The sequence below is a fragment of the Diabrotica virgifera genome, chromosome 9 (assembly GCF_917563875.1).
Source record: "Diabrotica virgifera virgifera chromosome 9, PGI_DIABVI_V3a".
In the NCBI taxonomy this organism is placed as follows: Eukaryota; Metazoa; Arthropoda; class Insecta; order Coleoptera; family Chrysomelidae; genus Diabrotica; species Diabrotica virgifera.
In genome coordinates, this window is record NC_065451.1 from 178,413,069 (window position 1) to 178,539,570 (window position 126,502).

At 34.4% G+C, this 126,502-nt stretch overlaps 1 protein-coding gene and 1 long non-coding RNA gene across 9 annotated transcripts; one reads left to right on the top strand and one right to left on the bottom strand.

The window, feature by feature from the left end:
• Nucleotides 1–17,158: 17,158 nt before the first annotated feature.
• LOC126892014 (zinc finger protein 235-like) lies at nt 17,159–109,458 on the bottom strand. 8 transcript variants are annotated; one of them, XM_050661430.1, is made up of 3 exons: nt 58,167–58,305; nt 57,641–57,878; nt 17,159–24,317 (listed from the first exon to the last, which is right to left on the bottom strand). In XM_050661430.1, exons 2-3 carry the CDS (start codon nt 57,657–57,659, stop codon nt 23,077–23,079), a joined length of 1,260 nt encoding a protein of 419 aa, XP_050517387.1. In that variant the 5' UTR covers nt 57,660–57,878; nt 58,167–58,305; the 3' UTR covers nt 17,159–23,076. The 8 variants fall into 8 exon arrangements, with proteins under 8 accessions (XP_050517387.1, XP_050517383.1, XP_050517384.1 ...); XM_050661431.1 differs by lacking the exon at nt 17,159–24,317 and adding an exon at nt 34,892–39,294; XM_050661433.1 differs by lacking the exons at nt 17,159–24,317; nt 57,641–57,878; nt 58,167–58,305 and adding exons at nt 61,883–62,255; nt 77,411–77,674; nt 108,699–109,458.
• A 10,458-nt stretch (nt 109,459–119,916) lies between these two features.
• LOC126892020 (uncharacterized) lies at nt 119,917–121,580 on the top strand. The gene is made up of 3 exons (XR_007700652.1): nt 119,917–120,112; nt 120,198–120,338; nt 121,310–121,580. It is a non-coding gene; the product is annotated as an uncharacterized LOC126892020 (long non-coding RNA).
• The last annotated feature ends 4,922 nt before the right edge of the window (nt 121,581–126,502 follow it).

Genomic DNA, 126,502 nt, shown 5'->3' on the forward strand with positions numbered 1-126,502 from the left:
AGAGTGGATATTACTATCCTATTCTCCAGGGATGCCCTTATCCATCTGCAAATTACCGCAGGTGCGCCTCGTCTACTCATAGCCCCTATCAAAGAGCTGGTAGTAACATTATTAAATGCCCCTTCAATATCTAAAAAAGCGGCCATTGCTATCTCTTTTTCCTCCATTGACTTTGAGATAAGCCTATTTAGATCATCCAATGCAGAGTCCGTAGATTTACCAGGTTGGTATGCGTATTGACGATTGCTTAGAGGATTATCTTTTAGCACTTCGTCCCTGATGTATCTGATTTCGAAATATCGAAAAAATTAAGCACTTTTTGGGGAAAACCCATTATAACTTTTTTAAAGTGTTTAAAAAAAGATTTATTTGTTTTTACAAAAAGTTTTTAGCATTAAATTTAAGCAAGTTACGCTCAAAATAAAGTTGGTCCCTTTTGTTTTTGCAAAAAAAAAATCGGGAAGACCAACCCCTAATTAGCAACTTAAATGAAATTAATCGTTACCGCTCCACAAATTATTTTACTTATGTTGTGTTTATATGATCTGTAAGTTTCATCGATTCAAAGTGTTTATTTTTGAAAAAATTTGGTTTCAAAGTAAAATTTTTAAAAATTTACATTTTGACAAATATGCTTTTTTTCAAAATAACTTAAAAATTGTTAGAGATACCAAAAATCTCGAAAAACAAAAAAAGTCAGATTTGCTTTTCTGAATATCATGTATTTTTTTGTTTTTCTGTTAGACAAAAATTGATTAAGATTTGGTGTTTCTAAATTTGCATACATTCGTGATCAGTGACTCGTTTAACCCCTTTTAACTACAGCCCTTTCAATAGTAAGGACTTTGAACCGATGAAACTTACTGATCATATAAACAATATACACACGAGTCAAGAAACTTTTGAAGTCGTAACGATTAAGTTCGTTTAAGATACTAATTAGGGGGTGATTTTTTCGATTTTTTCCCTAAAACCAAAAGGGACTAACTTTATTTTGAGCGTAACTTGTTTAATTTTGATGCTAGAATTTTTTTTTATAAAACAAAAATGAAGATTTTTTTAAACACTTTAAATAAGTTGAAATGTGTTTTCCCCGTAATGTGCTTCATTTTTGGTTATTTCACGTTAAAGTATTCCATTTGGAATTTGACGAATATGAACCTATTTTTCATTAGCTATAACTCTGTTTCTACTAGGTGTAGAGACGTGATGTATACACCATTTTTTAAAAAATTTTACCGGCTATATTTTTGCTGTTGTTTCGACAAAATACTTACTATTTGAGTTATTTGCGAAAAACCGTCTAAAAGCGTGGTTATTTTGTTGAAAAAAAATGAACATATTCACTGCCAAATAACTCGAAAAGTATTGACTTAGTGAAAAACTTTATAGAACAAAAGTTACTTAAAATTAGCTAGTTTATCCATTTCCTGACTTTCTTTGGACGAATATTTTTTCACCCCCAAGAAGGGGTGAAAACCACCTCCAGGGCAAAAGCACATATCGGCACAATATCACTTTTTTTCTGACTTGTTAGCTATGTGTATGCCAAATTTCATGTCAATCCAAGCGGTTCTTTAAAATTTAGAGGTTTTGCAATATTTTACCGTTAAAGAACGGACTATAAGTAAATACACAGAAATTCCGTTGTTGTCACGAAATGATAAACATGTTTTTTAATCGCTTTTATTTAGTTCAATAGTTTGCGTCAAATCATTAGACGTTAATTTTACTGCCTTTTCTCCAATGCAAATTAATGAAAATTTGCAGACATATGCATTCGAGGGAACAATTCACGAATAGTCAATAAAAAAAATTGTTTTTATGTTTGTTAATTGTTTAAATAAAAAAAAACGATTTTAATGGAAAATGCTTAAATTCTCTCGTTTTTTACAATGTAAAAACTTGGAACTTTTACGGATTATAGCTAATGATATGAACTATACATAATTTCACTTTTTACGTTAATTGTTTACGCTATACTTCATAAATAAACAATAAAGTTTCAAATTTTTTGCCGATTCCGACTACTTTTGATGTTAGTACATATGTTTTATACATATTTTAATAAACATAACGATATATTTTAATGTTTGAAAAGTGTAAGACTAAAAAGTAAAAAATAAGGCCAAATCCACAACGGATTGTCGAGCCACTTATGATGATGATGATGGTTTTTCCCCAGTGTGGTCTATCAAATGTATGTTCAAAGCAGCTGCTCCACTAAACTGTTTAAAACAGACTTTGTAAAACTTTTCTTCAGTGTGCACTCTCAAATGTCTTTTCAACTTACATGTAGTACGGAACTGCTTAAAACAAATTTCACACTTAATAAGGTTTTTCACCAGTGTGCACTTTCAAATGTCCTTTCAATTGACCTGCTTAACTAAACTGCTTAAAACAAATCTAGCACTTATGAGGTTCTTCTCCAGTGTGCACCCTCAAATGTTCTTTCAAATGATCTGTTCGACGAAAATGGTAGGCTTTTTCTCGCACTTGTAGGCTTTTTCTCCGGTGTGCACTCTCAAATGTGTTTTCAAACTACATACTTGCTTTACTTAATTGCTTAAAACAAATCTCGCACTTATGATGTTTTTCTCCAGTATGTATTCTCAAATGGTGCTTGAAATGACCTGTTTGACTAAATTGCTTAAAACAAATTTCACACTTATGAGAAGGGGTCGACAAGACAAGAATTCTTGTCTTGATAACAACTTCTTGTCTAGTCTTGAAAAAATCAAGAAATTTAAAAAAATCTTGTCTTGACTCAAGAAATTTCAAGATTTGAAATTTCTTGATTACTCCGGGGAGTCCCCGATCTGCATTTGTTTCCTGACGAACGCAAAATTTATGTGCACTTGCTCTGCCTTAATTCATGACTTATTAGTTCCGATTTAAAAATGTGCTAAATTTGTTATTTAAAATAAGATATACTTAGTTTACAATTTTATTTTCAACAGGATTAGGTAAAGCGTCGATGATACGGGGCTAGTTTACAAGCTACTATGGTATATTTTTTAACCAAGAGTAGTAAACTAAAATGACAGATTCACACGCAAGAAAGTCACTAGAAAAATAACCAAATACATCTTCTTTTTTGGTTGATCATGTCGGCCCTCAACGATAAAATATTATATTATATTAATACTTCCCTAAAGATTTCTAAAAACAACGGCTTTTTGAAGTTATACTTCTTTAGGCGCGATTGAGATTGAGGGTGAATTTATATTGATCTGCGCGCATGCGCACACCGACAGTTTGGTATTAGTCTTTATACGGGCTCTGATTGGGTGTTGAAATGATCTGTCAATAATTGTTCAATATTGTAGCAAAACAATGAGTCACCGGCCGCAAGACGTAAGCCGAGAAAAGTCTAGATCGAAGCACGCTATACGTGGAACCGATGCGCGGTTGTTGGAAGGTCACACGATAGTCGGAGAGCTGGCTTAGCCCGGAATGATCGAGAATAACGACTAGGATATATAAGGCATAATTTTTGTGAATAGAGTTTAGTCTTAAGCTAAAGTTTGTAAAGTAAATTTGTATAAATAAATAATAGAGTCGTAAATAAATACCCGAACGCTCGTTATTGTTACAGTTGGTGTCAGTGTTCGGTAAACTTAGTGCGATATAAATAAGTGAATTACAGAGAGACTTTAAAAGACTTTTGAACTTTATTCGTCGGGAATAACCGGAGTGCGTTAATTGTTCGGTATTCGGAAAGACTTTAAAAGACTTTTGGACTTTATTCGTCGGGAATAGTTAAAGTGCGTTGATTGTTCGGTATTCGGAAAGACTTTTAAAAGACATTTTGGAAAGTACGTGTGTGCCGACCAAAGATGTTGCTACAAGAACTTACAGTAAAACAGCTCCGTGAACAGCTAGAGGAACGGGATCTGGACAGCAGTGGGCTCAAGATAGTCCTACAAGCACGACTCGAGGATGTCCTCACGAAGAACGGAGATGACCCAGAGACGTTCCACTTCCAGTCAGCAGAACAAGTAATCTTATCGAAATTAAAAACTGTTTCCGAAACGATCGATGAAACTTCTAGAAAGAACAATGAGAAACTTGAAGAAGTTTGTAAACAGAACAACGAAAAACTTGAAGAAGTTAGTAGACAGAACAACGAGAAATTCGAAAGTGTTTCTCAAAAGATCGATGAAACTTCTAGAAAGAACAACGAGAAACTTGAAGAAGTTTGTAGACAGAGCAACGAGAAATTTGAAAGTGTTTCTCAAGTAATTAAAGAAGTTTCCAGACAGAACAACGAGAAATTTGAAGAAGTTTCTAGAACATTCGATAAGATACAGAAAAGTGTAGACGACAATAAAAAAATGTTAGAAGAGAAGATCAAACAACTAGAGACTATGATAACCGATACAAAAGTGCAACCGTCAGTTAATGCAGTAGCTTCAGATCCTGTAGTGAAAGATGAACTACCGAGAGACGAAATGTCGCATAATATGAGATTCAAATTACCACCATTTGATGGAAAGTCCTCTTGGTCCATATACCTTAGACAATTCGAAGCTATTGCGACCGCCAATCATTGGACCGAACAGGAAAAGGCTGTTTCCTTGACTGCTGCTTTGCGAGGTGATGCTGCAGATATATTAAGATCAATTCCTAAGGGTCAAGAAAATTGTTACCAGACCTTGTTCACTCGTCTAGAAAAACGCTATGGAGATGCCCATCTACAACAAGTATACAAAGCACAACTGCGAAATAGAAGTCAACGAGCAAGTGAGAATCTGCAAGAATTTGAAGCAGATGTGGCTCGTGTGGTGCGGTTGGCTTATCCAGAGGTGCCAGACAGCGTTTTAGAAGAAATTGCAGTAGATACCTTCGTCAATGGGCTGAAAGATAATGAACTACAGAAAGCTTTACGACTAGCAAGGCCGAAAGTTTTAGATGAAGCACTTGCTATTGCATTGGAACACGAAACGGCTAGTCAAACTTCACGAGGCCATAGAATAAGAACCATTGAAGAAAGTGACGAACACAACGATGAACGTCTGGAGGAAATGATACGGAGAGTATTAAGTAATCAGATGCCAAAGAGATGCGAGCCTAGATGTTGGAATTGTGGAGACGTAGGCCACATTCGTCGTAATTGTAAGAAGATCGTACAGCCGTCGGAAAACTAGAGCGGGTCGACACCAAGAGGCAACTGCCGACCTCGAGAACTAGAGCCCCCATAGTAACTGTCAACCTTACGTCCTCCGGTGGAATCCACAACTTATACATCGAAGGTCGTATCAGTAATAGATGTAGATCATTTTTGGTGGATACAGGTGCAACGAGAACTATCGCACGTCCAGATGTAGTACGAGACCATAATAAATTATCACCTGCAACAGTAAAGCTTAGAACAGCGACTGGTGAGCTAATTAATACATATGGCGAGGCTAATATGTCAGTATCCATTGGCCAGACCACAGTTGAACATCAAGTATTAATTGCCGAGATCTCCTACGAATTCATATTGGGGATGGACGTACTAAGGAAAGTGGGGGCAATATTGGATGTTCAAAATGGAGTTCTTAAGATCAATGGTGAAGAGTTGCCCTTTCACGACGACAAAGAAGATGTCATCCGCTTACTTACTACATGCGACGTAACCATACCCGGTAATAGTGAGAAAATTCTGATGACCATGCTTGATGGACACTGCCGAGAGGGAAGTTTAAGGATGGTCGAAGATGTGGATAATGTCGAGTTCCTAACGGCGAAAACTTTGGTAAAAGTTCGAGATGTCATCCCTGTAAGAGTTGTGAATTTAAGGGAAACTGCTATCAAGTTAAGTAGAGGAGCTTTAATCGGACAGTGTGTTCCCGTGGCTTCAATTTGCTCTGTGAATACCAATGAGAAATCATCGAAGGCGAAGTATCCAAAGGAGCTTGTTGAGATGATCATTGAAAGATGCCAAGATCTTGATCATGAACGAACGGAAAAAGTGACGTCTATGCTGATAGAGTATCAAGATGTTTTTGCTATTGATAAGAAGGATAAGGGCAAAACAAGCATAGTAACGCATAAAATAAATACCGGAGACGCTCAGCCAATCAGACAACGGCCTAGACGACTTCCATTTGCGAAAAGAGATGAAGCCGAAGAGATTATCAAGGATATGGACAAACAAGGGGTAATTGAACCATCAAACAGTCCATGGACATCACCAGTAGTTCTGGTAAAGAAGAAAGATGGTTCAACGCGTTTTTGTATCGACTACCGCCAGCTCAATGCGGTAACAAAAAAAGATAGTTATCCTTTGCCCAGAATAGACGATACATTGGATACTCTCTCCGGTTCTCGTTGGTTTTCCACACTCGATTTAAAAAGTGGATATTGGCAAGTAGACATGGAGCCAGCCGATCGGGAGAAAACCGCATTTTCGATAGGATCAGGGCTTTGGCAGTTTACGGCTATGCCGTTTGGTTTATGTAATGCCCCTGCCACATTTGAAAGATTAATGGAGGCAGTTTTAAGAGGTCTAACGTGGAAAACATGCCTGGTTTACTTAGATGATGTAATCGTGGTTGGAAGGTCCTTTGATGAACATGCCAAGAATCTAATAGAAGTCTTTCAACGATTGAGGGCAGCGAACTTGAAGTTAAGTCCGAAGAAATGCCACATGTTTCGACGAGAAGTTAAGTACCTAGGACATATTGTATCGAGTAATGGTGTAACAGCTGATCCTGAAAAGATTGAAGCAATTAAAGATTGGCCAGTACCAAAAGATAAACATGAAATTAGAAGTTTCCTTGGCTTATGTACATATTACCGACGATTTGTCAAAGGATTTGCCAATATCTCCAAGCCCCTAACAAAGTTGACGGAGGAGGGCAAAGAATATACATGGAGTGAAGAGTGCCAAAAAGCTTTCGAACAACTACAAATGGCGCTGATCAGTGCACCGATATTAAGCTACCCGGGACAGGCAGGAAAATTTGTTTTGGATACCGATGCTAGCAACAGTGCCATAGGAGCTGTTCTCTCCCAAATCCAGGATGGACAGGAAAAAGTCATCGCTTATTTCAGCAAAGTCCTGTCGAAACCAGAAAGAAACTATTGCGTTACCAGAAGAGAACTGCTGGGTGTAGTGAAGGCTTGCGAACATTTCCATAAATACTTGTATGGCAGAAAGTTCCTTCTTCGCACCGATCACGCTGCTCTAAAATGGCTCATACAATTCCGTAATCCAGAGGGCCAGATGGCAAGATGGTTAGAACGATTACAAGAATATGATTATTCGCTCTGAGCGTTAACAAAGTGTCAAAGCAAAATCGACCGACCTGCTCATGGTGGCGGTTTTTTGAAATTTTATAAGGACGCTTTGTGTATGTTTAAATGAGACATTTAAAAAAATGTCGTGTCACGCTAGTGATATTATGTATTAATATAAACAGAAAATAAGAACGCACTATAAATTCTTCACTTTCCAATATTGATTATCAGTTTGATTTTGTATGCATAACCTCACTATCGAAGTTTATGTCAATAAATATTTATTAACGAAAAAGAAAATATTTTGTTGCACTATAAATTACAGTATAAATTAATAACTAATGAATTCTAACAATTGTATTCGGTTATTATCACTACAAAATAAAATATTCAAGTTTAACAAAATAATCCCATAAGACTCAATGTTAAAACGTCCTTACAAAATCTGACAGCGTATCACGTGACTGTACGTAGAGGGGAGACGCACGGAGCCAATCATATAGAACACAGGGCCGGAAGAGTTCATTCAAATGCTGATGCCCTTTCGAGACGACCATGCAGTGCAAATTGTAATCACTGTGCCAAATTAGAGGAACGATTTTGTCCCGTGAGACGAACCACCGTAATTAATGAGCAATGGCAGCCCCAACAGTTACAAGACGCCCAGGAGGATGATCCATGTATAAAAAGAGTATTGGATTGGATGCGGAAAGGTGAGAGACCTAGTTGGCAGAACATTAGTGCATGTAGTCCAGAAGTCAAGGCCTACTGGCAACCAAGTGACGTCAACAACGTCGAGGAAACGTCAGTATTTGGTGGAATATATACACGTGGTTGAACATTACGTCACATCGACGTCTTTTGTAGGTGATTTTAAATACGTAAGATTAATGACGTTAAAATACGTTTAAAAGACGTTTTCATTTCAGCCAGCCTAAGTCTGACGTCACGAAATTGGGAGGAGCTTGGAGCTTAAAAGTTACAAAACTAAGGTTATGTTTGTATCATCGTTGTCGTTTCATTTCATTGTTTGTTTGTCAGTTTGTCCTAGTATTTTGGCTATTTTGGATTCATTATTGGATTTTGTTGGCTGTTTTGTGTGTATTTTTTAAAAGTTCTGTTTGTCATTTGTAAATTTTATAAATTTACCACAATGCAAAGTGATTATTTAAGGAAATTATTAATGGAAACTCCGCAGATGTTTTAGAAAGGTAGGCGAAACAATCGTTATTTACTATTCATTTTTCCCTGATATTTATCAATAATGATGAATTTTGCAAGCAATAACATTATTTCTTTTATTGTTTTAGATATTCATTGAAGCTGAAAATAATTGGAGATTTAGATCCATATACAATTCAGTCATCAGAATTGGATTTTACAGTGCATTCCATCAATTACTGTTATAATGCTATTATAGATAGACTGGTAGAGTCTCACAGTTACTACTTTAAGCAGCAGATGAAAGCATACAAAAGCCTTCAGGCACATAAAAGCCTTCACAACTGGATTTGTTTTGAAACATTGATGTTTTGATGATTTCTATATTATTGTTGGAAAGGTAAGTCTTTATTTTATTTATTCACCATTAAGAAATATATGGTTAACAGTATTAGTGTCTTTCGGATAAATGGGTTTTAAATATTAGATTTATTTACGTTTATATATCTGTATGAAACCAGACATATTGTCGTCCTAATTTGTAAACTGTGTAACTCCATATTTCTCTGAAAATGAGTTATTACTGCCATTTATTTGAAAAAATCCCTACTCGTTTAAAAAAGGATGCACATGCATATTTTTACCAGAAGAGTAAATAGTGACATCTTCGTATACACTGTATCTCCCTTGCAGCAAATTTAGTACGAAAAATATGTCACTCCCCAGTTTGTCATACCACACGATTGACCTCACTGTTTAGAAAGTGATATTTTCAAGAAAGAGTTGGTGGTAAATAATATTAATACACTCATTAAACAATATAGGTACAAATGTTAGTACCTACCTATCTCTAAAATATTCCATTTTAGCATTCTATCTTTTAAAATGGGAGATACATAGTATTCGCATTAGTCATATTTAGAGAAATAATTTTTTGTGCCTCTGTAAAATTTGGATAAATGGATTTACACAGTTTACAGATTAGGTCGACGACATGTAATTGCTATGATAGAAAAGAGAATAATAAACAGTCATGATTGTTTGTTCTAAAATTATATTATATGAATGTCTGATTTTAAAATATACACAAACATTGTAAAGAACGCAAATACATACTCTAATGAAAATAAATTTTTGTAGTTGAAGCATTCCCACAAAGATAAAATATTTTTTTAGGTGAAGAATTCCCGAAAAGCTAATGATAAACCGCTAGATGCTTCGGTGATAGCCAGTTCCAATGGCATAGCAAATGCACAGTGTATGTGTATGGCCAGTAATAGTGAAGTTTGCAGCCATATTGCAGCAATCTTATTTGCAGCTGAGTATGCCCACAGCAAGACAGAAGAAGAAGAACCCAATGCATGTACAGATGTTACAGCTATGTACATTCTCTGGTGAAAAACTAATGAGTTTTCAAGCTGTTCGGTCAGAGTGCTTGATGTGCTCTCTAAACGAACTGAAATATAAGACGGCTTTGGCTTCATGTTGCAGTGATATGAAAATGGTTAGTCATTTTTAATTATAATGTACTTCTTCATCATGAGTATTTATGTATAGGGCTTTTCATTCACAGTCATTTGTTTCGAGCTTCTGTCATGTGTCACATATTAATATTATATCTACGTCATACGTTATTGGTATATACCAATGATACACACCAAAGACATATGGCGTAGATATATTAATATTATGTGACACATGACAGATGCTCGAAACAAATGACAGTCGATAAAAGCCCTATTAGTCTTTTAAGTTTTTATCATTTTAATTTGGTCATTACAGTCCCTTAATCAAAAAATATATTTTTCAGGTGTCTGTGGATCTTTTTGTATGCAAAAATTTGTAATAATTATTTGAAATCATTTTGAGGATTATAAGAGTATGGAAATATATAGTATTTTTACTACAAAAGCGATATTATGTAGGTCAAAATTTTTGACGTAAGAGAACTGTCAAAACATTAGAATGTGACTTTATAAATAAACATGGCAATAATGAAAAGTCACATTCTAATGTTTTGACAGTTCTCTTACGTCAAAAATTTTGACCTACGTAATATCGCTTTTGTAGTAAAAATACTATATGTGAGAACACAGACTATTATAGTTTTGTCCTATTTTTTATCATTCAATCGTCTTCTTTAAAATTTATAAATATAAAGCAGATAGTTTTCATTGAAATTCAATATATTGGGTCTTATTTGTATGTATTCATTTTTGACTAAAGGTACTGTTACGCGATTGACTCTACTATTTTATTTATTTATATCTTTAGTCACTAAGTTTAATTTAAATAAAGGAAGACTTACTTATATTATTTTATTTACATCACTTATTTATTTTTAATAATTACAAATAACACCAACTAACACATCTAATTTATTTGCAACTCAAATTTATGATTTAATTAACTAAACATAACGATAACTAATATATACATTTCATTAAATCCGAATCGAGTACAATTATATTACACGTCGCGGCTCATTCGTTGACTGACTGGCCTGTGCTTGAATTTCAGTCCTATATATACTTCGGCAGCGCTCGCTCCGAACGCCGTGGATAGGAATGGTATTGTCTCGTAACTTGGAGAAATATCGAGAAGAATTAGGCCGGGTTGTGAGGCGTCACATTGCCCCCTCCTTAAAAGATGGTTCCTCCTGGAACCTTGTCGGGACTGGAACTGGATGCTGGTATCTGCAACTGGACCCTCTTTTACAACTCCCAGTTGTATAAAAGTGACAGGGGACGGTCTTCTCTCCGCACCAGTAACTATGCGGATTGCAACAGACTAACACCTGGACCTCGGTGTCTTTAAAAATTTCTTCTACCATATTTCGGATAACTCTCCAGTCTAATTGGCGGCATTCTAACTTTGGCATGGCTAACTTTTGCACGTCGGACTCCAACACGTGCTCTCTCAATTGAATTAATGCATCCCATACATCTTGGTAGGTAGGTTGGTCATGGACAGTGTCTTTTGTTACCAGATAGAATAGGTAACGTGATGCATCTTGGAGTTTCAATGCTTTGCCAGGAGCTGGCAGTTGGCATTGAAGTTCTGCAACTCGACCAAACTTCCTTCGGAAGGCGGATGCCAACCCTCGTGCGTCTTTGATACTGGCCGGGATGGTATGGGCCAGCGAATAGTCATCGGGAAGTGCGAGAAGATCTCGCTTTTCTTCAGTGGTAACACCATGTCTTGCTTTACCGGTACCTCCGTAGGCACCCATGAACTCTTCAAAGGTAAGGTCAGGTATTTCTCGAACTTGGTTGATTTCCACTTCTTCATCTACGTCGTGGTCTCCCTCGTACGGCGCCAACCGGTTATGGTGGACTATCATCGGCTTTCCCCTAGGAATCTTGCTTATTCGGTAGATAACGTCATTGATTTTCTTGACAATGAGGTACGGACCTTCCCAGAACTGCTGCAACTTGGGACAACAACCTGTTCGCTTCTTTGGATTATAAAGCCAGACTTTGTCGTTCTCCTTGAAGCATCCCTTCTCAGCTTGGGTATCGTATCGTTTCTTCATTCGGTCGCTAGCGATCTGAAGATTAGAACGGACCAACTCATGTATATCGTCCATTCTTCTTCGTAATTCATTCACGTAATCCTCACCAGCAACATCTTCTCCAGGTCGACATCCAAACTCTAGATCACAGGGTAGACGCATCTCACGTCCAAATAGGACTTTTGCTGGTGTTTGGCCAGTTGATTCATTAACAGCAGATCTATAGGCCATTGCGAAGAACGGAAGGTACTGGTCCCAGTCTCGTTGATGATTGGACACCATCTTTGTCAAATACTTGCCGACTGTCCTATTCATACGCTCCACCATTCCATCCGATTGCGGGTGATAGGCCGTGGTTCTTGTCTTCTTCATGCCTAGTTTATCACAGATTCCTTGAAATAGATCGCTCTCAAAGTTCCTTCCTTGGTCACTATGGATCTCCAGAGGTACTCCAAATCGGCTGATGCAGTCTTTGATTAACACATCTGCAATAGTGGCGGCCTTCTGGTCTGGAATTGCGTAGATCTCCACCCACTTCGTGAAGTAATCCATTACCACCAACATGTATTTGCATCCATTGTCACTTTCTGGAAATGGCCCGGCAATATCCAAAGCTATTCTTTCAAACGGACTTCCAACATTGTACTGTCTCATAGGAGCCTTTCTTTTCCGGTAGGGTCTGTTACTTGTAGCACAGGTAGTACATTTCTTACACCAGTCCTTCACATCGTCGGAACTATTCATCCAATAAAATCGTTCCCGAATTCTCTGAAGGGTTTTCTTTACACCAAAATGCCCTCCTGATGGACTGTCGTGTAACTGACGAAGTACTTCGGCTATTCTGCTCTTTGGAATCACCAACTGTGTTCTCCTCACTGAACCATCATCATTTTCTATTACTCGTTTGAGCAAGCTGTCTTCCAAGATAAATGAGTCCCACTGGGCCCAATACGTCTTAACTACTGAGCCTAGGCTTGATATTTCTTGCCAAGATGGTCGACGATTTTCTTCTTTCCATTTTCGAATCTTCTGTAAAACTGGATCTTTTTCTTGTTCTTCCTTGATCTTGGTAGGCGTCCACTCGTCGTTGACCACTGTTGTTCTTAGTACTGCTGCTTCCTTTGACTCTGTTTTGTTGCAATGGGAACATTCTGCTGGACACGGTCTTCTAGATAGAGAATCAGCGTTCCTGTGGCTAACTCCGGCCCGATGCTCGATCTTGAAATCATATTCTTGAAGTCGTTCAATCCATCTGGCTATCTGACCCTCTGGATTCTTAAACTGCATTAACCATTTAAGGGCGGCATGGTCGTTTCGGATTAGAAACTTCCTTCCGTAGAGGTATTGATAGAAGTGTTCCACTGATTTTACTACTGCTAGAAGTTCTCTTCTCGTGACGCAATAATTTCGTTCAGGTTTTGAAAGCACTTTACTAAAATATCCAAGGACTCGTTCCTGTCCTCCTTGGATCTGCGACAGCACTCCTCCAATTCCCACATTGCTTGCATCCGTATCTAAGATGAACTCTCCTTCTGGCAGTGGATACCCTAATATTGGCGCTGTAATTAAATGCCTCTTCAAAGTTTCAAAGGCCGTTTGGCAGTCTCCATCCCAGCAATAATCCCTTGCTTCCTCTGTAAGTCGCGTTAATGGCTTAGCAATATCTGCAAACTTCTTAATGAATCTCCGGTAGTAAGTACATAGTCCCAGAAAACTTCTCACTTGATGTTTATCAGTTGGTTCAGGCCATTCCTTAATGGAATCGATTTTTCCTTTATCCACGGCCACTCCTTCTTCGCTGACTATATGGCCTAAATAATTGACTTTACTTTGAAATAGCTGGCATTTCTTGGGGTTTAACATTAACTGGGCAGCTTTAAGTCGATTAAAAACGTCTTCTAAATTCTTCAGGTGGTCTTCAAACGTCTCCCCCAAAACGATTATGTCGTCTAAATACACCAGGCACGTCTTCCAGGATAACCCTCTCAACACATTTTCCATAAGCCTTTCAAATGTCGCAGGAGCATTACAGAGTCCAAACGGCATAACGTTGAATTCCCATAATCCAGATCCTGTCGTGAAGGCCGTCTTCTCCTTGTCCACTGGATCCATTTCTACCTGCCAATATCCAGACTTCAAGTCCAACGTAGAAAACAATTTACTTCCAGCCAATGTGTCCAACGTGTCGTCGATCCGAGGCAGAGGATAACTATCTTTCTTGGTAACATTATTCAACAAACGGTAGTCCACACAGAACCTCGTGGTTCCATCTTTCTTCTTGACCAGGACCACTGGAGAGACCCATGGGCTCGTAGAAGGTTCTATCACCCCGTCTTTCCTCATTTCTTGAACAATCCTTTCAGCTTCCTCTCTCTTCGCCTGTGGTAATCGTCGAGCTGTTTGACGAATTGGCCTAGCGGTACCAGTGTCAATTTTATGTTTGACAACTGTCGTTCTTCCTGTCTTTCCTCCTTTCGGTACGAATATGTCACGATATTGCCTAAGAAATTCCCTTAATTTCCTTTTTTCCATTTGATTTAGAGATTGGCCTGCAACTGCAACCATTTGGTCGAACTTGTCGTTGGAATTATCTGATGTTGTCGTCTGACGGATTATGGACGTCACGGGTACACAAGTTCCTACTTTTGTCTCCTTCTTGATGGTCACCGGGTAGTCATTGACATTAATCAATCTCACGGGAATTTCTTTAGCAGAAGTAACCAATTCCTTTCCAATTATGATCCCTCGGCCAACCTCCTCGTCGTGGTTCCATGGCTCCATCATAACAGGTGTTCCTTCTTCTACAGTTCCCTGTAGCCGCGCTACGATGATCGTTTCACTCCTCGCAGGCACAACTGTATCTTCTTTAATGGCTGCTAGCACAGTTCTGTCATCATGTGGATGAAGAAATACCTCCTCGTTGCCAACTTTAATTACCCTATTCTTAAAATCCAATTGAAATCCATGCAAATTCATTACGTCCATTCCTAATATAACATCTTCTTCGATGTCTGCAACTATGACAGTATGGACGAACTTTTCTGCTCCGATCCCCAATTGTATCTGGATTTCTCCGTGGATGTTGGCATTTTCACCTGTGGCAGTCCGCAGTCGCAACCTCGTTGGTAAGAGCTTCTTATGACTGTTTATAACTGACGGTCGTATAATGGTTCTGGTCGCTCCGGTATCCACCAACAATGTATACTTTTTACCATTTATTTCTCCATCCACATATACACTATCTTCACGACATTTCAAAGAAGCTATTAGTATGAGAGGGTCTTTGGAAAAGTTGCGGGTCGAAGCTGCCCCCCTAAGGCCGACCCGTTCTAGTTTTCCTGCTGGTGAGTCTCTTGACTGTTATTGTACCTAGGGTACTTACATGAACTCCGTACGTGTCCCATTTCCCCACAATTCCAGCAAGTTATGGTCTTTGTTTTCTTGTAGGAAATGCCCTTTATCATATTGACAATCTGGTCCAGTTTGTCTTCATCCTCTTCCTCTTTCACAGTCCTAACTTTACTGTACCCGCCAGAGGCCTGGGTAGCTGATTCGTATTCGAGGGCGGCAGATAAGACATCAACCAGCGTCTTGTGACGAGCTAATCGCAGTGTTCTTTGCATTTCATGATCACGAAGGCCATCAATGAATGTTTGAACAGCCAACTTTTCCATCATGTCTTCGGGAGCTGTTGGATATGCATATCGTACCAACCTGGCAATATCGACCTCGTATTCTTGAAGAGCTTCATCTTTCTTTTGTCTTCGATTTTTAAACTGCGACTGATAGACATGCTCTAAATGTTCGTGTCCGTATCGCATATTCAGTCTCTTTTTAAGCTGCTCGAAGTCATCTGTCTCCTCTACGGCTATGGTCTGGAGGACATCCAAAGCGTCGCCTCGAAGAGCAATAGTGAGGTTTACAGCTTTTTCTTTTTCGGACCATCCGTTCGCTCTGGCCGCCGATTCGAACTGTTTCATGTAGTTGTTCCATGATGACTTTCCGTCGAAATTTGGCACCTTAACACGAGCATGACCTACACTCCCTTCAACTATCGACCGTGGCTCCAACTTGTATTTGGTTTCATCATCTTTAATATCTGTTAAGATGGGTTCCACCACTTTGTCCACTTTTTCCGTTTCCTCCAGTTTCTTTTCTATTTCCTTGATCTTTTCTTCAAAGGTAGATTTTATGGACGATATCTTGTCAAAATCCGAAGTGACTTTAGAGATCTCGTTAGTCATTTTGCTGTCAAGGGATGAAATATCACCCGAAACTTTCTTCTCTAATGATGCAATGTCTGTCGAAACCTTCAAAACATCCGAGGAAACTTGGGAAATTTCACTAGAAACCTTTTTCTCTAACGATGTGATCTCTGTTGAAACTTTGTTCTCCAGCGATGTAATGTCTGTCGAAACTTGGGAGATTTCACTAGAAACTTTGCTCTCTAACGATGTAATCTCTGTCGAAACTTGGGAGATTTCACTAGAAACTTTGGTCTCCAACGATGTAATGTCTGTCGAAACTTTGTTCTCTAACGATGTAATTGACGAAATCAAAGCAGCATTATTGTTTTCAAACAAATAGGTTTCTGGATCTTGACCCTCCTCCTGAAGAGCTTTCTTTAAACGTTCGACTAACTCAGCCTTTTTCCCAGTAGAACTCAGATCCCTTTCTTCCAATTCAAGTCTCAGGTCTGCAATTTTTAGCTTACACAAGGTAGACATGATCACACACTTTATTTATTACGATTTATATTTTATTTATTTTTTAAAGGTTCCACACTCTATTTAAACCGAGAATTTACGTTAAATTTATGTATTTCAAGTATCCTCACTTCTGCACCATTTTTGTTACGCGATTGACTCTACTATTTTATTTATTTATATCTTTAGTCACTAAGTTTAATTTAAATAAAGGAAGACTTACTTATATTATTTTATTTACATCACTTATTTATTTTTAATAATTACAAATAACACCAACTAACACATCTAATTTATTTGCAACTCAAATTTATGATTTAATTAACTAAACATAACGATAACTAATATATACATTTCATTAAATCCGAATCGAGTACAATTATATTACACGTCGCGGCTCATTCGTTGACTGACTGGCCTGTGCTTGAATTTCAGTCCTATATATACTTCGGCAGCGCTCGCTCCGAACGCCGTGGATAGGAATGGTATTGTCTCGTAACTTGGAGAAATATCGAGAAGAATTAGGCCGGGTTGTGAGGCGTCACAGTACGATTCCGATAACGACTGCAGACAGCAACTGCAAACATCAGTTGCAGTTCTCGGCGTTATGGACGTTACTACTTTGCACTATTTATCTGTATGAGACTGATTCCGACATCTGACTGCAACTGCTGTCTGGCAGAACGTCAGTTGCTAATAATTATGCAAATTATTAGTGCAAAATAATGACGTCTGTCATGGTGACAACTGTAACTGCCATCTGCAGTAGTTGTCGGAATCGTACCTTTAAAGTGTGTGGTATAATTATAATAATTATATATGTTATATAACTTAAATGGTTTAAACTTAAGTTTGTTATTACATTGTGACTTAAATGTTTAATTTGTTAATAAATGATTTATTAGTTTATATGTTGTTTCACTTTTGACACAGTAAATACTTATAATATAAAAAGTGAAAATTCTATGTATGTTATATATGTTGCATTGAGGATATTGTAATTCTATGCATTTTAACAAGCCTTCTATTTGGTTTTATTTAAATGGAAAAATTGCAATACTAACAATGCCCATACGAATAATTGAATGGGCCTGCCGAATAACGTTGTAAGCGCCACATGGTTTGTTTTTGAGAAGTCAAAGAAAAAGTCTTAATATTGTGATGATGGTGAGTTTATACATTTTAAGGGTTAGTAATACAGTTTTTAAATACAAAATACAAACTGTATTACTCACCTTTAAAATGTATAAACTCACCATTATCACAATATAAAACTTTTTCTTTGACTTCTCAAAAACAAACCATGTGGTGGGCCCATTCAATTATTGTGTATTTCTAAATCCATAAAATGAAAATTAAATCTAAAAAACGACGCAAAATCGACGTAAAAACTACGTTTTTCATATCACGTACTTAAAACGTGATAAAAATGACGTGACTTATGGTGGGACATATTCACGTGATCTTCGACGTCGAAAAAACGTGATAAACTGACGTCGTTTGGTGATAATTATGACGTTTTTTCAACGTTTTTTAAACGTTATTTGGTTGCCTGGCTGGAGCCAATGGAATTGCCTGGTACTAAAAGATGATCTTCTGTACAGAACCTTTGAGAACGATGATGGTACAGAATCGAAGCTTCAGTTGATTGTACCTAAAAGTAAAGTGTCAGAAGTATTGCGTCAGTTGCATGACGGTACATCAGGTGGACACTTTGGTATTACGAAGACTCTGCAAAAGGTTCGAGAACGGTTCTATTGGGTGAACTGTAAAGATGATGTAAGAAGATGGTGCCGGAAATGTGAACTGTGTGCATCCGGTAATGGTCCAGTTGGTAAAAAGAGAGCACCCATGAGACAGTACAATGTTGGCAGTCCTCTGGAAAGAGTAGCAATCGACATTGCAGGTCCATTTCCAGAAACCGATGCTGGAAATAAATACATCCTGGTAGCCATGGATTATTTTACGAAATGGACCGAGGCCTATGCATTACCGAATCAAGAAGCTGCTACCGTTGCAGAGGTACTTGTTAGAGAATTCTTCAGCCGATTTGGTGTTCCCTTGGAGATCCACTCCGACCAAGGGCGAAACTTTGAGTCAGCTCTTTTCCAAAACGTTTGTAAATTGATTGGTGCCAATAAGACCAGAACAACACCCCTGCATCCTCAATCAGATGGGATGGTCGAGAGGATGAACCGAACGATGGGTAAACACTTGTCCAAAGTTGTATCTGAACATCAGCGAGATTGGGACCAACACATTCATTTATTCCTGATGGCCTACCGCTCGGCCGTAAATGAAACTACAGGTCAAACTCCAACCTGCCTGATGTTGGGTCGTGAAGTTCGTTTGCCCTGCGACCTAGAGTTTGGCTGCAGACCTTCCGAGGAACATGTTGCAGGCGAAGAATACGTCGACCTGAAGATACGAATGAACAACATTCATGAATTTGCCCGACAACACATCCAGATAGCCAGTGACAGAATGAAAGATCAATATGATTCTCGATGCAAGAATGAAAGCTTCGAAATAGGTGATCTTGTCTGGCTTTATAATCCACAACGTCGTCGCGGCTTGTGTCCTAAACTACAAAGACAATGGGAAGGTCCGTATGAAGTTAAGAAGAAAATAAATGACGTAATATACAGAATTAAGAAGTTGCCAAACGGTAAACCAAAAGTTATTCACATAAATCGTCTTGCACCATATGCTGGCTCCAATGAAACAGAAGAAGCCCGAGTCCTCCAACAGGAAATGAAAGATGCCGCACAGCCAAGTTTTAAGGAATTTATCATCAAATTACGCAGAAAGAAAGAGTGCTAGATTCGGCGTGACCACAGAAGTTCAGCAAGATCTGTTTGGTGTTCCAGAAAACGTCTCTCTAGCCCACTGTGTTGCCCAAGACCTCGAGATGACTAAAGGAATCTCGTCCGTATTCAATAGAAAGTTCGGCCGCCTGGACGAATTAAGAAATCAGCAGCCTAAAATTGGAAGAGTACTGCGATTGGAAGATGGTCCTCGATCTTTGCTGTATATGGTGACCAGGAAGTCTTATACGGACACGCCAAGCTATGAGAACATATGGCGTGCTCTAAGTAATTTGAAGAAAATCGTGTGTAATTATGACATCAAAGATTTGGCTTTACCAAAAATAGGCCATGCAGTAGAAAATCTGGATTGGAAGATTGTGAGAAGCATGCTTGAAGTGGTCTTCCGAGAAACTGGCGTACGAATTACTGTGTGTTGCATGAACCCGAAGATGTCGGATCCTTCAAAGACAGTAGACTGTTATTTCTTCTTGAAGGGTGTATGCAAAGCTGGAGAGTCGTGTAGATTCCGCCATCCTGGGCCTTCATCTAGAGTTGCTGATCGGGACGCTCAGATCTTAAGAGGGGAGCAATGTAGCAAAACAATGAGTCACCGGCCGCAAGACGTAAGCCGAGAAAAGTCTAGATCGAAGCACGCTATACGTGGAACCGATGCGCGGTTGTTGGAAGGTCACACGATAGTCGGAGAGCTGGCTTAGCCCGGAATGATCGAGAATAACGACTAGGATATATAAGGCATAATTTTTGTGAATAGAGTTTAGTCTTAAGCTAAAGTTTGTAAAGTAAACTTGTATAAATAAATAATAAAGTCGTAAATAAATACCCGAACGCTCGTTATTGTTACAATATGGAGGTTATCGGTAAACAAAAATGTATAATATATTAGTTTTTATTGTTGTGAGGACAGAAATAAAATCAAATTTATAATTATAGTGACTTTTTAAATAGTTTTGAAAAGCCACAGGTACGTAATTCTAAATATTTCAGTTGTATTCCAATAAAAAATTATCTTCATACCTATTTGGAAAAAGTAAAAAAAATAATGTACTTACCTAGTACTTGCTATGCTATACCCCTAGTAGGCAATGCTTTAATTTACATAATCTGATTACGAACAAACTTTCTACAAATTTTCATCTAATGTTTCGTTTTCTTACTCTATATATTGTTGTATTTTAATTCGACAAAAATCAAACTAATAAAAATTCATATAAACAAAATGTCAAAAAGTTGTTCAGTTTGTGTATATTCCCACATGACGTATACGCGAAGGTGGGGCAGTTTGAAATCGCTTCGACTCTCATACGGCGGGATACACGGGAAGTAGGTTCAAGCCCAATGCAAGTTATATCATTTTTTTTATTTTTTTTATAGATTTTATGATTGTAAGTATATTATTATATAATTTTTTCAGAAAATACGTATTTAATTAAAATTTTTGGCAACAATTATTGTTCAGAAATCATTTGTGGCATTTTTCAATGTGTTTGTGTGTGTTTTATTCGTTTATTTTTTGGTATTGTTTTAATAAAAATTTTTGGAAAGTAGTAGAGAAACTGTTTAAAGTATATTGATTTCGTTGAAATCATATAATAGAAGTATAACTTCTTACGTGCGTACAAAGTACACACATTCTTTTTATATAAAAGCAGACTAAATATCTAAAAATTAAAGGAATAACACAGAAAACACAAAAAATCGTCGATATAACTTAATAACACCTTCAGCGCCACGCTAGTTCACAAAATTTTCATTCTGGGCCAAAATGTTTTTTTGGGTGAATGGTATCAAATAGTTATGTACTACAATAACATTTTTCATATGAATTTCTAGTTACATACAACATATCTTTTCATGTCAAGGCAAAACCCAGTTATACCAGCAAATTGGCTCAGACCAAAACATTATTCTCTACATATAAAAACTTAAGAAAGTGTGTCCTTTTAGGAGACACATCAGATCAAACACAACGAACCATGTGTATCTTTTTCGGTACACAGCGTTGAGGACAGTGTGTATCTAAAAGGATACACTGGCGCTGAGGGTGAACCTATGAAATGCCAATACTGTCAAAATTTGATAAATGTCATTAGTGTCAAAATTTTATAACAGTGAAATAAACTTGTCTGCGGTTGGACCAATGACAAACAAGCATTACAACGCGGTAAATTTGAATCACTCCTCTTGGTTTAAAAACAAACTATAGTCGGCGAGTTTAAAGGCTAGCGAATGAACGAGTCAACGAGTGTTGATGACAAACAAAACTTTACACCCGCTCAGCAGCCAAACAGTAGCGAGTTGAAATCAATTAATTAAATGTTGAACTATTTGTTCTCAACATTACTTCTATAAGCAAAAGGATCTCCGTCCTTCAATTCTCTCAATAAACCTTAGGAAGCACCATATCAGTACTTTGCTGCAGTGTATAGAGAAGACGAATGTCCTATTCCAAATAGTGCAAATACTAACACTAGTTTCAACATTACTGGTTGTGACTTATCTATTTCAGAGGTATATACCAAATTATCCCAGCTAAACATACATAAGGGTCAAGGGCCTGATGGAATCCCACCCAAGTTACTGAAATACTGTAATTTTAATCTTGCTCGTCCCTTATTCTTTATTTTTCAAAAATCATTAAAAACGAGTGAATTCCCTCCCGTTTGGAAAGTTAGTTTTAATCACCGATATTCAAGAAAGGAGATAGAAGCAGGGTTCAAAACTACAGACCTATTAGTATCCTTAATACTATACCTAATGAGAGTTTAATATGTGACCAAATTAAGCCTACTATACAAAATGTAATTATTGAACAACAGTATGGTTTTGTTATGGGGAGATCAACTGAAATGAACTTATTAAATTAAAAACAGAAAAACTTAAATGAAGCATTGGAAAGCAAGCAACAGGTAGAAGCGATATATACAGATTTTTAAAAGGCATTCGATAGGGTCAACCATACGTTATTGTTACATAAGATCGAACAGTTAGGTTTCTCTGATCCTCTGATTAGTTGGATTCGAAATTATGTATTAGATAGAAGGCAGATAGTTCGTATTAAGAATTATTTCTCTAATGAAATTATAGTTAAATCGGGGGTACCTCAAGGCTCCCACTTAGGACCTATCCTTTTTAATTTATTTATAAATGACATAAATAAAAGTTTCAATTTTGCTCAATTTCTTCTATTTGCAGATATTAAATTATTTCACATAATTGCCTCTGATTTGGATCACTACAATTTGCAATCAGATCTTAATGGTCTTGTGGAATGGTGCTCACTTAATGGTATGGACTTAAATGCAAACAAATGCCATGCTATAACTTTTACTCGACTAAGAAACTTTGAGAATAATTCTTACTATATACGGGACACTAGGTTACAATTAGTTGACTCAGTTATAGATCTGGGTGTTATTCTTGACACTAACTTGAATTTCAACCTACACATTAATAGCATGGTTTCTAAGTCATTAAAGATGCTTGGCTTTATTAAAAGATGTAGCTATGAGTTTACGACTGGTCATTCTTTAAAACTTCTTTATTGTTCTTTGGTTAGACCTTAATTAAAATCTAAAATTACTTCTTGTGTTGAAATCAAGACAAGATCTTGAAATTTTCAAGAACTTGGCGACCCCTACTTATGAGGTCCTTCTCCAGTGTGCACACTCAAATGAGTTTTCAAATTACCCGCTTGACTAAATTGTTTAAAACAAATTTCACATTTATGAGGTTTTTCTCCAGTGTGCACTCTCAAATGGCCTTTCAAATGACTTGAATTACTAAATTGCTTAAAACAAATTTCACACTTGTAGGGTTTTTCTCCAGTGTGCACTCTCAAATGTGTTTTCAAACTACTCGCTTTGCTAAATTGCTTAAAACAAATCTCGCACTTATGGGGTTTTTCTCCAGTATGTATTCTCAAATGCTGCTTAAGATCACCTGTTTGATTAAATTGCTTAAAACAAATCTCGCACTTATGAGGTTTTTCGCCAGTGTGCACTCTCAAATGTTCTTTCAAATGATCTGTTCGACGAAATTGTTTAAAACAAATCTCGCACTTGTAGGGTTTTTCTCCAGTGTGCACTCTCAAATGTGTTTTCAAATTACTTGGTTCGCTAAATTGCTTAAAACAAATCTCGCACTTGTAAGGGTTTTCTCCAGTGTGTGTTCTCAGATGGTATTTCAAATGACTTGCATTACTAAATTGCTTAAAACAAATTTCACACTTATGAGGTTCTTCTCCAGTGTGAACACTCAAATGAGTTTTCAAACTACCCGCTTGACTAAATTGTTTAAAACAAATTTTACACTTATGAGGTTTTTCTCCAGTGTGCACTCTCAAATGTCCTTTCAAATGACTTGCGTTACTAAATTGCTTAAAACAAATTTCACACTTGTAACGTTTTTCTCCAGTGTGCAATCTCATATGTTGTTTTAGAGTAATAGCTTGACTAAATTGCTTAAAACAAATTTCACACTTATGAGGTTTTTCCCCAGTGTGCACTATCATATGTTGTTTTAGAGCAATAGCTTGACTAAATTGCTTAAAACAAATTTCACACTTATGCGGTTTTTCACCAGTGTGCACTCTCAAATGTGTTTTCAAATTACCTGCTAAATTAAATTGCTTAAAACAAATCTCGCACTTGTATGGTTTTTCTCCAGTGTGCACTCTCAAATGTCCTTTCAAATTAGTTGCTTGGCTAAACCGTTTAAAACAAACTTCGCACTTAAAACGTCTTTGTCCAGTTGCAAGTTCCATAGTTTGATTTAATGGTTTCCCTTCATCGTGTCGACTCGTGTCATTTCCTTTGCAAGATGAATCTTCAATGAGTTTCTCCATGATTTCCGTTTTGTCTTCATCTTGGGGATAACCTAAAATACAAACCAACTACAATATAAATATACAGGTATGGAAAAAATATCTGACTATAGGGCATTGAGACAACGCAACAAACTAAGAAAAAATACACTCCGTGCCAAAATTAAGCACAATTTGAAAATAATATAGTTTTTGTTATTGTGCTTGTTATCAAATTAACTTAGAGAATATGAAATTCTGATTGTTGATGAATGATTATATAAAAAAAAACAATTTAAATTGAAAACAATAAAAAAACAAACAAAAGAGAAGAAGTTTTTATCATTTTTTGCAAAAAAATTAAGAACATGCTAGTTGCGCTTCATTTTAATTCGAATTTAGTTGGGTTGGAATACGTTGTGCTGAACGTTTAAAGGCGCTTTTCAAGTTTATTAAGTGCTTTTTCTTTTGCAATAAACCAGCAGCAGCAAGAAAATCAAAATTTGTCACAAAGTGACTATTAGAATCGTTACTCTTCGCGAAGAAGGATACAGTCAAGTAGAACTCGCTGAAAGTTTTAACGTCACTCAGCCAACCATTTCAAGAGTGTTAACACGTTATGGAAATAACTCGAGAAGACTCGATCAAGGCCGTAGAAGGGTTACAACTCCTAGCTAAGACCCGTTTTTGACACTTCGTATACTAAGGCAAAGGTTTGTTACCAGTATTTCTCTACAAAATGAATTTTTGGATCGTTATAACTTTAGAATCAGCCAAAATACGATAAGAAGAACACTTGCCGAAAACGACCTACGCCCTGGACTGGGCACCCACTGGCCCATTATTCCTCAGACACCATAGAAAGCAAAAATTGCATTTTGCTCATAAACATGTTGTTAGGAATAATGACGATTGGGGAAGAATATTGGTATCTCGTCCTAAGCAATACGCCCTCTGGAGGATATTGCAGTAACCGAGCTAAGGGGCCATTGTTTCTTTTCTTTCACGTTGACGGTTGAAGGCATGGCATCCAGCATATTGTTTAGGTTGGGAGAATTTGTTTGTTTATGGTTTAATCACGTTTAATTGTTGCTGTATATTACTCGTTTGTTATTTATTTTGTTTGTTGTTTCGCGTTAAAGGTTAATTGTGTTTGGTGTACAAAATATAATTAAATTTAAAAGAAAAACACAGATAAACGAACAAAACTAAACATACAACCAAATACAACATATAATATGTAAACAATGGGACGCGGCGCCGGTAGTTTCTCCACTGTCATCAATACGACTAACTTCACACTTCACAATGGCCCCTTAGCTCGGTTCAATTTGATACCACATTGGCGCTGCGATCTTAATCCGAATCGCCAATTGTTCGCCGATGAATCCAGGTACATACTGTCTTTTTTCTGATGACAGGCGGAACAGAGTGTACAAAACACCTGGGGAACGCTACGCACAGTGTAACACTGTAGGGACTGTACTAGTGTACGTACAGTATGATGGAGTCTCGGTAATAGTGTGAGGTGAGATTTTTAAAGGCTCGTTCGGAGTTATTTAGAATAGATCTCGGGCGGCTTACATCACACAGGTATATTACAGACATTTTAAAAGAGCATGTCGTACCATTTGCACTATTTATTTGGATAATTTCATGCTTATGCAAGATAATGCCAGGAGATACATGGCAAGAATTGTGCAGCAATATGGTCAGGAGGTTGGAATTCCTGCCATGGATTGGCCTGCGAGCAGTTATGACCTCAACCCAATAGAACATGTTTGGGACATTATAGGTAGGCGGCTACAATATCTGCCTAATGGACCAAACACATTAGATGAACTGTTTTTGCGGTTAGTTGAAATTTGGGATCAAATTGATCAAGAAGAAATAAAAACGGTAATTCTCAGCATGGAAGATCGTTGCTAAGCAGTAATAAATGCCAGACGAGGCAATATAATATACTCGCTACTAGTACTTTCTTGGACTTTAAAAATGGCAATTCCGTCATTTATTTATGATGTTAGTTTATTTAGATCAGATGTTTGTTTAGATGTTTAGATTTATGATGTTATATTGTGTATTTCAATACATTTTTTGTAAAAAAGAAAAGTTTTTTATTTTAGATGTTCTAAAAGTAACCTTAAAGCATAAAAGAACAAACAATAGCTATTTATATAACAAGGGAGGAAAGTGCTACTTTTCCTCCCGAGAATGAAGTTTACTGCCCGACGCATAGCGGAGGGCAGTAATCATTCAAGGGAGGAAAAGGCACTTTACTCCCATGTTATACATATGGTTTTTCCACCTTCCTTAAATTAATAACAAGTCATTTCTCATTTTTACTTAATTTATTTATGTAACTAACCAACAAAATTTATTAAAACTAACAAGTAGGTACAATATAACTGTCAACTGTCTAATATAAGTCAAATTATTAATGTAAACATTGTTAAATCAAAATAACAATTTACTGTTCTTTACCATTCTGTAAAATACAGGGTGTTTTATAAATAAACGTTAAAATGTATAGATATTTCGTAATAGAAAATAGATATTGTACAGGGTGTCAATAAGTTATATTTCATGAATGAAATACCATGACGCCACTTTTACTTTTCCTCCCTAGGGAGGTACAGTACAAATTTGCTCCCTACAATCAGGTCCGGAAAAGTATACTTTCGGTAGAGATAGGTGGAAAAATTGTTTTCATTACAACTGAAATTATAATTTCAAAATAATGCGTTAATTTTGGCGCGCACTGTATTATATAGACTTGTATGTCCGAGAGAATAACATGTAACCACATTTTTGTGATAGACCCGTAAGCACTATGGACAGTCTTGTCTATACATTGTTGCCGAAAGAAAGTTTATTTTTCAGATAGTCTGGGGAAATATTTCAACGATGTGATTTCAACATTATAAAAGCTGGTTCATATCTTAGATTATTAATTCAACAGTTTCTTTAATTCCAATTCATAAAAAATAAAATAATAAATTCTTAACGACATGAATTAAAACAATTTATTCTAAAAAATAACAGTAACTTTATAATTGCCACAGGGGAGTATTTTAAGCCCGATTTTATACATCCTGTACAACATAGATCTTGAAGTTAGTATACCCAACCATACAAAAATTCTTCAATATGCTGATGATGTTTTATAGACAGAAGGAAAATTGTTAAGTAGATGTGAGAATAATTTAAAAGCCGCATTAGAAATCGTGAATCAGTGTTATGAAGAAGTAGGATTATCAATTTTTGACACAAAAACTGAGGTGTGTTACTTTACAAAAAAAAAACATAGAGTTCCACGAGGCAATCTTAATGTTGGAAAATTTAATTTTCCTATTAAAAGCTGTGTTAAGTATCTTGGTACCTACCTACAGTCGGAAAAATGAAAGAATACCCATGAACGATCTCATCAATCACTTATTTTGTATTTGCTGTCTTTTTCTATAAATAACAAACATTTGTTATAGAAAATGACAGCAAATACAAAATAAGTGATTGATGTGATTGTTTATGGGTATTCTTTTATTTTTACGACTGTATCTAGACAGGAAATTGTCAGTAGTAATTGCACAAGAGCTCTAAAATTATCGAATTTTTCCCGAGTGACACTTTGACAGTTTTAATTTCACGACCCGAAGGGGAGAAATATACAAGAAACATCTTTTTAAAATGTTTCGTACAGTTCTAGCACTAATGCCAATTTCTCCTGAAATTAAGGTGCTGTTACAAGGAAAATTGATTTCAGCTAGACTACATACGACAGTTTCACGCTGTTCTCGTTCTTCATTAATTGCACCAACTGGTTGATTTTTGTCTTCATCAGTATCCGTGCATTTTCTACAATTCTTGACACAACCAGTTTTTTCAAATTTAAAAATAATGTTGTGAATTGTAGATTTTGTTGGTACAGGACCTTCGAATTAAAACGAAAACCTACCGATTATATCGTCGGCACTACTTCCAGAATAATACCATTTAATAATTTGAATTTTATGTTCAGTTGTAAAGGTTACCATTTTCCTAACTTGCACTATCAATTTCTTTTTTCTGTTTTTTTTTTGCGAAAAAAAAAAACCAGAATTATTACTATGGTTTGCTTTTAAACCAAGAGGAGTAAACTAAAAAGACAGATTCACACCCAAGAAAGTCACTAATAAAATCACCAAATATATGTTCTTTTTTGGTTGATCATATCGGCTTTCGACGATAATCCATACATATTATATTATACTAATGTAACGAGCCGGTCCTGTGCTTCTCCGATCCAGAGGTTAAACGACAACCTTGAACAATCGAATGTTCATTCGATTCAAATCGAAGAGACTGCGCGCCAGAACGAGAAGACACAAGATAACGATACGAATCGGTGCGTGGGAAAAAGACGTTGATTTATTGTTGTATTTCTTCATATTATTGTAGCAACTATTGTTAATCACGGAATAAATGTGGTGTAAATCGACAGGTAGTGCGTTTTACCTATAAATCCTCCTCCCTACCCGCCATTCGCTACTGCACCTTTCTCGCCTCCTGGTGTCCATAAATTATCACATGAACCCGTATCCCTTTCACCCGTAATATCCTTACAGATTTGGCGCCCAACTCGATGGCTGTGATAAAATTGGACATTTTCGGTGTGCGTAATTTGGTGCAATTAATAACATTTTGTTAATTCGGTCCGGTTTTAAGGACATAACCTCCAAAAAGTGAGTGCATTGTGCTTTGAAAATCGCCGGCGAAAAAAGGTAGGATCTTTTCGATTTTCAATAGCTCCAATCAGCCAAAACCGATTGCGATCGTGAATCGATTATAATTTCAAGCGGTAATATTGGTTGCCTAATGATTCAACGATATTTTTCGTAGAAAGTTTTACTGATTGCTTATCGTTGCCAGATCGTGGTCTGAAATTTGGGTTTTCTGATTTCAATTTCAATTCAAAGTAAAAAGTTTTCAACAATTTTAAAATATTCTGTTTTGTTTCACTTTTCTTTGAGAAATTGCATGGTAGTTTTGGCATTTATTCAATAAAATACGTGTATTTTGTATTTGAATTTATACTTTAGGTTTTGAAAGTTATTATTTATTTTTTACAACATGCCACGTAGACGTACTAGTGATGCACAGGTCAGCTCGGTCTCTGAAAATATGATTGCAATGTCAAACGTTCAATTTACTACCTTAATTCAAGAATTGCGAAGTTCGACATTGGGAACTAATGAAGAACTTTTGACCCGACTACGTGAGAGTTCGGCTACTCCTCCAATGTCACAAATGACGGGAAATTTCGTAAAGTGCACAGCTCGTTTCGACGGTAGTGAGCATGCCAATGTAGAAGCGTTTCTGTATAATATTCTTACGTTCAAGGAATGTACACATGTGAGCGACGACAATGCACTACGTGGATTGTCCATGTTACTTAATGGTACTGCCGCAACTTGGTGGCAGGGGATAAAAGCCTCGACTTTAACCTGGGCCAATGCAGTGCAAGCATTAAAGGATTCTTTCTCCAAAAAGCTACCGCCCTATTTAATTTTTCGAGAGATATTTGCGCGCGAACAAAACACAGATGAACAGGCCGAATTGTTCGTTTGCAATGTACGAGCATTACTCGCACAGTTACCGTACACTCTGTCAGAAGAAGCTGAATTAGATATGGTGTACGGATTACTGCAACGGAAGATAAGAAAAAGACTTCCGCGTAACAGATTTCAAACATTTCAACATTTGCTAAAAGAAACAAGAGATACTGAAGCTTCGTTGTTAGAATCTAAGTTAAGTAGCGATAACGAACAAACGAAGTCGCATCCCGTGAGGATGCAAGAACCGAATCAAGTAAAATCTAAGGTTAGACCCAAGTGCACGTTCTGCAAAAATTTCGGCCACCTTCAGGCCGATTGCCGAAAATATGAGAAACAGTCTCTTTCTAGCAATTCCAAAGAAAACAAAGCAAATGTGGCATCCAAACCTTCTTCTACAGAGTCACGGACTCCGACAATTTATTGTTAAGGCTCTAATACGCCAGGTTTCATCCGTTCTAACTGTCCTACTTGCAAAAATACCGCACGTGCGTCAACCTCAACACAAAATGTTGCCTCCTTAGAACTTCTTATGGCAGATACAGATTCTAATAATCTGAGACCCCTTCTTCCTATATCGATCTTAGGCTTACAAGGATGTGCATATGTCGATACAGGTGCTAAATGTAGCATCGCTGGTTCAAGGTTATATAATCATCTAATCGATGCTAATGTTCCTTATATTATCAAGGATACAACTATGGTCCTTGCAGATGGCGAGTCGCGCATCGTGTGTGCTCATGTATTTGAATGCCCTGTCATTCTTCTGGACAAGGTTATTCCAACAACTTTTGTTGCTATTCCAGAACATTCGTCTGCCAAAACCCTTCTTGGTGTAGATTTTATCACCAATGCAAATATGATTATAAATGTTCCTCAGATGAAGTTTACCTTCACTTCTTCTCCTCACGTCCAGTACGACTTTGTGAAAGAAGCTGTCTCTTTGACTACTTGTTGAATTTACTCGAAGTGTCTTTGCGCGAGGATGAGGGCACACAACTGAGTGATGCGGAACGAAAGCAGTTACAGTTACTGACGAAAATAGGGATGTTTTCGAAGAGAAAAATGAGCCCACTCCTTATGCAGAGCATTGTATAAATTTAACAAACGATACGCCTATAGCTGTGCCACCATACCGGGTGACACCTCAAAAGTCACAGATCTTACGATCCGAAGTTGACTCCCTGCTAGATAAGGGCATAATAGAGGAATGTGTTTCCGCCTATGCCGCACCCAGCGTATTGGTTGCTAAGAAGGATGGTAGTTATAGAATGTGCGTTGATTACCGTCGGCTTAACAGTATCACTATATCGGATAGATATCCTCTTCTAAGGATGGACGATTTAATGCATGCTGCGAGTAGAACTTTGTACATGTCTACTCTGGATCTGAAGAGTGGTTACCATCAGGTATCTGTGCGAGAGGCTGATAGAGACAAAACCGCATTTATCACTCCATTTGACCGTTTCAACCGTATGGCATTTGGATTACGCAATGCACCGGCAACTTTTCAGCGGTTGATTGACCGTTACCGGCGTGGTTTTTCAGGGTATACTAATATTAGCGTACTTAGATGATATGATTGTAATATCAGACACTTTTGAAAAACATCTTCAGGAACTTGGTTGTGTTTTAGAAAGACTCCGAACCTTTAACTTATGCGTCAATCGCGATAAGTGTACTTTTGTCCGACCATTTGTACGATATTTAGGACATCTGATAACCCCATCAGGTATCGCTACGGACCCGAGCAAGGTAGAAGCTGTAGTTGCGATGCGGGCTCCACGTAATGTGAAACATGTCCAATCTTTTCTTCAAACTTGCAGTTGGTTCCGAAGATTCATTCCCAATTTTGCGGAAGTGTCCAAGCCATTGTCTGATTTAATGAAGAAAAATACAAAGTTTATTTGGCAACAAGCTCAAATGCAGGTTTATAGTGATTTAAAGAATCTCCTGGTAAGTGCTCCAATCTTACGACAAGCGGATTTCACAATCCCATTCATCCTTAAAACAGATGCCAGCTCTTATGCCTTAGGAGCATGTCTACTCCAGGGGGAGGGGATAGACGAAAGGCCTGTAGAATATGCCAGTAGGCTACTGACCTCTGCTGAAAGAAATTATAGCACCACAGAAAGAGAGGCTCTTGCTATAATTTATGCGGTAAACAAATTCAGAGGGTATATTGAAAATTCACATGTAATAATCAAAACTGATCATCAACCTTTGCGTTGGCTCATGACATTACGATCTCCAACAGGACGATTGGCAAGATGGGCGCTGGAATTGCAGAGTTATGACCTCAGGATAGAGTACATCCCTGGGAGAACAAATAATATTGCAGACATGCTATCCCGCACCCCATGCGAGGACCCTAGTGTATGTGATGTATGTACTATAGCTATTGATGTACCAACAGCAGGTAATCAACAACTCCGAGACGAGCAACTTAGGGACCCAGACCTAAAGAAGATCATCGATAGCTTCGAAGCCGATGATTCAGAGATAGTCGATCTGAACAGATTTACTGATCGAGGTTACATCATGAACCAAGGCGTTCTGTACCGCTTCAATCAAGATGCTGATTCTGACGAAGCGCAGCTAGTGATTCCTCGATCTAATATTAGTACGATTCTAAGGGAATGTCACGACGATCCCTTAGCTGGTCATTATAGTATTGAAAGAGCCATACAGAGAATTACTGGTCGTTATTACTGGACCGCTATCAGAAAAGATGTAACCAACCACATAAGAAAATGTGTCGAGTGTCAAAAGTTCAAACCCAGTAATCTAAAACCAGCAGGACTAGTGCAAACCCCAGTACTAGCCCAACGTTTCGAATGTTTAGCCATGGACTTGGTAGGCCCATTACCTGAAACGGAACGAGGTAACAACTGGATCTTCGCAGTAGAGGATACCGCTACCAAGTGGATGGAACTGTTCGCGTTAAGAAGTGCAACAGCCGAAGAATGTCCTAAGACACTTATTAATGAAATATTTTTCCGCTACGGCACTCCGAAACGAGTAGTAAGTGATAACGGATCGCAATTCGTAGGTAGAGTCATGCAACAAGTGACTTATTGTTTAGGCATCCATCAGACTCTGACTCCTGTGTATCACCCGTCGTCTAATCCGGAAGAAAGGAAAAATAGAGACCTTAAGGTTCAACTTTCTATACTAGTTCAGAATGACCATACTCGCTGGGACGATAGGTTGTCATGTATTCGGTTTTCTATGAACAGTGTCCCGAGTTCGGCTACCGGATATTCACCCGCGTACCTGTGCTTTGCGCGTGAACTCAGAACCCCTATGGACGTACATAAGGACTTGCGTGCCGTGGTGAATTGTGAAACGGTAGTGCCCGAGATAACTCCATACTAACGACGACATGTTGATGCATTACTACGTTCGAGAGAAACAAACGAACTGGCGAAAGACTCAAGTAAACGGTTTGCTGATAGGCGTCTCCGCGAGACAGAACATTACGAGAAAGGCGATAAAGTGCTTGTACAGACTCACTTTCTAAGCAAAGCAAACGCCGGTTACACTTCTAAGTTTGCCCCGCGTCGCGACGGCCCGTATATAATCCTTTCCCAACCTTCTCCTACAGCTTATGAAATTGCATCTCCAGATCAGCCTAATATATCTTTAGGTAAATATCACATTTCAGCACTGCAACGCTTCATCGATGACGATGGTGTTACCAACACCGTCCCCATTCGTCCCATCCGGAGGAGAGGACGCCCGACTTTGGCAGCAGTTTCTGCCCCATCGACTGACAACGGTGTAGTTCCAGATACCGTTGAACCTGAATCGCACATATGTGATGAACAGAACCCCTCATCCCCCTACAAAGTGTATTTCGATGCGTTAATTTACAAATGCTCCGTAGAGTAAGTAGCTCATTCAATGATCGTTTTTAGACGTACATAAATGTGTTAGGAGATAATTTTGAACACCTTATGTAATTAAATATTAAAAATATTTTATTAAAAGTAGCTTCTAATTTGTTCAAACATGTTTTTTTGCAAAATGTAATACTTAGTCCTGTCGCCAAGGGGGGTACAACGGCCTCCTTAATTCAGATGGACTTACCCAAGTTTTTTTATGTATTTTGACCCGTAGAACACGAATTTTTTGGGTAACAGTTGATCCGGATGTCGATAAGATTGTTATAAACAAAGAACTTGAGGAATTACATAGCAGCGATTTTTCGCAAAACAAAATATTTTTTGGGTGATTCTCAGCAAAAAATGGTCTTACAAGTTTTTTCGTATGACGCGTAGTTTTCGAGATAAACGCGGTTAAACTTTCAAAAAATCGAAAAAGTGCAATTTTTGAACCGGAATAACTTTTGATTAAAAAATAAAATAGCAATTCTGATTACTGCATTTGAAAGTTCAAGTCAAATTCTATCGGTTTTGATTGTTTGCATTGCTAAAAAATAAGTTTTTATTTGTTAAATAAAGGTATAAACACAATAGTGTTTCCCGGGCCCAATGCATGCGTTTTAATGGACGTAATGTACGTAGACATTATGTATGCGCGCCTACTCGTTCGATTTCAAATTAGAAATGCATTGAAAACATCATTCAATCACTATGTGTTGATAGCTTTGTTTAACAATAAAAAAATTAATTTCTAGCAATGAAAATAATCAAAACCGATAGAATTTTACTTGAACTTTCAAATGCGGTAAGCAGAATTGCTATTTTATTTTTCAATCAAAAGTTATTCGGGTTCAAAAATTGCAATTTTTCGATTTTTTGAAAGTTCAACCCCGTTTATGCCGAAAACTATGCATCCTACCAAAAAACTTGTAAAATAATTTTTTGCTTAGAATGACCCAAAGAATACAAAACCATGTTTTGTTTTGCGAAAAATCGCTGTTATATGATTCCTCAAGTTCTTTGTTTATAACAATCTTATCGACATCCGGATCGAATGTTACCCAAAAAATTCGTGTTCTTCGGGTCAAAATACATAAAGAAAACTTGGGTAAGTCCATCTGAATTAAGGAGGCCGTTGTACCCCTACTGCCGACAGGACTAACTGATAAATTATGTTTCGTTCTTTATTTGTTACATTTACATACAAAAGTAGTGTTTAATTGTCTTCACAAAATATTGTATTTTGTGTTTGTGTGTTTTTTTGTAAAATTTATTACTAATTTTTTTTGTTTATTTGTTGCATTTACATAAAAAGATAGTTTTTAATTGTTTCAAAAATGTTGCATGTAGTGGTTGTGTTTTTGTTTGTAAAATGTATTACTAATAAATTATTTTTATTTCTTTATTTGCTACAGTGTTACATTGATTACCGGATTGATAATCGGTAATCTTCAATTGTGAATTCAGTCGTGGCTTACTTAAAATTTAGATAAATTTAAACACCTAAAATAATTTGCTCTGAAAAATGAAAATATCTCGAAAACAATAAATTTGGGCATAGGGAATGTTATATAAAAATTAAAGTACGTTAATGTTACTTTTCAATAATGATACAAAATACAGGGTGTTCCATTTAACATTACTGAGAAAATAATGTACTTGCGTTTTAACTCACCCTGTATATTTGATATAAAGAAAATTAACAATATCAATAATTCTTAAAAATTGTGACAATAAATACAAAAATATGGCATTAATAAACCATTGCTGTTGTGCTTATTTTTATTTATACAGGGAGTTGAACTTGTTACGATTTTCATACAAAATTGGTTACAACTTTGTAAATACCCTGTATAACACTACAAACCTTTATATTTTTGTGATGGAGAAGTTAACAGGATTTCGAATATAAAATAAAGTATAGAGTGTTCCGTTAAAAAAAACATAAGTTAGGTCTGCCACTGTGTTATCGAACACCCTGTATACTAAAAAAATGTGGTCTGCCGCACAGCCCTGATTTTACCTGGTTTGACATATTTTCGTTGGACTGGCAACGTTGCCATAGAAATTAGAATGACACTTGTGACAAGGTCAACTTACACTACATGAAAATAGTATGTCGTGCAACAAGTGCAGAAAGGTACTAATTTCTCATGAGTTTGAAAAGTTGCGGTACGAGCACAAGCGAGTGTCGCAATTCAAACGAGTGAGAAATTACCTTTCTGCACGTGTTACACACTATACTTTTTCTACAAGCACCGTTTTTCCTAAAAATAAAAATCACAATTTCCAAACGAAGATTAATTATAATAATATGTGATAAATTTTAAACTGTATGTAATTAATACTAATCAATTTAAATTTCTTATACCGAAACAATTGCACAGAAATCAGTTAAAAAATTAATGCACTGCCTTAATTTGTTTAAATTTAAACTATGTATTTTAAAAAACTATTACACAATAGTGTCATATTTGACGTTATATTTATGTAGTCACGGATTTACACAAAACCTACTTCATTCGACGTATCTTGCAGAGGTTGCTAAATTCTTATTGGCTATTTGATGATTATAAAATGTTTAATAAGAATGAAATTGTAAAATAAAACAGTTATAACATCAATAATTTAATTTCTATTCTATAGGTTAATATAATAATTGTCTTATAGGTTATATATTTGTCTAAACTTTAACCACGGATTTAAACAGAATATAACGTTACTCAGAATGAGGTAGCCAACTGTGCAGAAAAGAACTTTTTCTACAACTACTATTCAAAATGCACTTTTCTGGACAGTTTTATGTTAGCAAACTTGATATTTTCTCACAGTATAAGATATTTGACATTAGTGTGCAGAAAAGTGACGTTTTTGTGCCGGAATGTTCTTTTCTGCACAGTTGACTACCTCATTCTGAGTAACGTTATATTCTGTTTAAAATCCATGGTTAAAGTTTAGACAAATATATAACCTATAAGATAATTATTATATTTAACTATTAGAGGTGTGCAAGTACTTGGAGGGGATACGAGAAACGATCGTGCGCGAATAGCGGAGAAATATTGCAACTTTCTTAAATAATTCATATTGTCAATTGAAATTGTCAAACTGACGTATATTTCATACCTACTGTCATTCAAGAAGAAAAATTATATATTGCTCCTCAATATTGATATGATATGCAATTATTATATAAATGTATAAATTTAATTAATTGTATTTTGCTTGCAGTACTGCATTTTATTTACTAATTTTATTTACTACATACAATTGTTTACGTTTTAATAACATAACCTGAATCTGACTTTTTCTTCTTATTTTTTTGGACTATGGCCTTGACAATTAGCCAGCAACCAGGACTAATATAATTGGCCAATATAATTAAAAGTGCGAAAAATGTTGCTGAGCGTAGAAACCAGGTGTCGCTTTGCCGAACTTACACGGTCCCAATAGAATAGAAATTAAATTATGGATGTTACAACTGTTTTATTTTGCAATTTCATTCTTATTCAACATTTTATAATTATCAAATACCCAATAAGAATTTAGCAACCTCTGCAAGATACGTTGAATGAAGTAAATCCGTGACTACATAAATATAACGTCAAATGTGACACTATGGTGTAATAATTTTTTAAAATAGTTTAAATTTAAACAAATTAAGGCAGTGCATTAATTTTTTAACTGATTTCTGTGCAATTTGTTTGGGTATAAGGAATTTAAATTGATTAGTATTAATTAGGTACATACAGGTTAAAATTTATCACATATTATTATAATTAATCTTCGTATTCTTATAATTAAACTCGCTTGCGCTCGTACCGCAACTTTTCAAACTCGTGAGAAATTAGTACTTTTCTGCACTTGTTACACAATATACTATTCCGGCACAGAAACGTCACCTTTTTGCACACTAATGTCAAATATCTTATACTGTGAGAAAATATCAAGTTTGCTAACATAAAACTGTGCAGAAAAGTGCATTTTGAATGGTGTTTGTAGAAAAAGGGATTTTCGGTTATAAGAGTTGTACCAGTTTCTTATGACGCGAAGTGTACCTACTTATTTACAATAAACAATAAACGTTTTTTTACTCCAGTTACTTTTGCTTTTATTAATATACAAACGGTCCACTTTGTATATAATATTAAGTATATCCTATAATAATTATAGGTTATTCTCCAGTGTGTATGTACTCTCAAATGTGTTTTCAAAGAACCTGCAAGACTAAATTGCTTAAAAAAATTCACACTTGTATGGTTTTTCTCCAGTGTGCACTCTCAAATGTAGTTTCAATTGACTTGCATCATTAAATTGCTTAAAACAAATCTCACACTTCTAAGCTTTTTCTCCAGTGTGTACTTTAAAATGGGTTTTCAAATGACTTCCACGACTAAATTGCTTAAAACAAACTTCACACTTATGAGGTTTTTCTCCAGTGTGCATTCTCAAATGTCCTTTCAAATTACTTGCATCACTAAATTGCTTAAAACAAATTTCACACTTATAAGGTTTTTCTCCGGTGTGTATTCTCAAATGGGTTTTCAAATTACTTCCTTGACTAAATTGCTTAAAACAAATTTCACACTTATGAGGATTTTCTTCAGTGTGCACTCTCAAATGTAGTTTCAATTGCTTTGCATCACTAAATTGCTTAAAACAAATCTCGCACTTATAAGCTTTTTCTCTAGTGTGTACTTTCAAATGGGTTTTCAAATTACTTCGTTGACTAAATTGCTTAAAACAAATTTCACACTTATGAGGTTTTTCTCCAGTGTGCACTCTCAAATGTAGTTTCAATTGCTTTGCATCACTAAATTGCTTAAAACAAATCTCACACGTATAAGCTTTCTCCCCAGTGTGTACTTTCAAATGGGTTTTCAAATGACTTCCTTGACTAAATTGCTTAAAACAAATTTCACACTTATGAGGTTTTTCTCCAGTGTGCACTCTCAAATGTAGTTTCAATTGATTTGCATCACTGAATTGCTTAAAACAAATCTCACACTTATAAGCTTTTTCTCCAGTGTGTACTTTCAAATGGGTTTTCAAATGACTTCCTTGACTAAATTGCTTAAAACAAATTTCACACTTATGAGGTTTTTCTCCAGTGTGCACTCTCAAATGTAGTTTCAATTGATTTGCATACCTAAATTGCTTAAAACAAATCTCACACTTATAAGCTTTTTCTCCAGTGTGTACTTTCAAATGGGTTTTCAAATGACTTCCTTGACTAAAATGCTTAAAACAAATTTCACACTTATGAGGTTTTTCTCCAGCGTGCCATCTCAAATGTATATTTAAATTACTTCTCTGAGAAAACTGCTTGAAACAAATCTTGCACTTGTGCGGTTTTTTTCCAGTGTGTACTCTCGAATGTGTTTTCAAATGACCTGCTTGTCTAAAATGTTTAAAACAAAGTTCGCACTGGAAACGTCTTTGTCCAGCCGCAACTTCCATATTTTGATTTAATGCTTTTCCTTCATCTTGTCGAGTCATATAATTTCCTTCATAAGATGAATGTGTAATAAGTGTCCCCATAATTTCCAATTTCTTCTCCGCTTGGGAATAACCTAAAATAGTGTAATGTAATGTTTATTTACGGACTTGCCATTTATTTTTACAAATCAACTTAAGCTTAACTTAACTATTAAAGCACAATGTGATTACATTAAAAGGCATTTTGGATCTTATTCTTAATAGTACATACTTAGTAATAAATGAAAAAAATCATTACTATTAAATTTCTTTGCATTTCTACACATTCTCTGTAAGAGTTTATTTACAGTATAAGTTCGATTATGAAATTCTAAATAAAATAAGTCTTGGGATCTGGTGTCTCTACAGGGAATACGACAGTAAACATTTTCCAAAAGACCACTAGCATTAATGCCTCCTCGAATTAATTTATATACAAGGTGTTTAGTAAAGAATGGGCCATAGCTTAACCTTAGATTCTTGAGGTTAAAATAGGTCGATTTAAGCTAACTTACCTTAGTACAAAAGTTGATAATAACCGAAATACAGGGTGTCAAAGTTAAACTTTTATTTTATTTATTTTTGAATATTTCCTGACAGGCATGGGACAACAACACGAAATTTGGTAAGTGGTGCTGGTACTGTACACCCTACTAAATTATATTAAACACACGTTTGGCTATTCTGGCTACTACCAGAGGCGTACGACGGGGGAACGTGAATGGTTGACCCTTACCAAATTCTACGCCACTGGCGGAATTTCTATTTTAGTGCAATTTTTTGATTCTCCAATACTTTCTATGTAAATAACATACTCTTCATTCGTAACGATAAAGCCATTAGTTTTCGAGATATTTGAAGTTAAAAACGAAGGACCATAATACATTAATCAAAATAAGTGTGCAATTTCATTTTTAACTTCAAATATCTCGAAAACTAATGACTTTATCGTTACGAATGAAGAGTATATTATTTGCATAGAAGTATTGGAGAATCGAAAAAGTATGCTAAAATAGTTTCATCACTGGCGTTAAATTTGGGAAGGGTCAACCATACACTTTCCTCTGTCGTACGCCTCTGGTATTAACCACAAACGATTATTTAACATCATTTAGTAGGGTGTATAGTACCTACACTTTCTGCCAAGTACCATAAGGATATATCAAATAGTTTTATAGTACCGGGCACACATAATTAAGTTTTAAATAAAGAATAAATTATTAAAAAAAAATAGAATACTTTAAAATAATTTGACATATTTGTGCCTACAGAAACTGTAGGCACTGTACACCCTACTAAATTATGTTAAATAATCGTTTCTGGCTACTACCAGATGTGTACGACAGGGGAAAGTGAATGGTTGACCCTTCCCAAATTCTACGCCACTGATGAAACTGCTTTTCTAGCATAATTTTTAGATTCTCCGATACTTTCTATACAAATAATATACTCTTCATTGGTAACTTCATTAGTTTTCGAGATATTTGAAGTTAAAAATGAAAAGACACACTTATTTTGCTTAATGTATTATGCTCCTTCGTTTTTAGCTTCAAATATCTCGAAAACTAATGGCTTAATCGTTACGAATGAAGAGTATGTTTTTTACATAGAAAGTATTGCAGATGCAGAATCAAAAAATTGCACTAAAATAGCAATTCCGCCAGTGGCGCAGAATTTGGGAAGGGTCAACCATTCACGCTCCCCCGTTGTACGCCTCTGGCAGTAGCCCGAAACGTTTGTTTAACATAATTTAGTAGATTATACAATACCAGCACCACTTACCAAATTTCGTGTTGTTGTCCCATGCCTGTCAGGAAATATTCAAAAATAAATAAAATTAAAGTTTAACTTTGACACCCTGTATCTCGGTTATTATCAACTTTTGTACTAAGGTAAGTTAACTTAAATCGACCTATTTTAACCTCAGAAATTTCAGGTTAAGCTATGGCCCATTTTTTACCAAACACCCTGTATAAAAGCTACATCTAGCAATATTCGCCTTTCTTCAAGAGCAGGCAATTTAATTAAAGATTGTAAAACAATTTATTCGATTTCATTTACAAGTATTCTCAATTTAAAAGCAATAAATCGTAAGAACCTTTTCTGTACTCTTTCTAACATATCTTTGTATCATTTATAATGCGGAGACCAAATATTGCTACCATATTCCAATACCGATCTAAAAAAGGAACAGTAGATGTTTTGAGACAATAAAGATTATCAAATTCAGAGAGGCTACGTATCATGAAACTTAAAAGTTTCATGGATCTACTAGAAACAACATCAGAAATATATTCAACCATTCCGACATATCTCTTCCACTAAAAATACGGCTGCCAAAATGCTGTGCATTTCCAGTCTGGCTGTATGGCGCAGAGGCATGGACACTAACGGAAACACTAATGAGGAAGCTGGAGGCATTCGAAATGTAGGTGTATCGACGTATTTTCAAAATATCCCGGACCACTCACACCACCAACGTAGAGGTATTGGCCGAAAAGGAAAACAAAAAGAAATATCTTTCACAATAATTAAGAAACAGAAACTTGAATATCTCGGTCATATTATGAGACATGATAAATATCATATACTCCAACTTATAATACAGGGAAAAATAGAAAGCAAACGCGGACCCGGAAGAAGAAGACACTCATGGCTTTAAAACTTACTTCAATGGTTTGGACTAACATCGATCGAGTTATTCAGAAACGCCACAAACAAAATTAAAATTGCTATGATAATAGCCAACGTCCGTAACGGACAAGGTACATGAAGAAGATTAGAAAGGTAAGAAAAATGGTCCCTGAAGCTTACTGTAGGGTCAAAAATTGCCCCAAGATCCTTAAATATTGTGATTACCTCTAAAATATTCGGTCCAATGTGGCATTCAAATGGAATCGGATGTTTGTTTTTAAAAAATCGAAGTACCTTACATTTATTTATGTTCAAATTCAAAGCATTTAAGTTACACTAATCCAACAGTCTACTCAAATCATTCTGTAATAAACTACAGTCATTGGAATTTTTTATGACATAAATTTTTTAATCATCAGCATAGAGAAGAATATTACTATGATAAAAACAATTTTTAATATCATTTACAAAACAATTAAAAAACACCCTGTGGAACGCCAGAGGTTACATTGATAGTAGATGACAGAAATTGGTTAATTTTTACAACTTGAGTTCTATCTGAGAGGTAGCTCTCCATCCAGTCTAATAATCTACCATGTAAACCAGATTATATGGTTTAGTAATTAGGACAGTATGCTTAACTCTATCGAATGCCTTTGAAAATTCAGTATAAATGACATCGACCTGGTCATAGCCTTCAAGAGCATCCAACACAAATTTTTGTAAAACTAAACGATTGGTAGTAGTAGAATGTCCCGGAATAAAACCATGTTGGTCGGTCATTAAAGTAGGGTTCAATAATTGACCGAGTTTTGCAGCTACAATCCCTTCAAAAGATTTAGCAAAAACTGAAATTTTAGATATAGCTCGGTAGTTTTCAATATTTTCTCTATTACCACCTTTATGGACTGGAGTAATACACTCAGGTGCAAAAAAATCGATCCACTAAAAATTTGGTCATTTTGATGTCTCGAATTTCCTAAACCTGTTGTCCGATTTAAGTGATTTGTTTACCACGTTATAGCCTTATTCATTAACAATATCGCTGTAATAATATTGTTTCTAGACAGGTAAACTGTCATTGTATACCGGGTGTACGAATTAATCTGTGTACGACAAACTTTAAGGGGTAATTTTACATGAGAAAATAATGGCAGTTTGCTTTATAATCATATGTCCGCAAACGCTTCGTTTCCGAGATACGGGATGTTCATTTTTTTTCACAAACTGACGATTTATATGACAAATTTGGTGGGTTTTAAGACGTAGTTATTGCTATTTGTATATTTTTTTGACATACCATTAAGAGTTTTATATTCACCATTGGCGTCCATACGGGTAATATGATCGGTCATAATACCCGTTTGCGCGCTAATGGTGAATGTTAAATTCTTAATTGTAAGTCAAAAAATGTGCAATACCTACTTCTTAAAACCAACCAAATTTGATTTGCGTATCTCAACTGGTTTTAAAGCAATAAATAAATCGTCAGTTTGCAAAAAAATTGAACATCCCGTATCTCGGAAACGAAGCGTTTGCGGACATATGATTATAAAGCAAACTGTCAGTATTTTTATGTGTAAAATTAACCCTTAAATTTTGCCGCACTTATTTCGAAACACCCTGCACTGATGACGAACCTGGCCAGCTGTTAAAGTACCTAACTTTTTTATCATCCAACATAAGCGAAGGAATCGAAAAACAAAATGTTAAGAAAACCTGAGGCTATAGTTGGTTTTTAATTCCAGTATTTTATAAACGCTAGAATAGTCCACAGGGTGATGCGAACTTTGAGAAAAAAACACAGTTTGATTCGTACACCCGGTATACAATGACAGTTTACCTGTCTAGAAACAATTTTATTACAGCGATATTGTTAATGAATAAGGCTATAACATGGTAAAAAAATCACTTAAATCGGACAACAGGTTTAGGAAATTCGAGACATCAAAAATGGCCAAATTTTCAGTGGATCGATTTTTTTCACCCGAGTGAACTTCTCTTCCATATCTCTGGAAAGACATCTGAGCTCAATGATAAATTTATATTTTTGTAAAATATAACTTAGTATAAATCTACAATTAAATATGAACAAAGGGGATATATTATCAGGTCGAAAAAATTAACGAAGGCGTATCTTAACAATACAAAGCTACCTGATTGTTTTCAGATTTTTAGCTTCAAAATTGAGCACAGGAAATTTTTTTGAAATTTTCAAAAAAATTTTAGGTTAATAATAATAGTCTCCCGTTTTATACCGCACGCGGCTTTGGGAGTATATAGTTGGAGTTATATATTTGGGAGTAGTCTGCTATATCTAGGGCCTACGGTATACAAAGGAAGGTAACAGGGCCAGTGCTACGCTTCAACCGCCTATTATTACCCCTGGATTTTATTCAGGCTGAGTCGACCTGGGGCCTATAGACATTTTAAAAATGTCTAGTTGTTCTTGCCGGCGCACAGTGGTCCAAAATGCCAAAAAAGCTGGCCAAAAGTCAAAAAAAAATTCAACGTTTCTAGAATATTATTACATTTTCTAAAAAAGAATTAAATTGCCTATTCAGTGTTGGCAACCCTAGAGCTATATCTCCTATATCTGAATTTCCAGTTCAGTTTAAAGTTGACCTTCGTACGGAACAGAAGCGCAGTTAAGAATAATGAATATTTTATACGCACAGTCTTGTGCGTGTATCTCGAAAACGAAGTGCGCAAATTTAATTCTGCAAAATGGAGGATATTCGTGGAGCCATCCTTAATAAAAGCCGATAATATAAAAATATTTGTATATGTGTTACATTTAGTAGATTTTAAGTTGAAGTTAAGTAATAAGAAAGTATATATTTTGAAAAAATTAAATTTTCAGATAGCCAAAGAGTTATATATTCCATCGAATTCCAAGATGTTACTACAATCATCTTTTAGCTTATATTTCTCTCTTTAAGATTCAAAAAAAAAATTAGCTGCCACTATCTGCCCCTTTGGTTTTGCGAGAATTTTTTGTTCAGGCGTTCTGTGCTATGAGTTTCAATATGAATCATTAACAACACAGAATAAACAGATCATGCCGCAGCATGCAGGTAGTTGTTATAACTGTAGATCTTTAGTTATTTCAGTATCGTAGGGTAAAATCGTAGATAAAAGGGTCAGGTACAGTATTGTTGGAAAATAAAGTAAAAATTAGTTATGACTTTCATATGATTAATAAAGGAATTTAACGTTGGAATAAAAAATTGGCGGATTGCTTCCACCATTTTGTTTTTTGAAATTTTGATTTCGGATTCGTAATCAGCAACCTCAAAAACCCCCAGATATCAAATTTCGACGGTATTACATATATTTAAAATACATAAACCCCCAATCTTACATCCGCCATTTTGTTTTTTGCAATTTAGGCTTCGGATTCGTAATTAGCAACCTCAAAAACCCCTGGATGCCTAATTTCATGCAAATCAAAAAACGCTTTCATATTTTGCTATCTTTTCGGGTTTTTGGACCACTGTGTGGCGGTAGGATTTGAACTCCGGACCACCGGCATGCGAGCCAAGCACACTACCACCTGCGCTACATCGGCCCTTTTTTCAGACGCTGTATTGGTTTTTAGGTTATGTTGGAAAGTTTTCGCCAACTTTAAAATATTGTTTTTTTGTGAATTTTTCTCCATTCTTTCGAATAGCATAGGCATCATTATCATTTTCGACGTGGAAAATACTTAAAAATTGAAAAAACTTATTTATACATAACCTCAACCACATACAGCTAAATTAATGATCATTTACCTTTTTATATGTATATTTACCTTTACCATCAAATCAGCTAATAAAACTTATTTTTTTCCACAGCATGCACAAAAACCCAAAACCCCCGTTTTTCGGCGATTTTACTAAATAGCCTCAAAAATCAATCAAAAAATAATTTTTTTAACGGTTAAAAAATTAAAATTTTGTTGTTATCGATAGAATTTAATACAATTAATACTTAAATAAGTGATTTGTTATGCACGATTATTTGAATTTCATATATAATAATATTGTCCCATTAATGGTACCCTGCCATAGGCTTATAAAAAAATCAATAAATTAATTTTTTTAACATTTAAAAAATAAAATTTTTGTGGTGTTCGATAGAAAATGTTCCCCCTTCATAAAAATACTCGTTGCGGTTGTGATTTTCAAAGCGTGCTTAGGTTAAAAAAAGCACGCTACTTTGGTGCCGTACGCAACAAAGCGCTCCTAGCCACGTTTTTGGAAAAAACTAAGGAAAAACCACTCCTCAAGTACTGCCGTCGAAGCCACTAACTACTTAAGTAATAAAAATCTTTTTATTAAACATTAATGAGGAATTAATATTTAAATAAATTACTAAATTATTTGAATTACTTAATTGATTAAATAGTGCAACCTAAAGAGTGCAGTGTTTAAAGGGATTAATAAATTAATTATTAAAAAGTTACTACGTACTCATGAAATTACAAAATTCAAATTCCTATTAAATACAGTATGATGCAAAGGAAAGGAATAAATTCGTTATTTCTTAAACTGTCGACTCTAAGGAAAAATCCCGAAAGAGGTTGATTTTTATTTAGTTGTGATTTTTTGACATATATATGTTACTAGTAGTGACGTCATCCATCTGGGCATGATGACGTAATCGATTATTTTTTTAATGAGAATTACGGGTATTTGAAAAACCATAGTAGTAAAAAACTTTGGTTTGTGTAATGGTATAAAATTTTATAAAAAACTTTTAAAAAAGTCATCCAAGAACGTCCAGAACGTTTTCGATCTAGTCAAATCATCTTCAGTGACATTCAGTGTACTAATTGAAACTAGCCCACTACTCCCACTAGTTGCTATAGCGTCTTAAAAATTACATAATTTTATTAAAAGTATACTTTTGGAATAACAAGTCAAGAAAAGTGACACAGACCGAATTTCGTCTTGACCTCGAACTCATCTTGACAAGTACCCCTTCAGTTTTTCGAGCAGGGAAGCCATGCTGCTTTTGAGTACTAATAGTAAAATCCATTAGTATCGACATTGTGCCGCATTTCAAAAGGATAATTTTAATAAATAATTATGTAATTTTTGAAGACTATATAGGGTGAGGCAGATAACTGGCCTATTAGAAATATCTCGAGAAATAAAGGCAATAGAATCATGTAAATTGGAATAAAGGGGTTTTGAAGGATGATCTATTAAATGAAAATATTTTCATCTCTTTGGAACTTCCGGTTATACCGGAAGTTGCGTGTAACTTCGTTTTTTTTTAATGGGACACCCTGTATATTTTTACATTTTTGGATTCTCCTCAATATCTTCTTTCTTAAAATATGAGATTTTGTAATATTGTACAGGGTATTTTAAAAGATATTTACGTTTTTTTATTAATTTCGTAGCAACATTCACACCCTGTAGAATTGTAATAGTTTGACACTAAAAACTCTGCTTATGTTCAAGTGATTTTTAACATAGTCTATTATTGCTAAGAATCATTAGTATAGCTAATTTTGAAATTTTAGTATACAGGGTTGGTCGAAACTCGGAATGAATATTTTCTGAGTGTTCTTAAATAGAACACCCTGTACTTTAGTTGTTAAGGCAATACGTAAAGTATCCTCAACAATGGTAACCTGTAATTATTGTACGGTTATAGAGTATATTTCCATAGGTAAGCTGGTTAAGAGTAGGTAACGATTTTTCAAATGTGATTTAAAGTATTATCTGCATAAATGGCATAAAGAAATATTTGCTATGAGAGGTATATGGTTCAAAATGCATACAGTATCACGGCTAATAAGTCATGTTAACATATATGTAGAGTTCAACACTTACAGTTTTATTCCTTGTGGACGTCGACTCAGAGCTCTGATTAAATTCCATATTCCATTTGCCGAACCATGATATTTGTAAGGCACTCACTAATACGCTAAATAAATTATCATTGGTAATACTGAGCAAATTGAATAATCTAAGCGGTATAAAACGAATAGCAAAAAAAGACCGGTATGCGGCCTTTTTCAACGAATAGCGGGAGAACGATTATGAGAGAGAAATAGAGATTTTCGTTTGGAAGCTAATGACGATCTGCTGCGGCGAGGGGTTGAAATGCAAGTCTCAACAATAACCTGGAGTTTCCAGAAAGGTCTACATAAATACTACTTGAATTTTAAGAAATCAGTAGTACAGGGGCGTAACTAATTATTTTAGTGAGTCGTGTATAATATATTTATTGTACATTAGTATTGTAATGAAATGATATTTCATAGTACTTTTTTATTTTATAAGTATTCCCTATACCTAACTGCTTTAATTTGTGAGTTATTGGTGATTAAAGCTAAACATTAATTGCAACAAAAAATACGTAAAATTTTATTAGGCTGGCCGTGAAAATATTCAATTATAAATAATTTTTCAGAAATAAATACATATTAATCCAGACAGTTTCTTAAAATTACCAATAATGGTTTAGCTATCAAAATACCTACGTAGTTAAGATTGTTGGTGTGATTAACAATTAAGCACAAATTAAAGCAGTTAGGTATAGGGAATGCTTAAGAAATAAAAAAGTACTATAAAATATCATTTCATTACAATACTAAAATACAGGGTGTTACATTTAAGAAAACTCAGAAAATACTCATTCCGAGTTTCGACCAACCCTGTATACTAAAATTAAAAATATAGCTATGCTAATGATTCTTAACAATAGTAGATTATACTAAAAATCATTTGAACGTAAGTAGAGTTTTAGTTGTCAAACTACTACAATTCTACAGGGTGTGAATTTTGCTACGAAATTAATAAAAAAACGTAATTATCTTTTAAAATACCCTGTATAACATTACAAAACCTCATATTTTAAGAAAGAAGACATCAAAGAGAATCCAAAAATGTAAAAATATACAGGATGTCCCATTAAAAAAACGAAGTTATAAGCAACTTCCGGTTGCAAAGAGATGAAAATATTTTCATTTAATAGATCATCCTTCAAAATCCCTGTATTCCAAATTTCATGATTCTGTTGCCTTTAGTTCTCGAGATATTTCTAATAGGCCAGTTATCTGCCTCACCCTGTATATATCAACTAGCGGACTAGTTTCTATTACTAAACAGAATGTCACTGAAGATGATCTGGTGCGGGAGTACGCCAAATAGAATTCTATTTTAGTGACGTCACGTTGCCTAGCAACCGTCGATTCTCCCATTATGAAATTCTATTTTGTGACGTCAGCAAAATAGAATTCTATTTGGCCTTGCTCTGGGCCCTGACTAGATAGAAAATGTTCTGATGTTTTTCTATAATCTATTTGGATGACTTTTTTAAAAGTTTGTTAATAGAATTTTATGGGCACGCGAGATTTCCCCAACACGACTCTACCTTATCGGCAGAGTCTACGAGAAGTATACGGTAAATTGAAGCTGTAATTACAAAAAAAGAAATATGTATGTTAGATGAAGTTAGTTTTCAATCCTAATAGCAAAATTAATAATATTGAAAATATTAAAAATATTACTAAAAGAATTTTAAATTGAAAACTTATTGGTACATTTCCCTGGTGACACCTCCAAAGCTTCTACAATATGCAAGCCAAATGGATGCTGCAGTGAAGACAAAGGGAAGGAATTCTACACTATGCACTGCAGCTCGGTAAAGTTCCAACAGAAAATGCACCTGGTTACTCTACGGAGTAATACGACTATAAAATAAAAATGGATACCATTTTTATACAGTTGCAATGCGAAGGCAAAACAATATTACTTTTCAATCAGAATACGGAGCGCAGTCCAGTCCTCTGAATCGCGATTTTCGGCTCTTATTGGAGCCTCATCAGAAAGAACGTAATAACGTAGGCACTGTTCTCCATACTCTAACTGACTAGCGTCGAGAGTTTTTCCCACCCATTGCAACCGAAGTGAAGGTATTAGGTGACTAGCGTCATCTGGCAATTGAAAGATGAAGTTAGTTTTCAATCCTAATAGCAAAATTAATAATACTGAAAATATTAAAAATATTACTAAAAGATTTTTAAATTGAAAACTTATTGGTACATTTCCCTGGTGACACCTCCAAGGCTTCTACAATTTGCAAGCCAAATGGATGCTGCAGTGAAGACAAAGGGAAGGAATTCTACACTATGCAATTCACATCCCCCGTCTGCAGCTCGGTAAAGTTCCAACGGAAAATGCACCTGGTTACTCTACGGAGTAATACGACTATAAAATAAAAATGGATACCATTTTTATACAGTTGCAATGCGAAGGCAAAACAATATTACTTTTCAATCAGAATACGGAGCGCAGTCCAGTCCTCTGAATCGCGATTTTCGGCTCTTATTGGAGCCTCATCAGAAAGAACGTAATAACGTAGGCACTGTTCTCCATACTCTAACTGACTAGCGTCGAGAGTTTTTCCCACCCATTGCAACCGAAGTGAAGGTATTAGGTGACTAGCGTCATCTGGCAATTGAAAGATGAAGTTAGTTTTCAATCCTAATAGCAAAATTAATAATACTGAAAATATTAAAAATATTACTATTCTTTTTCTCATGATCATCTTTCAGTGCGTCACAGTTTTTCGATTTCTCTCTAACGCATTAAATTGTATGTGACAGAAAAAAAGGCACGTCTGGGAATACTTCGGTAATTATTCTAGTTCGGTGATTATTCTAGTTGTCGATAGATGGCGCCATAATCAAAAAAGAATTATTTATTAAATAAAATAATAATATTATCAATATAATCTGTACAATTTATAAGACTATACAAATGAAAGAAAATACCATTTTATAAATGCAATAGACACAATTGATTTGGTTTTATTCCAAATTGAAAATAAAATTTGACAACTGTCAGATTTAACTAAAATGTCACGTTAGAATAAATGTCATAAATATGTATTATCACGGACTTACCTTTTTTTCTATAATTTGTGACGCACTGAAAAATGTTCATGAAAAGGAGAATAAAAGATTTTTAAATTGAAAACTTATTGGTACATTTCCCTGGTGACACCTCCAAGGCTTCTACAATTTGCAAGCCAAATGGATGCTGCAGTGAAGACAAAGGGAAGGAATTCTACACTATGCAATTCACATCCCCCGTCTGCAGCTCGGTAAAGTTCCAACGGAAAATGCACCTGGTTACTCTATGGAGTAATACGACTATAAAATAAAAATGTATACCATTTTTATTCAGTTGCAATGCGAAGGCAAAACAATCTTACTTTTCAATCAGAATACGGAGCGCAGTCCAGTTCTCTGAATCGCGATTTTCGGCTCTTATTGGAGCCTCATCGGAAAGAACGTAGTAACGTAGGCACTGTTCTCCATACTCTAACTGACTAGCGTCGAGAGTTTTTCCCACCCATTGCAACCGTGAAGGTATTAGGTGACTAGCGTCATCTGGCAATTGAAAGATGAAGTTAGTTTTCAATCCTAATAGCAAAATTAATAACACTGAAAATATTAAAAATATTACTAAAAGATTTTTAAATTGAAAACTTATTGGTACATTTTCCTGGTGACAACTCCAAGGCTTCTACAATATGCAAGCCAAATGGATGCTGCAGTGAAGATAAAGGGAAGGAATTCTACACTATGCAATTCACATCCCCTGTCTGCAGCTCGGTAAAGTTCCAACAGAAAATGCACCTGGTTACTCTACGGAGTAATACGACTATAAAATAAAAATGTATACCATTTTTATTCAGTTGCAATGCGAAGGCAAAACAATCTTACTTTTCAATCAGAATACGGAGCGCAGTCCAGTCCTCTGAATCGCGATTTTCGGCTCTTATTGGAGCCTCATCGAAAAGAACGTAGGCACTGTTCTCCATACTCTAACTGACTAGCGTCGAGAGTTTTTCCCACCCATTGCAACCGAAGTGAAGGTATTAGGTGACTAGCGACATCTGGCAATTGAAAGATGAAGTTAGTTTGTCTTCACTGCAGCATCCATTTGGCTTGCAAATTGTAGAAGCCTTGGAGGTGTCACCAGGGAAATGTACCAATAAGTTTTAAATTTAAAAATCTTTTAGTAATATTTTTAATATTTTCAATATTATTAATTTTGCTATTAGGATTGAAAACTAACTTCATCTTTCAATTGCCAGATGACGCTAGTCACCTAATACCTTCACTTCGGTTGCAATGGGTGGGAAAAACTCTCGACGCTAGTCACTTAGAGTATGGAGAACAGTACCTACGTTCTTTCCGATGAGGCTCCAATAAGAGTCGAAAATCGCGATTCAGAGGACTGGACTGCGCTCCGTATTCTGATTGAAAAGTAAGATTGTGTTGCCTTCGCATTGGAACTGAATAAAAATGGTATTAATTTTTATTTTATAGTCGTATTACTCCGTAGAGTAACCAGGTGCATTTTCTGTTGGAACTTTACCGAGCTGCAGACAGGGGATGTGAATTGCATAGTGTAGAATTCCTTCCCTTTGTCTTCACTGCAGCATCCATTTGGCTTGCAAATTGTAGAAGCCTTGGAGGTGTCACCAGGGAAATGTACCAATAAGTTTTCAATTTAAAAATATTTTAGTAATATTTTTAATATTTTCAATATTATTAATTTTGCTATTAGGATTGAAAACTAACTTCATCTTTCAATTGACTACCTTAGGACCAGAAGGGGGTATGCCACCAAACAATATTTTGGAGTAAACATCATTTTAAACTTATTTTCAAATCCTGAAATCCAATTTTTAAATTTTTCTTGGTAGTAAGACCCATAATCGCTTGGAAATATGATATTAAATACACAACATAAATAACACAAATGTTTATTTAATGGTTTTTGAGTTTTTGAACATTTTTTTAAAAAATATGAGGCTTATCCCCTTTTGTATAAAAAATTATATTCTAAAATATGAACATAAAATGCAACAATAAAATAATTGTTGTCAAAATTTTCAATATTATCTGAAAAGTCGTCCAAATGTTCAATGTCTTCCAGTGGTTCATTATTCTCAATCTCGAATCTGTTGGCAAACACCAATTTCTGCCTACACTGTTTTTTGCAACCGCAAGGTGCACCTAATTTTTTTGGTTCTATTTTCTTCCCTTTTGTATTTATATATACATATTCGTAAACTAGATTTGTTTTAGTCTTGCATTTAATTTTTTATGTCGTTAGGTATCCTTGTGTCTCCATCTAGAAGGCGCCTTCTTTTCTAGAGTTGGCAAGAGGACTCGAGAAGTCTGTGGGGTATAAACCTATTCATTTTCCTACAATAAAGTAGATATTTTACTAAAAAGGGATAAGCCACAAAAAACCTTTGGAACAATCCTAATATTTTTAGGTTCAGAATATATAACATAAGGGGACAAGCCACACATTTAATAAACTTACTGTCCCTGAGTTTATATTTTCTCAATCGGTGCTACTTTCGGATACTGTATAGTCTTTGTCATCTTCGCTTTTATTTAAAAACGTATCTTGGTCACTGTGTTCAGAATCAAACTCAGAAAAGTCTATTTTCCGTTTACATGCACGGGAATGTTCCGATGCCATGTTGATTACTACTGTGGCTTGTCACCTTCTGTTGCAATATAAAGTAATGGTGACACAACGGGACTTAACTACAGCGGCGCCATCTATGAGAAAACTGCTGATATTTTCTGTTTGGGACATTACTATGGTCTTAAAGTGTGCGATTTCTACCTTAACTCATTTTTGACGAAATTGTGGCTTGTCCCCTTCTGGTCCCAAGGTCTTCAATTGCCAGATGACGCTAGTCACCTAATACCTTCACTTCGGTTGCAATGGGTGGGAAAAACTCTCGACGCTAGTCAGTTAGAGTATGGAGAACAGTGCCTACGTTCTTTCCGATGAGGCTTCAATAAGAGGCGAAAATCCCGATTCAGAGGACTGGACTGCGCTCCGTATTCTGATTGAAAAGTAAGATTGTTTTGCCTTCGCATTGCAACTGAATAAAAATGGTATACATTTTTATTTTAAATATGTATGTCTTTGTACTCACTTTATAACGCTAAAAAAATTACGGGATCTGGATTTCAATGCATATTTTTTTTTATAATTCTCGTATCAAACGAGGTAACACAAGATGCCGAGAAGATCGGAGTCGGAGTCGGCAACTGGAAAATGCAAGCAAGGGACAGAACATAATGGCGTAGAAAGCTTGAGAAGGTCGAGGCCCTCTAAGAGCTGTAGCACCAAGATGATGATGATGATCTTCTGAATTTAGAATACTTTCAGGGGGATTAGCAGGAGCTTTTTCTAAAATCGATAAACGTTTCACCTCTTTAGTCGGTATTAACAGTTTCTTCTCTTGAATTTTTTTTTAATTCAGGTACAAATCCTTTGAAAATCAGTTTTTGAAAATATCTCTGGTGAACCATGTCCTATTAGAGCTATAATATGAAGGGGGCAGATGATGCCTTTTGATAATTATATCTTTGACAACACTAAGTTTACGAGATTTGCCAACAATAATTATTATTATAGTAGTCAATCCATGCGATCCATCATAGATTATAAATAATTCCTTCTCATATGGCTACTTTCCACAAAATTTAAAGTTCTGGTGAAACCACTGCACAAAAAAGGTGATCCTACTAAAGTGGAAAATTATCAACCCATCAGTCTTCTCTCATCCTTCTCTAAGATTTTTGAAAAAGCTATGTATAATAGACTTGAAAATTTCTTCAGGTCAAAAAATCTTCTCAAACAAACACAGCATGGTTTCCTAAAGGGCAAATCAACTGATACAGCTATATTTGACTTTGTTACTAAAATACTTGAAAACCTGGAACTAAAAACAAAACACTAGTAGCTTTTCTAGATCTGTCAAAAGTATTTGACAGTTTAGTAGATCATCAAATACTGCTGATCAAACTTGACAAGTATGGAATACGAGGCCCAGCTTTACGTTGGATAGAGTCATTTATCACAGGAAGGTCACAGAGAGTTTGTCTCGAAACTAATGGTGAGAGAACACTCTCAGAAGCACTGAACCTCGAGTTGGGGGTACCCCAGGGAAGTGTTCTTGGACCTTTTTTATTTCTTGTATACATCAATGATCTTGCTGAATTTGTAACAGATGAATCATCTAGCCTTATTAATTTCGCAGATGACTCAAATTATCTGATTTTGGCCAAAACTGTTGAAGAGTTGCTCTTAAAAACAGGTGAAAATCTGGAGAGGGCTGAGAGATGGTTTGCTGGGAATAAATTATTGTTGAACTGTGATAAGACTTGTAACGATGAGTGCCATCGTTACGATATTATTATATTTATTCCTATAAGCCACCTAATAAGTATGCAACCAGTTATGCGTTCGTGCTTAGAACGGGTTACCTAGATTTGTGACCAAATATAATATAAGGTTGGTACTACGCTTGGGGAATTCTGGTCTTAGCGTGTGGCTGTACGGCTTCCGACGGAGGGGCATGTCATATCGCCCATCGGAGAGGATTGTCACTTCAATTTTCAATCTGGTTGGATGAACAAGTAAATTTTTCCGTGGTCACTGTTTAAAGAATACAATATTTAGTTAAAATATTCATTTATTATAAGATTGGTTTATTTTAAAAGAGCTATTTTTTTTTATTTGTGCGGTGAGAGGAAGAGTTTTATTTCCAAGTTTCCTTTTGGAAAACAGTGGGTAAGTCGGCTATTAAGTATTCTTGTAAAAAAAACATGGTTCTCATTCTCAATACAATACTTATAGTAATATTATAATTGTTATTCTATAAATATAAAACATCAGGTCGTAACGAGTCAATCTCACTATCAAATTCATTTTTCTACAAGAAAAATTCTTTAAAATTAAATTTCCAGTTCAACATAATTTCTGAAGTAATGACACTTTTCATTTCCTTTTAGTATCTACGTCTATAAAGTAATCCCTTATTGCAATATATACATATCTTCTTGGTTCATATGTCCTTCCATTTCTTTACATTTCCATTTTTGTTCAAGGTTAATGACACTTACTTATAAATGTCAATAGCTCATCTTTTTTCGGTAAATTTTTTCTAGAAATTTTTATAAGGTTTTTATACCTTTCTTATATGCCCTGTTTTTTGTGTACTTAAGGAACACCAGCTAATAGGAGATTCTTATGCTTTTAGCCACGGAAGAAAATAAGAAGATGGAAAATTAAGTCAATCATACTTTAATTTGCTTTTTTTGGAATAAATAATCATTTTGGGGATATTTTGGATGGAATGTGGATGTTTTGTTTGGTTTTTGTGGAATAAAAGTTGAGTTTTCCGATACTGGGCAGCTACCTGCTTGCCGTACCTTCCTGTTGGTGTGGAGTACCTCCCTAGGGTTGGGAAACCAGAGGATACCTCATTTGGCTCTCCCCTCATCATCTTCACTGAAGGTTGGAAGAAGCAATCCGCCTACTTTTTGTAGGGACAGGTTTTTATATAACTAAATTTGCATGTCAATTTGTTTTAATAATAATTTCCAATTTTACTATTTTTTCTCTTCGTATCAATAACTTTCAAATAACTCTAATAATAATATACCCTCATTGTTTTTTCTTAAACATAATTAACATAATATTCAATATTTTCAACAATTTTTATTATATTTCACCCTTATTTAATTTATTTAAAATAGCCTGGGATTTATAAACCATATGTGAAGATAATGTGCACAGTATCTGGTTCATATCCTATTTAATAATAGTTATTCCAGTTGTCGGGTGTTGTCACTTCCGATTAGATACGGTATTGTCAACCAATATTGTAACCCTCATTAATAATAAGTGGTTAAGGTACATACCTATTCATACTAAATTCATTACATTTTTTTTTCTACTGTAAAACCTGCATTATCGACAGCAGTGTACTAGCCTAGTACGTCGGATAATTAGCTAGTGTAAAAATTGTATATAGGGTATATAGGTTTTTTTTATTAAATGTGGTTGTACATACTTATATGTTTTATTATCCTACCATTTTAATAGTACCATTTGAATAGTATTAGTTAGGTACAGCAATATAGGTCACGTGGAGAAGAATTTATAAAATCCTTCCCTGGCGCTCAACACTACTTCTGAATATCTTCTTGGTCAGTAGTTCCCTTTCTTTTCATTACTCCTTATATTCATTTATTTTCTTTTTATCATCCCAGTATTTCATTAGGTACCGTCTTACTAGGGCATGCAAATTGGCCTAATAATTGGCCTAATCCTCCCCTGAGCCCTACTGTTTAGTCTCTTGAAAATCCAGCTAATCTAGTTTCCGAACACTTTCATAACTAAGTAACTTCAAAGCTATATCTCTCCTGGTCTACAGCGTTTTGATACGTTACAGACTGTCTTCGTTTATTTTAGAACCATTCAGTCTCGAGGTCCGATCACAAATGTGGTAAATATTCAATCAGACCACATAGAAACATCCAACTCTGTCAAATTCCTGGGTATCTACATTGACCAATATCTACAGTGGGATGTAGTTACTTTTAAGAACCCTTCATTATTTAACCATTACTTCCCCAATCATACCCATCAGACAAGAGCTCTAAACCTAAATATCCCTAGACACAGGCTTACTCTAACAGAGCGGAGTCCACTATTGGGACCGTGCAAGTTCAGAAAAGCGACACCTGGTTTCTACGCTCTGCAACTTTATTCGCACTTTTAATTATATTGGCCAATCATATGGTCCTGGTTGCTGGATAATTGTCAAGGCCATAGTCCAAAAAAATAATAAGAAGACAAAATAAGATTCAGGTTATGTTATTAAAACCTAAACAATTGTATGTAGTAAATAAAATTAGTTATTAAAATGCAGTACTGCAAGCAAAATACAATTAATTAAATTTACCTTTATATAATAATTGCATATCATATCAATATTGTGGAGCAATATATAATTTTCCTTCTTCAATGAGAATAGGTATGAAATATACGTCAATTTGACAACTTCAATTGATAATATGAATTATTTAAGAAAGTTGCAATATTTCTCTGCTATTCGCGCACGATCGTTTCTCGTATCCTCTCCAAGTACTTGTACACCGCGAATATGCCTGTATCAAATTCCACAACAAGTTACCATCGGCCTTAAAACAAGAGATTCAATTTGGAAGATTTAAAAGAGAGTTATTTAAATATCTGGTCATTGTAAACCATATACTGTGGTGAAATACCTGGAGTATTAGTTGTTTTGTTTTTGTAACATGTCATGTCTAATTTTTAATTTTAATTATGATAATAATTGTTCTATGTACTTTAGATTTATACAATCTCTTTTTTACTCTTACTTTTACTTGAAGTTATTTGCTCAAATATGTAAAAATTTTATGCAAATAAAAATTATTCTATTCTATTCTAAATATATGTGTACTAACCTTCAGTTTTTTGGTTTTCTTCATATTGTTCTACTTCAGTTTTTGTGAGAGATTCCTTTAAGTCTAAATAATAGTATGTGTCATGTGAACTTTGCCTATTAGATTCCTCCTTTATTTCATATTGAAAGCCACCCAAAAGGGCATCATCTAAGTTATTATATTCAATTTCTATTTTACACTTCTCTTCACTAATTTCTTGTTTTACTTCCATGTTAAATTTTATTAGACTTTGAGGCTTGAGGTAAGTAAAAAGTAAACAAAGCACAGTATTTATTTTTCAATTTTTTCTTTTTTTGTACCTCATTTCTGTCACAAAGCTGACAGACTAATTTTGACAGATAGTTCTTCTTCTTTTTGGTCTCGCTGCACATGTGATATAATTAGAGACATGTTAAGCGTAGACATGACATACTCACCAAAAAAGCGTAACGCGGAAACAGTCGATCGGTGGTCTATCTATCTCTTTTAACCAAGCGACCCCGCGCATGTGACCGACAAAGATGGCTAGACCACTCAATCCTATGTCGGCGTTACACCTCGATGCATTGAGTGGCATATTACATGACTAGCCTAATCTACCGTGAATAATATCTTTGGATATAATATGGCCGACGGTTGGCACATGTCATAATATACAGGGTGTTTGGTAAAGAATGGATCATAGCTTAACCTTAGATTCCTGAGGTTAAAATGGGTCGATTAAGGCCCGGGCCCTGATTCTAATTCAAATTTCTACTCAAAACAAGTCGCAATCAATAGGGCTTTCATTCACAGTCATTTGTTTCGAGCTTCTGTCATATGTCGTATAATCCGTGTATATTAATATTATACACAGATTATACAACATATGACAGAAGCTCGAAACAAATGACAATCGATGAAAAGCCCTATATGGTGACGTTGAAATGCGACTGTGCGAGCCTTGTGGCTCGCTATGATGATTGCCGACCTCCGCCGCGGAGATGGCACTTAAAGAAGAAGAAGAGCCTTGTGGATTTTAGTTGAACTAACGAAATGACGTCACAAAATAGCGACTATCTAAATTAATTGCGACTCCAAAAAAGTGGTTGATATTAGGTTTGTTCTAGCAAACAGTCAAACTAGTCAGAAACCATCAGCAAACAGTTGGTCAGTGAGAGAACATAATACAGTCACCAGTGCTATCCCCTCTCCTCACGCTGGTCCGCTATTCGGTGATGGTTTCAAACCGTTTGAAACTGATGCTAGAACAAACCTATTATAATAGGGCTTTTCATCGATTGTTTTGTTTCGAGCTTCTGTCATGTGTTGTATAATCTGTGTATAATATTAATAGAGAGATATTGCCAATTTAACACAGCCTACGTTGCGCTATTTACACCGCGCTATGTTGACAGAATTGACATTTCTCAGACGTTTCATAAATGCAGATATTTTAACATTTTGGTTGCGGTATTTTACGGCTCGATTAAGATTAGTTGTTGTTTATCTAATTTGTACTCAAAATCCAGAATTTAATTTAGATGGAAGAAAGGTTTGTATTTTCTTCCAAATATCGAGCAAGAGAAACAAATGATCCTTGAATCCTTGATCCTCTTCATGTTTTCCTGATCTAACGTAAAATTTTCTGGAGAAGTCAATGGATTTTGACATAAAACTTGTTTTAATAAACACAAATCGTCATCAGACGTAAATCTACTTTGCTACTGTCTGAGGTACCCATTTTAGCAAATTATTACGAATAAATTTGGTTTAAATGAAAGGTAAACAACAAACATAACCTGAAAACAAAATAGCGCAACGAATACCGCACAGCGTAACGACTCCCCTAATAACGGCAGGCCGTATTTCCAATAACGCAGCGTAAGCTAGATATCACATCTGCGCATGCTCTACTGTCAAAATAACGCGTGCTGTAATACAGCAAGTGCAAAAAAGACTCAGCAATATCTCTCTAATACACACGGAGTATACGACATATGACAGCAGCTCGAAACAAATGACTGTGAATGAAAAGCCCTATTTTGAGTCAAAATTATTGTGACACGGACGGACATGAATGAATTCATCTATCACTTCATCTGGCAACCCTGATATGAATGGCCGAAAGCGAGGCGGGCTTGCCATGTCTAGGGATTTTCCCCGAATCTAGGGATTTTTAAAGCTTCAGTGAAGAAAGGGATTTTTCGCGATTTATCTTTGAAATCTAGGGATTTTTAAAGTGTGACATAATTTTTATATTTATTGCTAGCGCCACCTACTATGCAGTGATTAAACATGTAGAATTCAAATTTACCAATACAGTTTTCTTTAACTTTGTTGACTTTTAAATAGGAACCGCAAAGTGGGTGACACCTGGTGGCGAATTTGAAAAGCATCAACTCAAGGAAATTGACTTTTTTTTTTTTTTTTCCTGGAAGCCGTCTGTTGTGAACCGGTTGTACTGCAGCCACTTGGCTTATTGTACATCTTCCATTGTTTATGAAACCCATTCCAGAATTCTGGAACCCTGTACCAGCTTGTACAGGTCTAGTGGGTGGGTGCCATATAATTTTGGAGTCATTTCGATGTCTCCGAAAAGTGTTTGCCGCCTCCGATCCAATGCCTCACAGTCAATGCAAAATATGGTTGACTGTTTCAGGTTCTCTGTTACAGAGTCTGCAGCTCAAGTCTCCATGAAACAGCCCCATTGTATGCAGGTGACCCTTAACTGGCGCATGTCCAGTGAGGAAACCTGTTATGACTCTGAGCTGATTCCTGCTTGTTTTCAGCAGTAACTCAGCTCTACTAGCACATGTCCGTCCGATATACATCTTGCCATGTGTTTGACCGGGTACACTCTCCCAGTGTGAGTTGTGTTGGCTTCGGATCCAGGCTTTTTTTCGTTCGCGGACGGTGCTTTTTGGCACTCCCACGGCCGGCTCTGGACCCAGGTATTTTGTAGCTGATGCTCTCTTGGCAAGTGCATCAGCTCTTTCATTGCCGTATATGCCCCGATGACCTGGAACCCATACCAGTATAACACTGTTATGTTGTGCCAGTCTATCAAGTTCTTGTCGACATTCCCACACCAGCCTAGAGTTCACCTTAGGGCTTATAAGAGCCCCAATGGCTGCTTGGCTATCTGTGCATATGTTAACCCGCTGCAGTTCGAATGCCCTCAGGTTGTTTTCTCTTGCACACTGCAAGATTGCAAAAATCTCTGTCTGACTTTGCCATTAATTTGTGTACATATTTGCGGTCAGTTTATGTTGTAATTAACAATAATTTCGACTTAAAAAAACTATTGCAGTGTTCCTCAGTATTCATTCCTATTATACCCTACGTAATGACTTAAATTAACCAATGCCAAATCACACATTTTGGTAATTTAACGTTTGTATCATTTGTATTAAACGCAGTATTTTTTAATGTTTAAGCGACTGCAAAATTAAATAAATAAATAAATTGTAGTATATATTCCGTACATAGAATGTACATTGTTATGCAAAATATACCGACCACTTCGTAATTTCCAGAACACAATTATTATAAAATAAATTCACCTACTTAGTTTCCAAGTTTCCAGTTTTTATTTAATTAAAAATTGTTATCTGTTGGTGTAAAATAAACTGTAGTGTACCTATTAATTAAATTAAAAACAAAATTAGAAATCCTAAGATAGACTAATAATTTTTAGAACGCTGTGTGTTTATCGGGGGGCCAGATTTTTTATGAAATAAAGGTAAAAACAAATCAGTAGTTAGCATCAAATTTTAATGAATGCATACAGATTAAACATAATTTTTAGTCGTCTTTAACTTATAAGATAGTTGCAAAACTTAGTGGTTACTTTGGCAAAACACTCCTGTAAATGATTTTAATTTAACGTTTTAGAACTGTGAATTCAAAGGTCAAAATGAATTGTTTTCCTAGAGTTGTCGTACATCTTTGAAATTTTGAGCGCCCTCTGTTGGAATTTAATTTTGCGAATTGACAATTTCTTCTTTTTGAAGATATTCTTCTTTAGCGGCGAATCGATTGAGGGTAGAATTGTACATGATCCGTGCGCCTGCGCACACTGACAGTATGTAGTTCATTGCTAATCTTTCAAGATAGGTATGTATGTATCTGTAACCGTGCAAATAAGTCATTAAAAGAATATATTAGTGGTTTTAGGAAATGTATTATTTATTATAATTCTTGTGTTTTTGGATTTGTGTTTCTCTGTGGTAAAATAATAAAATATTATGTAAGCATAACATTTTTACACTAAATGTCGCCGTGTTGTGTAATTATATCCGAAACTTACATGTCTATTTCTAGGGCCTCGCTGGAGTAGTGGGAAATGCGTTAGCACTGAGATCGGAAGGTTGCGGGTTCAATTCCTGGGCGATTCATATTTTTTTTATTTTTGGTTGTTTTAATAAAAATTTTTTGAAAGTGGTAGATAAGAAAGTTAGTTTGATTTTTAAATAAAATACAAATAACCTTTTAAGTATATTTACTTCGTTTAAATTACCTATTATATAATAGAAGAATATCTTCTTACGTGAGAACAAAGTACACACACATTCATTTTTTTATTGAAATTGACAAGTTCTTCTTTTTTTGTTATATCATACACGGAATAGTAAACAATTAAATGTTTTGTGCTTGTGAATTGAGTTAGGGATTTCTAGGGGAAATTGAAGCTCCCGTCTAGGGATTTTCACAAATTTCATATGCTAATCAGTTGGTTCGTCACCTCTCGCCTGAACACAAGTACTTACCTTGTGCAATTTTCGAGCAAGGATGAAATACATTCACATGTGATCTTTAAATCTTAAAGGCCGCGTCTCACCATCAAATAATTTGATCAAACTGGTTTGAGCACACTGAAAGTGACAGTTAGTGACGTCACATCCTGAGTGTTCCATGTGGATAATAATGAAAAATTTTAATTTTAAATAAAGTACAAACAAGTTAGACAACTCAATACAGAAAATTTGATCAAACTAGACTGATAGTGAGAGCACAGATTTTTAGAATTTCAAAAAAAACTGCAATTGTGACGTCACTTTGACGTACTTCCGGAGTTTGCTCAAACTGTTTGATCCAATTATTTGATGGTGAGACGCGGCCTTAAGACATCGACTTAATGTCGATCACTTTTTATTATAGAATGTAACAATAATCAGCGCCAGATTAACCATTAGGCGGACTAGGCGGCCGCCTAGGGCCCGCGCACTTGATGGGGCCCGATGTCATAAATAAGTGTTGTTAAATGCCTTCTGGTCCAAATTAATTAATAATAGGATAAATACGAAATAATCTGCTAACATTATACTTTTATTTAACGGAGTAACAGACAGGACTTGTAAACAATAATAACAATGATTCATAATACTTCGACCAACATAGTTACTACTATATCTCTATCTTTCAATACTCATTCCTCAGCGTATTTATATTAATCTAAATAATAACAAATATCCATATGTCAAGTTCACGCATATTAAAACATGTGATCCAAAACTATAAACTGATATTGTTTCTATATATGTTCAATGCCTTAATAACATCTTATTAGAATTAATACTTAAAATATGTTTTTTACAGAGTGTCCTAATCCTAATTATATTACATCTCCCCGCTTTGTTAAAAATACATATTTCTCTCCTTCCCCGTTTACAAGAGAGAATCCTACTAAACCGGTTACTTCTAATACTAAAAAACGAAAATTTCTAATTATATAAAACCTAGATAAAGGTGTCTGTGCAGTGATTAACAAAAATGTAAAATGCTAAATAAATCAAATAGGGCTAACAAAGACAAAGAAAAAAGATAATGGTTAATTTATGATCTCCAATTAAACTCAGTTTTTGTTTTGTGTTCTATCAAATATGCCAGGAAAATACAACCGACTTGAAGCCAAAATTAGGCAGTTATCTCAAACGGCATTTTATATTCCATGTTCAAATTGTTCCCTCAATTTTGTAATCAATTTTACAAGCAAATTTTGTTTCGAAGCTGTTAATTATTTTGGTATGGTTCAAGAAATAGGTTTTTGTTTTCAATTTCTACCCACCGATGGGCCTTATAGTCCATTCACTCACGGTAAAATATTGCAAAACCTCCGGATTTAGAACCTTTGTATTTTAAAGTCCTTGGATGGACATGAAATTTGGCATACACATAGCTAACATGTCAAAGAAAAAAGTGATATTGTGCCGATGTGTGCCTTTACCGTGGGGGGCGAGTCCACCCCTTCTCAGGAGTTAAAAATATACGGTCAAAATACGTCCAGAAGTGAATAAACTGACTAATTCTAAGCAACTTATGTTCAATATTGTTTTTTACCAAGTCAATACTTTTCGAATTATTGGCGAGTGAATATATTCATTTTTCAACAAAAAAATAATACGTTTTTAGACGGTTTTCGCAAATAACTCAAAAAGTAAGTATTTTATCGAAAAAAGTATTGTTAGTAAAAGTATAGCTTATAAAAGAGTGAAAAAATGGTGTACGTGTGAAGTCTGTAGACCCAGTAGAAGCAGAGTTGTAGCTAATGAAAAGTGGGTTCTTATTCGTCAAAAAACCAAAAAAATTTCAGGGAAAGCTCATCATACCTTTTTTAAAGTGTTTAAAATAGCTTTATTTCTGTTTTTTTTAAGTTTCTAGCATAAAAAGTAAGCAAAATACGCTCAAAATAAAGTTGATCATTTTTTTTGGGTAAAAAAACTGGTGAAAATAACCTACTAATTGGCATCCCAAATGAAATTAATCGTTACCGCTTCACAAGCTACTTTACTTATGTATTTTTTATAGGCTGTGTAAGTTTTATTAGTATAAAGTGCTTATTTATGAAATGGCTGTAGTAGAAAGGGCTTAAACAAGTCACTAATCATGAGTGTATGCAAAGGGCCTAGCCGGGTAAGATGGTGAAAAGTGCCCCCAACCCAATCTAAATTCCATATAGGCCACTTTTTAGCACATATAGAGGAACTCACTTTCTGAAATTTTTAGCCCCCTAGGTGATCACGTGACCCCCCTAGAGCCTAATTAGGCTTTTTATGTTTTTATTTTTTATCTCAGCCGCATTAAGAGCTAGCCAAAAACTTTATTTAAAAAAGTTGTAAGTTTTAAAAAGATCTATATGAAAATTTTTTTTTTTATTTTTTTTGGCGGGAAATTCGAATTTTTAGAACAATTTTAAACTTTTAAATAAATCTGAAAAAAAAACTAAGACACTCGTTTTTACGAAAATTAATTATAATGTGTATTTTTGTACAATCTTTCACCCTGAATTTTTTCAGATTTTTAAAGTTGGTGAAACGTACCTTTAAAAATAAAAAACCGCATTTTTTCGGTTTTTTTTTCGTTTTTTTGATACAATTTTATACATATTTTTCAAAAAACTTAACACCGTCACTAGAATAGGTAAAAAACTGAAAAATAATTGGGATTTGCTTCATAAAAATTTTTTGTAACGACATCCATTTTCAAGATACAGGGCGTTGAAGAAAACGAAATTTTACATATTTTTTACGATTTTGCCGAAACGACTGGCAACATTGTAATAAAACTTGGCGGGTTTTAAGAGGTAGTTATTGTGCATGTTTTGACATACAACTAAGGATTTAATATTCATCATTGGCGCGCATAGGGGTAATGGTCTGAACTTTTCAAAGAAAAAAAGATAGTACGCCACTGACATATTTCAAATTAACAATCATTTTTGAATTCCTCATTCAATTTGCAATAAAAATCTATCTTCTCATTTTTTCATACGACGCGCTGTTTTGCTGCAAAAAATAAAATATCTTAACGCTTCCAAAGTATTCGAATTAATTTTGATAATGGATGTATTAGTTTATTATGTATGTAGATGTAGAAACTACTAGAAGTTCGAATACTTTGTAAGGGTTAAGATCTTTTATTTTTTGAATAAAAATGGCGCGTCGTATGAAAAAATAAGAAGATACATTTTTTGTCACAAATTGAACGAGAAATTGAAAAACGATTGTTAATTTGAAATATGTCAGTGGCGTACTATCTTTATTCTTTAAAAAGTTCAGACCATTACCCCTATGCGAGCCAATGATGAATATCAAATCATTAATTGTATGTCAAAATATGCACAATAACCAGCTCTTAAATCCCGCCAAGTTTTATTACAATGTTGCCAGTAGTTTCAGCAAAATCGTAAAAAATGTGTAAAATTTTGTTTTCTTCAACGCCCTGTATTTTGAAAATGGATGGCTTTACAAAAAATTTTTAGTAAGCAAACCCCAATTATTTTTCAGTTTTTTACCTATTCTAGTGACAGTGTTACCTTTTTTGAAAAATATGTATAAAATTGTTTCAAAATACGAAAAATAAACTGAAAAAATGCGGTTTTTTATTTTTAAAGGTACGTTTCACCAATTTTAAAAGTCTGAAAAAATTCAGGGTGAAAGATTGTGCAAAAATACACATTATAATTAATTTTCGTAAAAACGAGTGTCTTAGTTTTTTTTTCAGAGTCATTTAAAAGTTTAAAATTGTTCTAAAAATTCGAATTTCCCGCCAAAAAATTAAAAAAAAAAATTTTTCTTATAGATCTTTTTGGAACTTACAACTTTTTTTAATAAAGTTTTTGGCTAGCTCTTGATACGCCTGAGATAAAAAATAAAAACATAAAAAGCCTAATTAGGCTCTAGGGGGGTCACGTGACCACCTAGGGGGCTAAAAATTTCAGAAAGTGAGTTCCTCTATATGTGCTAAAAATTGGCCTATATGGAATTTAAATCGAGCTGGGGGCACTTTTCACCATCTTATCCGGCTAGGCCCTTTGAAGTCATATCTTAAACAGTTTTTATATTCCAAAAAAACGAAAATCTAAAATATTCAGAAAAGCAAAACCTACCTACATTTTTTTACTCTTTAAGAATTTTGGTATCACTACTAATTATTTTTAAGTTATTTTGAAATTTTTTTTTTTTAATTTCAAAAAATATTGTTTTATTTTAATTGCAATGTTTTGAAATATAAGCACTTGGAACTGGTGTAACTTACAGATCATATTATATACAGGGTGATTCATTAAGAATGTCCAATCTCAGAGTTATAGATTCTAGACCTCAAAATATTAAGATTTAACCCAAATCACTTAAATAAAATGTGGCTCGTTACTGAGTTACAGGGTGTTTTATTTACACATTTAATAACTATTTTCACCCATTACTTTAAAACTATTTCGCGTATCCTTATCATACTTGGCAGAAAATATAGGTACTGGACACCATACGAAATTATGATAAACAAACGTTTCTGCCGACTACCAGAGGCGTACGACAGGGGATAGTGAATGGTTGACCCTTCCCAAATTCTACTCCACTGGCGGAATTGCTATTTTAGTGAAATATTTAGATTCTCCATTACTTTCTATGTAAATAATATACTCCTCATTAGTAGCGATTGAAAATGAAACGGCATAGCTATTTTGGTTTAATGTGTTGAGCCCGTTCATTTTTAACTTCAAATATCTCGAAAACTAAGGATGCTATCGTTACGAATGAAGAGTATATTATCTACATAGAAAGTATTGGAGAATCTAAAAATTATGCTAAAATAGCAATTCCATCAGTGGCGTAGGTTTTGGAAAGGGTCAACCGTTAATTTTCCCCTGTCGTGCGCTGGTAGTAGCGAGAAACGTTTATTTAACATAATTTAGCAGGATACACAGTGCCTACTCTTATTGGCAAGTATTATAATGATATGTCAAATACTTTTAAAGTACTGGGTACAAATAGGTAATTTTTAAATTGTTAAATCAAATATCCTGCAACTCAATAAGGAGCCACATTTTATTTAAGTGATTTGGGCGAAATATTAACTATTTGTAGGTAGTGTACACAATGCAACATTATGTTAAATAAACGTTTTTGACTACTACCAGAGGCGTACAACAGGGAACATTGAATGGTTGAACCTTCCCACATTCTACGCCACTGGCGGAATTACTAATTTAGCACAATTTTTCGATTCTCCAATACTTCCTATGTAAATGATGTACTCTTTATTCGTAACGATAAAGTCATTAGTTTTCGAGATATTTGAAGTTAAAAGTGAATGGGCACAATGCATAGCACAAAATTGCTGTGCCGTTTCATTTTCAACTTCAAATATCTCGAAAAATAATGACTATATCGTTACTAATGAAGAGTACATTACTTACACATAAAGTGTTGAAGAATCCAAATATTGCGCAAAAACAGCAATTCTGCCAGTGGCGTAGTATTTGGGAAGGGTCATCCATTCATTATCCCCTGTCGTACGCCTCTGGTAGTATGTAGAAACGTTTGTGTACCACAGTTTCGTAGGGTGTACAGTACCTACACTTTATGCCAAGTATGATAAGGATACGTGAAATAGTTTTAAAGTACTGGGTAAAAGTAATTAATACATTTTTAAATAAAACACCCTGTAACTCAGTAACCAGCCATATTTTATTTAAGTGATTTGGGTTAAATCTTAATATTTTGAGGTCTAGAATCTACAACTCTGAGATTGGACATTCTTAATGAATCACCCTGTATAATGCATATGTAGTAAGGGGTATTTTCTCAAGATTTTCAATATTTCATTTTTGCCAAAAAAAGAACCAACATTATTTTGAGCTTAACTTGTTTTATTTATTTTTATACTAGAAACTAAGAAAAAAATCAAGCTTTTTTAAACACTTTAAAAAAGTTGTGATGAGTTTTCACCGAAAAGTGCTTCATTTTTTGGTTATTTACGTTGAAATATTCGATTTGGAATTTGTCGAATAAGAATCTACTTTTCATTACTCTAGCTCTGCTTATGCTGGGTCTACACGATCAAAAATTAGAAGCTAAAGCATTATTAGAGCATATGGATAATTGTGAATTTGTCGTTAACATTACTGTTAAATCTAAAATAGTTAACTTTATTAATCTAACATCAAAACTTTGCAATCTGAAACGACAGAGTTTACGGTCTCCCTTCACCAGTGGGGTATTATACCGAAATTTAAAAATAAACGGATAAAATGTATAAAAAATTTTACGATGAGCTCAGCTGGGACGAAATAGATATTTATGTATCAAGGGCATTAAATAGATGTTTATACCTTAAGGGCGACAAGCTTATACACTCGAGGGCCTCTGGCCCGTGAGTTTATAATTATGTCGCTCGAGGCTATAAACATCTAATAATGCACGTGGTGCATACAAAACTTTGTCATACCGGTTCATTGCATCAATTAAAATTTTAATTTTATTTTATATTAGTTAGAAGTAATATTGTATCACAGCAGGTATTTAGTACCGTTGCTAGTAAAGTGATGTTGGTTAGCAATTTGTTATTAACGTAAACACAGTTTTCCTATGTGACATTGTCAAAAAAGTTAGAATGCAAGAGAAATTAGATATTTCTGAAGAAATAGTTAAAAAAGGCAAAAAAAAACTGAGAACCGGTTACCGAAAAAATCCAAAAAAAACGTACGACAAGGAATACCTACGCTAAATTTCAACAATGGATGGCAGAAAATAATACTGGATTAAATGAAATGTTTGATTTTTGTTGTTTCCTATTGCAATAATTTGTTTATACCCGCGCGGCATAAAGTATACCATTATGTGGTTCGTAACTAAATAATAAATACACAATATTAAACCGGCATGACATAAAAATAATTTGTACCAAAAAAAGGTTTGAAGTTAATGTTTTCAATGTAAATTTAGATATAATAATGCAACAACTTACTAATAGGTTTGTCGGATTAAGATATATTATGTACTTATAATAGGCTTTCATGTCTATTCCCAAAAAACTTATTAACACTAACCGATGAAAACTTATTAAAGAAAGGCCAAATATTATCACTTACACATATTTTAGTAATTATACTGTTATTAGCTGTCGTTATGTTTATAATAAGGGGCCCCACAAAAATTGTCGCGGGGAGGCCCCCAAATCTTCAGCTACGCCACTGAAGAAGACTTAAAGATTCTAGGGGTCAGAAGATGGAGGGAAGTTGCCAGGAATCGATAGGAGTGGCGACTTCTTTGCGAACAGGCTAAGATCCACAAAGGATTGTCGAGTCACTTATGATGATGATGAAAAGAAAACAAGAAAACGAAGAGAATCAATTGCTCAAGACCGGGTAACAAACTGATTATAACAATCAATAATTACTTGGAATGATGGGCACACCAAATTAAGGCGTATTAAAGGACACAAATTATGTTTTAAGTAAACATAAAAATTCAAAATTCTATAAATTATCATGATAATGATACGATTACATATATTTTGGAGGTTATATATTTCAACTAGTCCCCGTTCTCACATATGGATCAGAGGCATGGACGCTAACTAAAACAGATGAATCCGATCTATCGATTTTTGAAAGAAAGGTGCTACGTAAGATATTCGGAGCGGTCTGTGAGAACGGAATATGGAGGCGTAGATATAACTTTTAACTGCAGAATATCTACAAGCATACGTTTGGTGGAAAATATATTATCACTATAATTAAGCGAAACCGCCTGCAGTGGGCAGGACATGTAGCCCGGGCCCCTGAATCGAACATGATAAAAAAGATTCTAACAGCGCAACCCGTGGGAATGAGAAGACGGGGTAGACCAAACCTGAGGTGGATGGACGGGGTAACACAGGATGCCGAGAAGATCGGAGTCGGCAACTGGAAAATGCAAGCAATGGGACAGAACAGAATGGCGTAGAAAGCTTGAGAAGGTCGAGGCTCTCTAAGGGCTGTAGCACCAAGATGATGATGATGATATTTCAACTAAATATTTGTCAATTATTATGGATAATTCTATATAATTTATTGACAGTAAATAGGCAGAAATTCCATTGTTGTCACGAAATAATAAACATGTTTTTTCAATATTTCATTTTGCAGACATCAAAAACATATTTTGAGCCATAGCTCTGTTCACTTTCAGCTTCTGATTGGCTCTATGAATTCCTTTCAGTTAACAAGTTCTAGTTTATCATATTAGATTGCCATAACATATAGTGTAGACCAAAAGTGTGGAAACCACTAATTATCTCTAAAATGGATGGTCATAGATGATATATTGATGATGTAGAAGAAGACCTAAAGATTCTAGGGGTTAGAAGATGCAAGGAAGTTGCCAGGAATCAACAGGAGTGGTGACTTCTTTTCGAGCAGGCCAAATCCACAACGGATTGTCGAGCCACTTATGATGATGATGATGATGGTTTTTCCCCAGTGTGGTCTATCAAATGTATGTTCAAAGCAGCTGCTCCACTAAACTGTTTAAAACAGACTTTGTAAAACTTTTCTTCAGTGTGCACTCTCAAATGTCTTTTCAACTTACATGTAGTACGGAACTGCTTAAAACAAATTTCACACTTAATAAGGTTTTTCACCAGTGTGCACCCTCAAATGTCCTTTCAATTGACCTGCTTTACTAAACTGCTTAAAACAAATCTCGCACTTATGAGGTTCTTTTCCAGTGTGCACTCTCAAATTTTCTTTCAAATGATCTGTTCGACGAAATTGTTTAAAACAAATCTCGCACTTGTACGGTTTTTCACCAGTGTGCACTCTCAAATGTCCTTTCAATTGACCTGCTTTACTAAACTGCTTAAAACAAATCTCGCACTTATGAGGTTCTTCTCCAGTGTGCACTCTCAAATGTTCTTTCAAATGATCTGTTCGACGAAATTGGATAAAACAAATCTCGCACTTGTAGGCTTTTTCTCCGGTGTGCACTCTCAAATGTGTTTTCAAACTATTTGCTTTGCTTAATTGCTTAAAACAAATCTCGCACTTATGAGGTTTTTCTCCAGTATGTATTCTCAAATGCTGCTTGAAATGACCTGTTTGACTAAATTGCTTAAAACAAATTTCACACTTATGAGAAGGGGTCGATAAGACAAAAATTCTTGTCTTGATAACAACTTCTTGTCTTGTCTTGAAAAAAAATCAAGAAATTTAAAAAAATCTTGTCTTGACCTTTTCTTGACATCTTATATCTTGTCTTGACTCAAGAAATTTCAAGATCTTTAAATTTCTTGATTACTCGGTCTGGTAATTCCCGGTGACCTTTTTATTGCGTTAGTTGCTAACACGGCCTCCACTGCCACTGGCTCCCGACCCCGGGGAGTCCCCGATCTGCATTTGTTTCCTGACGAACGCAAAATTTATGTGCACTTGCTCTGCCTTAATTCATGACTTATTAGTTCCGATTTAAAAATGTGCTAAATTTGTTATTTAAAATAAGATATAGTTACAATTTTATTTTCAACTGGATTAGGTAAAGCGTCGATGATACGGGGCTAGTTTACAAGCTACTATGGTTTATTTTTTAACCAAGAGGAGTAAACTAAAAAGACAGATTCACACGCAAGAAAGTCACTAGAAAAATAACCAAATACATCTTCTCTTTTGGTTGATCATGTCGGCCCTCAACGGTAATCCATAAATATTATATTATATTAATACTTCGCTAAAGATTTCTAAAAACAACGGCTTTTTATATAAAAGCAGACTAAATATCTAAAAATTGAAAGGAATAACACAGAAAACACAAAAAATCGTCGATATAACTTAATTAACCGATGAAATGCCAATACTGTCAAAATTTGATAAATGTCATTAGTGTCAAAATTTTATAACGGTGAAATAAACTTGCCTGCGGTTGAACCAATGACAAATAAGCATTACAACGCGGTAAATTTGAATCACTCCTCTTGGTTTAAAAACAAACTATAGTCGGCGAGTTTAAAGGCTAGCGAATGAGCGAGTCAACGAGTGTTGATGACAAACAAAACTTTACACCCGCTCAGTAGCCAAACAGTAGCGAGTTGAAATCAATTAATTAAATGTTGAACTATTTGTTCTCAACATTACTTCTATAAGCAAAAGGATCTTCGTCCTTCAATTCTCTCAATAAGCCTTAGGAAGCACCATATCAGTACTTTGCTGCAGTGTATAGTGAGGACGAATGTCCTATTTCAAATAGTGCAAGGACTAACACTAGTTTCAACATTACTGGTTGTGACTTATCTATTTCAGAGGTATATACCAAATTATCCCAGCTAAACATACATAAGGGTCAAGGGCCTGATGGAATCCCACCCAAGTTACTGAAATACTGTAGTTTTAATCTTGCTCGTCCCTTATTCTTTATTTTTCAAAAATCATTAAAAACGAGTGAATTCCCTCCGGTTTGGAGAGTTAGTTTTATATCACCGATATTCAAGAATGGCGATAGAAGCAGGGTTGAAAGCTACACACCTATTAGTATCCTTAATAGTAAACCTAAACTATTCGAGAGTTTAATATGTGACAAAATTAAGCCTAATATACAAAATGTAATCATTGAACAACAGTATGGTTTTGTTATGGGGAGATCAACTGAAATGAACTTGTTAAATTATACCTCCTTCTTAAATGAAGCATTGGAAAGCAAACAACAGGTAGATGCGATTTATACAGATTTTTCCAAGGCATTCGATAGGGTCAACCATACGTTATTGTTACATAAGATCGAACAGTTAGGTTTCTCTGATCCTCTGCCTAGTTGGATTCGAAATTATCTATTAGATATAAGGCAGATAGTTCGTATTAAGAATTATTTCTCTAATGAAATTATAGTTAAATCGGGGGTACCTTAAGGCTCCCACTTAGGACCTATCCTTTTTAATTTATTTATAAATGACATAAATAAAAGTTTCAATTTTGCTCAATTTCTTCTATTTGCAGATAACCTTAAATTATTTCACATAATTGCCTCTGATTTGGATCACTACAATTTGCAATCAGATCTTAATGGTCTTGTGGAATGGTGCTCACTTAATGGTATGGACTTAAATGCAAACAAATGCCATGCTATAACTTTTACTCGACTAAGAAACTTTGAGAATAATTCTTACTATATACGGGACACTAGGTTACAATTAGTTGACTCAGTTATAGATCTGGGTGTTATTCTTGACACTAACTTGAATTTCAACCTACACATTAATAGCATGGTTTCTAAGTCATTAAAGATGCTTGGCTTTATTAAAAGATGTAGATGAGTTTACGACTGGTCATTCTTTAAAACTTCTTTATTGTTCTTTGGTTAGACCATATTTAGATTATAACGTGTGATCCAAAATTATTGTCACCATAGGTGGCTCTGAACGACAGAGATAGCTATACAGTGCATGTCTATTAATTCAGATATACTTTCCAGCTTACGTCAACTTTGACAGATACTTGTCAGTGTACGTACGTCAACTTAAAAACACTATAATTGAACATAAAAAGTAGCAGAGGAAGCAAAATTTTAACTTTATACGAATTAAAAGGTCTTGAGATGGGTATTTTTTCAATGTGTTTTCAATCTTTATTCTTTATTTGGAAAGTGAAACTGATCATAACAACACTGAATATAGCCGCAGTTGGCCGTGACGTCACACTCCGGCTATCTTTCAGATTAAAACAAGACATATGTAGTTTTTTGCACGGATTGATTTGATCCCAATAATTGTGGATCGATCGTTACATCATGTGTTTGGTCACCTCAATATAATTGTCACATTAATAAAATCGAACAAGTTCATCGTAAATTCTTACGTTATTATGTTTATAAGATGCATCTCACTGGTCAAAGTTATGAGTCTTTACTGCAAATTATTCGACTTGACTCATTACAGAGTCGTCGTCAACATAAAGATCTTTGCTTCTTATATAACTTAACTCATGGTCATAAATTCTGTATCTTACTCTTAAATAAAATTGGTCTACGTGTACCTTCAAGAACCACCCGTTCTGTGACCACCTTCCACGAATTCATTATCCGTACAAACTATGGTTCAAGTTCCTATCTTTGTAAAACTATTAAATTAGCAAACACATTATCTCCGCATATTAATTTCTTTATGAACGACTTTACTGCGTTTTCCACACAAATACATTTATATTTAACTTAGGGCCTGTTGTTCGAACGCTAATCAACAATGATCACTATCAAATATTTAATTACTGTCACAACTGTCAATGCCAACTTTGGTTGGGTTGCTGAAAACATAATTTATTATAATTATGAGATTAGTTAATCAATTAACATAACAATTATTAACATAATTGATTAACTAATTTCATAATTGTAATCAATAATTATGTTTTCAGCAACCCAATCAAAGTTGACATTGACAGTAATTAAATATTTGATAATGATCATTTTTGATTAGCGTTCGAACAACCGGCCCATGTTCTAATTTCAAGACTGATTTGTCAATTACTGTTATTGTCTTTGTTCTAAGATAAGTTGTATTTGTCAATTGCAGGATGTTTTAGAAATTTAGATTTTATTACTTTATATTATAGGACTAGCTCTCAATTGTTAAATGAGAGCAAGTAATTTTATTTTTTTATTATTGTTTGTTATGTATTTACCAATTTTGTACCTACTAGATCTTATTTTGAATTGTTTTTCTAATTTGTGTGACATTTTAATTGTATCATGTACTAATGGACTTCGGTCCGTCAATAAATAATAAATAAATATCTATCGCTTTTCTTATCCATGATTTTACCCATTTTCTTTCTGCTTTAAGTTTTTGTTTTAAAGCATTCTTGACTGCATGAGCCAAAATAACTACGCCCGCGCGAACTAATTCGTTTGACATTTTTGCTAAAGCTACAAACACGCAGACACTATTCGCAACCAGTTTATTAGCTGCAATGATGACACAAGCATAGAGCTGGCAAACTCGCCCCGTGTCATCGACGCTGAAGTATATTTTATTATTTTTATTTTACATTTTTGTAAATGATTTTGGCAAAAAAAGTGTCCAATACATTAAAATATGTTATGTTAAAATATGTGATCTTTTTCACAAATAAACACATTTTAGAATTTTCAATATTAGTCAAGATATTTCAAGATTTCTTGTATTTCTTGTTTTTTTGACAAGAAATCTTGGTATTGACATAAAAATTTCTTGTCTTGTCTTGAAATCTAAAATTACTTCTTGTCTTGAAATCAAGACAAGATCTTGAAATTTTCAAGAACTTGGCGACCCCTACTTATGAGGTCCTTCTCCAGTGTGCACACTCAAATGAGTTTTCAAATTACCCGCTTGACTAAATTGTTTAAAACAAATTTCACATTTATGAGGTTTTTCTCCAGTGTGCACTCTCAAATGGCCTTTCAAATGACTTGAATTACTAAATTGCTTAAAACAAATTTCACACTTATGAGGTTTTTCTCCAGTTTGCACTCTCAAATGTAGTTTCAATTGATTTGCATCACTGAATTGCTTAAAACAAATCTCACACTTATAAGCTTTTTCTCCAGTGTGTACTTTCAAATGGGTTTTCAAATGACTTCCTTGACTAAATTGCTTAAAACAAATTTCACACTTATGAGGTTTTTCTCCAGTGTGCACTCTCAAATGTGTTTTCAAACTACTTGCTTTGTTAAATTGCTTAAAACAAATCTCGCACTTATGGGGTTTTTCTCCAGTATGTATTCTCAAATGCTACTTAAGATCACCTGTTTGATTAAATTGCTTAAAACAAATCTCTCACTTATGAGGTTATTCTCCAGTGTGCACTCTCAAATGTTTTTTCAAATGATCTGTTCGACGAAATTGTTTAAAACAAATCTCGCACTTGTAGGGTTTTTCTCCAGTGTGCACTCTCAAATGTGTTTTCAAATTACTTGGTTTGCTAAATTGCTTAAAACAAATCTCGCACTTGTAAGAGTTTTCTCCAGTGTGTGTTCTCAGATGGTATTTCAAATGACTTGCATTACTAAACTGCTTAAAACAAATTTCACACTTATGAGGTTTTTCTCCAGTGTGAACACTCAAATGAGTTTTCAAACTACCCGCTTGACTAAATTGCTTAAAACAAATTTCACACTTATGAGGTTTTTCTCCAGTGTGCACTCTCAAATGTGTTTTCAAACTACTTGCTTTGCTAAATTGCTTAAAACAAATCTCGCACTTATGGGGTTTTTCTCCAGTATGTATTCTCAAATGCTGCTTAAGATCACCTGTTTCATTAAATTGCTTAAAACAAATCTCGCACTTATAAGGTTTTTCCCCAGTGTGCAATCTCATATGTTGTTTTAGAGTAATAGCTTGACTAAATTGCTTAAAACAAATTTCACACTTATGAGGTTTTTCCCCAGTGTGCACTATCATATGTTGTTTTAGAGCAATAGCTTGACTAAATTGTTTAAAACAAATTTCACACTTATGCGGTTTTTCACCAGTGTGCACTCTCAAATGTGTTTTCAGATTACCTGCTAAATTAAATTGCTTAAAACAAATCTCGCACTTGTATGGTTTTTCTCCAGTGTGCACTCTCAAATGTCCTTTCAAATTAGTTGCTTGGCTAAACTGTTTAAAACAAACTTCGCACTTAAAACGTCTTTGTCCAGTTGCAAGTTCCATAGTCTGATTTAATCGTTTCCCTTCATCGTGTCGACTCGTGTCATTTCCTGTGCAAGATGAATTTTCAATGAGTTTCTCCATGATTTCCGTTTTGTCTTCATCTTGGGGATAACCTAGAATACAAACCAACTACAATATAAATATACAGGTATGGCAAAAATATCTGACTATAGGGCATTAAGACAACGCAACAAACTAAGAAAAAATACACTCCACGCCAAAATTAAGCACAATTTGAAAATAATATAGTCGGAAAAATGAAAGAATACCCATGAACGAACATATAAAACACGCTGTATTTTCCTGTCACCGTGTCACAAAGAAAATTATCCAGTGCAAGTACATGTAACAGAAATTATTACATGTACTTGCGCTGGCCAATTTTTTGTGTGACACGGTGACAGGAAAATACAGCGTGTTTTATATGTTCGTTCATGAGTATTCTTTCATTTTTCCTTACTCAACACACACACTACACATTACTCCCCTGACTTAGTAATAAGTTATACAATTACGTGGCTAAAGGTTCTAGTTCTAAACCAAAGCCAGAATCAGAAAAAAAATACTGAATTTAAGTTTTTTTAATATTTCGTAATATGTAATTATAAATTAATCTAAGCGCCATCTACACGATAATTGTGAAAGTATCCGAAGTAAGAAATTAATATTTCATTAATAGAACGTTAAAATGATTAGCAAGATCTTTAAAAAATCGATTACAATTTAATTACTTTTTTGCGTTGTAAATATTAAGCGATAACAATTAAATAATAAATTTAAAAATTACCGGTGAAAGTTGCATTAGTAATCCGCTAGGAGCGACACCAGCGAAGCTCAGAGCGTATAGGGCTTTTCATTCACAGTCATTTGTTTCGAGCTTCTGTCATGTGTCAGATAATATTAATATATCTACGTCGTACGGTATTGGTATATACCAATGATACAAACCAAAGACGTATGACGTAGATATATTAATATATTGTGACACATGACAGAAGCTCGAAACAAATGACAATCGATGAAAAGCCCTATTCTTTCATTTTTCCGACTGTATTTAGACAGGAAATTGTCAGTAGTAATTGCACAAGAGCTCTAAAATTATCGAATTTTTCCCGAGTGACATTTTGACAGTTTTAATTTCACGACCCGAAGGGGAGTGAAATTATGTCACGAGGGCAAAAATTCGATAATAATTTTAGAGATCGAGTGCAATTGGTTGCGATTATTTCATGAATTAAACTGTTCAAAACTAAAATTTTATTGTAATTTATTTATGTAAGTACAAATTAGTACAATTAAACACACAGTTGTTATAAATATTTGACGGTTGAAAGTCATCACTTATAATTTTTAAAACATTAATTGTCATTAATGTCACTGAATGTATTTTTTCGTAGCAACGAAGGACATCTGACGTAATATACTTGACGACGGGATAATATCAAAAATGATCAGTTTAATATTTCTGTAGCTTTCTATTGGTCAGAATCTCCTATGAATGAAATAATCATGGAAAGATCACATTCATCATATTGTCAAAAAATCAGAAAACTCAATAAGTATTTTAAGATTTTTGTGTGAAACAAATTGGGGAGCAGACCCAAATATCGCTTTGATGTTTTATCAACATGACCAGACCCATTTTCGACTATAGCTGTCATTTATTTGGATCAGCGACCAATACACTTCTAAATAAACTTGAAATTCAAAAAAATAAATGCTTGAGGTTATGCCTAGGTTATTTAAAATCCACACCAGACCAAATAATGGAAAATGAAGCAGTGAAACCTCCATTGTACGACGCCAATTTCTAAGTGATAAATTTTCAACCCGAAAACAATAGTTGTTCAATAGGGCTTTTTATTCACAGTCATTTGTTTCGAGCTTCTGTCATGTGTCACATAATATTAATATATCTACGTCATACGTTATTGGCATATACCAATGATACACACCAAAGACGTATGACGTAGATATATTAATATAATGTGACACATGACAAAAATTGAGTGATATCACGGAGCTATTTCCAAACACGCTTACCTGTATCCCTGTTGATAGAGATGGTAATTGGGAAGCCCATCAAAACTTTTTTATCGGCCAATACTGAATCGGTGTAATGTGCGCATATGCATACCTCTCTGTACTGCTTAAGAAGCCGACCAAACTATCGGTCGATAAAAAGTCTGCAGTCTGCGGGGGCTCTAAGCGTGCACACTGGAGAAAAACCTTACAAGTGCGAGATTTGTTTGGACAATTTGAAAGGACATTTGAGAGTGCACACTGGAGTAAAACCTCATAAGTGTGAAATTTGTTTTAAGCAGTTTCGTACTACAGATGAGTTAAAAAGACATTTGAGAATTCACACTGAAGAAAAGCCTTACTAGTGCGAAATCTGTTTTAAGCAATTTAATGATGCAAGTAATTTGAAAATACATTTGGGAGTACACACTGGAGAATAACAATCAAAAAATTTAAACCTAAAAAAATTCGAATTCGAAAATCAATCAAAAAAAGGCTCCTTAATATGACCTCGTTACTAGAAAAATCCTGCAAAACCTATCTAAGAAAACAATCATGGCAATAACACATACAGGGGTGGTAATCTGAAAACTGCATATCATCATCATCATCATCATCAGTAGCTCGACAACCCTTTTTGGGTCCTGGCTTGTTCTAGGATTTTCCGCCATTCTGTTCTGTTCCTTGCTTTGTTTTTCCAGTGGGTAATCTCAAGTGTTTTCAGATCTTGTTCCATGTATCTAAGTTTGGGTCTTCCCTTTGACCTTCTCCCTACTGGTGTTTGCTTCATTATATGTTTTGGTGTTTCGGTCTCCAACATTCGTTCAACATGGCCCATCCAGCGCAGACGTCCGATCTTTATGGATGTTATGACGTCGGGTTCGTTGTATGCTGCGTATACTGCGTATAGTTCAAAATTATATCTTCTGCAAAACTGCATATATCACGCATAATTCGTGCGAAAACAACTGTATGAGGTTGATCTGCTACCAAACAGAGACCGAATATAGCATGAAATTAGTACCGACATACGAGCTAGTTTTTAACACCCATTAGATGGAATTTTAGTTTTCTCAAAGCGACATTCAGTTTTGATAACGGTAACGTCAAAGAAACGTTTATTTTTTATTAGTAATAATTCTGGTTTTTTTTTCGCAAAAAAAAACAGAAAAAAGAAATTGATAGTGCAAGTTAGGAAAATGGTAACCTTTACAACTGAACATAAAATTCAAATTATTAAATGGTATTATTCTGGAAGTAGTGCCGACGATATAATCGGTAGGTTTTCGTTTTCATTCGAAGGTCCTGTAGCAACAAAATCTACAATTCACAACAATATTTTTAAATTTGAAAAAACTGGTTGTGTCAAGAATTGTAGAAAATGCACGGATACTGATGAAGATGAAAATCAACCAGCTGGTGCAATTAATGAAGAACGAGAACAGCGTGAAACTGCCTTATGTAGTCTAGCTGAAATCAATTTTCCTTGTAACAGCACCTTCATTTCAGCAGAAATTGCCATTAGTGCTAGAACTATACGAAACATTTTAAAAAGAAACAAGTACCATTGCTACAAATTGCAAAAAACTCATAAAATTTTCCCTCCTGATTATGAACGACGGATGGTGTTTTGTGAGGACATAATGGAACACACTAATCGTGACGAATATTTCATGAACAAAATCTTGTTTACAGATCAGTCTTCTTTTTCTTTAACTGGCCATCACTATTCATATGTTACCGATTACCATAGGGTACTCTACAGAAAATACACACATAAGTGTTCCTTACAAAACATAATACCGTCAAAAAGTCGACGTCTGGGCTGGTATCTTAGGTGACAACGTGATTGACCCTTTTTTTCATTGAAGATACTGTGTGTCGTCTTAAATACCTAGATCTCCTGACACATCACATAATTCCAGCCGTTCGATCATTACCGAGGTGTTAAATTTTTTAACCATTACGTTTCCAGATAGAGTTATTAGTACAAAAGGTACCATAAAAAAGCCACCTCGCTCTCCCGATCTTGCATCTTTGGACTTTTTCGTATGGGGTTATGTGAAGCAACAAATTTACCGACATGAGCATGAACGTGCCAGAAATTTAGACGAATTACGTCAAAAAATCATTCAGGCCTTTCAAAGCACAACACCCGAAGGCAATTATATAATAGATTGGGCTACTGCTTGGCTGAACGTGGAGGACTTTTGAAAATTTGATTTAAAATGTTTTAATTAAAATTAAAAAATTGTTTTTTTTTTGCTTGAAAAATGGCTTTGGCAGAGCCAATTAGCCAGACTTGTTTGTGATTGATTGCAGATTCATAGTCATAAAGTTCTTATTTCATAACGTAAGTACTAGAATATTATTTTTTTTTGGATACAACATTATATATTTTAATTTGTGGTAATCACTTTTTTTACTTTTACTTTTTTTTGTTATTTTTTATCTATTATTTTTTTTCTTTTTAATTTTTTCAAACCATGAAACGGCTAGCTCACCTTTCTTCAGCTGAAACCCCTCAGGGGTGTTGTTCGGCATAAACTAATTAATATGAAGAAATTAGGAATTATTGACGAAACAAAAAGTTTTCAACACATATTCTTTATTCAACTATTAGGTATTTAATTACATCTTATTGCTTATATAAAATTCATCATGTATCCAAATTAATAATTGACAGCTTATAAATTACAATCAGCGAATCAGAGATCGATGCTTAAGCCAAGAAAGAAACTTTCCCAGGAGTTCCCGTTGTTGTGGACTCTAGTCGACTGTTGTTCGGCCGACTTCTCCTGGTCTGTTCTTAGGTGATGGTCTTGATCTCGGCCGGCTTTTCATTGACTGCTGCAGCACCCTAGGGTGGTCTTTGGCTGGTGTCACGCCTTGGTTTCGGAGGTTGCCATAAAGGAAAGTGAGAACGGTTCTTAGTGATCCCAAATGGCTAGAACAAAAACAGGCCGCTGTAGACTTAATATGGTCAATCTTTTGTCCGACAACAGAGGAATCCCGGCAAGTAGAAAGTCCCTTTTTCCCCAAGGACTCGCACACCGACCCAAAATCCTCTGATGTCGTCAAAACTTAAAATGTTGCTTTTGCAACTAATAAATAAAGCAAAAAATGTAACCAAAAACGAACCGACAATAACCTCTGGTGTTATCAGTTCATAAAAAGTAATAATCTACTTTAAGACTGGAATCGTTCAATTTTTAATACGTGAAAATATATTTACAAAATTAATCTACATCTAGACAAGGCGGAAACGGCGGGTTCGTTGGGAAAAATATTCCCATGAGATATTTTTGCATAATCACATTCGTGAGACATCCCAGAATAAGGTTCAAGAAGTCGCCCACGAGAAAAGTGGGCCAATTTTTTTTAATCAAATTGCAAAAATCAATACCTTGGCCCGGACTAATTTTTTTTTAGGTTTTTCGGACCATTATGGACAAAAAAGGTCTCTTATAATTTTTCTCTAAAGTTGATCTTTTTCGAGTTATAAGCAAGTTAAAATTTGAAAAATGCGAAAATGGCCATTTTTAAGGCTTAATAACTCGGTCAAAAATTATTATTTTGAAAGTCAGAAAGTGACTAGATCAAAGTTTAAAGTCGCCGTTACATGATCCTGAAGAAATCTGTGTCATTAATTTACTACTAAGCTGTTATTTTTAATTAATAACAATGAGTGGTTGTATCGTATTGACGCTGCTGTAAATGTGAGTGCGAGTAAGATGCACAATTGGACTGCTGGAATAGCTTCTCTCTCGCACTCAGCATTTACAGCCCCGCACACGTGCATGGCGCTTATTATTTTTACTTAAAAATAACAGCTTAGTAATAAAATAATGATAAAAATTTCTTCAGGATCTTGTAGGGGGGGCTTCAAACTTTGATTTAGTCATATATTGACTTTCATAGTAATAACTTTTAACCGAGTTATTAAGCCTTGAAAATCGCCATTTTTCGTTTTTTTCAATTTTAAATTGCTTATAAGTCGAAAACGATCAACTTTAGAGAAAAATTATAAGAGACCTTTTTTGTCCAGAATGGTCCAAAAAATTAAAGAAAAAATTGTTCGGACCAAAAATATTGATTCTTGCGATTTGATTAAAACAAAATTGGCCCACTTTTCACTTGGGCGACTTCTTCAACCTTATTCTGGGATGTCTCACGAATGTGATTATGCAAAAAAATCTCATGGGAATATTTTTCTCTTCGAACCCGCCGTTTTCGCCTTGTCTAATCTGAACGATTCATGTTAACAAAATTCATTAAAAATTATTACAGCAAGAATTATTATAAAATTATTAAAGAAAAAAAAGTTAACAAAAAACTCAATGTGGTTTTTACCAACTAACTGAAATAAAGTATATGAAACAAATAATATTGTGACGGTGCTCATGTTAACAGTTATTGGTATAAAGAAAAAGTAGAAATATTCTCTATTACTTACCCAGGTTGGCAAGAGGACCTGGCCACGAAATAATTCTACCTTAATATATTAAATATTTTCTCTTTGGAGAAAGAATTGGAAAAGAATTTGTGTTGAGTACTCATCCTAGAAGAAGCCTCTCTTTTTGGTGGGGCTTTCAACGCCATGTGACAGCGCCGAAGCAGATATAGTCACTGAGTAGAATACGAGGGGACTTTAGAAACTAATCAGAGCATTTATAGGAGATAGAAATAGGAAAATATAGAAACAGAGGAATAAACGTGAAAATTAAGAAAGAAAATTATTGTAAACGAAAATTAAATACCATAACTGAAAATAAAGGCCGAAAATAACTGAAAGTGTTTAAAAGTATATAAAAAACAACAATGTGACGTTTGAAACGTTATAACCAAATTTACAAATTATGCCTAGCTTACAACTTCTATTTACATAATTTGACATGTTTATAAATGAGATGAAGAATTTCCATATCATTTGTAAATATTAAAGTATTAAGGTTTATTGGGAAACAACATTTTTTAATAGGGCTTTTCATCGATTGTCATTTGTTTCGAGCTTCTGTCATGTGTCACATTATATTAATATATCTACGTCATACGTTATTGGCATATACCAATGATACAAACCAAAGACGTATGACGTAGATATATTAATATAATGTGACACATGACAGAAGCTCGAAACAAATGACAATCGATGAAAAGCCCTATTAAAAAATGTTGTTTCCCAATAAACCTTAATACTTTAATATTTACAAATGATATGGAAATTCTTCATCTCATTTATAAACATGTCAAATTATGTAAATAGAAGTTGTAAGCTAGGCATAATTTGTAAATTTGGTTGTAACGTTTCAAACGTCACATCGTTGTTTTTTATATACTTTTAAACACTTTCAGTTATTTTCGGCCTTTATTTTCAGTTATGGTATTTAATTTTCGTTTACAATAATTTTCTTTCTTAATTGTCACGTTTATTCCTCTGTTTCTATATTTTCCTATTTCTATCTCCTATAAATGCTCTGATTAGTTTCTAAAGTCCCCTCGTATTCTACTCAGTGACTATATCTGCTTCGGCGCTGTCACATGGCGTTGAAAGCCCCACCAAAAAGAGAGGCTTCTTCTAGGATGAGTACTCAACACAAATTCTTTTCCAATTCTTTCTCCAAAGAGAAAATATTTAATATATTAAGGTAGAATTATTTCGTGGCAAGGTCCTCTTGCCAACCTGGGTAAGTAATAGAGAATATTTCTACTTTTTCTTTATACCAATAACTGTTAACATGAGCACCGTCACAATATTATTTGTTTCATATACTTTATTTCAGTTAGTTGGTAAAAACCACATTGAGTTTTTTGTTAACTTTTTTTTCTTTAATAATTTTATAATAATTCTTGCTGTAATAATTTTTAATGAATTTTGTTAACATGAATCGTTCAGATGTAGATTAATTTTGTAAATATATTTTCACATATTAAAAATTGAACGATTCCAGTCTTAAAGTAGATTATTACTTTTTGTGAACTGATAACACCAGAGGTTATTGTCGGTTCGTTTTTGGTTACATTTTTTGCTTTATTTATTAGTTGCAAAAGCAACATTTTAAGTTTTGACGACATCAGAGGATTTTGGGTCGGTGTGCGAGTCCTTGGGTAAAAAGGGACTTTCCACTTGCCGGGATTCCTCTGTTGTCGGACAAAAGATTGACCATATTAAGTCTACAGCGGCCTGTTTTTGTTCTAGCCATTTGGGATCACTAAGAACCGTTCTCACTTCCCTTTATGGCAACCTCCGAAACCAAGGCGTGACACCAGCCAAAGACCACCCTAGGGTGCTGCAGCAGTCAAGGAAAAGCCGGCCGAGATCAAGACCATCACCTAAGAACAGACCAGGAGAAGTCGGCCGAACAACAGTCGACTAGAGTCCACAACAACGGGAACTCCTGGGAAAGTTTCTTTCTTGGCTTAAGCATCGATCTCTGATTCGCTGATTGTAATTTATAAGCTGTCAATTATTAATTTGGATACATGATGAATTTTATATAAGCAATAAGATGTAATTAAATACCTAATAGTTGAATAAAGAATATGTGTTGAAAACTTTTTGTTCCGTCAATAATTCCTAATTTCTTCATATTAATTAGTTTATGCCCAACAACACCCCTGAGGGGTTTCAGCTGAAGAAAGGTGAGCTAGCCGTTTCATGGTTTGAAAAAATTAAAAAGAAAAAAAATAATAGATAAAAAATAACAAAAAAAAAGTAAAAGTAAAAAAAAGTGATTACCACAAATTAAAATATATAATGTTGTATCAAAAAAAAAATAATATTCTAGTACTTACGTTATGAAATAAGAACTTTATGACTATGAATCTGCAATCAATCACAAACAAGTCTGGCTAATTGGCTCTGCCAAAGCCATTTTTCAAGCAAAAAAAAACAATTTTTTAATTTTAATTAAAACATTTTAAATCAAATTTTCAAAAGTCCTCCACGTTCAGCCAAGCAGTAGCCCAATCTATTATATAATTGCCTTCGGGTGTTCGACAACATTTCGGGTGTTGTGCTTTGAAAGGCCTGAATGATTTTTTGACGTAATTCGTCTAAATTTCTGGCACGTTCATGCCCATGTCGGTAAATTTGTTGCTTCACATAACCCCATACGAAAAAGTCCAAAGATGCAAGATCGGGAGAGCGAGGTGGCTTTTTTATGGTACCTTTTGTACTAATAACTCTATCTGGAAACGTAATGGTTAAAAAATTTAACACCTCGGTAATGATCGAACGGCTGGAATTATGTGATGTGTCAGGAGATCTAGGTATTTAAGACGACACACAGTATCTTCAATGAAAAAAAGGGTCAATCACGTTGTCACCTAAGATACCAGCCCAGACGTCGACTTTTTGACGGTATTATGTTTTGTAAGGAACACTTATGTGTGTATTTTCTGTAGAGTACCCTATGGTAATCGGTAACATATGAATAGTGATGGCCAGTTAAAGAAAAAGAAGACTGATCTGTAAACAAGATTTTGTTCATGAAATATTCGTCACGATTAGTGTGTTCCATTATGCCCTCACAAAACACCATCCGTCGTTCATAATCAGCAGGGAAAATTTTATGAGTTTTTTGCAATTTGTAGCAATGGCACTTGTTTCTTTTTAAAATGTTTCGTATAGTTCTAGCACTAATGCCAATTTCTGCTGAAATGAAGGTGCTGTTACAAGAAAAATTGATTTCAGCTAGACTACATAAGGCAGTTTCACGCTGTTCTCGTTCTTCATTAATTGCACCAGCTGGTTGATTTTCATCTTCATCAGTATCCGTGCATTTTCTACAATTCTTGACACAACCAGTTTTTTCAAATTTAAAAATATTGTTGTGAATTGTAGATTTTGTTGCTACAGGACCTTCGAATGAAAACGAAAACCTACCGATTATATCGTCGGCACTACTTCCAGAATAATACCATTTAATAATTTGAATTTTATGTTCAGTTGTAAAGGTTACCATTTTCCTAACTTGCACTATCAATTTCTTTTTTCTGTTTTTTTTGCGAAAAAAAAACCACAATTATTACTAATAAAAAATAAACGTTTCTTTGACGTTACCGTTATCAAAACTGAATGTCGCTTTGAGAAAACTAAAATTCCATCTAATGGGTGTTAAAAACTAGCTCGTATGTCGGTACTAATTTCATGCTATATTCGGTCTCTGTTTGGTAGCAGATCAACCTCATACAGTTGTTTTCGCACGAATTATGCGTGATATATGCAGTTTTGCAGAAGATATAATTTTGAACTATACGCAGTATACGCAGCATACAACGAACCCGACGTCATAACATCCATAAAGATCGGACGTCTGCGCTGGATGGGCCATGTTGAACGAATGTTGGAGACCGAAACACCAAAACATATAATGAAGCAAACACCAGTAGAGAGAAGGTCAAAGGGAAGACCCAAACTTAGATACATGGAACAAGATCTGAAAACACTTGAGATTACCCACTGGAAAAACAAAGCAAGGAACAGAACAGAATGGCGGAAAATCCTAGAACAAGCCAGGACCCAAAAAGGGTTGTCGAGCTACTGATGATGATGATGATATGCAGTTTTCAGATTACCACCCCTGTAATTGTTATTGCCATGATTGTTTTCTTAGATAGGTTTTGCAGGATTTTTCTAGTAACGAGGTCATATTAAGGAGCCTTTTTTTGATTGATTTTCGAATTCGAATTTTATTAGGTTTAAATTTTTTGCTTGTTATTCTCCAGGGTGTACCTACTCCCAAATGTATTTTCAAATTACTTGCATCATTAAATTGCTTAAAACAGATTTCGCACTGGTAAGGCTTTTCTTCAGTGTGAATTCTCAAATGTCTTTTAACTCATCTGTAGTACGAAACTGCTTAAAACAAATTTCACACTTATGAGGTTTTACTCCAGTGTGCACTCTCAAATGTCCTTTCAAATTGTCCAAACAAATCTCGCACTTGTAAGGTTTTTCCCCAGTGTGCACGCTTAGAGCCCCCGCAGACTGCAGACTTTTCATCGACCGATAGTTTGGTCGGCTTCTTAAGCAGTACAGAGAGGTATGCATATGCGCACATTACACCGATTCAGTATTGGCCGATAAAAAAGTTTTGATGGGCTTCCCAATTACCATCTCTATCAACAGGGATACAGGTAAGCGTGTTTGGAAATAGCTCCGTGATATCACTCAATTTTTGGGCTATCACGAGAAAAAATTCAAATTCAGTGGTGTCTAGTGAAAACAGGTAGCCGCAGTGCATAGAAAGAGGCAAAAAATTAAGGATTCATAATTATATTACTATAAGTAGACTTACAATGTCATGCTTAACCTAAACAGTCAAAATCTAAACTACCGTAAAAACTAGAACTGATAATTTGGTATTTTAAAAGATAGAGGTGGGACTTAAAGTTCAAAAATAATAGTGAATTCAAAATTTTTTTTAAGTTTAAATACGGTAAATTTCAACAACACTGAGAAGGTCATTTAAATAATATTTTAGTAAAATCTATACTGAGCGACTTTGTGGATTACACAGTAATTTACACAGACGGTTCTAAAAATCAAACAGGAGTAGGATGTGCTATGTATGTGCAAAATACCCATCAACGTAATAATTACAAATTATCTTTATCTAGTATTAGTAGTATTCTTACAGCTGAGATTATAGCCATCGAAAAAGCTCTAGAATGGATAAAAGAGAATAATATTGAAAAAGCTGTGACAATAACAGACTCCAGATCTGCAATATATGCAATTGAAGACACTGATTTTAGTTCATACAAATCAAAAATTTTATGTAATATAAAAAATAATTTGTCTAAAGTGGAAGTAGTATTTATATGGGCAAAAGGGCATGCCGGTATACTGGGTAATGAGAAAGTGGATGAGTTGGCCAAAGAAGCAATAAAAAATGGTGAGATTCTAACTCAGATCTTATCGACAGATGCAATAAATTACGTCAAAGCTAGAATAAATAAAATATGGAAAAAACAATGGAAAAATATTTCAAGCATATCAAAAAATTTATATTTTTCTTTACATCAAGAACTTCCTCCGCCACCTGAATACATATTTAAGTATAACCTGCCAAAGCAAGATATTTCTACTATCGTCAGATTAAAAACTCGACACGGAAAATATGAGGCACATCTGCACAAATTAGGACTAGTTAATTCATCAGTCTGTTTTTGTGATAATGTTTCGATTAGAGATTTGAACCATATTTTCTTTGAATGCAAAATTAACGAGAGATATACAAATCAATTATATTACCATTTACGACAAACACAAGTTCATTTTCCAATTGGTATAGAATATCTTATAGAATATCTAATAAGTTGTCATAAAATGGAAATATTTAAATTACTCATTACCTACTTGAGAGAAACAAATATAGTCATTTAAGTGAAATAGGTATAAATATAACAAAACTAATAAATTGAGGTAAAAATAAAATAAAAATCTGTGGCTAACGGACCCGCATCCAAGCCATTTTCTCTCTCTCTCTCTCTCTCTCTCATACACACACACACACACACACACACACACACACACACACACACACACACACACACACACACACACACACACACATTGAGAAGGGTCAGGTCCTTGAAGGATCGACTTGGACATGGCTCTTAGCGCGGTGTATCTATAACGCACAATTAAAAAAGAACAGTTATTGATAGGCGGATAAGTGTTTCGTCTCTGAGCGGATGAAGCAGAATAGGCTTGTTACGCTAATTTCGATAAATGACTTATTATCGGGGGAAAGCGGAGCAAAAATAGAAATGTCGTCCGACAAACTGACGGACGAGGGCTTATGGCTTAAAAATTATTATAAGTTATGCTCCAGTGTGTACTCTCAAATGTGTTTTCAAAGAACCTGTTTGGCTAAACCGTTTAAAACAAATGTCACACTTGTATGGTTTTTCTCCAGTGTGCACTCTCAAATGTAGTTTTAATTGAGTTGCATCACTAAATTGCTTAAAACAAATCTCACACTTATAAGCTTTTTCTCCAGTGTGTACTTTCAAATGTGTTTTCAACTGACCTCCTTGACTAAATTCCTTAAAACAAATTTTACACTTATGAGGTTTTTCTCCAGTGTGCACTCTCAAATGTCCTTTCAAATTACTTGTATCACTAAATTGCTTAAAACAAATTTCACACTTGTAAGGTTTTTCTCCGGTGTGTATTCTCAAATGTTTTGTCAAATTACTTGCTTCGCTAAATTGCTTAAAACAAATCTCGCACTTGTACGGTTTTTCTCCAGTGTGTACTCTCAAATGTTTTTTCAAATCACTCGCTTTACAAAATTGCTTAAAACAAATCTCACACTTTTTAGGTTTTGTTCCAGTGTGCACGTTCAAATTCTCTGCTTGACGAAATCGCTTAAAACAAATCTCGCACTTGTAAGGTTTTTCTCCAGAGTGTAGTAGTCTCAAATGTTTTTTCAAATTGCTTGATGTACTAAACTGATAAAAACAAATCTCGCACATAAGAAGTTTTTCTCCAGTGTGCACTCTCAAATGTTGTTTTAGACCACTAGCTTGAGAAAATAGCTTAAAACAAATTTCACACTTATGAGGTTTTTCCCCAGTGTGCACTTTCAAATGTTTTCTCAAATCACTTGCAGTATGAAACTGTTTTAAACAAATTTCACACTTGTGAGGTTTTTCTCCAGCGTGCCATCTCAAATGTGTATTTAAATTACTTCTCTGAGAAAACTGCTTGAAACAAATCTTGCACTTGTTCGGTTTTTCTCCAGTGTGTACTCTCGAATGTGTTTTCAAATGACCTGCTTGGCTAAACTGTTTAAAACAAAGTTCGCACTGGAAAGGTCTTTGTCCAGCCGCAACTTCCATACTTTGATTTAATGTTTTTACTTCATCTTGTCGAGTCATATAATTTCCTTCATAAGATGAAAGTGTCTCCATAATTTCCAATTTTTTCTCCGCTTGGGGATAACCTAAAATAATGTAATGTAATGTTTATTTAGGCACTTTCCATTTTTTTACAAATCAACTCAAATTTAACTTAAACTATTAAAGCACAATGTGATTACATTAAAAGGTATTTTCGATCTTATTCTTAATAGTACAGTAGAACCCCGGTTATCCGTGCTCCTCGGTACCGGACGTGGCACGAATAATTGAAAAGCACGGATAATCCGAACATTTTCTTATACATAATGCATATGTACGTTTATACATACGAATGTACCTACCATAAAAAGATAACAGAAAAAATAAATCTTTCATTATGAGTCTCCCTCTCGGCGTATAGAGTTTCGTCGAATGATTTACGGTGACGCTATTTTGATAAAACCTCAAAAATACAATTTTTGAAAAAAGCATATTTTTCAAAAATAATCACTTTGAATGAATGAAACTTACAAATCATATAAACACAACATAAGTAAAATAATTTGTGGAGCGGTAACGATTAATTTCATTTAAGTTGCTAATTAGGGGGTGGTCTTCCCGATTTTTTTTGCCAAAACAAAAGGGACCAACTTTATTTTGAGCATAACTTGCTTAAATTTAATGCTAGAAACTTTTTGTACAAACAGAAATAATGATTTTTCTAAACACTTTAAAAAAGTTATAATGGGTTTTCCCCAAAAAGTGCTTAATTTTTTTGATATTTCACGTCGAAATATTCTATTTGAAATTTGGTGAATATGAATCTATTTTTCATTGGCTATAACTCTGGTTCTGCGAGATCCAGAGACATAACGCGTACACCATTTTTTTAACTTTTTTATAGGCTATATTTTTGCTAAGAACGTTTTTTTCGACAAAATACTTACTTTTTGTGTTATTTGCGACAAACCATCTAAAAATGTGGTTATTTTGTTGAAAAATGAACATATTCACTCGCAAATAACTCGAAAAGTGTTAAAAAGTGAATTTTAAAACTTACAAACAACAGTGAATAAAATTTAATTTCTAGTTACATGGTTTAAAATATTTACATAGTGAAAATTCATAATCTTTTACTTTACTGTGGAAGTGTAAATTTAGTTTATTAACCTACAAGACGCGTGGTTTAAGTGACAGAATTTAATAAGGTATTCAAAAAATAACAATAACATAAACATAGGCGTAACAATTCAAGGTAAGAATATTCCATATTTTTAAACGCTTTTATTTAGTTCAATAGATTGCGTCAAATCTTTGGATGTTAATTTGACTACCTTTTCTTCCATGCAAATGAATGAAAATTTGCAGACATATGCTTTCGCGGTGACAATACACGAATATACAACAAAAAATTTTTGTTTATGTTTATTAATTGTTTAAATAAAAAAAACGATTTTAATGGAAAAAGGCCTAAATTCTCTTGTTTTTTACATTGTAGAAACTTGAAACTTTTACCGATGGTAGCTAATGATATAACCTATACATAATTTCACTTTTTACGTTAATTGTTTACGTTATGCGTCATAAATAAACAATAAAGTTTTAAATTTTGAACACTCATATATTTGTTTATACAATACGATGCAAGGGAAAGGAATAAATTCGTTATTTCGTAAAAAGGCGACTTTAAGGAAAAATCTCGAAAGAGGTCGATTTTTATTTTGAAATTACGATATTTTGGCATATATGTCATACTAGTGACGTCATCCATCTGGGCGCGATGACGTAATCGATGATTTTTTTAAATGAGAATAGGGGACATGCGATAGCTCATTTGAAAGGCAATTCAATTCTTCTTTTAAATAATGTAAAAATTTATATAATTATTTGTACAGGGTGTCCAAAAATAATTTTTTAATTAAATTATTTGACAAAAAGAAGAATGTATGTAATTTATTTAACTCAGAATACATTTTACAGTTGCCCGTAAACAGAAAAAATGTGTATTACAGAAATAAACATTGCTTTTCGATTAAATTAAATATTCAAGCCAGCTCCCGCCAGCCACCTGCCTCTTGGAAGTTTTAACATTCAATTTAAGCGAAAGGCAATGATTATTTGTGATATAAACATTTTTGTCTGGTTTATGACAGCAGTAAAATGTATTTTAATTTAAATTTAATAAGTTGCACACATTCTTCTTTTTTAAACGCTTTTCTTTATTAGTTCAATAGTTTGCGTCAAATCTTTAGAGGTCAATTTGCCTGCCTTTTCATCAATGCAAATGAATGAAAATTTGCAGACATATGCATTCGCGGGAACAATACACGAATAGTCAATAAAAAAAATTAGTTTATGTTTAATAATTGTTTAAAAAAAACGATTTAATGGAAAATGCTTAAATTCTGTTTTTTACAATCTAGAAATTTGAAATTTTTACGGATTGTAGCTAATGATATGAACTATAAATAGTTTCACTTTTTACGTTAATTGTTTACGTTATGCTTCACAAATAAACAATGAAGTTTCAAATTTTTTGCCGATTCCGACTACTTTTTATGTTTGTATATCATATGTTTATATACATATTTTAATAAACATGACGATATATTTTAATGTTTGAAAAGTGTAAGACTAAAAAGTAAAAAATAAAAAAATATGAAAAAAAAGTTTTTAGGAAACGCTTTTCTTTAGTTCCGGGTGACTAAAATTATAAATATTAAAAAATCAACTAAAAAGCAAAAAATAAAAAAAATTGAAAAAATCCAACACATTCGTTAAAGAAAAGCGTGGGGCGAAAACCGTTTATTCGATGAAGACGCCCCACGCTTTTCTTTGACGAATGTGTTGGATTTTTTCAATTTTTTTTTATTAAAAATAGCTTTTGGATCCTATGGACTCTTTGATGGTTAATGTATTTAATTATAATAGTATAAATAATCTTTAAACCATTAACAAATAAAGTAAGTCTAAAATTAGGATTTTACTGGGATTAATGCCTTAAAACGCTTTATTGCTCTCTAGTCCGTCCCCATCTTGAGTATGCATCTTGTGTATGGTCACCTTTTTATGGTGTGCATATTGAGACCTTGTGTCGTGTTGAGCATAAATTCCTTAAACAGATTGCTTTCAAATTAAACATCTTGGACAACTACAATGATGCAGATTTACTTGATACATTAAATATGCCACCCATTTTTAGGCGTCATAAGAAGAGAGATCTTATTACTTTTTACAATATTCAGCATGGTAGAGCTGCTGCTTCTTCTTTGCTCAATAAAATTAATATAAATGTTCCATCTAGACCTACCAAATCTATAAATAGTTTCCATTACCCTATACATCGCACTAACTATGGATTTAACAACTTCATTTCAAGAACTGTTAGACTAGCCAATCAATATGACAACATAGATTTCTTTGCAACCTTTGATTCATTCTTGCGTCAGGTTTTGTGTACTCTTGGCTTGAGTAATAGATATAGATAACTTTTGTATTGCATTGTATAATAATACAGATTAACTTTTTGTACTGTAACCGTAGATTTAGTCAGTGTTATGAATTTATAGTTTAACATTAATTGTAATTGGGCTTGCCCGTTGATAAATAAAATAAATAAAATCAATTTAAAAGTAAACTATTTGATTTAAAATCTAAACAAACTACATTTAACCACTCAAAGAAGAGCGGTTCCTCCGCAGGATAGACTTGGGATAAACCTTTATCGTTGTGTGGTCATGTAGGGAAAGGTAAAAGCAAATACATCGCCATGGAAAAAATAATGGAAGAAATAATAGAAAAACTTAATAAAATGGAAGAGAGAGATAGAGAGATTAGGGTAGACAATAAAATATATGCTATATCAATCGAAATCAATAAGCTTAAATTAGAAAATGAACTGACCAAAAAGGAAAACCTGGAAATCAAAGAGGAGATGAAATTGCAAGAAAGAAGAATCGAGGCTCTAGAAAAAGAAATAAGAAATAAAAACATTGTGATATAATATCCCTTTCAGGCCTGAACTTTTTTGAGTGAAAATGAAGTTTCCCTTTGAATAAATACGATATACGGTATCTAAAAAAGGTGTAAAAAATGCAGAAAAAAAATTCATAGTTTGAATCTGTCACAAATGACATGTCACGTTCGTGCGATCTCGGCTTATGTTCTATGAATGCAGGATCGTAAGTGTATGAAAAAATTCACTTTTATTAAACGTAAAACACTAATAGGACCAAATAACAATTATTTTTATAATTTTTTATATATATTACATACTAACTAAATTAAAACAAAAATTTTTGCTGAAATGACATGTCTTTTCATTGCCTCCTTGCTGAAGACGAGCTCGTTGAAGGAACAGGTTCTTCATCCAATACAGGTTCTTCATCCAATACAGTTTCTTCAATATCCTTGTCATCGGTGTTATTTTTAAATACTTGAACCTCAAAAGCATCATCATTTTCGCCATCTAAGTCTTCTATTTCGGACTAGTTACCATCATTTAACAACTCTAGAGCCAAAGCGTGGGTGAGAGGCACACCTGTTAATTAGAAAAAATACTTGGTATCATTTAAATAGAGAAAAAATAATAAAAAGTCAAACTAATAAATATTTAGTATTTTTAATTTCCTGCTATTCAAAATTGAATGTGTGACGGCAACTCACTATCGTGATATTCAAATATTACGGGACAAGATCACTACAAACAAACCAATAATTTCTTAAATCTTGTTTATTATCTTGAAGTTGAAACTTTATCTATACCACAACCCCGTTACAATAATATAAACACCTATAAAAAAACAAAATATCATTTACCTACTTACCTTTACCGGTTTTGTCCTCAAAATACACAGCCATCTTATAGGGTATTCTATTGCAAACTAAGCGCGAATTCGTTAAATGATTTCAGTTACTCTGATAATACACGATAGACACAACATACAATTGTATTGATATCATCTTTCCCAGTAAAAATATGTTTATTCTAATAATGATGCCCACATAAACATGAGCTCACGATCGTGTCAGCCGGTCACGAAAGGGCTATGGTGTAGACGAAATAACAAATGACAATACAGAAATCCAAAATCATAAATGAACATTTCTATAGACGAAAACGAGGAGCTGGAAGATATCCATATAGTAGGAAACCAAAATAATAAAACCAGGCCTATAAAAATAGAACTTAAACATGTATCGAAAAAAATAGAGATACTAAGCCAAACACGTAGACTCAAGGGCAGCAAAATATACATTACGGAAGACTACTCAAAACAATTACAACAGAAAAGGAAATTTCTAATCCACCAACTGAAATTGGCTAAAAATAAAGGCTACAGGGCAGTACAGGGCGTTCCTAAACTATAACGGACTGAAAATAGATGAAGAAATATATACCCCGGAGCAGTTGGGCTATAAAAATGATAACAGTGGAGATATTCAACCTGAAAATGGAGCAGAGGAACAAAAAACAAAAGGGAGAAAAGCGAGTGAAAGATCCCCAGGAAACGAAATACAGCAGATACCAAAAGCAATAAGAACAGCAGAAGGAGGAGCATATAACTCAAAAAACTGATAACACAGGCACCAAAAACTACAAAGATACTTGTAAAAACGACAACGCAAATGGAAAAAGAAAACGAAAATAATATAAAGGAAACAACAATAATAAGTACTTGGAATATCACAAGTCTTTATGGTAAAGAATTCGAATTGACAGAGGAAATGAAAATATATGGCATTGACATCCTAGGCCTGAGCGAAACGAAGAAAAAGGGAAGAGGAAATATGAGATGTGGAGATGGTTACAAGCTCTTCTACTCAGGTGTACAAGAAATGGAAAGAGCAAAAGAGGGAGTCGGTTTTATAAACAAGGATGATTTGAGTAAGAGAGTTGTAAAATACCAAGCAATAAACTCTAGAATAATTACTGTAAGTATAAAACTAGACGAGATAGTTAGCATAATACAAATATACGCACCAGTCGAGAGCACAGAAGAACAGAAAATGTATCAATTTTATAGCGAACTTCAAACAGCTTTAGACGAAATGAGAGAAGAGAGTGAGAACATAATTATTATGGGGGACTGGAATGCAAGAATTGGAAATGATATCAACAAGGGACTTGGAAGCCTTGGGAGGTATGGAGAAAAAGCTGAGAACAGAAATGGTAAGAAGATGATACAATTTTGTGTAAATAACGACTTAAAAATCGGAAATAGATTCTGGTATCAAAATATGGAGGACAGATACACTTTTGAAGCACAGGAAAGAAATGCTAAAAGTCTAATAGATTACATCGTGATTCCTGCAGAAATGGATAGTATCAAAAATATAAAAACAGAAAAATTTGCAAAACTAAACACTCAACACAAGCTACTCGTAGCCGAAATGACTACAAAGAAAAAGCAATATATAGTCGATAAGCCATACACTAAGATAAATATTAAGAAGCTGAAAAAAGAGAAAAATGACTATAAACAAGAAATATATGAGGAATTGCAAAGAATGGAGCTGGAAGAGACCAATTGGATATGGAAGAAAGATGGAAAGTACTAAAAGACACACTATATAAAACAGCAGAGAAAATTTGTGGAAAAAAGTCAATAAATAAATATCATAAGAGAACAGAATGGTGGAATCAAGAAATAAAGAAAATAATAAAGAAAAAGAAGCAAGCCTGGAAAAAATATCAAGAATGTAGAGATGAAAATAAAGCAGAATACATAGAGAAACGTAATAGAGCAAACATAGCAGTAAGGGAAGCGAAAAAGTTGATCTGGGAAGAATTCGGAAAAGAATTGGAAGCAAATTACAAAACAGATAACAGAAAATTCTGGAATCGTATAAAGGGTTTAAGAGGGAAAAGGTAGGGAACAGTATGGAATCAAAGATAAAAATAACCAATTGAAAATAGAGACTACACAAATAGTAGAAGTATGGAAACAATACTACGAAGATAAATTCAAACACGAAGAAGTAGAAAGAAATGAAACAGGAAGAAATTGACCAGAACTGGAAGAGGAAGAGGAACCAGAGAGTATAAGGAAGGAAGAACTGAAAGAAGCTATAAACAATATTAAACTTGAAAAAGCGGCAGGAGAGGACCAAACAGATCCAGAAATGATAAAATGGATGGGTGAAAAAGGAGAGGACTGGCTATTACAGATATGCAAGGGAGCATGGAGTACAGAGAAAATCCCAGATTACTGGAAGAAAAATATAGTTTTACCAATATACAAAAAAGGACAATATAATGAATGCGAAAATTATAGAGCAATATGCTTGTCATCAGTCGCCTTCAAGGTATACACAAGAATTATAGAGAAGCGTGTAAGATCAGTGATAGCGAAAGAATTGGAAGACGAACAGGCTGCATTCAGATCAAACCGTCAAACAAACGATAACGTCTGCATTATAAGGAATATAATAGAGAGACAATACCGTAAAGGGAATGAACTATTTTTCATGTCCGTTGATCTAAAGGCGGCATTTGATACGATAAACAGAGAAATAATGTGGAAAATATTGGAAAGCTATAATATACCAAAAAAGATGATAAAAGTCATAAAATCTATATACTTATATGGAAGTAGAAGGACAAGTACAAATAAATGGAGAAAGGGATAAGGGAACACTTTTAAACGGGATAAGGGAATTAAACAAGGAGATGAACTAAGCCCCCTCTTGTTTATAATAGTCATGGATACTTTAATCAAAAATACCAAAGATCAAACAAGAAACCTTCAATACATAGTAGGATATAAAAACTTAAATGCAATAAAGATCAACTCCCTTCTATACGCTGATGATATAGTTTTAATCACAGACACAGTAGAGAAAATGCAGAAACTAATATATATTTGGCGAAAAGAGATACAGAAATTAAAAATGGAAATGAATCTCAACAAAACAAAACTTATGATAATAGATGAAGATGAGAAAAGAGAAAGGAATACTAAGTAATATAATAGTAAGGGAACAAGTAATAGAACATGTATCTACTTTTGAATATTTGGGAAATATAATAACAGATGATGGGAAAACGGACTTGGCAATAAGCAATATTTATTTATTTATTACGGGATGTTCCCTTTTTTTACAAATATCAAAAATAAAGTATCCTAACCATAACACAAATACTAAACTAAGTAGTAAATATTGTTAAACAAATGATTATAATTTAAGTAAATTAAACTACCTGAAAATATTATTAAAATGAAAATCTCTGACAATTAAAATCAAATGAAATGAAGACTCCAAGGTATACTCCAATAAACTGAAGAAGGCAACTAACGTGTATTATATATATATATATATATATATATATATATATATATATATATATATATATATATATATATATATATATATAGTGACTGTACACCCCGATATGGGGCTAAGTCGCGTAAGCTTTCTAGATCCTATTTCTTAGGAGGATCAGTCCCTTTTGCTTATGTTATCTTCTTAACGATTTCTCTCCATTTTTTCCTATCTCTAGTTTTTCCCCGCCATTCTCTGACTCCTGCGTTTTTTAAGTCTTCTTCAACTTCTTGCAACCACTTTGATCTTGGTCTTCCTCTTTTCTTTCTTCCTCCTGGATTCCATTCTATCATAGCATATGTCACTGCTTCATCTCCTGCCCGCCAGATGTGACCTAACCATCTAACTCTGCATTGCTTTATTTTGGTCACGATATCTTCTTTTAGTACTTTCTTAATCTCTGCATTTGTTCGGCTTCGATATTCATTTTGCTCTGTTCTGATTGGTCCCAGTATGGTTCTCATGATCTTTCTCTCCACTATTCTTAAGTTTTCTTCATCTTTTTTAGTCATCGTCATTGTTTCTGCTGCGTATAATAATATTGGTCTAATTATGGTGTTATACATTCTCATCTTGGTTTTAATAGACAGTATTTTGCTTTTAAGTAGTGTTTTATTTGCAAAATAAGCTTTATTCGCTGCCAATATTTTTTCTTTTATTTCTGGTATTCTTTCACCCGTTTTGCTTATTGTCGCTCCTAGGTATTTGAAATGTTCTACCTCTTCAAACTCTGAATTTCCTATTTTGGTTTTTCCTTTTATTGCTGGTTTTCCTAGTCTTAATATTTTCGTCTTTTCTTCATTTAATGTGAGTCCCATTGTCTCCCCTTTCTCTTTTATTTCTTCTAGCATTTCTTTCATTATGTTTCTATTTTTTGCAATAATAACAATGTCGTCTGCATATGCGATTATTTGTCCACCTCTTGTTCTTAGGTTTCCTTTGTTTATATTTCGTAGTACATATTCTAAAGCTAGATTAAACAGTGTCGTGGATAAGGCATCCCCTTGTTTCACTCCTTTATTTATAATGAATTCATCTGTCTCGCCTCTTTGCGTCTTTATGCTAATTTTGGTAGTTCTCATTGTCATATTTATTAATTTTCTGAGTTTATGTGGGATTTTTAATTTTTCCAGGGCAATCATTAGTTGTTTTCTCTTAATCGAATCAAATGCCTGTTTGAAATCGATGAATAGCATTTCTAATTGCAGTTTGTATTCATTTGCTTTTTCCATTATTTGTTTTATTGTGTGTATAGCATCTATTGTTGATCTTCCTTCTGTGAATCCACATTGGTACTGTCCCACTCTTTTCTTCGTGATCTTTGACAATCTTTTTCTTATTATCGAAGTCAATATTTTATATGTTGTGCTTAGTAGTGTTATTCCTCTATAATTTTCACAAATTTGTTGGTCTCCCTTTTTATGTATTGTTATTACCTGCCCTATCTCCCAGTCCTCTGGCATCTTCTCTTCCTTCCATATATTTTTCAATAGTGATAGTATTTTTTCCTTCAGTTCCTTTCCTCCATATTTTATAAGTTCCATGTTAATTTCGTCTTTTCCTGGAGCTTTTCCATTTTTGCTCTTCTGTATTACTTCCTCGAGTTCATCTATTGTTGGCTCTTTTGAGACTGCAATGTGTATTTCGTCTGCATCTTCGTCCACCGTTTCCTCTTCGTGCATTTCTTCTCCAGTGTATTCCTCCGTCAAGAGTTCTCTGTAGTGATCTGCCCATACCTGCCTATATTCAGTGTCTTCTACAATGACTATTCCCTCTTTATTTTTTATTCCGTTTGTTTTACTTTTGTATTTTTTGGTTTGTTCTTTAATATTTTTATAGAAATGTTTCGTGTTTCTATTTGTTCTTTCCTGTTCTATTTCTTGCATCTTTTCATCTGCCCATCTTCTTTTATTTTGTCTTATAATTTTCTTAGCGTCCTTTCTTAATTTTTCATAACTTTCTCTGTCTTCCTCTTTATCCGTTCTCAGCCATTTAATTCTTGCTTGCACCTTTTGTGCTGTTAGTTCTTTACATTCGTTGTTATACCATTCGTTTTTTGTTTTCTTCTGGTGTTTGCCTACCTGCTTTTTTGCAGCTTCTTCTATTGACTTTTTGATCATGTCCCATTCTGATTTGATGTCCTCTGCTTTATATTTCTCTCTTATTTGCACTGTTACTTCTTCTTCATATTTTTTTCTAATATCTGCATTCTGCAATTTATTGACATTCCATTTTTTCTGTTGATTTTTCTGTTTAGTTTGGATTTTAACTTTTTGTCTTATGGTGGCTGCGACCATATAGTGGTCTGAATCCGCACACGCACCTCTGAAAGTTCTCACGTCCTTCATTGAAGATTGTTTTCTTTTGTTTATTAGTATGTGATCAATTTGGCTATACGTTTTCTGATCAGGTGACCTCCATGTTACTTTATGCATTTTAGGGTGTTCAAATTTTGTTGAGCTTATTATCATGTTTGTTCTTGTTGCTAGGTTACATAGTCTTAGACCATTATCATTAGTGTTTTTGTGTACGGTGTGTTTTCCTGCAATTTGCTGTAAAAAATCTTCTTTTCCAATCTGGGCATTGAGGTCTCCTAGTATAATTATAACATCTTCTTTGGGTATTTTTTCCATCTCTTCTTCTATCTTATCATAAAAATTGTCTTTATCGTCTGTGTTGCTTGTTTCTGTAGGTGCGTATAGGTTTAATAGTGATATATTGAATGGTTTATTATTTATTCTTACATACGCAATTCTTTCACATATCGGTTTAAAGTTTATGACTTTTTCTCTTAGCTGTCCTAGAATCATGAATCCCACTCCTTTTTGTCCTTGCTTCTTTCCTCCTGAGTATAATAGTGTAAAGTCTTGTTTATCAATCTGTCCTTGTCCCTCCCACCGTATCTCTTGCAGTGCTGCAATATCTATTTTCTACTTTGCTAGTTCTTTGCTTATTTCTAGCATTTTTCCTGGTGCCAACATCGTTCTTATATTCCATGTGCTTATTTTCAGTTCTTTATGTTTTTTATTTTTTTGTTTTCGTCTTGTATTTTTGTTTCCTTGTCTGCTCTTATTTATTTCTTTTTTGTGATACATCAATTTATCTGCACTCATTTCCTTTTTATTTGCCTCGTCCGTCGCCAAATAAGTATTGTCTTGTATTCTCTCATCAGTTGCTAGTTTTTTGAAACGTTTTGAAAAACCTCATCCAACTGATTCTTGTTCTTATTCCATTTCCTCTCCCGTCCATCTATTATCAATTTGTTGTGCTTAATTTGGACGCGTTTTCCTTTCTTTATTTCATCATTTGCTATTTTGACTATTTCTTTTTGTATTTGTAATTCCTCTTTCGTTAAATCATTGTTTATATATATTCTTTCTTCTTTTACTTCTTTAAGTTTTCTTTTATTTTCCATTACTTTTATTTTTTCCTCTTTGTTTGACAATCTGACTAAACATGTTTTGTTTCCTAATTTCACAGCTTCTTCTATCTTTATATTAATATCTAGTTCTTTTTTCATAAAGTTCTCCATTGTTTCTTTTAGTAACCTTCTATCTCCCGTATCTATTGTCATTCCCTGTACTATAACATTATTTTCTTTTCTTGCTCTATCGAGTCTTTCAAGGCGCACTTTTACATCTTCCAGTTCCTTTTTCATGTGTTCATTTTCTCTTCGCACTTCACCATTCTCTTGTCTTAATTCTTCTAATTCAATTCTGAGTTCCCTCATTTCTTCTCTGTATTGCCTTTGCTCCTCTTTAATTTCTTTTACGTGAATTTTCAGATCTTGTGTCTCTTTCGTTAAGTTTGCCATCATATTTAATATTTGGTCTAGTTTGTCTTCCTCTGTGTTCCTTTTATCTGGGGTTCTTGATACTTTTTTGCTTTTCGAAAAAGACTGCTCTTTATTTTCTCTATATCTTTTCCGATTATCGTCGGATGTGTAATCGTCGGGGTTCATTTTCTTACCGAAATTGCTCGCGATAAAATCACCCTCCCCACCTATCGCGCCAGAGGAAGATGATTTTCTCAAGCAATATGTTTCTCTTTCGAATGTGTTACCCCTAAATTGAATTAAATTAAATTATTTTACGTTATTTTGGAGCAGTTCGATTCAACAGTTCCCACCTTTAACTTTCAAAATTCCAGTTTCTGGAGCTTGTAATCAACGTTCTAATGATCTACTTTTTTGGCTTGATGTTGAATTAAATTGTATTTGTTGTTTTAAGTTTATGTATTGTATTTAATATTATTGTACTTACAGTCTGTTTCAAGAGTTTATTTCTATAACTTCACTTAACACTAATCGTCTTTGACACACTGTAACTAAAATAGAAACTATTTCTTATTCGCCAAAAAAATTGAATTTTTAGAGAGCCTGATTTTTCACGTGTTGATCTGCCCACAAAAGAGATACAGAAATTAAAAATGGAAATGAATCTCAACAAAACAAAACTTATGATAATAGATGAAGATGAGAAAAGAGAAAGGAATACTAAGTAATATAATAGTAAGGGAACAAGTAATAGAACATGTATCTACTTTTGAATATTTGGGAAATATAATAACAGATGATGGGAAAACGGACTTGGCAATAAGCAATATTTATTTATTTATTACGGGATGTTCCCTTTTTTTACAAATATCAAAAATAAAGTATCCTAACCATAACACAAATACTAAACTAAGTAGTAAATATTGTTAAACAAATGATTATAATTTAAGTAAATTAAACTACCTGAAAATATTATTAAAATGAAAATCTCTGACAATTAAAATCAAATGAAATGAAGACTCCAAGGTATACTCCAATAAACTGAAGAAGGCAACTAACGTGTATTGCTCTTTAAATAATACAATTTTTGGAAAGTCAGAAATAAACAACAAAACTAAACTCAGAGTATATAACAGCATAGTAACTCCGATAATGGCATATGGGGCGGAAACATGGATTGTGCAAAAGAAACATGAATCAATGATAAATACGACCGAGATGAAATACATGAGAAGAATAGCTGGAGTTACGAAGTTTGATAGATTCAGAAATGAAGATATCAGAAGAGAGCTGGAACAAGAACCGATAATGAGGAAGATCGAAAACAAACAATTAAGCTGGTTTGGACACCAAAGAAGTTTAAGAATTCGTATACATTTACACAGGATACGGCATAAGATGTGGTGTGTTTAATGTGTTTTGGCTTAACTTACGTCATTTTTAGTAAGCAAATAAGATATATATGCACATTTGCACGGCAGTATTATACCTAAACCGCATTCAAATAACAAATTCCCAACTATAAACAAACGCACGTGTTACTATTCGCCGTCTCATTCGTCAAGAGGCTGTTAAATGTAATTTATTGCCCTAAACGAGGCGGATTCTCATTTTACAGGTCCAAACTGGTCAGCCTGCAAATTCAAATTGTATGTAGTGCGTTGGTTTTTAAGATACACTTCAGGACGACCCTGTTTAGCTTAGATGCACGTTTGTTTACAGTTGGGAATCTGTAACATGAATAGACTTTAGTTGATTATTCTCCATTCAGCACATAGAGAATATTTAATTTTTAGTTTTATACTATCAGAGAAGGTATAAAAACACGTTTTGCCTAACACATTGGCATACTCTACACCAGCGTTTCCCAAACGGTGGGTCGCGACCCAGTACCAGGCCATGAAAGCAAAATGCCGGGTCGCCTCGCCTCGTCGCTTCAGATCTTCAAGTGAACATGAACATCTTTTACACTGCGAAGTTCGTTGGCTATCAAGAGAGAATTTTTTAAAAAGACTTATTAAATTAATGGAAGAAATTTCACTATTCTTAGAACAACATCCACCAAGGCTATGGATGCAATGTTTCAATTTAAAGATAGTTTTCATTATATAAATTGGTTAATCAAGGTAGCCTATCTTTGTGGTATTTTTTATTACTCGAACAATCTAAATATGACATTACAAGGTTGCAAGTAACTGTATTTAAAGTACAAGAGAAGGTGCCCATGCACCACGCACCAAGCACCACGCCCCAAGCACCACACATCACGCACGAAGCACCACACACCAAGCACCACAAACCACGCTCCAAGCACCACGCCCTAAGCACCACGAACAACGCAACAAGCACCACGCACCAAGCACCACACACCAAGCACCACGCCCCACGCACCAAGCACCACGCCCCACGCACCAAGCACCACGCGTCACGCACCAAGCACCACGCACCAAGCACTACGCACAACGCACCAAGCACCACGCACAAAGCACCACGCACTAAGCACAAATCACCACGCACCAAGCGACACGCACCAAGCACCAAGCAACACGCACCATGCACCACGCACATCGCACCACGCACCTCGCACATTACATCACGCACCTCGCACATCGCACCTCGCACATCGCCCCTCGCACTTCGCACCTTGCACCTCGCACCACGCACCTCGCACCTCGGACCTCGCACCTCTCATTCACACACACACACTCACACACACCAGTGTATGTAGTGAGTATGTAGTATATAAATAGTGGGACACGAAGGATAAACACAAAAATAACCGGGCCACGGAAAAATAAGTATGGGAAACGCTGCTCTACACAATAAAATTATATTATCGCCACAAGTATCATTAAAATAGAATTTTATTTTTATTAACCATATTTATTTGCACTACGCCGCTAGATTCACGTGGCAAGTGAGGAATTCAAATTGAACTGAATATATTGGAATACAATGTTACAATAAAATAGTCAATATATTAACTTTCAGTAATTCTTCACATAAAGGTTTTCGCCAAACTGTGTATTCATTTTTAATGGACAACACATTCTACAGTATTGATGGATTTTTAAATTTTTAACATTTTTGCAAGAACAGTTCTAAATTTCTATTTGTAACTTTTATTTCTTATTTATTTTATTGTAATCACTGTTTTATTTTAATCATATGTAGGTACTTTTACTATATATTGTACTCTATTGCAGCAGTCCGCAACCCTGGGGACACGACCCCATGTGGGGTCAAGAAAGATCTTTATGGGGTCGTCAAAAAAGTAAAAAAGTCAACAAGGTTCTGTACTTATCGAATTTTATTAAGGTTTATGCATAAAATATAACTTCTCTTAACTTACACAATTACACAATGTCCTTAAAACGGAGAGAATTGAAAATAATTATGACTGTATGTCCTGTCCAGTCCCTGTGAAGATGAACACTGTGAAGATGAACTTAAAAAGGAGCAGCTGATCGATGTATTGTCCGATGAAAGCCTTCGATCTATTTTCAAAACAACGGATCTATCCAAGTTCTGGATAATGATGGAAAAGGAATATCCACTGTAATATAAAACATCTTTGCTAAAATTGCTGCCATTCGCATCTACATACCTGTGCGAGACAGCTTTCTCCACATTGACTGCTATAAAAACAAAATATCGCTCCAGACTTAATGTAGAACCTAATTTGAGGGTGTTTCTTTCTGATAATATATCACCAAGAAATAATATACTGACTGCAAGTCTGCAAGCACAAGGTTCACATTAGTTTGTAAACTTACGTATATGTACCTATTTTTTTTTAAGAATAAAATGTTAAAATAATTGTTTGTCTCATTTAATGCCATCATAAATATTATGTAAATGCATAGTTTGCTCTAATATTACTTTCCAAAATAAATAAAAATAATTTATGAAATATAAAAACAGCTAAGTGCAACATGGAGGATAATTGAAGTTTACCTTAATTTCTTCCTGAACTAACCTTTGCACTTGTTAATTTAGTGATTTTTTTTCTGAGGTCGCTCATAACCTCTTTTTTTAATTTTGGGGTCGCAATATCAAAAAGGTTGCGGACCGCTGCTCTATTGTACTAAAACTTTGACTAGTCCAATAAGATTTATATATTTTTTGTAAGAATTGTGTAAACTTTGTCGATGAATAAATTCTATCTAACCCAGACAGTATACAGTAACCCTGTAGTTAGAAAGAGAGATTTTAAAATCCGCAAGACCAGCGATTTGCCTATTTTACCCTTGTGTGCACACCCAACTTTACCAACTATGTTACATACCCAGGTACCCTGGTGCCTTCCTCTCATTTTTTCAATCTATTCATTATTATGCAATTGAAATGGTTTCGTTTGAAATTGAAAATGCACATCCCTTGCACGGCATCATTTACACAGATAAAACAAAATCAAGGAGAAAGAGTGATAAACATATACAGTAGCTGAGAAGATCCATCATGGACGAGATAAGAGCCTAAGGAACGGCTTGGAATAAGGTTGAAGCCTTAGTGCAAAATAGAATACCATGGCGCATTTTCAATAAACATCTATGCTCCACTTAGGAGTTCAAGAACCTTTTATACTACTTATAAGTATAAGAAGGGGGCCTTTTTCAAGAGTCACAACCTTTCTCTTGGTATAAAAGAATGCCGAGATACTACGTCTTCTCTGTCCTTTTTTATGGTGTTGAATCCTGGACATTGAACGAAGATATGTGCCGAAAATTGGAAGCTTTTGAGATGTGGCTATATCGGAGAATTCTTAAAATCCTATGGACTGATCGGGTTACAAATGAGGAGGTCCTTAGAAGAATGGGGAAGAACCGAGAAGTACTAACCACCATGAAATCTCGAAAGTTGGAATACTTTGGACACATTATGCGAAATCAATCCAGATATGCACTCCTACAAGCCATCTCCTGCAAGGAAAATATTTGGAAAGCGAGGTCCAGGAAGAAGAAGAAGAACATCCTGGTTAAAGAACCTCAGAACCTGATTCAACACACCATCTGTGCAGCTTTTCCCTTGCTGCAGATAAAGTGAAGATCACCAACATTCGTCACAGATAAGCATATCAAGAAGAAGTATAAGAACCTTTTATACTAGGTACTTATCAAAAATATCGGAGGACTTAAATATATGGGTATAATACTAACCTTCTTCAGTTTTTTGTCTTTCTTCATATTGTTCTACTTCAGTTTTTATGAGACATTCCTTTAAGTCTAAATAATCGTGTGTGTCATGTGAACTTTGCCTATTAGATTCCTCCTTTATTTCATATTGAAAGCCACCCAAAAGAGCATCATCCAAGTTATTATATTCAATTTCTGTTTTACACTTCTCTTCACTAATTTCTTGTTTTACTTCCATGTTAAATTTTATTACACTAGAGGTAAGTAAGCAGTAAGCACAGTAAACACTAGAATACTATAATATTATATTAATATATATGTTAATATTATTTAATGTTAATTAATATATATGTTAATATATATTAATATTATTATTATTTTAATCTATGAGTAAACGAGCAAACACAGTATTAGTATGACAATGACAGTGACACTATGAAAAGCCTTATGTCATAAACCATCATAAACCCAGACAAACCACCCTCACACTATTTATTTGTGTTTTGTGGTAACAATTAGGGATTCCAATGAACTGTCAGTGGTGGTCGGTGGATGGCTAAACTGACATGGCCATAGACACAGTTAAGGGGGGTGGTCATGGCGTATGTAATGTTTACATTGAATATTGACAAATTTGTAAAGAATATCCTGTTTGGTTTTGTTTTTTTGTTAATTGTGTAGCGAAATTTGTGAAATTGTGATAGCAAATTAAATATGAAGTGGTTTAAACATTCGATACGCCTATGGATGACAGTTTCGCCATCCAGCAGCCATATTATATCACGTGATTTGGTACCCTCTGCCAAAGAATACATATCTCTCACAAGAACCGACGGCGATTCTTTTGTTGTTAGCATGTACTTAATTTTAGTATCGAGTTGGCAAGTGTACACGCGAGTACACTGAGAAAAGTCTCCACATTTCTGGCGTGTATCAATAAAATTTTAGTTGCACTGAGAGAAAGGTTGCATGCAGGGCCGGCTTTTGTTGACATTCTTAATATGGTGGAATTATTTTTGATTTACAAAAGGTTGCAAATACAACACAAAGTAATGGTGAGAATTATATTGATTAAAACCATGGATAAAATACCTTTTTTTATCCTGATTTTAGCATTGAAAGACCAATAATAAAATATATTATAGTGGCGTGACATTCACTAATTATTCTTTTTGGCTTATATTGATACAACGATACAAAATATAATTTGTTGTTTTCACCAATTTTGAAAAAGTGTGAACAAGTTGGTGAGAATTTGAACGACTTGGTGTGACCTAATAGGCTGTCTGTCCGTCCGACCGCGAATATAACTCCTTCAGTCACTATACCAGGTAGAATGACAAATGAGGTGTCAAATGAAAGCTTATAATCCATGGATGGTACTCAAGGTGAGACATTTGACCTAGACTGTCTGTCCGTTCGACCGGAAATGTAACTCCTCCGTCACTATACCAGGTAGAATCACAAATGAGGTGTCGAATGAAAGCTCATAATACATGGATGGTACTAAAGGTGGGAAATTTGACCTAGGACTTCCGGTTTTAGAAATGCGACCGGAAGTACTCTTTTAAAGTCACCGCAATAGCACAAGTGATATATTATTCGACGCGCATTCGCAAGACGAGAACAAATATATACTTCTGGTTTCATGACTGTCTGTCCGTCCGACCGCGAATACAACTCCTCAGTTACTAATACAGATAGAATGACAAATGAGGTGACGAATGAAAGCTTATAACCCATGGATGGTATTAAAGATGAGAAATTTGACATCGGACTTCGGTTTTAGAGTTACAACCGTAGGTACTGCTTTAAAGTCACTCAAAATATGATATGAATGTAAAACAAGATGACAAAATTAGTAAAATCGTAGATCAATCGACGCAAAGTTACACGAAGAGTTCCAATATCGACTTCCAGTTCTACTTTCGATTACTTTGGGTGAAAACCTAGGACCAATTACTTGTTTGTCGAGGTATTTCCTAATTCATTATATTCGTTATTTCGTAAAATAATCGAAAAATAACAGCCGTTGTAACCGTCACGGAATCCAATTCTTTTTGGATGACAAATGTTCGTGATCAACAACAAGAAACTGTATGTTAAAATCGAATGTCAATATTTTCAATTTTTATTGTCTTGGAAACCAGCCAAAACATTCCGTACATTCCAGCCAAAACCAGCCAGTACATTATTTAAAGTCGAATATCGGGGTAAATAAATAAAAAACCAATAAGTATTGTACTATTTTATTTCTATAAATATAAAGATGTAATAACTGAAAAAATATATATAGTATAAAGACTAAGTTTTCACTCTAATGGAATATAGAACATCCCACCAGAATGAAAACAATGGGAACCTTCTCTGGTTACACCTCCGAGGCTTCTACAATTTGCAAGCCATACGGATGCTGAGACTAAGGAAGATGAGGGAATTCTACAATTTACAATTCACGTCCCATCTGCTCAGCGCGGTAAAGTTCCAACGAGAATGGTTCCCTTCATACTCCACACAGAGTAAATGTAAATCAAAAATGAATAACCATTTTCAATTTCGTTGCAAAACGAAAATACAGCCGAACCATATTCCAGTCTAATCAGAGAGTGCTGCAAGCACCCCTACCGGTTTCGAAACTTATTAGTCTCTCATCAGGAGGCACATATGCTGATCTCCCTTATCCAACCAAAACAAACCCCAGCGTGCAGTCCCGAATTGCAACGAACGAAATGGCATAGATGCCCTAGCGGCAACTGCTAGCAAAAAGACTAAGTTTTCACTCTAATGGAATATAGAACATCCCACCAGAATGAAAACAATGGGAACCTTCTCTGGTTACACCTCCGAGGCTTCTACAATTTGCAAGCCATACGGATGCTGAGACTAAGGAAGATGAGGGAATTCTACAATTTACAATTCACGTCCCATCTGCTCAGCGCGGTAAAGTTCCAACGAGAATGGTTCCCTTCATACTCCACACAGAGTAAATGTAAATCAAAAATGAATAACCATTTTCAATTTCGTTGCAAAACGAAAATACAGCCGAACCATATTCCAGTCTAATCAGAGAGTGCTGCAAGCACCCCTACCGGTTTCGAAACTTATTAGTCTCTCATCAGGAGGCACATATGCTGATCTCCCTTATCCAACCAAAACAAACCCCAGCGTGCAGTCCCGAATTGCAACGAACGAAATGGCATAGATGCCCTAGCGGCAACTGCTAGCAAAAAGACTAAGTTTTCACTCTAATGGAATATAGAACATCCCACCAGAATGAAAACAATGGGAACCTTCTCTGGTTACACCTCCGAGGCTTCTACAATTTGCAAGCCATACGGATGCTGAGACTAAGGAAGATGAGGGAATTCTACAATTTACAATTCGGGACTGCACGCTGGGGTTTGTTTTGGTTGGATAAGGGAGATCAGCATATGTGCCTCCTGATGAGAGACTAATAAGTTTCGAAACCGGTAGGGGTGCTTGCAGCACTCTCTGATTAGACTGGAATATGGTTCGGCTGTATTTTCGTTTTGCAACGAAATTGAAAATGGTTATTCATTTTTGATTTACATTTACTCTGTGTGGAGTATGAAGGGAACCATTCTCGTTGGAACTTTACCGCGCTGAGCAGATGGGACGTGAATTGTAAATTGTAGAATTCCCTCATCTTCCTTAGTCTCAGCATCCGTATGGCTTGCAAATTGTAGAAGCCTCGGAGGTGTAACCAGAGAAGGTTCCCATTGTTTTCATTCTGGTGGGATGTTCTATATTCCATTAGAGTGAAAACTTAGTCTTTTTGCTAGCAGTTGCCGCTAGGGCATCTATGCCATTTCGTTCGTTGCAATTCGGGACTGCACGCTGGGGTTTGTTTTGGTTGGATAAGGGAGATCAGCATATGTGCCTCCTGATGAGAGACTAATAAGTTTCGAAACCGGTAGGGGTGCTTGCAGCACTCTCTGATTAGACTGGAATATGGTTCGGCTGTATTTTCGTTTTGCAACGAAATTGAAAATGGTTATTCATTTTTGATTTACATTTACTCTGTGTGGAGTATGAAGGGAACCATTCTCGTTGGAACTTTACCGCGCTGAGCAGATGGGACGTGAATTGTAAATTGTAGAATTCCCTCATCTTCCTTAGTCTCAGCATCCGTATGGCTTGCAAATTGTAGAAGCCTCGGAGGTGTAACCAGAGAAGGTTCCCATTGTTTTCATTCTGGTGGGATGTTCTATATTCCATTAGAGTGAAAACTTAGTCTTTTTGCTAGCAGTTGCCGCTAGGGCATCTATGCCATTTCGTTCGTTGCAATTCGGGACTGCACGCTGGGGTTTGTTTTGGTTGGATAAGGGAGATCAGCATATGTGCCTCCTGATGAGAGACTAATAAGTTTCGAAACCGGTAGGGGTGCTTGCAGCACTCTCTGATTAGACTGGAATATGGTTCGGCTGTATTTTCGTTTTGCAACGAAATTGAAAATGGTTATTCATTTTTATATATAGTATACAATAAAAACTAATAAGCAATCGAGAAAAGAGAAAAAGTAATTTTTTAATTAATATATTAATTAATATATATATATATATGGAAACGTTTTGATCATTATGGTCAGAAGCTTATATTCCATATGAAAGCAGCCTTTAGCTTTTTTTGTTGGAACGCAAGTATAATCAAGAGAATGTAAACCTATTATGAAGAGTGTATTGTCAATTATCAATCATTAACTTGAGTGTTGAAACAATTTCAAGTGATATTGGATCAAACTTTTTGAATTAGCTAAATTATATAATGGTACTCCTGAAAATCCTGAATTTCAAGTAGTCAGTCATAAATTGTTTTATATATTTGACCTAAGTTATTGTTTTATACAAACTACAGAAACAATTGAATGAAACATAGTTTATTAAATTTAATTTAGGTTTGCTGATTAAAGTACTTTATGGAAGTTTTTGTGAGTATTGGATTCTCAACTTTTTAAACACAGCACGTGGCTTGTGGAATGAACACATATAAAATATGACTTTTTGCTCTTCCTGCAGATGCATTTGGTACAGTAGAGGTCAAAGAAAGGTTAGAGAATTTGTATGATATTTTAGATTCAAATTCTTTGTGAAATCCCAATAAATACAAAATTAATTTTTTATACGATAGTTTATAGTTCATGAAAAAGCTTTCTTTCTTTCTTTCTCCCCTTCCTTATACCCTTTCAGGTGTCGGATTTGGGTTTAATTTAGCTACATATTCACCCATCTCTTCCATTCTTTTCGGTCCTGTGCTATTAGTTTCATTTCTTCTAGCGTTTTCTGTTTGATTTTTCCTGCTTCTACTATTTGCTGTATCCATTTTTTCTTCGGCCTGCCTTTTTTCTTTTTTGTAATATTCCTTGTTTCGTGAATTTTCCTTGCTAGTCTACTAGGTTTCATTCTCATCAGATGTCCATACCAGTTTAATTGCCTCTTTATTATTTTATTCATTATTGGTTTCTATCCCATTTGGTCTTTCCGGCTATAGCACGTAAATGTCTTATCTCAATTGCATTTATCCTACTATTATGCTTTTTCTGTAAAGTCCAATTTTCGCTTGTATACAGTATCGTCGGTATCACAATCGTATTATATATTTTAATTTTTGTTTCGTGGGACAATTCTTTTTTCCTCAGAATTGGCGCTAGTGCGTAGTACAGTTAATTTGATTTTTTAGTTCTGTTTGTTATTTCGAGGTCTATTTTCCCATCATTGGTAATAATACTTCCAAGATAATCATATGCTGTAACTATTTCCAGTTGAGTATTTTTGCATTTTATAATTACTTCATTTTCTTCCTTTTCACCGATGACCATTATTTTACTTTTCTCGATGTTTATTTCCATTTTTAATTTCTCTATTTCTTCTGTCCATATATTTATGAGTTTTTGCATTTTTGTCACGGAATCTGCTATAAGGACTATGTCATCCGCATACAATAGGGCTTCTATTTTTATTGGCTGTAATCTTTGGTATCCTATTGTTGTCTGTATTTGGTTCGTTCTTTCTCCAGTATTTCTAGTCAATTCATTCATGACTATTATGAATAGTAGCGGACTAAGACTGTCTCCTTGCTTGATACCTCTTTCCCAATTGAATTCTTCAGATCTTTCTCCTGCTATCTGTACACGTCCTTTTACTACTCCGTATATATTTTCAATTATTTTTATCAGTGTACTTGGTACTTTCATGTTCTGCAAGCATTTCCATATAATTTGTCTTTCTATAGAGTCGAATGCTGCCCTTAGATCTATGAATGCTAGAATGAGCTTTCCCCCCGAGTCAATACTTCTTTCTATTATATTTCTAATGATGTAAATGTTATCGTTTGTCTGTCTTTCTGGTCTAAACGCTGCTTGTTCTTCTCCCAGTTCTTTTTCTACCTCTTGTCTTAGCCTCTTCTCTACTATTTTCGTGTATATTTTAAAACATACCGATGATAAACATATTGCTCTATAATTTTCGCAGTTGACGTGTTCTCCCTTTTTGTATATTGGCACTATAAGGTTACTTTGCCAGTCTTTTGGGATTTGCTGCTTTTCCCATGCCTCTTTGTATATTTTCAACAACCAGTTTATCCCTTCTTCTCCCATGTACTTGACCATTTCCGGGTCTATGTCATCATCCCCTCCAGCTTTACCTATTTTTACGTTTGATACTTCCAATATTACTTCTTCTCTATTTATTTGCTCTAATTCTTTGTTCTCGTTATCTTGATATGTTTCATTTCTATCATCTATTATTGCATTTCTAAATTTGTTTTCATAGTATTCTTTCCATACTTTAGCTATTTGTTCTGGAGTTGTTTGGATTTGGTTTGTTGTATCCCTTACGGCTGTTATTTCTTTATGTTTTCCTTTCTTCATATGTCTGATTGTTGTCCAGAAGCTTCTATTATTTGTTACATAGTTTTGTTGTAATTCTTCTCCAAACTCTTCCCACGTTTTTGTTTTTACTTGTTTTATGGTGTTTTTCACTAATCGTCTCAGCCTTTTGTATTCTTCTTTATCTTCTTCCAGTTCGGTCTCAATGTATTTTTTCCATGCTATTTTCTTTTTCTTCACTGCTGTTTTAACTTCATTGTTCCACCATCTCGTTCTTTTATGGAGTTTGTTATGTTTTCTGATTCCACATATTTCTGTTGCTGTAGACTTTATGACTACTTTGAAGGCGTTCCATCTTTCTTCCAGTGTCCATGCCTCTTTTTGGTTTTCTAGTTGTCTTAATCTTCTATTTGTTTCTTCATGAAAAAGCTTAAAATAATTAATTCACATAATCAAGATATCTCAAAAAGAAATAAATTGTATAAATGTTGGAAAATAACAATTAATAGTTGTAGGCTATATAAGAAAATATATATAGAAAATAAGTCTATACAAAATATTATGAACTACAAACTGATACAAAAACAAAATACTAACGCCAAGCCAAGCCAAACAAACAACTGTGACAACAAACGCCGATCCTGTACAATAGGGCTTTTCATCGATTGTCATTTGTTTCGAGCTTCTGTCATATGTTGTATAATCTGTGTATAATATTAATATACACGGATTCGCCATGAGCCGATGGGTAGAGGGGATTTGACAGCTTTCGCCAGCGCTGTTAGTGGCAGTTTTGTGCATTTATCTGATAAATTCAAATGGCGCGCCATGGGTAGAGGAGAGGGGATTTGACGGTTTTCACCAGCGCTGTTAGTGCAGCGTTGCCACATTTAGTAGATTTCTACTTTTTTGGTAGATTTTTGATATATTTTAAAAAATTCTAGTAGGCAATATTTATTAGTAGATTTTTGGTATATTTCAACATTTTCTTATGACTAAAATAAAATTTGCTTTTTAATAGTATTTACCCCATTTCTAAATTAATTTTTAGACATTTTGTTACAATTTTCCAATGTCATTACCGAAAATAAGATTCAGTGATGGGATTCTGTGTACAATTGCTAACACCGCCGACCGCTTTCTATCAATGTCAATATATTTGAATTTTTAGTTTTAATTCAAATATTTTCTTGTTTTACTAAGGGCCGGTTGTTCGAACGCTAATCAAAAATGATCATTATCAAATATTTAATTACTTTCACAACTGTCAATGTCAACTTTGATTGGGTTGCTGAAAACAATTTTATTGATTACAATTATGAAATTAATTAATCAATTATGTTAATAATTGTTATGTTAATTGATTAACTAATCTCATAATTATAATAAATTATGTTTTCAGCAACCCAACCAAAGTTGACATTGACAGTTGTGACAGTAATTAAATATTTGATAGTCATCATGATTAGCGTTCGAACAACCGGCCCTAAGTGTCACTTCAGCATCAACTAGCAAAACTAGAAAATAATTCAATTAAAGCTAAAAATTCAAATATTTTCACGACAATTGACATCGATAGAAAGCGAAGTGCAGATATCTACAGTGCACGGAATCTAGCCCCAGGACGTAGAAGATGAATATTAAACAGAAATGAAACTGGATTCTGGTGTAACAAACTTGCAGATTTCAAGTAGCAGTGCAATCAGTACCTATTTCAGGTGTTATTGAAGAGTTCTGGTATTCGGTGAGCCTGTTAGAAGCTAACGATGGAAAACTAAAATATAATATACATTAGGTACATTCCATGTCAAATCACTCAGGCAAACAATTTTGGATCTCCTATTTGTCTGAAAATTGGTATATAGCTTCTGCGGGACGTAAAAATAAGATAATTAAGGTCAAAAAATCTTCTTCTTCTTTTTTTCTCAAAATGGTATTTTATGCGATTTCACAGTGATTTGGTGTTTATTTAAACAAATTTGCATTTTCTGTCGTAAAGTATCAATGAAAAACATAATATTTTAATAGAAAGGACTCAAAAATGTCATCATATGGCATTATAACAAGTTAATTTGAATCAAAACAAGTTTTTGATCAAATTTTATAGTGTAAAAAATGTTAAAATACCGTTTTTTACATTTTCCTCCATTCCCAAAATACATCATCATTGATTTGTCTGAAAATTTGCCCACCGATAGCCAAAAGATAGGACTCTAAGTGGTTAGAAGGATTTAAATTATATTCCAATACCAAAAAAGTTACATGCAGTAATATCAGACTCAACAGTATATATTAGTCCAGTCGGGATAGCATTTGACCTTGAATGCCGAGCTGCCCAAAATTTTATTTTTCTGATCTTTAGGGGAGTCAATAGTAGCCTAAATTTAAAATCACGAATTAATTCCTCCGTTACGTTTGCCGCCATCTTGATTTTAAAGGAGAACCTGTTTTGCTCAATATCTCCGCCATTTTGAACTTTTCGACAAAAATGGTAGGAACTGAAATTGTTCCAAATAAATCGTATTTACAATTATTACAATTTCTTTCTAACAATTTTTGTCGTGAAGTCGATATTTTTGAGTTAACTGTACTTACAGTAGATACCTATAATATTGCATGTAACTTTTTTGGTATTGTAATATATAATTCAAATCCTTTTCACCACTTAAAGTCCTATTTTTTGTCTATCTGTGGGCAAATTTTCAGCCAAATCGATTTTGATGTATTTTGGGAATCGAGAAAAATGTAAAAAACGGTATTTTAACGTTTTCTACACTATAAAATTTGATCAAAAGCTTGTTTTGAATCAAAGTAACTTGTTATAATGACATTTTTGAGTCCCTTCTATTAAAATATTTTTTTTCCATTGATACTTTACAATAGAAAATGCAAATTTGTCTAAATAAACACCAAATCACTGTAAAATCGCATAAAATAACATTTTGAGAAACAAACGAAGAAGAAGATTTTTTGACCTTAAATATCTTATTTTTACGTCCCGAAGAAGCTACATACCAATTTTCAGACAAATCGGAGGTCATAAATTTTTTTTGCTCCAAAATTGAGTGATTTGAAATGGAATGACCCATTATAATATATATTATATAATATATATTATAATTATAATATATGTAACTTTGCAAAACAACAAATGTTGTGTTTGCGTGTTTCTAATGTAAAATGCGAAATAATTGTTTGAAGAATGTGATCCAGACATGCAGATGTTAAAATCAGTTGATGACAAAATATTATATACAAATATTAAATATGAAACTGATAAAAATTAATTATAGTTGGTCATTTTGTTCCCCAGTTAAAATATAAAAAAGTTTGGTTTTTGTTTACAAACAGTCATATTAATTTCTAGTTAAACTTACTCTGTGGCTCAGTGGTAAGAGCGCCTACCTTTTAATCGAAAGGTCCGAATGGTCGTGAGTTCGAATCTCACCAGGCTAGAGAATTTTTCGTTTATTATAAATTAATAAATGAAAATAGTTTCTATCCTTGTGGGATCGGTACCCACCGGAGGGACCGCAGACGTTCAGATACAATTAGCGTCTCTGCAGAGACAATGACATCGACTTTGCAAAGTAACAAGACACTTACTCAACACACACACTACACATAACACTAGCTACCTAATTGGTAAAATCCACTGTACCATCACCATGCCAATGCCCATTAGTTGTCGAGGCATTAGCTAAATAAAAAAAATTTCTAGTTAGTCAGCTGTTATTTTTATTATAAAAAGTCCTAAATTATATACAAATATATTAATAAAGTTTTATAGTATATTTTAGTTTTTGATAAGTAAATTTTAGTAAGCTAAACTTACAGTAGATTTTCTAAATAAAATGTGGCAACGCTGTGTTAGTGGCAGTTGGCCTTGGCAGTTTTGTTTTGTGCATTTGATAAACTTCACAAACTGAAATGGCGGATAATATGGATTTTTCAAAAAACTTATATATTAAATATTAAAATTATAATGAATAAAATAAAAAAACATAATTAATTTGACTATTAATTCTGTGTATTCGTTTAGTAATCAGGTTACAATAATATTTCAGTTCATAATTTGTGTCTTTCTAGAAAAGTATCTATTTTTCTCGTTTTGCATATTTCACATACATAAATTTTATCAGAAAAGTATAAGTTTCAAACCGCGAGATAGCGCTACCGTCGAAACTCACAGCCAATACAAGACAAATGTCACCAAAATTATTTGCTATTCATACAAATTGAGAAATGGCCGATCTGGCACATGCGCATAAAAATTTAGTTCATAGATAATCCGTTTGTGTCGGTTCTTGGGAGATATGTATTCTTTGCCTCTGCGTCTTAGTCCTGTCGCCAGGGGGGGTACAACGGCACGAAACCTTAATTCGCACACTTGATCCAACGTTGCCAAGTCACTAAAATCTCAATATTTGACACCAATTTGACAATTGACAGATTATCTTTTAAAAATAAATGTAAATAGTTATGAACAAAACAAAGTCGGGAACAATGGATTAATGGATATGTAAAAGCCATAAGGAGAACAGAACTAAAATTAAAATATGAAAGAATATGCAATAAACATTGTATAAAAGTGGTAAGTAATTCAATTAATAAGGTTTTTAAAAAATGTCTACAATAATAAAGATGTACCTTAGTAATAATTCAAACTTAATTATTAGGAAAGCCAGCCACTTTAAAAAGATATTCCAAACTAAAACATGGGTTACCAAAGCAGGCAATAAAAAGAAAAGGTGATCTAGAATGCAAGAGAAGAGCTGATGAAATGTAAAGAAAATAATGAAGAGACTTCTCTCGACCATGTAAGTATAAGATATTAAGATATAGTTTATTACAATATGGTTAGATGCAAAGCTCACCATGTTTTAATGCATATAGCCTAAACTGTCCTTCAATATTTTTCTAATGGTGCTACAACCCTTTGTGAGTCTTGGTGTGCTTAACAACATTCTGCCCTGCCAGATACTTTTCTGATGTTCATGGTTTTAAGATCCCCTCTATATCGTCTATCCATCTTTTATGGGCCCTTCCTCTTGTTCTATTTCCTTGGGGCTTCCATCTCTGGATTACTTGTACAGCTCGATTATCTGGCATTCTTTCTGAGTGATCAAGCCAATTTAGTCTTTGAGATTTTACAATTCTAGCAATATCTGCGCTCTGCATTAGTATTATCCAGCTCGTGTTCATTTTAATTCTCCACAAACCATCACTGCAATGTGTAGATTTGTTTTGTAGATTCTAACGTTAGACTTAGTAACTTACTTTTCGTCAAGTCTTTGTATGCATAAAATCACTTATTGCTGCTAAGAATCCATGCTTTTCTTGACTGGCGTTGTTGTCATTTATTATTGAGTCTGGGTAGTGAAAATGGGAGGCATATTCGTAGGTATGGTTTTCTACCTTCAGATGTTCATGTTCATTTTACTTTGTGCACTCTATATATTTTGTTTTACTTTCATTTATATATAAACTAAACATAGTAGCTTCCCATTTCAGGTCTATAGCTTTTTCTTTTAATACCTTTTTGTTGTGGCTTATTATGGCAACTGCCCTTATATAAAACTAACTAAACTAACCTAAACCTTATAGGTATAACTGTCCTAATATTAAAATACAGTTGTCCCTTGATAGTCCGACAGGTATGGGACCAAAAGGTCAGACTACCGAGCATGTCGGAGTATCAAGTGTGTACTGTACTTTTGTGGTACTTTCCACATTTGTATGATTTTTATGGTACACAACGTAAAATTTTTATTTATGTATTTGTTTTTAGGAACAAACACCAGCTATTTTATATATGTAGAAAAAGGAAAAACTGCTGGAACTTTACTTTAAAGGCTTTTGACTAGTGAAGATTTGGATAAACAACAGGAGTTACTTTGGGCTATAGCTACGTGCAAATTTATTTTCTTGTGGCTTCCTATGTTTATTCTTATTAACTATATCTACACTTTGATATGTTTTTAGTCGCATGAAGATTTTATAGTTTATTATTTTATGTATATTGTTATATTTGTGTTGAATAAACATTATTATTATTATTATTACCTTAATTTCCATTAAATAAATTAACTGTAATCAATAAATCGTTTTTAATGTTGATAAATAAATTATCAATAATAATTCCCAAATATTTTATTTGTTTGACAACTTCTACAAAATAATATTTCGTAGTAATAATCAATGCTTTGGTTTAAGAAATAGACAACTTAGAATAGAAATATGCTTTATTATCATGGAGAATTGTACAATTTTATAGACAATGCTTACAGAGTCATAAAAAATACAAAACAATAACAAACACAAAAATCAATAACAAGTTTAACTTGAATTGGTGCTGTACACATATTATTACACATACTACATATTATTGAGTGAAAAACACTTTAACCCATTGATAACAAAAACTTTCCATAGGCCACAATTTTTAAATCATATTTTCTTTTAATTGTAAACGGCGATCATATTTTACTGCTTATTATATTTTTCTGTTATAACACCCTGTATAGCATATATTCAAGTATTGTTATACTTTGTATTAGAGGTATTTTTTTAAACTGTGTAATTGATTGCACTTGACCAACTTCATGTTTGCAAAATAAATTCGGTACGACTATATACGTTCGTTTTGCTTAGTTTGAAAAACACTATTTTTATATCAACTTTTACTTTTAGAAATTGATATGGCAACAACACATCACTGCCTATTGATTTCAAAGGCGGTGATTTAGAGGCAAACGCTAAATAAACAGCAAAAATGTGTCTGAGTAATATATTAAAGGTCGCTGAGTTAGGCTATCTTTAGCTTATTCTTTCCATTTCACTCCTGTAATAAACGTTAGTACTTGGTTCTGAATTTACCTGGTATTTACATAGCACCCAGTATCTTACCAAATTCTTTCCCCACTCGAGCCGACAATTTAAAGTAACCCTCTGTTATGGCTTAACAGAACAGGCCATGTCTGAAGTTACCCCTACGAAGCAATCTTAATTGCTGCTACGAAGCGATCTGTTTGTTTTTTTTTTTTTCGTAAGCCACTTTCACAAAATTTCTTGCAGTTCTTGTACATATATGTATATAGGTCTGGCTCCAGCGTATGAAAAAAAAGTTGATTAAGCAAGCTGAAAATTTGTTAATAGCTTAAGGGTGTCTAGTTGGACAAACTTTGATATATAGGAAAAGGGGTTTTAATTGTGGAACAGGTTAAAAATTTGGAACTGTCAGACCACGAAAACGTCACATGTATTTTGTCCGACAGAACTTTCAATTGAATTGTTACCCTTTCATTAAACTCTCGTGCAAAAATCAGGTTGCTATTTATCACCAAATGAGAATTATAAATGAGTGGAACACGTAGAATATGTCAAATGACAGGAATTATGGCAGGTGATAAATAGCAGTCTGATTTTTGCATGAAAGGGTAACAAATCAATTGGAAGTTCTTTTGGACAAAATACATGTGACGTTTTCGTGGTCTGACCGTTCCAAATTTTTAACCTGTTCCACAATTAAAATTTCCAGTGTTCCCATATATCAAAGTTTGTCCGACTAGACACCCTTAACCTATTAACAAATTTTCAGCTTGCTATTAATCAATTTTTTTTCATACGCGGGATCCTGACCTAATAGCTTAAACGCTTGAATAAACTTATTTTAGCTTGAGCTTTATCATGTATGTATATTAGTAAGACATAAATTAAACTTGAAAATATAATATGTATGACGCACGCAGTTACTGACTACCTTTAATGATTAAATTAATATATTACTAATCATTATATTTGTAATAATGTTTAAGGTCTTATGAATTGTTATAGTACTTTATTCAATAATTATATTTTATAATTCAAAGTCATTGCTCTATTGTCGTTACTTGACCTAACCCCTGCCATGAGGCCTCGTGTCCTTGTCCTGTGTCATCGCTCTGTCAACAAACACTTCAAGTGATCTATGATCACAGGACTTTACATTTATGAGCTATTCAGCCTCATGACATCTTTCCCTTCCTATAAAGCAGAGAACTTACAACAATAAACTCAGAATAAAATATTATAAAATACTAATACTACCTACGACTAACAATAATATTAAGTGATTACAAAACTAGTACATCTCGAAATCATTATATCGAGTTGGGGGTTTAATTACTCTTTTACCTCTGGTAGGAAACTGATTCGGTACTTCACTCTCACAGGCCATTGATGTTGAAGGTTTGTTACTCTGATTATCATCAAGATCATCTTCTAATTTAATGTGATGTTTAGGCGTATTACTAGATGGTCTCAAGTGATATTTATTTCTTCTTACCAATGTTCCATTTTCTTTCTCAATAACATATGATCTTGGCTCTTGTAAACATTGCCTGACCACAGCAGGTTTCCATTGCCCATCTTCCCTTATAACAACGTTATCGCCTTCACTTAATTCTTCTCTTGCAGCTGTATTTCTATCATAGTAGTGCTTGTACAATTTTCTTTTGTCATCCAATTTATTCTTTTCACTTGTTAGGTCTACTTGTTCTGGTAAATATTTTTCATGTAAGACTGGAAGTTTGCTTCTAAGTCTACGACTATTCAAGAGTTGTGCTGGGGACTTGTCTGATCCTAACAGTGGTGTGTTCCTATATTCTAATAAAGCTAACTGAAGATCACCACACTTTCTGAGAATATTTTTAGCTATCTGAACAGCTCGTTCCGCCTGCCCATTTGATCTAGGATATCTAGGGCTAGATGTCACAAATTTAAAATTCCATTCTCTAGAGAATTCTCTACATTCCTTAGAGCCAAAAGGCATATTGTCAGATACAATTTCCAAAGGAATCCCATGAGTGGCAAACATGGTCTTAAATGATTTTATTATTGACTTATTTTCATCAAAATTTGCAAGAACTGGTGGTGAGCAAATTAACTTTTTTATTAAATTTAATGCGTCTGTGTGACTTTTAGTCCACACCCAAAGTGTATTCTTTTTTAACAATTCTCTTAATGGGGCTGATACATCCGATAAGTTTGGTATAAAACTGCGATGATAATTGATCATGCCCAATATTTTTTGTAACTCTTTTTTATTATTGGGTTCTTTTAAATTAATAATAGCTTTTATTTTATCTAAGTCAGGTCTCATACCATTTTTATCAAATGTATTTCCCAAATATTTTACTTCAGACATTCTATATTGTATCTTATTAGAATTAAATTTTACCCCAATATTTCTAGCACGTTCCAATACTTCATTAAGGATTCTATCATGTTCTTTAAGACTATCAGCAAATATCAAAAGATCATCAAAATATATAAGACAGCCCTCAATATCACCAAAATTCTCTAAGTTAATTCTTTGAAAAAATTCGGGGGCAATATTTAGTCCAAATGGAAGTCTATCAAATTTCCAAATTCCAAAGGGAGTTCCAAATGCACAAACTCTACTGGACTCCTCATCTAGCTGAACTTGATAGAATCCCTCTTTAAAGTCTAAAACAGAAAAATAGCATTTGTTTTTTAACTTATTGCATATCTCTTCAATAGTAGGTATTAAGCAATATTCCTTTTCAAGCGCTTGGTTTAAATCTTTAGGATCCAAACAGATTCTTAACGTTTTATCAGGCTTTTCAACGATAACTAAATTGCTCAACCACTCAGTAGGACCCTCACATTTAGATATGATGCCACGTTTTTCTAAATCTAAAAGTGTGTTTTCTAATCTTTTTTTAATGGCTAAAGGGACCCTTCGTGGTGGTTTAGCTACAGGAACACAATTATCTTTAAGTTTTAGTTTACATTTTTGAGGACATTTGCCTAATCCAATGAATACATCACTATTTTGTTTAATAAAGGCACTTTTTGTTATGTTTAAATCTATGTTATCTACTCTTCGTATCAAATCTAAATCTAAGCATGATTTTAACCCTAAAATTGGTGTAAGGCTATCTTTAACTACAACAAATTCTAATAAATAATCAATATTTTTATATTTACAGACAAGTTTTATTGTACCAATAGGAACGACCTTAAAACCACCATATGTTTCAAGTATGACTTTAGTTTCTTTTAAATCATTAATTTTGCAAACTTTTTGAACAAAACCATTAGGCAAAATGTTAACCTGTGCCCCTGTATCTATTTTAAAAGGTATATCAACATTACTAATTTTTAAATTTTCGATCCAGTCTTTATTATTTTTATTCTTGATTTCATTAACAGTGATTGATGATATCATAAAATCACCTACCTCGTTATTTTCACTTTCTTCCACTTGTACTTCTCTCACTAACCTGCTATGATAACACACTTTATCGAAATGGTTATTTTTACCGCACTTTCTGCACTTTTTTCCATATGCTGGACACCTCCTTGGCCCATGGACTCTCCCACAGTTTCTGCAGCTATATTCATCTCTAGAATTTGCACTCCTGAATGTTTGGACTGAATTTTGCCCCTGCTTGGCTTTACTCCCAATTGATTCAATTTTAACCTTCTCCAAGCTGTTCTGAACTTCTTTTATTTGAGCTTGGGATATTTCATGCATTTTACATATTTCAATAGCTTTAGCCAGATCTAAATTAATGGTCTTTAACATGTTTTGTTGTGCATCCTTACTATTAGTGCCTAATACTATTCTATCTCTTACCATTGAAGATGCTTCTGCTCCAAACTCACAATTTTTTACTTTGTTTTTTAAATCTGTTAAAAAGTGGTCAAACGGCTCTCTTTCTTCTTGAATGCGGTTGTAAAACACATATCTTTCATAGACCACGTTTTTTCTAGGCGTGACATAAGACTCAAATGCTTCCAATACATCTGCTAGCTTGCCTTTTTGGGCCTCCGTTAATTCCAAAGTGTTATAGATTTCAATGCCTTCTTCTCCAATTAGATTGAGTAAAATTGCTACCTTAACGTCATCACTTTTACCACTTTTTCCAGAGGCCATCAGATATATTTCAAAACTTTGTCTGAATCTTTTAAAATT

What these genes read in the sequence shown, in the direction of transcription:
- LOC126892014 (XM_050661426.1), bottom strand. Translation starts at nt 108,912, where the DNA reads ATGGAAGTAAAACAAGAAATTAGTGAAGAGAAGTGTAAAACAGAAATT. An exon ending in AAGACAAAAAACTGAAGAAG is followed by an intron (nt 24,318 to 108,698) that starts GTTAGTATTATA and finishes TTTGTATTTTAG; the next exon opens with GTTATCCCCAAGATGAAGAC.